At 37.1% G+C, this 137,500-nt stretch overlaps 6 protein-coding genes across 27 annotated transcripts in view; 1 reads left to right on the top strand and 5 right to left on the bottom strand.

The window, feature by feature from the left end:
* Positions 1-21,720: 21,720 nt before the first annotated feature.
* dclk1a (doublecortin-like kinase 1a) lies at positions 21,721-59,694 on the bottom strand. 3 transcript variants are annotated; one of them, XM_077505884.1, is made up of 17 exons: positions 59,326-59,694; positions 58,684-59,118; positions 57,197-57,573; positions 46,708-46,807; positions 44,133-44,234; positions 36,612-36,709; positions 29,206-29,284; positions 28,939-29,111; positions 27,851-27,970; positions 26,302-26,448; positions 26,090-26,223; positions 25,941-26,018; positions 25,758-25,854; positions 25,597-25,677; positions 25,319-25,426; positions 23,840-23,913; positions 21,721-23,291 (listed from the first exon to the last, which is right to left on the bottom strand). In XM_077505884.1, the coding sequence occupies exons 1-17, from the start codon at positions 59,540-59,542 to the stop codon at positions 23,234-23,236; spliced, it is 2,478 nt and encodes an 825-aa protein (XP_077362010.1). In that variant the 5' UTR covers positions 59,543-59,694; the 3' UTR covers positions 21,721-23,233. The 3 variants fall into 3 exon arrangements, with proteins under 3 accessions (XP_077362010.1, XP_077362012.1, XP_077362011.1); XM_077505886.1 differs by lacking the exons at positions 44,133-44,234; positions 46,708-46,807; positions 57,197-57,573; positions 58,684-59,118; positions 59,326-59,694 and adding an exon at positions 38,718-38,805; XM_077505885.1 differs by lacking the exons at positions 21,721-23,291; positions 23,840-23,913; positions 25,319-25,426; ... (6 more) ...; positions 28,939-29,111; positions 29,206-29,284 and adding an exon at positions 32,979-36,292.
* Positions 59,695-59,890: 196 nt separating this feature from the next.
* On the bottom strand, positions 59,891-65,735 carry ccdc169 (coiled-coil domain containing 169). 2 transcript variants are annotated; one of them, XM_077505891.1, is made up of 8 exons: positions 65,186-65,735; positions 65,023-65,105; positions 64,831-64,941; positions 62,331-62,371; positions 62,135-62,233; positions 62,001-62,054; positions 61,821-61,894; positions 60,805-61,027 (listed from the first exon to the last, which is right to left on the bottom strand). In XM_077505891.1, the coding sequence occupies exons 1-8, from the start codon at positions 65,254-65,256 to the stop codon at positions 60,862-60,864; spliced, it is 699 nt and encodes a 232-aa protein (XP_077362017.1). In that variant the 5' UTR covers positions 65,257-65,735; the 3' UTR covers positions 60,805-60,861. The 2 variants fall into 2 exon arrangements, with proteins under 2 accessions (XP_077362018.1, XP_077362017.1); XM_077505892.1 differs by lacking the exon at positions 62,001-62,054 and having other exon boundaries at positions 59,891-61,027.
* Positions 65,736-65,883: 148 nt separating this feature from the next.
* Positions 65,884-76,231, bottom strand: LOC144006833 (SEC14-like protein 2). Its single transcript, XM_077505890.1, has 12 exons — positions 75,909-76,231; positions 74,651-74,726; positions 71,637-71,680; positions 69,555-69,617; positions 69,272-69,460; positions 69,094-69,189; positions 68,935-68,995; positions 68,760-68,843; positions 68,582-68,688; positions 66,672-66,811; positions 66,354-66,523; positions 65,884-66,228 (listed from the first exon to the last, which is right to left on the bottom strand). Exons 1-12 carry the CDS (start codon positions 75,960-75,962, stop codon positions 66,077-66,079), a joined length of 1,236 nt encoding a protein of 411 aa, XP_077362016.1. The 5' UTR covers positions 75,963-76,231; the 3' UTR covers positions 65,884-66,076.
* An 835-nt stretch (positions 76,232-77,066) lies between these two features.
* On the bottom strand, positions 77,067-89,744 carry sparta (spartin a). 3 transcript variants are annotated; one of them, XM_077505889.1, is made up of 9 exons: positions 89,617-89,744; positions 88,246-88,266; positions 85,109-85,763; positions 82,144-82,338; positions 81,928-82,066; positions 80,100-80,294; positions 79,861-80,019; positions 78,124-78,214; positions 77,067-77,666 (listed from the first exon to the last, which is right to left on the bottom strand). In XM_077505889.1, exons 3-9 carry the CDS (start codon positions 85,760-85,762, stop codon positions 77,396-77,398), a joined length of 1,704 nt encoding a protein of 567 aa, XP_077362015.1. In that variant the 5' UTR covers position 85,763; positions 88,246-88,266; positions 89,617-89,744; the 3' UTR covers positions 77,067-77,395. The 3 variants fall into 3 exon arrangements, with proteins under 3 accessions (XP_077362015.1, XP_077362014.1, XP_077362013.1); XM_077505888.1 differs by lacking the exon at positions 89,617-89,744 and adding an exon at positions 77,961-78,038 and having other exon boundaries at positions 77,522-77,666; positions 88,246-88,532; XM_077505887.1 differs by lacking the exons at positions 77,067-77,666; positions 89,617-89,744 and adding an exon at positions 77,673-78,038 and having other exon boundaries at positions 88,246-88,531.
* Positions 89,745-96,668: 6,924 nt separating this feature from the next.
* sertm1 (serine rich and transmembrane domain containing 1) lies at positions 96,669-102,164 on the top strand. Its single transcript, XM_077505784.1, has 2 exons — positions 96,669-96,739; positions 101,582-102,164. The coding sequence occupies exon 2, from the start codon at positions 101,587-101,589 to the stop codon at positions 101,869-101,871; it is 285 nt and encodes a 94-aa protein (XP_077361910.1). The 5' UTR covers positions 96,669-96,739; positions 101,582-101,586; the 3' UTR covers positions 101,872-102,164.
* Positions 102,165-103,689: 1,525 nt separating this feature from the next.
* Positions 103,690-137,500, bottom strand: part of nbeaa (neurobeachin a) — a 96,955-nt gene continuing 63,144 nt past the window's right edge. For 3 of the 17 annotated variants that reach the window (XM_077504551.1, XM_077504549.1, XM_077504544.1), the window contains 32 exons: positions 135,258-135,323; positions 135,007-135,175; positions 133,419-133,786; positions 129,468-129,604; positions 129,226-129,380; positions 126,859-126,985; positions 126,106-126,225; positions 125,333-125,466; positions 123,532-123,593; positions 122,212-122,276; positions 121,963-122,071; positions 119,963-120,129; positions 119,621-119,745; positions 118,691-118,840; positions 116,814-116,950; positions 116,631-116,748; positions 116,342-116,444; positions 116,161-116,276; positions 115,795-115,907; positions 114,459-114,599; positions 112,641-112,760; positions 112,419-112,571; positions 112,167-112,331; positions 112,000-112,089; positions 110,604-110,796; positions 109,392-109,463; positions 109,129-109,284; positions 108,473-108,643; positions 108,302-108,403; positions 106,912-107,108; positions 106,661-106,812; positions 103,690-104,845 (listed from right to left, as the gene is read on the bottom strand). In XM_077504551.1, coding sequence (XP_077360677.1) covers positions 104,755-104,845; positions 106,661-106,812; positions 106,912-107,108; positions 108,302-108,403; positions 108,473-108,643; positions 109,129-109,284; positions 109,392-109,463; positions 110,604-110,796; positions 112,000-112,089; positions 112,167-112,331; positions 112,419-112,571; positions 112,641-112,760; positions 114,459-114,599; positions 115,795-115,907; positions 116,161-116,276; positions 116,342-116,444; positions 116,631-116,748; positions 116,814-116,950; positions 118,691-118,840; positions 119,621-119,745; positions 119,963-120,129; positions 121,963-122,071; positions 122,212-122,276; positions 123,532-123,593; positions 125,333-125,466; positions 126,106-126,225; positions 126,859-126,985; positions 129,226-129,380; positions 129,468-129,604; positions 133,419-133,786; positions 135,007-135,175; positions 135,258-135,323 — 4,344 coding nt within the window. In that variant the 3' untranslated portion in view covers positions 103,690-104,754. Of the gene's footprint in view, positions 104,846-106,660; positions 106,813-106,911; positions 107,109-108,301; positions 108,404-108,472; positions 108,644-109,128; positions 109,285-109,391; positions 109,464-110,603; positions 110,797-111,999; positions 112,090-112,166; positions 112,332-112,418; positions 112,572-112,640; positions 112,761-114,458; positions 114,600-115,794; positions 115,908-116,160; positions 116,277-116,341; positions 116,445-116,630; positions 116,749-116,813; positions 116,951-118,690; positions 118,841-119,620; positions 119,746-119,962; positions 120,130-121,962; positions 122,072-122,211; positions 122,277-123,531; positions 123,594-125,332; positions 125,467-126,105; positions 126,226-126,858; positions 126,986-129,225; positions 129,381-129,467; positions 129,605-133,418; positions 133,787-135,006; positions 135,176-135,257; positions 135,327-137,500 lie in introns of all 17 variants that reach the window. The other 14 variants (XM_077504550.1, XM_077504547.1, XM_077504543.1 and 11 more) reach the window with 9 other exon arrangements.

The following is a 137,500-nucleotide window of genomic DNA, read 5'->3' on the forward strand; positions in this document are numbered from 1 at the left end:
TACTATATACATGGTTGTTTCAAAAAAACGCCTTGCTATACATGGTCGTTTTAAAAAAAAAACCGCCTTACTATACATAGTTATTAAAATAAAATAAAAAAACGCATTACTATACATCAGGGGTGGCAAACTGCGGTCCTCGAGGGCCGGAGTCCTGCAGGTTTTATAGATTTCCCTACTCGAAGTGCAGCTGATTCCAATTAACAGGCTCGTTATCAGGATTCTGCAGAGCTTGCTGATGAGCTGATCATGAATCAGCTGTGTTGAAGAAAGGAAATATCCAAAACCAGCAGGAATGCGGCCGTCGAGGACCAGATCTCGCCACCCCTGCTATACATAGTCGTTTAAAAAAAATGCCTTACTATATACATGGTCGTTTAAAAAAAACGCCTTGCTATACATGGTCGTTTAAAAAAAAAAAAAAAGGCTTGGTATTCATGGTCGTTTGAAAAAAAACAAAAAAAACGCCTTACTATACATGGTCGTTTAAAAAAAATAAAAATACGGCTTACTATATATGGTCAGTTGAAAAAAAAAATCGCCTCAGTATACACGGTCGTTTAAAAAAAACGCCTTGCTATACATGGTTGTTTAAAAAAATAAATAAATAAAGCCTTACTATACATGGTCGTTTAAAAAAAAAAAGCCTTACTATACATGGTCGTTTAAAATAAAAAAAAACAAAAAAAACGCCTAACTATACATGGTCGTTAAAAAAAATACAAACCTTGCTATACATGTTCGTTTAAAAGAAATAAACAAACAAAAAAAACCCGCCTGACTATACATGGTCGTTTAAAAAAAAAAAGAAAAGAAAAAAAGCCTTACTATACTACAAAAAATGCCTTACTATACATTTTAGTTTAAAAGAAAAAAAATGCCTTGCTATACATGGTTGTTAAAAAAAATACAAACCTTACTATACATGTTCGTTTAAAAGAAATAAACAAACAAAAAAAACCCGCCTGACTATACATGGTCGTTTAAAAAAAAAAGAAAAGAAAAAAAGCCTTACTATACTACAAAAAATGCCTTACTATACATTTTAGTTTAAAAGAAAAAAAATGCCTTGCTATACATGGTTGTTAAAAAAAAAAAAAAGACTGACTATACATGGTCGTTTAAAAAAAAAACAAAAAAAAAACGCCTTACTATACATGTCGTTTAAAAAAAAAAAAAAAAGCCTTACTATACATGGTCGTTTAAAAAAATAAAACGCCTTGGTATTCATGGTCGTTTGAAAAATTAAAAAAACCCGCCTAACTATACATGGTCGTTTAAAAAAAATAAATACGGCTTACTATACATGGTCAGTTGAAAAAAAACAAAAAAAAAACGCCTCACTATACGTGGTCGTTTAAAAAAAAAATAAAAAATACAAAAAGCCTTACTATACATGGTCGTTTGGGAAAAAAAACGCCTTACTATACATAGTTATTAAAATAAATTTAAAAAATGCATTACTATACATAGTCGTTTAAAAAAAATGCCTTACTATATATATGGTTGTTTAAAAAAACAAAAACAAAAACAAACGCCTTACTCTGCATGATCGTTTGAAAAATAAATAAAAAAATAAAACGCCTTACGATACATGGTCATTTGAAAAAAACAAAAAATGCCTTACTATACATGGTCATTAAAAAAAAAAAAAAAGCCTTACAATACATGGTCGTTTAAAAAAAATGCCTTGCTATACATGGTCGTTTAAAAAAAAAAAACGCCCTACTATACATGGTCGTTTAAAAAACAAAACAAAAAAAACGCTTTACTATACATGGTCGTTTAAAAAAACCCGCCTTGCTATACATGGTCGTTTAAAAAAAAAAAAAGAAAAGAAAGAAAAAAAAGCCTTACTATACATGGTCGTTTGAAAAAAAACAAAAAAAAACGCTTTACTATACATGGTCGTTTAAAAAAAAGAAATACGGCTTACTATACATGGTCAGTTGAAAAAAAACAAAAAACGCCTCACTATACATGGTCGTTTAAAAAAAACGCCTTGCTATACATGGTTGTTTAAAAAACCCCGCCTTGCTATACATGGTCGTTTAGAAAAAAATAAAAATAAACCTTACTGTTCGTTTAAAAGCAAAAACAAAACAAAAAACTCCTGACTATACATGGTCGTTTAAAAAAAAAAAAAAAAAGCCTTACTATACATGTTCGTTAAAAAAAAACCCTCCTGACTATACATGTGGTCGTTTAAAAAAAAAAAAAAGCCTTGCTATTCATGGTTGTTTAAAAAAACAAAACAAAAAAAAAACACCTAACTATACATGGTCGTTAAAAAAGAAAAAAAATGCCTTACTATACATGTTCGTTCAAAAGAAAAAAAAAAATGCCTAACTAGACATGGTTGTTTCAAAAATAACGCCTTGCTATACATGGTCGTTTAAAAAAAACAAAAAAAAAAACAAACAAAAGAAAAACGCCTTACTGTACATGGTCTTTAAAAAAAAAAAAAAAGGGTATGATCATGCTACTAGCTTGACTCATGCATAAAAAGGCTTTATTATAATAAAGATGAAGTGTGAAAATGAAGTGCAAAATGTGCAGTTTGGAAAGTTCAGGTTCAGTTCATGTGCAGGTGACAGGAAGCATCGGCTGGAAACAACGGTTGCTGCAAAACGATGCTTGCACACCAAAAACCGCAAGCATCTGACACCAACGTCAACCCAACCATCTTCTGCATAGCAACGACACGTCAATGGACCCTGGACCAACCAGATGAGGACAACTTCACACTTCCACTTTGAAAGATTGTATAAAACTGGGTCTAGAAAGGATAGTTTTGGAGTCGTCCAGTCTACATCATCTCTGCTAAGGTTAAGATCGAGGTAGCTGTGTATTGACCCAGAGCTCTGTATGTCTCTGTCTTACTCCTCTGTCAGGAATAAATTGGTTGGCTTTTAACTGCTTGCAGTTATTATAGTCCCTACACGAAAACTAACACGCTTGGAACCTCGAAAGTTAATAGGTGATTTAAAATACAGGTTACTTTACTGACTATACATGGTCGCTTAAAAAAACAAAAAACAAAAAAGCCTTACAATACATGGTCATTAAAAAAAAAAAAAAAAAAAAAAAAAGCCTGACAATACATGGTCGTTTAAAAAAAAATGCCTTGCTATACATGGTCATTTAAAAAAAAAAAAAAAGCCTTACTATATATGGTCATTAAAAAAAAAAAAAAAAAAAGCCTTACAATACATGGTCGTTTAAAAAACAACAAAAAACACCTTATTATACATGGTCGTTTAAAAAAAATAAACGCCTTGCTATACATGGTCGTTTAAAAAAACAAAAACAAAACGCCTAACTATACATAGTCTTTAATAAAAAACAAAAAAAAAGCCTTACTATACATGGTTGTTAACACACAAAAAAAAAAAAAAAAAAAAAAACTCCTTAGCATACATGGTCGTTTAAAAAAAACAAAACACGCCTTACTATACATGGTCATTAAAAAAACAAACAAACAAACAAAAAAAAAGCCTTACATTACATGGTCGTTTAAAAAAACCCATCTTGCTATACATGGTCGTTTAAAAAAAACAAAAAACGCCTTATCATATATGGTCGTTTAAAATAAACAAAAACACGCCTTCCTATATGTGGTCATTAAAAAAAGAAACAAAAAAAACCCGCCTTACTATACATGGTCGTTTAAAAAAAAAAAACGCCTGACTATACATGGTCGTTAAAAAAAAAAAAAAAAAAAATGCCTTACTATACATGGTCATTTAAAAAAAAAAGCCTTACTATACATGGTCGTTTAAAAAAAAAAGCCTTGCTATACATGGTCGTTTAAAAAAAAAAAAAAAGCCTTACTATACATGGTCATTTAAAAAAAAATGCCTTGCTATACAAGGTTGTTAACAAAACAAAAAAAAAAAACAACGCCTTACTATACATGGTCATTAAAAAAAAAAAAAAAAAAGCCTTACAATACATGGTCGTTTAAAAAACAACAAAAAACGCCTTACTATACATGGTCATTAAAAAAAAAAAAAAAAAGCCTTACAATACATGGTCGTTTAAAAAACAACAAAAAACACCTTATTATACATGGTCGTTTAAAAAAATAAACGCCTTTCTATACATGGTCGTTTAAAAAATAAAAAAAAACACCTTATTATACATGGTCGTTTAAAAAATAAAAAAAAAACACCTTATTATACATGGTTGCTTTAAAAAAAAAAAAACGCCTTGCTATACATGGTCGTTTAAAAAAAAACAAAAAACAAAAAACACCTGACTATACATGGTCGTTTTAAAAAAAACAAAAAATGCCTTATTATACATGGTTGTTTAAAAAAAAAAAAACACGCCTTACTATACATGGTCATTAAAAAAATAAAATAAAATGCCTTACTATACATGGTCATTTAAAAAAAAATGCCTTACTATACATGGTCATTTGAAAAAAACAAAAAATGCCTTACTATACATGGTCATTAAAAAAAAAAAAAAAGCCTTACAATACATGGTCGTTTAAAAAAAATGCCTTGCTATACATGGTCGTTTAAAAAAAAAAAACGCCCTACTATACATGGTCGTTTAAAAAACAAAACAAAAAAAACGCTTTACTATACATGGTCGTTTAAAAAAACCCGCCTTGCTATACATGGTCGTTTAAAAAAAAAAAAAGAAAAGAAAGAAAAAAAAGCCTTACTATACATGGTCGTTTGAAAAAAAACAAAAAAAAACGCTTTACTATACATGGTCGTTTAAAAAAAAGAAATACGGCTTACTATACATGGTCAGTTGAAAAAAAACAAAAAACGCCTCACTATACATGGTCGTTTAAAAAAAACGCCTTGCTATACATGGTTGTTTAAAAAACCCCGCCTTGCTATACATGGTCGTTTAGAAAAAAATAAAAATAAACCTTACTGTTCGTTTAAAAGCAAAAACAAAACAAAAAACTCCTGACTATACATGGTCGTTTAAAAAAAAAAAAAAAAGCCTTACTATACATGTTCGTTAAAAAAAAACCCTCCTGACTATACATGTGGTCGTTTAAAAAAAAAAAAAAGCCTTGCTATTCATGGTTGTTTAAAAAAACAAAACAAAAAAAAAACACCTAACTATACATGGTCGTTAAAAAAGAAAAAAAATGCCTTACTATACATGTTCGTTCAAAAGAAAAAAAAAAATGCCTAACTAGACATGGTTGTTTCAAAAATAACGCCTTGCTATACATGGTCGTTTAAAAAAAACAAAAAAAAAAACAAACAAAAGAAAAACGCCTTACTGTACATGGTCTTTAAAAAAAAAAAAAAAGGGTATGATCATGCTACTAGCTTGACTCATGCATAAAAAGGCTTTATTATAATAAAGATGAAGTGTGAAAATGAAGTGCAAAATGTGCAGTTTGGAAAGTTCAGGTTCAGTTCATGTGCAGGTGACAGGAAGCATCGGCTGGAAACAACGGTTGCTGCAAAACGATGCTTGCACACCAAAAACCGCAAGCATCTGACACCAACGTCAACCCAACCATCTTCTGCATAGCAACGACACGTCAATGGACCCTGGACCAACCAGATGAGGACAACTTCACACTTCCACTTTGAAAGATTGTATAAAACTGGGTCTAGAAAGGATAGTTTTGGAGTCGTCCAGTCTACATCATCTCTGCTAAGGTTAAGATCGAGGTAGCTGTGTATTGACCCAGAGCTCTGTATGTCTCTGTCTTACTCCTCTGTCAGGAATAAATTGGTTGGCTTTTAACTGCTTGCAGTTATTATAGTCCCTACACGAAAACTAACACGCTTGGAACCTCGAAAGTTAATAGGTGATTTAAAATACAGGTTACTTTACTGACTATACATGGTCGCTTAAAAAAACAAAAAACAAAAAAGCCTTACAATACATGGTCATTAAAAAAAAAAAAAAAAAAAAAAAAAGCCTGACAATACATGGTCGTTTAAAAAAAAATGCCTTGCTATACATGGTCATTTAAAAAAAAAAAAAAAGCCTTACTATATATGGTCATTAAAAAAAAAAAAAAAAAAAAGCCTTACAATACATGGTCGTTTAAAAAACAACAAAAAACACCTTATTATACATGGTCGTTTAAAAAAAATAAACGCCTTGCTATACATGGTCGTTTAAAAAAACAAAAACAAAACGCCTAACTATACATAGTCTTTAATAAAAAACAAAAAAAAAGCCTTACTATACATGGTTGTTAACACACAAAAAAAAAAAAAAAAAAAAAAACTCCTTAGCATACATGGTCGTTTAAAAAAAACAAAACACGCCTTACTATACATGGTCATTAAAAAAACAAACAAACAAACAAAAAAAAAGCCTTACATTACATGGTCGTTTAAAAAAACCCATCTTGCTATACATGGTCGTTTAAAAAAAACAAAAAACGCCTTATCATATATGGTCGTTTAAAATAAACAAAAACACGCCTTCCTATATGTGGTCATTAAAAAAAGAAACAAAAAAAACCCGCCTTACTATACATGGTCGTTTAAAAAAAAAAAACGCCTGACTATACATGGTCGTTAAAAAAAAAAAAAAAAAAAATGCCTTACTATACATGGTCATTTAAAAAAAAAAGCCTTACTATACATGGTCGTTTAAAAAAAAAAGCCTTGCTATACATGGTCGTTTAAAAAAAAAAAAAAAGCCTTACTATACATGGTCATTTAAAAAAAAATGCCTTGCTATACAAGGTTGTTAACAAAACAAAAAAAAAAAACAACGCCTTACTATACATGGTCATTAAAAAAAAAAAAAAAAAAGCCTTACAATACATGGTCGTTTAAAAAACAACAAAAAACGCCTTACTATACATGGTCATTAAAAAAAAAAAAAAAAAGCCTTACAATACATGGTCGTTTAAAAAACAACAAAAAACACCTTATTATACATGGTCGTTTAAAAAAATAAACGCCTTTCTATACATGGTCGTTTAAAAAATAAAAAAAAACACCTTATTATACATGGTCGTTTAAAAAATAAAAAAAAAACACCTTATTATACATGGTTGCTTTAAAAAAAAAAAACGCCTTGCTATACATGGTCGTTTAAAAAAAAACAAAAAACAAAAAACACCTGACTATACATGGTCGTTTTAAAAAAAACAAAAAATGCCTTATTATACATGGTTGTTTAAAAAAAAAAAAACACGCCTTACTATACATGGTCATTAAAAAAATAAAATAAAATGCCTTACTATACATGGTCATTTAAAAAAAAATGCCTTACTATACATGGTCATTTGAAAAAAACAAAAAATGCCTTACTATACATAGTCATTAAAATAAATAAATAAAAAGCCTTACAATACATGGTCGTTTAAAAAAAAATGCCTTGCTATACATGGTCGTTTAAAAAAAAAAAAAAAAAAGCCTTACTATACATGGTCATTTAAAAAAAAATGCCTTACTATACATGGTTGTTAACAAAAAAACAAACGCCTTACTCTGCATGATCGTTTGAAAAATAAATAAAAAAATAAAACGCCTTACGATACATGGTCATTTGAAAAAAACAAAAAATGCCTTACTATACATGGTCATTAAAAAAAAAAAAAAAGCCTTACAATACATGGTCGTTTAAAAAAAATGCCTTGCTATACATGGTCGTTTAAAAAAAAAAAAAAAAAGCCTTACTATACATGGTCATTTAAAAAAAAAAGCCTTACTATACATGGTTGTTAACAAAAAAACAAACGCCTTACTCTGCATGATCGTTTGAAAAAAAATAAAAAAAATAAAACGCCTTACGATACATGGTCATTTGAAAAAAACAAAAAATGCCTTACTATACATGGTCATTAAAAAAAAAAAAAAAGCCTTACAATACATGGTCGTTTAAAAAAAATGCCTTGCTATACATGGTCGTTTAAAAAAAAAAAAAAAAAAAGCCTTACTATACATGGTCATTTAAAAAAAAATGCCTTCCTATACATGGTTGTTAACAAAAAAACAAACAAACGCCTTACTCTGCATGATCGTTTGAAAAATAAATAAAAAAATAAAACGCCTTACGATACATGGTCATTAAAAAAACAACAATAAACACCTTGCTATACATGGTCGTTTAAAAAAACCCAAAAAAAAACCCGCCTAACTATACATAGTCGTTAATTAAAAAAAATAAAAAAATAAAAAACATTCCTGCACATGATTGTTTAAAAAATAAAAAAACGCCTTATTATACATGGTCGTTTAAAAAAAAATAAACGCCTTGCTATACATGGTCATTAAAAAAACAACAAAAAACGCCTTATTATACATGGTCATTTGAAAAAAACAAAAAATGCCTTACTATACATGGTCATTAAAAAAAAGAAAAAAAAAGCCTTACAATACATGGTCGTTTAAAAAAAAAAGCCTTACAATACATGGTCGTTTAAAAAAAAATGCCTTGCTATACATGGTCGTTTAAAAAAAAAGAAAAGCCTTACTATACATGGTCATTAAAAAAAAAAAAAAAAAAAAAAAAGCCTTACAATACATGGTCGTTTAAAAAACCCCATCTTGCTATACATGGTCGTTTAAAAAAAAACAAAAACGCCTTACTATACATGGTCATTTAAAAAAAAAATGCCTTACTATTCATGGTTGTTAAAAAAAAACAAAAAACAACGCCTTACTATACATGGTCATTAAAAAAAAAAAAAAAAAGCCTCACAATACATGGTCGTTTAAAAAACAACAAAAAACACCTTATTATACATGGTCGTTTAAAAAAATAAACGCCTTGCTATACATGGTCATTAAAAAAACAAACAAACAAACAAAAAAAAAAGCCTTTATTACATGGTCGTTTAAAAAAACCCATCTTGCTATACATGGTCGTTTAAAAAAAACAAAAAACGCCTTATCATATATGGTCGTTTAAAATAAACAAAAACACGCCTTCCTATATGTGGTCATTAAAAAAAGAAACAAAAAAAAAACGCCTTACTATACATGGTCGTTTAAAAAAAAAAACCCCGCCTGACTACACATGGTCGTTAAAAAAAAAAAAAAAAAAAAAAATGCCTTACTATACATGGTCGTTTAAAAAAAAAAAAAAAGCCTTAATACATGGTCATTTAAAAAAAAATGCCTTGCTATACAAGGTTGTTAACAAAAAAAAAAAAAAAACAACGCCTTACTATACATGGTCATTAAAAAAAAAAAAAAAAAAAGCCTTACAATACATGGTCGTTTAAAAAACAACAAAAAACACCTTATTATACATGGTCGTTTAAAAAAATAAACGCCTTGCTATACATGGTCGTTTAAAAAAAACAAAAACAAAACGCCTAACTATACATAGTCATTAATAATAATAAAAATAATTTAAAAAAAAGCCTTAATATACATGGTCGTTTAAAAAATAAAAAAAAACACCTTATTATACATGGTTGCTTAAAAAAAAAAAAAAACGCCTTGCTATACATGGTCGTTTAAAAAAAAAAAAAAAAAAAAAAAACCTGACTATACATGGTTGTTTAAAAAAAACAAAAACACGCCTTACTATACATGGTCATTTAAAAAAAATGCCTTACTATACATGGTTGTTAACAAAAAAACAAACGCCTTACTCTGCATGATCGTTTGAAAAATAAATAAAAAAATAAAACGCCTTACTATACATGGTCATTAAAAAAACAGCAAAAAACGCCTTATTATACATGGTCATTTGAAAAAAACAAAAAATGCCTTACTATACATAGTCATTAAAAAAAAAAAAAAAAAGCCTTACAATACATGGTCGTTTAAAAAAAAAAAAAAAGCCTTACTATACATGGTCATTTTAAAAAAAATGCCTTACTATACATGGTTGTTAACAAAAAAAAACAAAACGCCTTACTCTGCATGATCGTTTGAAAAATAAATAAAAAAATAAAACGCCTTACGATACATGGTCATTTGAAAAAAACAAAAAATGCCTTACTATACATGGTCATAAAAAAAAAAAAAAAAGCCTTACAATACATGGTCGTTTAAAAAAAATGCCTTGCTATACATGGTCGTTTAAAAAAAAAAAAAAGCCTTACTATACATGGTCATTTAAAAAAAAATGCCTTACTATACATGGTTGTTAACAAAAAAACAAACAAACGCCTTACTCTGCATGATCGTTTGAAAAATAAATAAAAAAATAAAACGCCTTACGATACATGGTCATTAAAAAAACAACAAAAAACACATTATTATACATGGTCGTTTAAAAAACAAAACAAAAAAAAACGCCTAACTATACATAGTCGTTAATTAAAAAAAATTAAAAAATAAAAAACATTCCTGCACATGATTGTTTAAAAAATTAAAAAACGCCTTATTATACATGGTCGTTTAAAAAAAAATAAACGCCTTGCTATACATGGTCATTAAAAAAACAACAAAAAACGCCTTATTATACATGGTCATTTGAAAAAAACAAAAAAAGCCTTACAATACATGGTCGTTTAAAAAAAAATGCCTTGCTATACATGGTCGTTTAAAAAAAAAGAAAAGCCTTACTATACATGGTCATTTAAAAAAAACAACGCCTTACTACACATGGTCATTAAAAAAAAAAAAAAAAGAAAAAAGCCTTACAATACATGGTCGTTTAAAAAACAACAAAAAACACCTTATTATACATGGTCGTTTAAAAAAACAAAAACGCCTTACTATACATGGTCATTAAAAAAAAAAAAAAAAAAAAAAGCCTTACAATACATGGTCGTTTAAAAAACCCCATCTTGCTATACATGGTCGTTTAAAAAAAAACAAAAAACGCCTTACTATACATGGTCATTTAAAAAAAAAATGCCTTACTATACATGGTCATTTAAAAAAAAATGCCTTATTATACATGGCCGTTTAAAAAAAACAAAAACACGCCTTACTATACATGGTCATTAAAAAAAAAATTAAAAAAAAAAGCCTTACAATACATGGTCGTTTAAAAAACCCCATCTTGCTATACATGGTCGTTTAAAAAAAAAAAAAAACGCCTTACTATACATGGTCATTTAAAAAAAAAAAATGCCTTACTATACATGGTCGTTTAAAAAAAAAAAAGCCTTGCTATACATGGTCGTTTAAAAAAAAAAAAGCCTTACTATACATGGTCATTTAAAAAAACATGCCTTACTATACATGGTTGTTAAAAAAAAACAAAAAAACAACGCCTTACTAGACATGGTCATTAAAAAAAAAAAAAAAAGCCTCACAATACATGGTCGTTTAAAAAACAACAAAAAACACCTTATTATACATGGTCGTTTAAAAAAATAAACGCCTTGCTATACATGGTCGTTTAAAAAAACAAAAAAAAAACGCCTAACTATACAGTCATAAATAAAAAAACAAAAAACAAAAAAAAGCCTTACTATACATGGTCGTTTAAGAAATAGAAAAAACACCTTATTATACATGGTCGTTTAAAAAAATAAAACGCCTTGCTATACATGGTCGTTTAAAAAACAAAAAAAACAAAAAAAAAACGCCTGACTATACATGTTCGTTTAAAAAAAACAAAAAACGCCTTATTATACATGGTTGTTTAAAAAAAACATAAAACGCCTTATTATACATGGTTGTTTAAAAAAAAAAAAAACACGCCTTACTATACATTGTCATTAAAAAAAAAAAAAAAATGCCTTACTATACATGGTCATTTAAAAAAAAAAAAAAAACGCCTTACTATACATGGTCGTTTAAAAAAAAAACGCCTGACTATACATGGTCGTAAAAAAAAAAAAAAAAAAAAAAGCCTTACTATACATGGTCATTTAAAAAAAAAAGCCTTATTATACATGGTCGTTTAAAAAATAAAAAAAACACCTGATTATACATGGTCGTTTAAAAAACAACAAAAAACACCTTATTATACATGGTCATTTAAAAAAATAAACGCCTTGCTATACATGGTCGTTTAAAAAAAACAAAAACAAAACGCCTAACTATACAGTCATAAATAAAAAAACAAAAAACAAAAAAAGCCTTACTATACATGGTCGTTTAAAAAAAAAAAAAACACCTTATTATACATGGTCGTTTAAAAAATAAAAAAAACACCTTATTATACATGGTCGTTTAAAAAAAACAAAAACAAAAACACCTGACTATACATGGTCGTTTAAAAAAAACAAAAAACGCCTTATTATACATGGTTGTTTAAAAAAAAAAAAAAACACGCCTTACTATACATGGTCATTAAAAAAATAAAATAAAATGCCTTACTATACATGGTTGTTAACAAAAAACAAACGCCTTACTCTGCATGATCGTTTGAAAAATAAATAAAAAAAATAAAACGCCTTACTATACATGGTCATTAAAAAAAAAAAAAATACATTATTATACACGGTCGTTTAAAAAAAATAAACGCCTTGCTATACATGGTCATTAAAAAAACAACAAAAAACGCCTTATTATACATGGTCATTTGAAAAAAACAAAAAATGCCTTACTATACATGATCATTAAAAAAAAAAAAAAGCCTTACAATACATGGTCGTTTAAAAAAAAAATGCCTTGCTATACATGGTCGTTTAAAAAACAAAAAAAACAACAACAAAAAACGCCTGACTATACATGGTCGTTTAAAAAAAACAAAAAACGCCTTATTATACATGGTTGTTTAAAAAAAACAAAAAACGCCTTACTATACATGGTCATTACAAAAAAAAAAAAAAGCCTTACAATACATGGTCGTTTAAAAAAAAATGCCTTGCTATACATGGTCGTTTAAAAAAAAAAAGCCTTACTATACATGGTCATTTAAAAAAAAACGCCTTACTATACATGGTCATTAAAAAAAAAAAATAAAAAAAAAATAAAAAAAAAGTCTTACAATACATGGTCGTTTAAAAAACAACTAAAAATACCTTATTATACATGGTCGTTTAAAAAAAAATGCCTTGCTATACATGGTCGTTTAAAAAAAAAAAGCCTTACTATACATGGTCATTTAAAAAAAAAAAAAGCCTTACTATACATGGTCATTAAAAAAAAAAAAAAAAAAAAAAAAGTCTTACAATACATGGTCGTTTAAAAAACAACTAAAAACACCTGATTATACATGGTCGTTTAAAAAACAACAAAAAACACCTTATTATACATGGTCATTCAAAAAAACAAAAACAAAACGCCTAACTATACATAGTCTTTAATAAAAAAATGTTTAAAAAAAAGCCTTACTATACTTGGTTGTTAACAAAAAAAAAAAAAAAAAAAAACGCCTTACTATACATGGTCGTTTAAAAAAAAAAAAAAAAACTCCTTAGTATACATGGTCGTTTAAAAAAAAAAAAAACACGCCTTACTATACATGGTCATTTAAAAAAAAAAAGCCTTATTATACATGGTCGTTTAAAAAATAAAAAAAACACCTTATTATACATGGTCGTTTAAAAAATAAAAAAAAAAACACCTTTTTATACATGGTTGCTTAAAAAAAAATAAAAATGCCTTGCTATACATGGTCGTTTAAAAAAAAAAAAAACGCCTTATTATACATGGTTGTTTAAAAAAAACAAAAACACGCCTTACTATACATGGTCATTAAAAAAAAAATGCCTTACTATACATGGTTGTTAACAAAAAAACAAACGCCTTACTCTGCATGATCGTTTGAAAAATAAATTAAAAAAATAAAACGCCTTACTATACATGGTCATTAAAAAAAAAAAAAAAAAATACATTATTATACACGGTCGTTTAAAAAAAAAAACGCCTTGCTATAAATGGTCATTAAAAAAAACAACAAAAAACGCCTTATTATACATGGTCATTTGAAAAAAACAAAAAATGCCTTACTATACATGGTCATTAAAAAAAAAAAAAAAAAAAAGCCTTACAATACATGGTCGTTTAAAAAACCCCATCTTGCTATACATGGTCGTTTAAAAAAAACAAAAACGCCTTACTATACATGGTTGTTTAAAAAAAACGCCTGACTATACATGGTCGTTAAAAAAATAAATAAAAAAAGGCCTTACTATACATGGTCATTTAAAAAAAAAAAAAGCCTTATTATACATGGTCGTTTAAAAAATAAAAAAAAACACCTTATTATACATGGTTGCTTAAAAAAAAATAAAAATGCCTTGCTATACATGGTCGTTTAAAAAAAAAAAAAAACGCCTTATTATACATGGTTGTTTAAAAAAAACAAAAACACGCCTTACTATACATGGTCATTTAAAAAAAAAAATGCCTTACTATACATGGTTGTTAACAAAAAAACAAACGCCTTACTCTGCATGATCATTTGAAAAATAAATAAATAAATAAAACGCCTTACTATACATGGTCATTAAAAAAAAAAAAAAAAAACGCCTTATTATACATGGTCATTTGAAAAAAACAAAAAATGCCTTACTATACATAGTCATTTAAAAAAAAAAAAAAAAAAAAGCCTTACAATACATGGTCGTTTAAAAAAAAATGCCTTGCTATACATGGTCATTTAAAAAAAGAAAAAGCCTTACTATAAATGGTTGTTAACAAAAAAACAAAAAACAAAAAAAACGCTTTACTCTGTATGATCGTTTGAAAAAAGCAAAAAAACTCCTTCGTATACATGGTCGTTTAAAAAAAACAAAAACACGCCTTACTATACATGGTCATTAAAAAAAATAAAATAAATAAATGCCTTACGATACATGGTCATTTAAAAAAAAGCCTTACTATATACATGGTTGTTAACACACACACACAAAAAAACGCCTTACTCTGCATGATCGTTTGAAAAATAAATAAAAAAATAAAACGCCTTACTTTACATGGTCGTTTAAAAAACAACAAAAAACACCTTATTATACATGGTCATTTAAAAAAATAAACGCCTTGCTATACATGGTCGTTTAAAAAAAACAAAAACAAAACGCCTAACTATACAGTCATAAATAAAAAAACAAAAAACAAAAAAAGCCTTACTATACATGGTCGTTTAAAAAAAAAAAAAAAAACCTTATTATACATGGTCGTTTAAAAAATAAAAAAAACACCTTATTATACATGGTCGTTTAAAAAAAAAAACGCCTTGCTATACATGGTCGTTTAAAAAAAAACAAAAAAAAACACCTGACTATACATGGTCGTTTAAAAAAAACAAAAAACGCCTTATTATACATGGTTGTTTAAAAAAAAAAAAAACACGCCTTACTATACATGGTCATTAAAAAAATAAAATAAAATGCCTTACTATACATGGTTGTTAACAAAAAAACAAACGCCTTACTCTGCATGATCGTTTGAAAAATAAATAAAAAAAAATAAAACGCCTTACTATACATGGTCATTAAAAAAAATAATAATACATTATTATACACGGTCGTTTAAAAAAAACTGAACGCCTTGCTATACATGGTCATTAAAAAAACAACAAAAAACGCCTTATTATACATGGTCATTTGAAAAAAACAAAAAATGCCTTACTATACATGGTCATTAAAAAAAAAAAAAAAGCCTTACAATACATGGTCGTTTAAAAAAAAAATGCCTTGCTATACATGGTCGTTTAAAAAACAAAAAAAACAACAACAAAAAACGCCTGACTATACATGGTCGTTTAAAAAAAACAAAAAACGCCTTATTATACATGGTTGTTTAAAAAAAACAAAAAACGCCTTACTATACATGGTCATTAAAAAAAAAAAAAAAGCCTTACTATACATGGTCATTTAAAAAAAAAAAGCCTTATTATACATGGTCGTTTAAAAAATAAAAAAAACACCTTATTATACATGGTCGTTTAAAAAATAAAAAAAAAACACCTTTTTATACATGGTTGCTTAAAAAAAAATAAAAATGCCTTGCTATACATGGTCGTTTAAAAAAAAAAAACGCCTTATTATACATGGTTGTTTAAAAAAAACAAAAACACGCCTTACTATACATGGTCATTAAAAAAAAAATGCCTTACTATACATGGTTGTTAACAAAAAAACAAACGCCTTACTCTGCATGATCGTTTGAAAAATAAATTAAAAAAATAAAACGCCTTACTATACATGGTCATTAAAAAAAACAACAAAAAATACATTATTATACACGGTCGTTTAAAAAAAAAACGCCTTGCTATACATGGTCATTAAAAAAAACAACAAAAAACGCCTTATTATACATGGTCATTTGAAAAAAACAAAAAATGCCTTACTATACATGGTCATTAAAAAAAAAAAAAAAAAAAAAGCCTTACAATACATGGTCGTTTAAAAAACCCCATCTTGCTATACATGGTCGTTTAAAAAAAACAAAAACGCCTTACTATACATGGTTGTTTAAAAAAAACGCCTGACTATACATGGTCGTTAAAAAAATAAATAAAAAAAGGCCTTACTATACATGGTCATTTAAAAAAAAAAAAGCCTTATTATACATGGTCGTTTAAAAAATAAAAAAAAACACCTTATTATACATGGTTGCTTAAAAAAAAATAAAAATGCCTTGCTATACATGGTCGTTTAAAAAAAAAAAAAAAACGCCTTATTATACATGGTTGTTTAAAAAAAACAAAAACACGCCTTACTATACATGGTCATTTTAAAAAAAAATGCCTTACTATACATGGTTGTTAACAAAAAAACAAACGCCTTACTCTGCATGATCGTTTGAAAAATAAATAAATAAATAAAACGCCTTACTATACATGGTCATTAAAAAAACAAAAAAAAAAACGCCTTATTATACATGGTCATTTGAAAAAAACAAAAAATGCCTTACTATACATAGTCATTTAAAAAAAAAAAAAAAAAAAAGCCTTACAATACATGGTCGTTTAAAAAAAAATGCCTTGCTATACATGGTCATTTAAAAAAAGAAAAAGCCTTACTATAAATGGTTGTTAACAAAAAAACAAAAAACAAAAAAAACGCTTTACTCTGTATGATCGTTTGAAAAAAGCAAAAAAACTCCTTCGTATACATGGTCGTTTAAAAAAAACAAAAACACGCCTTACTATACATGGTCATTAAAAAAAATAAAATAAATAAATGCCTTACGATACATGGTCATTTAAAAAAAAGCCTTACTATATACATGGTTGTTAACACACACACACAAAAAAACGCCTTACTCTGCATGATCGTTTGAAAAATAAATAAAAAAATAAAACGCCTTACTTTACATGGTCGTTTAAAAAACAACAAAAAACACCTTATTATACATGGTCATTTAAAAAAATAAACGCCTTGCTATACATGGTCGTTTAAAAAAAACAAAAACAAAACGCCTAACTATACAGTCATAAATAAAAAAACAAAAAACAAAAAAAGCCTTACTATACATGGTCGTTTAAAAAAAAACAAAAACACCTTATTATACATGGTCGTTTAAAAAATAAAAAAAACACCTTATTATACATGGTCGTTTAAAAAAAAAAACGCCTTGCTATACATGGTCGTTTAAAAAAAAAACAAAAAAAAACACCTGACTATACATGGTCGTTTAAAAAAAACAAAAAACGCCTTATTATACATGGTTGTTTAAAAAAAAAAAAAACACGCCTTACTATACATGGTCATTAAAAAAATAAAATAAAATGCCTTACTATACATGGTTGTTAACAAAAAAACAAACGCCTTACTCTGCATGATCGTTTGAAAAATAAATAAAAAAAAATAAAACGCCTTACTATACATGGTCATTAAAAAAAAAAAAATACATTATTATACACGGTCGTTTAAAAAAAACTGAACGCCTTGCTATACATGGTCATTAAAAAAACAACAACAAACGCCTTATTATACATGGTCATTTGAAAAAAACAAAAAATGCCTTACTATACATGGTCATTAAAAAAAAAAAAAAAGCCTTACAATACATGGTCGTTTAAAAAAAAAATGCCTTGCTATACATGGTCGTTTAAAAAACAAAAAAAACAACAACAAAAAACGCCTGACTATACATGGTCGTTTAAAAAAAACAAAAAACGCCTTATTATACATGGTTGTTTAAAAAAAACAAAAAACGCCTTACTATACATGGTCATTAAAAAAAAAAAAAAAGCCTTACAATACATGGTCGTTTAAAAAAAATGCCTTGCTATACATGGTCGTTTAAAAAAAAAAAAAAAGCCTTACTATACATGGTCATTTAAAAAAAAATGCCTTACTATACATGGTTGTTTAAAAAAAACAAACAAACGCCTTACTCTGCATGATCGTTTGAAAAATAAATAAAAAAATAAAACGCCTTACGATACATGGTCATTAAAAAAACAACAAAAAACACATTATTATACATGGTTGTTTAAAAAAAATAAACACCTTGCTATACATGGTCGTTTAAAAAAAAACAAAAAACGCCTAACTATACATAGTCGTTAATTAAAAAAATAAAAAAATAAAAAACATTCCTGCACATGATTGTTTAAAAAATAAAAAAACGCCTTATTATACATGGTCGTTTAAAAAAATAATAAACGCCTTGCTATACATGGTCATTAAAAAAACAACAAGAAACGCCTTATTATACATGGTCATTTGAAAAAAACAAAAAATGCCTTACTATACATGGTCATTAAAAAAAAAAAAAAAAAGCCTTACAATACATGGTCGTTTAAAAAAAAATGCCTTGCTATACATGGTCGTTTGAAAAATAAATAAAAAAAAATAAAACGCCTTACTATACATGGTCATTAAAAAAAAAAATAATACATTATTATACACGGTCGTTTAAAAAAAACTGAACGCCTTGCTATACATGGTCATTAAAAAAACAACAACAAACGCCTTATTATACATGGTCATTTGAAAAAAACAAAAAATGCCTTACTATACATGGTCATTAAAAAAAAAATAATACATTATTATACACGGTCGTTTAAAAAAAACTGAACGCCTTGCTATACATGGTCATTAAAAAAACAACAACAAACGCCTTATTATACATGGTCATTTGAAAAAAACAAAAAATGCCTTGCTATACATGGTCATTAAAAAAACAACAACAAACGCCTTATTATACATGGTTGTTTAAAAAAAACAAAAACACGCCTTACTATACATGGTCATTTTAAAAAAAAATGCCTTACTATACATGGTTGTTAACAAAAAAACAAACGCCTTACTCTGCATGATCGTTTGAAAAATAAATAAATAAATAAAACGCCTTACTATACATGGTCATTAAAAAAAAAAAAAAAAAACGCCTTATTATACATGGTCATTTGAAAAAAACAAAAAATGCCTTACTATACATAGTCATTTAAAAAAAAAAAAAAAAAAAAGCCTTACAATACATGGTCGTTTAAAAAAAAATGCCTTGCTATACATGGTCATTTAAAAAAAGAAAAAGCCTTACTATAAATGGTTGTTAACAAAAAAACAAAAAACAAAAAAAACGCTTTACTCTGTATGATCGTTTGAAAAAAGCAAAAAAACTCCTTCGTATACATGGTCGTTTAAAAAAAACAAAAACACGCCTTACTATACATGGTCATTAAAAAAAATAAAATAAATAAATGCCTTACGATACATGGTCATTTAAAAAAAAGCCTTACTATATACATGGTTGTTAACACACACACACAAAAAAACGCCTTACTCTGCATGATCGTTTGAAAAATAAATAAAAAAATAAAACGCCTTACTTTACATGGTCGTTTAAAAAACAACAAAAAACACCTTATTATACATGGTCATTTAAAAAAATAAACGCCTTGCTATACATGGTCGTTTAAAAAAAACAAAAACAAAACGCCTAACTATACAGTCATAAATAAAAAAACAAAAAACAAAAAAAGCCTTACTATACATGGTCGTTTAAAAAAAAACAAAAACACCTTATTATACATGGTCGTTTAAAAAATAAAAAAAACACCTTATTATACATGGTCGTTTAAAAAAAAAAACGCCTTGCTATACATGGTCGTTTAAAAAAAAAACAAAAAAAAACACCTGACTATACATGGTCGTTTAAAAAAAACAAAAAACGCCTTATTATACATGGTTGTTTAAAAAAAAAAAAAACACGCCTTACTATACATGGTCATTAAAAAAATAAAATAAAATGCCTTACTATACATGGTTGTTAACAAAAAAACAAACGCCTTACTCTGCATGATCGTTTGAAAAATAAATAAAAAAAAATAAAACGCCTTACTATACATGGTCATTAAAAAAAAAATAATACATTATTATACACGGTCGTTTAAAAAAAACTGAACGCCTTGCTATACATGGTCATTAAAAAAACAACAACAAACGCCTTATTATACATGGTCATTTGAAAAAAACAAAAAATGCCTTACTATACATGGTCATTAAAAAAAAAAAAAAAGCCTTACAATACATGGTCGTTTAAAAAAAAAATGCCTTGCTATACATGGTCGTTTAAAAAACAAAAAAAACAACAACAAAAAACGCCTGACTATACATGGTCGTTTAAAAAAAACAAAAAACGCCTTATTATACATGGTTGTTTAAAAAAAACAAAAAACGCCTTACTATACATGGTCATTAAAAAAAAAAAAAAAAGCCTTACAATACATGGTCGTTTAAAAAAAATGCCTTGCTATACATGGTCGTTTAAAAAAAAAAAAAAAGCCTTACTATACATGGTCATTTAAAAAAAGAAAAAAGCCTTACTATATATGGTCGTTTTAAAAAAAAAAAAAAGCCTTACTATACATGGTCGTTAAAAAAATAAAAAAACGGCTGACTATACATGGACGTTTAAAAAAAAAATAATAATAATGAAAAAAAGCCTTACTATACATGGTCGTTTGAAACAACAAACCGCCTGTCGTTTAAAAAAAATAAAAATAAAACGCATTACTATACATGGTCTTTAAAAAAAAAAAAAAAAAAAAAAAACGCCTTTCTATACATCATCGTTTAAAAAAAAATGCCTTACTATATATGGTCATTTAAAAAAGAAATTTTTATTTAGATTTTTTTTAAAAGCCTTACTATATATGGCTGTTTAAAAAACAAAAAAAACAAACCTTACTAGACATGGTCGTTAAAATAAATAAATAAAACGCCTTACTATACATTGTCGTTTAAAAAAAAAAAAAAAGCCTTTCGCTTAAGCTTTTTTTTTAAATTTTTTATTTATTTTTTTAACGACCATGTATATAAGGCATTTTTTTTTAACGACCATATATAGTAAGGCTTTTTTCTTTTTTTAAATGACCATGTATAGCAAGGCGTTTTTTTTGTTTTTTTTTAATGACCATGTATAGTCAGGAGTTTTTTTTAAGCCTTAAAACAACCACGCTTTAAGGCTTTTTTTTCATGGTCGTTTAAAAAAAAAAAAAAAAAAGTCTTACTATACATGGTCGTTTGAAACAACAAACTGTCTGTCGTTTAAAAAAATAAAAATAAAACGCATTACTATACATGATCTTTAAAAAAAAAAAAAAAAACAAAAAAAAAAAAAACGCCTTTCTATACATCGTCGTTTAAAAAAAAAAGCCTTACTATATATGGTCATTTAAAAAAGACATTTTGATTTTTAGTTTTTTTAAAAGCCTTACTATATATGGCTGTTTAAAAAAAAAAAAAAAAAAAAAAATCAAACCTTACTATACATGGTCGTTTAAAAAAAAAACACGTCTTACTCTACATGGTCGTTTTGTTTTTTTTTTTTTGTTCTTTTTTTTGTTTTTTTTTTAAGAAAAACGCTTTACTACATGGGCTTATTTTATTCTTGAAATGTTCAATTGGTGGACAAAGAAAAAAGAGAAAAACATATTTTAAAAAGTGTAATTCACACATTTTCTGTAATAATCTTGTAATGAATGAAAGGCGACACGTTTGTTTTTGAAGCATTTTAATAATCCTTAATAGCATGTTGTTATTGATAGAGCACTGTTGAAAAGAGGTACGCGTATCGGTATTGCAACAGGCGTAATGGTGTCGTGCAGCTGTCACAGCACTTTGGTGAGCGCGTGTTGCCTTTCTTGCTGTTCAATTGACCGCTTGGTATTGATCGCCATCAACACGGCTGATACATCAACGGAAACCCACAGACAAAAAGTTACGACTGCCCGGGACATCATCAGCCCCATACGAGCCCGAAAATGGACACAGGAAATCTGCCATTTTGCTTTGGTCACTTTGGTCATTTCCATGCGTCTTGATCCGATTGCTACCAGATATAATCATATACACTAGACAACGAGACGATGACAAATTGCAGAGTGTGGGCGGAAGATGACGGTAAAGTGTGATGACCCGCTATAAATTTGGTAGGCATGTCTCTCACGAGTCGACACACAAGACACGAAGTCTGCCATCTTTGGTTTAAAACCACTTTAGGCTCACTTTTGCCACCATTTCCACGGCTTCACTCCTCCTAGATATTGTCTGATTGCTACCAAATTGTCACTTCGTACACTCGACAAATGGATGACGGTAAGTTGCAAGTTATTTTTGTTGTTGTGTGGGCGGAGCATGGCGGCAAAGTTTGATGTTTCGCCATGAGGCACAAAACATGACCAAGTGATCTCCCTTTTGCCAGTCAATACTAAAAAACTTTTTTTTTTTTTTTTTTTTTTTTTACAATATTCAACATTATTAGAAGCTACTATGTGTCTGTGCTAAACAAACAAACAAACAAACAATCAAAAAATGAGGATGAATGAGGTTTTTCCAGGTGGCTCAAATCCACTTGAGTGCTGCTGGTTCTGCATGTTTGACATCAGCGAGGTTACACCTTTGTCTGCTTCGGGGCGAGGTGATGGAAGGGGGGGATCATGTAAACATGTTTGCTACACACCAGCAGTCCATGAAGCGGCACTCAAAAGTACAGATGGCCACCGAACGCACTGTCCGTCAGCATCTTAACGGAAAAGCGCCTACGACACGTTTTTTTTTTTTTGTCAAAGTCTACGCTTGCCTACCGCCAAAAATACCGACTTCAATCCACAACAACATTTCTGTTAAAAAAAGGAAAATAGGTATGATGTGTTTATAATATGTATATATGCGAGTATATATTGCATGTAAAGAAAACAAGATGAAGTTCATTGGTCCATATTGCCAAGGATGTTCCATCACAGAGGAACGACGAATGTCGGATGAGACAACTTGGAGAAAGAAAATAGATTTAAAAAAAAAAAAAAAAAAAAAAACCTTCTCCTCTCACACTCAGTTTTTTTTTTTTTTGTCAAAGTTTTCACCATTCCGGGAAGTCCGTGAAGGTATTCCCGCTCTCTTGGAGCTGATGGAGATGTCGTCAGAGTCACGTGGGAGGCTGCCGTTTGTTTGGGCGGACATTTCAGGGACGGTTTGGAGACTTTTTTTTTTTTTGCTTTGCAAAAGACATCACATCCGGGTCGCGTCCTCATCCGAGAAGCGGCCTCTCCTTATCAACATGGGAGGTCTGAAGGGCGGGGAGGGGAGGGGGGTAATTGACTCATTAAATTCAGCCCTGAAAAAGTTTCACTCAGCAACATGACATTTACTTGACAAATTTGCAACATGACATTTACTTGTCAAATTTATCATGAGGAGAGCCACAAAAATTCAAACGGGAAAAGAAACAGAAAATCTGAAAGTGTCCCTTTTCTCTTTTTTTTTTTAAAACATTATTTATTTATTTAAAAAAAAATAGAGTGTCACTTAAAAAAATATATACATATATACATATATACACATATATATATATATATATATATATATATATATATATATATATATACATATATACACACATATATATATATATATATATATATATATATATATATATATATATATATATATATATATATATATATATATATATATATATATATATATATATATATATATATATATATATATATATATATATATATAAAGAAGAAGAAGAAAAGAAATAAAGTGTCCCTTTTGGGGTGATTTGGATGTGTGATGATGGCTGAGGGTTCGGGTCTCAGCCTGGCCTACCTGATCCAGTACATGGCCGGGTGCTGGTGGAAGTCCAACGAGCCAGATCTCTGCATAGAAAAGCTTCCGTCCAACTGAGCACAAATGCACAACACAGCAGAGTCACACAAACAAAAACAACAACAACAACAACAACAAAACCCTGCCTTGCTATACATGGTCATTAAAAACAAAATAAACAAACAAAAAAACGCCTGGTTATTAAAATAAAACAAAAAACAGCAGTTAAAAAAACAACAACAACAAAAAAAAACAACGCATTACTATATATACATGGTTGTTACAAAAAACATTTTTTTTTAAATGCCTTACTATGCCCAGCCTGACTATGTATAGTCGTTTTTTTTCGTTTGTTTATTTTTATTTTTTTTTAAAGCCTTGCTAAACATGGTTGTTGTAAAAAAGGGGTTAGTGTTTGAAAACCTGCCTTACATGGTCATCTTTACAAAAAAACAAAACAAAAAAACGACTTACTATACATGGTAATCTTTAAAAAAAAAAAAAAAAAAAAACCTTTATACATGGTCATCTAAAAAAAAAAAAACAAAAACAAAAAAAAACGCCTTACTATATACCTGGTTGTTTAAAAAAAAAAAACACGACATGGTCGTTTTTTTTTTCCTTTTTTTTTTTTCAAATGCCTTACTATACATGTTCATTTAAAAAAAATAGTCATCTTTAAAAAACAAAAAACAAAAAAACAAACAAAAAAAACAATAAAAAAAAAAACGCCTTACTATACATGGTCATTTAAAAAAACTGCCTTACTACATGGTCATCTTTAAAAAAAAAAAAAAAAAACCTTACTATACATGGTTATCTTTGGGAAAAAAAAACACACCTTACTATACACGATCGTTTAAAAAAAACAAAAAACGCCTTACTGTACATGATTGCTAAATAAAAAATGCCTTACTATACATGGTCTAAAAAAACCCTGCCTATTCATGGTCTTTTGTTTTTTTGTTTTTTTAAAGCCTTACTATACATGGTTGTTTAAAAAAAACAAACAAACAAAAAAAAAACACGACATGGTCGTTTTTTGTTTTTTTGTTTTTTGTTTTTTTAAATGCCTTACTATACATGGTAGTTAAAAAAAAAAGCCTTTACTAAATATGATCTTTTTAATTAAAAAAAACAAAAAAACAGAAAAAAAAAACACAATAAAATGCCTTACTGTAAATGGTCATTTATAAAAACGCTTCACTATACTGGTCATTTTTTAAGAAAATACGCCTTATTATATATACATGGTTGTTTAGAAAGAAAAACGCCTTTCTATTCATGGTCATTTAAAAAAACAACACCCGTTCTGTTGGACCGCTGGCCTGCATTGCCTGATGGCAATCTATGCCTCTATATCCGTACTTTTAAATCCTAAATCGGCTGAAATCAAAAATTGAAACCTCTCCCTAGTATGAAAGCCTACTTGGAAATCCTGAGCCCACCTGCAAATGTATTTTCGTGTTGTCCCCTTACCGAAATGAGTGCCTGCGTGTTGTCGCTGTCCTTTGGTGCGGTGTTGAAATGTTTCTTAATCTTTCCTGCTACAGACAGTTGGCGGTCGTTCTCGCAAAGGCCTTCATCCTGCATCCGGCAAGCACAACAAGCGTCAAGCACGTCTTTTAAATCAACAACAAATCATCAAGTCATGGGGAAAATGCAAAAAAAATAAAAAATACCAAAAGGCAAACAAATGTCCGAAAAAAATAAACATAAGAACCGAAAATGCCGAAGATTAAAGCCAAAGCTCTTACAGTGACCCATGGATGCTCCAGGACCTGCAAGGCCGTGTACCGCTGGTCCACTTCAACCTCCAGCATGGATCGGATCAGTTCCTGAGACAAGAAAGAAAAAAACATGAGGACCATCCCAGCAACATGCTAGAAGAACCAAAATCCCTTTCAAAGCCGCTCACCTTGGCCGTGTCCGACACGTTGTCCCAATACGGCAGAGGAAATTCCACCTGGCCCATCAGAATCTGGTCGAACAGAACCTCCTGATCCTCGCTGCTCCTGCAAAGCACAGGCGCAGTGACGTTAGCCACCAGTAGAGGGAGCGTCGTCGTCGTCTTCGTGTCGAGAGGGGAGGGGACGCCTACCCTCGGAAAGGCGGGAAACCGCACAGCAGGATGTAAGTGATCACGCCCGCCGCCCAGATGTCCACTTTCAGCCCGTACCTGCCCAAACACGGTTCGTCACTTACGCAGTCAAATCAATTGAAAAAACAAACAAACAAACAAATACTCACCCAGTTTCTGCAATGATTTCAGGTGCTACATATGTGGGCGTGCCGCAGACGGTGTAAAGAGGTCCGTCCACCACCGTAGCCAAACCGAAGTCTCCCAGTTTGAGGCTCTTGCTGCCGTCCGCGTGCTCGTACACCTAAACATGACAACAGTCAGGAAGCTCCTTTGGACACTGTTGACCCGGTGACCTCAGGAAAACAGGAAGTGACCTCACCAGAAGGTTTTCCGGCTTGATGTCCCGGTGCACGATGTTGAGGCTGTGGAGGTATTTGATGGCGTTGGCCAGGTTGTACAGCATGCCACTGGCGTCCTTCTCCGTGTAGCGGTTGGCTGAGGTGATGGCGTCGAATAGATCTCCCCCCTGTGGACAAACCGTGTCATGACAGCCAAATTTGCCAATTTGGACGAGAAGAAGAATTCTACTGTCGTATAACAAGTGGCAGTGCCTGACTCGTATACATGGTACATATTTTTTAAATGCCTGACTATACGTGGTCATCTTAAAAAAAAAAGAAAAAAAAGTCTTACTATACATTGCTATTTAAATAAAAATAAATAAATGTCTCTCTAACACCGTCATGGTAACTTAAAAAAAATTAAATAATATATATATATATATATATATATAAACCTTAGTAGTCATGATAATTAAAAAAGTTTGAGTATTGAGTATTGAGTGTTTGAGTATACTACATGGTGATTTAAAAATAATACTAAATGCATTTTTTTTTTTTTTTTTTAATTAATGCTTTACTACACGTGGCCATTTAAAAAAAAAAACCCAGTTACAATTAATAGTCATTTAGAAAAAAATCTTTACAATATATGGTTGTCAAAATAAATACAAAGTATTTATTTAAGTACATAAATAAAAAATAAAATTATTTTTTACCATATATGGTCTAATTTTAATTTTATGTTTTTTGGTTTTTTTTAATAAAAGATTTCCAATAAATGGTTGTCTTATTATACATGATCATTATTTTCAATAAATAAATACATAAATGCCTTACTATACATGGTCGTATTTATTTATTTATTTATTCATTTATTTATTTATTTAAAGTCTTACTATAAATAATATAAATAAATGGTGGTGGTTGTTTTTAAACTTCTGACATTGTCGTTAAAAAAAGAACCTCCTTACTATACATTACATGGTTGTTCTTTTTTGTTTTTAAGAGGAAAAAACAAAACAAAACACCTGACTCAGGGAATTTGTGACGGTCAATTGTCTTTGCTGCACTGCTAATGTGAAGGATATGCGGTTTGTGTCAAATCTGTTGGCCCTCGAGGGGCCCCTGCAATTGCCTGCTTTGCCCGTTGGCAAGCTACGCCTCTGGTCGTATGGTGTTCCACAGAGGTCAATATTAGGGCCCCTACAGTTTTCATTGTCAGTAAAAAGGACATCCCGGTGGTAAAAGATACAACTGCCAGATTTGTCATCTTGAATATTTCTCCCATCCAGTCCAAGGACAAAGATTTTAGTGAATGGTGACGCGTGATGACAGCGTCGCCGTTTGCCATCTGCTTTCTCGCCCTTCCGCGCGCTCGTTCATCGTCTCCCGGCCGGCTCACACGAACACGTCCTCCCCTCGTCAAACAGATGGATGGCATTCACGCCTCGTCAATTATGCAGCGACGCTTCCCGCCTCCTTTTTACATTCAAATGCCGCGGGGCCATCGGGGAAACCGCTTTGGAATTCGCCGCTAGATCGCGTCACGTTCCGCGGACGGAAGAAACAGCAAACGTAGAGACCGACCTTGACCAGCTCCATGACCAGGTAGAGCTTGCCGTACGTGTCCACCTCCTCGATGAGCAGAACAATGTTGGGATGCTTGACTCGCCGCAGGATGGCCACCTCGTTCTGGATCATGTGCTCCTGGAAGCGGTCGTTAGCAGTGGAATTAGCCATTAATTCAGGTGAAAATTACGGTAGCGTATTGCATTCAATGGGGGGGGGTATCCTGTTTTTATGAGTAATTTTTGGGGGAGCTTTGTTTTTTTGTGTCATTTTTTAAAATTTACTGTTTTTCTGAATATTTTTTTTCTGTTTTATTGCATTTTTTTTTGGGTCATAAAAAGATATTCTGAAAAACAGTGGGGGGCTATTGAGAAAAACTGGAGGAAAAGTTACTCTAAAAAACAGGGGGGAAAATCCTAAAAGAGGGGTATACGTTATTTAAAAAAACAAACAAAAAAAACAAAACAAAAACAGGAAAAAGAAATATTCCAAAAAAATAGAGCGCCAGCTTCTGTGTTTCAGAGTAATTTTATTTATTTATTTATTTATTTTTGCATCTGAATTCCAAGTGACTTGTTGCGGACTCGCTAGTGGCGAACACTTTCCTACATGCAATACACTTCGGTAGAAACGTAACTGTTCGCTTACTAACCACTAGCGAGTTTGCAACAAGTCACTTGGAGTTCAGGGGTAAAAAATAAAAATAAAAAATAAAAATAATGAAATAAAATTACACCGAAAAACAGAAGCTGGTGTTCTATTTTTTGAATGTTTTTTTCCCTTTTTTAAAATTTATTTTATTAATTTTTTAAAATAATTTATACCCCTGTTCTTATGAATATATTTTTTTATTTTTTGAGTAATTTTTCCTCCTGTTTTTCTGAATATCCTCTTTATGACAGAAAAAAATATTCAGTAAAACAGAAAAAAAATAAGAAAAAAGAAAATTAAAAATTATAAATAAATACACAAAAATAATAATATAAAAATATAAAAATGAATAATTACACAAAAAAAGAAAACAGGTTTTTTTCCCAAGTGAATGCAATAAACTTCTGTAAAAAAAAAATAAAAAAGGATCAAGCAAGTTGCGAGTCGCATCTGACCTTGCCTCTGCATTTGCCCTTGTTGATGATCTTGAGCGCGTAATGGCGTCCTGTCGAGTGCTCGGCGCACTCATGGACCACCGCGAAGTTGCCGTCGCCCAGCATGCGGCCCACCTTGTAGCGCTCCGATATGTAGGACGGGACAGTCGGAACCTGGTCCACCACAACTTCCTCTGCGGGATGGAAGCATGAGAGTTGAATTCAGATAAAAATCAATTCAAGAAATTGTTGAGAATTTTTTTTTGTGGATAAAAAGCTCGTCCTCACCATCAGTCACGGCTCCATCGCTGTTTACCGGGCTGGACCCTTGAGTGGAAGACAGAGAGGAGGAGGAGCCCTGAGAACCCTGTGGATGAAATAAGACCACTAAGTAAGGAGAGCTATAATGATATGCCAAAGTTAAGACTCGATTTTTGATTCATGATTTCAGAATTATTGTCGGCGTGTTCCCAAAACAAGCGTTATTTTGGACTCTTCTCCTGAATGTTGATGCTGCCAGACTTGAGTCCCTCTTATTTTGCTCATACCCTCATTCTCCTGCGCTTCGGCTTCCTGATTAAGCCAGGCGAGGCCGTCTCCATGGCAACAAGACGATATGCTTTGGCACATCAGGTGGGACAGACACATACACACTCATGCTCATAGAATGGATTTCAATTTTATGTCGCCATGTGCCAAGGTTTGTTTTTTTCCAGATCCCACACTGTGCCCTCTCTCTTCATTGCTGAGTAACTTAAAACAAAATTCACATTACAATAAAATATTCTTCACTTGATTAAATTTGAATACATTTTTTTGTTTAAGTTAAATACATTCAAATTATTGTTGTATTTTTTTTTATTTGAATTCATTTCAAATTCTGATCAATATATTCCATTTTGAAAATAAATTTGACTTAATTGTTTTCATTGTGATCTATTAAATGAATTTATTAAATTTAATTAAATAATTCTAATTTAATTATAATACAATTGTAATTATTTTTCCTGATCTATTAAATGAATAATTTCAATAATTCCAAACCCAATATCTCAAGATAAGCACTCATTATTATTATCATTATTATTATTATTATTATTATCATTTAAGATGTATACTACAACTATGCTATTACATAATTGGTTAACGTTGTCATCTTGGTCAGACTTAAAGGAAGTTTTACATGTACATCAATATCCAAATTAAATGTAAAACAATTACACATACTCAGAAGTTAATTCAATAAATTATCTAATTTAATTAAAATGATGATGTAGATGATGTTTTTGTAGACATCTCTTCACTATTATGCTATTACGTAAATGGTTGAGGTAGTCATCTTTTTCTGACCTACTGGGAATACAAATGTCCTGGATGCTTCTTTGTCTTATGTAAGCTCTTTTTTTTTTTTTTTCTTTCGAGGCCAATCAGCGTAAAAGCCGCTCTTGCTCTTCTTCTTATCCTCCTTCCTCCTCCTCATCTCTCTTGTGGCCTCATCGCACATGCAGCCGCTCTCTTCCTGCCACAAACACTGTTGCCATGGAAACTGCCGAAAGGCAGCTGAGGAGAAGCCTGAATATGGTCGTTTCCTGACGCCTGGATGCATTGGGAAGGGCGGGGGGCTCGGCTGCTGGGGGCTTGTCTCTTTCAGAGACGTCCGTCTGCGGTAAAAGGCGGGAAATGTCTGGCTGTTGTCACACTGAATGAAAACAGGAAGTGCTGATGTTGTTGACCTTAAATAAAAGTGGCGCTTTCAAGAGGATGATCAAACATTTACTTAAGCGAGTGAGATCCAATTCACAATGATAATTCATACGACAATGTCGAAATAAGAATAGGAAAATGGGAATAAGATCAACGGTAATGTGTTAAAAATAGTAGAAGAGGCAAACGTGATTGAAAATGATTCGATGAAAGATATATGTGAACAAAATGACAGTGAGGTCAAAGGTAAATATGATCAAAATAACGAGAACATCAAAGCAGAACGTAATTTAAAATAAGTTCAAAGGTAAACACTACAAGATTATTATATAAAATGACGATAAGATCAAAGCTAAAGGTGGTTGAAAGTGACGATAAGAAAATCATGTAAGTTGTAAATGAAGATAGGATCGAAGGTAAACATGATCAAAAATGATGATCAGATCTAAGGTTGAAAATTATAAGATCAAAGTCTATATTAAAAGTTAACTGGTTGAAAATGGTAAGATCAAAGGTAAATATTGGTTCAAAATGATTGATAGGAAGGACTATGTTCAAAAAAGACAATAAGATCAAATTGTAATGTGATTGCAAATGGCGATAACATCAAAGGTAAACATGGACGTAAATGACCATAAGATTAAAAGTAAATGACAATAAGATCCAAATAAGCAGTAAAAAAAAAAAAGAAAAAAAAAAAAAAGATCAAACTCATAAGAACAAAGGTAGTCGAAAGTATTTTTTTTTTTTTTTAACAGTTAAACTGGGCGTGCCACAATCAAGCACTACTTTCCTTTTTGACAAAAGTGGTATTCTCTCCCTCTCCACTTTTATTAGTAAATATCATCAAAATGTTATTGCTGTTTGTTTTGTCATCCAAACAACAAGACGAGTAATAAGCCCGGCACAGAAAAAAAAAAAAAGATATAAGCAATAAAGTGCGCTTTGTTTGCGCAGGAGGTGATTTGATGACTTTCTGCTGTCTAGACGGCAAAGAAATCCCATCGCGCTCTCGTCGGAAAAGATCAACGCTGTCGACAGGATTACGTCGCTGATCCCTGACAGCTGGATGCCAAGAAAAAAAACACGCCAACGCCAAGGGATAAGACTACACGATGAAAGATTCAGGCCACCCAACCCTAAGGATGCACCATGTCACTCATTCTGTTGAGTTCTAAATAGATTTTTGTATTTTATCATATCATGTTGGCCATCTATATACTGCTTAAAAAAAAAAAAGATACGCCAAAGTCATACAACGAATAGGCAGTGTTGGGGAATCCAGGTCCAATGAGAACGAATCCTGAAACAGTTTGACTTTAGCCACAGGTGCTTCTATGAGCTCGTTTATCTGCCAGTTAAGTAGATGCACCTGTGGCTAAAGCCACTCAGTGGCAGGTTTTTTACTTTCTGGACCTGGATTCTCCAACCCTGCTAATAGGCTATTTGAATTTGGCTCTGCAAAGTGCGCAAATCACTTTAGAGTTCTCCAACAAGCACCAAGCAAGTAAAACAGAAAGTAAAACTACATATAGTCCATGTTTATTCATCTTTCCGCCAGTGACTCTTCCAAGTTTGCCTGAACATCACAATCTTTCATCATAATTCATTGCATGAATTTTATAGTTAACTCACGATTAATCGCAAATTTTGTATCTGTTCTAAATGTAGTCGTCATACTCTTGTTAACATAAAAGTGGGTAAAAAACATTACATTAGAAATATGGCTGCATATTTGATACAGTAATTTAATAATAATTCATAATTATTGAGTTAAATTTAAAAAGAAGTGCGATATTAATTTGTGTTGAGGTCATTTTTCTACCACTAAATGGCATAATTGCAATTGTAAAATGTTGGTGACAGCCCAGTGTATTTTTCTTCTCATCTAATCTTTAACATGAAGTAATGTGTGAAACTCTGCCCATTTTTTAAATTGTAAAATACAACTTGACCCAAGCATTATTTAATTTATTAATGCAAAATTTTGACGTGGACTTGTCTGTTGTATGCCCTGCGATTGGCTGGCAACCAGTCCAGGGTGTCCCCCGCCTACTGCCCAGAGCCAGCTGAGATAGGCGCCAGCAGCCCCCGCGACCCTTGTGAGGAATAAGCGGTCAAGAAAATGGATGGATGGACTTGTCTGTTGTATTGCAAATGGAATTCCCCCAATACAGGCTCTCTGAGTTAGGGGTGGTCATTAATCGCACGGTTAAAAAAATTAGTGGTGTTAAAAGAACTTTAAATTAACTCAAAATTAACAGACTAATTTTGACACCCCCAATAAATATACATAAAAACATGCAGAATGTGTGTGCGACAAAACACATAAAATGAAACACAAAACAACAAACGTGTGCAAATGAGATGACAATTTAATGACAACACACAAATGGAAATGAAACCCAAGTGGAAGTTCAAACATGAACAAATAAAACCAAACAGAAAAAAAAATGTCGATGACATGATTCAACATGCAAATATGATTTGTCATTTTTTTTCTCGTCATTTCATGACCTTCTGCAAAAATGCGCTACAACACAATTATGACAAATGCACATCACACTCTCACACAGCCGCAAAATAAAAGGTGAGTCATGGCGTCAGCGCACAGGAGATGGTGAGGATGGGGAGCTAACAGCGGCTCGTTCCTGTGATTTATGGCCGCCGCCCGTGTTTTTCACACTTAATGGAGCGAGCAGACGCCAGGCGACCTCGGAGCGACGCTCGCAAATCCGCTCAGAATGTCGATGAGGTGCCCGAGCGTCGCGGGGAAGCGGGCGAGGCGGCTCAGATTCATAAAAATGGGTCACTCGAGCGTCGCATGTATAAAACATGACGGCGTGCAAATGGCTGCTTCATTTGTGACGTTATCTATGATTGTGTGCATGAGACGAGCAAAAAAAAAAAAAAAAGGACTGTGTCTTCATGTGCTTCATTAGGTACACAATTCATGAGTAATTGTAACAAGTAAATCCCATAATAATGTTCACTTTTGATTGACGCTGTCAGACGAGCAAAAATTCTGCTTGTGGTGATTGATTTATGGCACCCCAAGAAAACCATAAATCACTCTGCGTGTTGACCTTTTGACAACACGATAACATCCAGACGACTATACATTCCTTTACTGTTTTAGCGGCAGGGTTATAAACCATTCTACCATTTGACCTTTGTCTAGGAGGTCATAAATCTTGGTGGGTGTTCCATTTCCATTCTAACATTTGATATTGGACAATTTTACAGTTTTTTGGGGCTCGCCGTAAATCAGTCAAAACAGAATATGGCACTTGGTTTATGACCTCTGATAGATGACATACTAACAAATCCATACATCAAATAATCTTTAGGAGGCCATAAAATCCAGCGCAATGATGGTGAACGAACCATTCAAACTATTCTACACTTGTGTGGTGCAGCGATGGATTTATGACACCAATAAAGTGTAAAACAGGCAATAAAACTGTCAAAGATCCAAAAGACCAGTGTACAGTACATTAATTTATGTTTTATTTGTTGGCTATAGATGCTATAAATCAATCATTCTACACTTGTGTGGCATGGTGATGGATTTATGATGCAATTGAAATGTAAAACATGCGATAAAACTGTCAGTTCCAAAAGTCCAGACCACGTTCCTTTATGGGTTTTAGGGGAGTGCCAAAAACTACTTTTAAAAAACTACATTTTCATATGTTCACAACAGAAGGTCAACATTTTTTAGATGTACTCGAGTCGATTTATAGCCCCAGTAAAAGTGGCAATAAAAACTTCACAGATCGCCAAAATCCAATGTACATTCATTTTTAGTTTTGTTTGAGTGTCATAAATCAAATTATGCTTGTGATTTTGAGAACGGGACGTCATAAACTTCAGATGATACAGTTCATGTATTACATCTCATTAGCTCGTGCTTCATCTCAGACGAGTGGGACCAAAACGTGAGCGGATGTTCTGTTTATGATACATTCAAGAAAACTGGAAATTGTAAGTTTCAGTCCTCAGCCAGAAATATTTCCAACTTCCGAGTACAGACGCTGTCATGTGATCCGAGTTCTGTCTCCCTGTGAAGCTAATCGCCCTCACAGAAGTGGGAATGAGATTCCAAAGCGGGAGGAGAGACTGACAATGTCGGTAAGCTCGGCAGGCTGCCGCAGAGAGATAATACCGTCGGTGTCACAGACGCCGCCGACAAATGGACCCTCGACGCTGAGCTCTGCAGCTGAGGCGTGCACTCGGGACACGCTACATTTAGCTTTAATATGCTACAAGCTAATGAATGGCTCGATTGAGAACATCAAAGTGGAAATGTATCAATGGTGTAGATTGCAGGACTTCCTTGTTCTCAAAAGATCAAAATGATTTATGTTTTTTTTTTGTAGGTGCCACACTGCATATTAATTAGGGGCCATAAATCAATTCCGTGCTCCATTTAGTGTGCTATTTTGTACCTCTCTAGATTTGATGACTTTCTTGTGTTTACATTATGAACAACTATATTTTCCTGCAATCCTTGTTGACCTAAAAAATGTTTTCAACATTTCTACGTGTGGATTTTTATTACCTACTATTATTGAAAGATGATGGGTTTATTAGTTGCCATAAATCAATCTTGGGCCATAAATCAATCACCAAGATCTTTTTCATAGAAGCGGAATATTGGGATTTCTATGGGCCGTGCCATAAACAATCTATGGCCATAAATCAATTACCATATTAATTCAGGGTCATAAATCAATAATGTGCTCCATTTAGTGTGCTGTTTTGTACCTCTCTAGGTTTTATAACTTTCTTGTGTTTACATTATTAACAACTATATTTTCCTGCAATCCTTGTTGACCTAAAAAGTGTTTTCAACATTTCTACGTCTGGATTTTTATTACCTCCTATTATCGAAAGATGATGGTTTATTAGGTGCCATAAATTAATCTTGGGCCATAAATCAATCACCAAGATCTTTTTCATAGAAGCGGTATACGCTACCTCCCTATATTGGGATTTCTAAGGCTCATGCCATAAACCATCTGGGGCTATAAATCTACATCAAAACTTTTGACGTAAGTGGTATGCTCTAACACTCTATATCTGGATTTTATGATTATTAATTGGCTATTAATTGGTGTTCCATTTCCGGCTAGAAATCAATCACCAAGGACGTTCTTTACATAGGCTGTATGCACTACATCTCTGGCCCTATATTTTATGACCTGCTGTTTTAAAAAAACAAAAACAAATGTACAGTGTTTTTATTGGGGTGTCCAAAAACAATCTGGGGCTATAAATCAATCACCACACTAAATATGGACCTATTCTCTACCTCTCTCCTGTCTTAAAATGTTTAAAATGTTTTTTTTTTCATCATTATTGAATACTTCCCGGTTAGCCTTTTGCTACATATTTAAAGCAAAACAACATATACATATACGCATGTTTTGCACAATCAAATAAATAAAAAGCAGAACCAAAACACACCCACACACCCACACACAAGACTGAAGTCTTGACATGACATATTGCTCAAATTAATTAGCACAAGTACAAGTTCTAGCTAGTAAAGGTCCTTGGTGGAAACACTGACTACCAAAAAAGAAAAGGAAAGAAATAATATTGATGGATGTGCTGTGCTGTCGTTCTAAGATGTAGTCGGCCTATTCTCGTCTTTGTCCGTTTCCTGTTAACATAGAGCGTTATTTAGTCACACGGCAACAGTGATCCGCCAAAACGATTATCTGAGTTTGTCGTATGAACATGTACATTCTGACATCTAGTGAAAGAACATTTACGTGGTCTACCTGCCACTGTACGTCGCTGCCATAGATAGGTCAAAATCATAATATACGAGCACCTTGCAGAGGATAAAGAATTATGTGACTGTTATGTTGAAGGTCTGGGGTTAGACATGAGTTTCCCATGAAGTGTTAGCATTAGCATTAAACTAGTGTTTTGGTAGTGTGTTCAAGGTGCACGTGCGAGCCCGGTGCGCTCCTTACCCGCCGTTGTTGGCTGAGACTGGCCGGGCTGGTTGGGGAGGGACTTGGCGACTTCGCCGTCTGAGGCGTGGACAGCTGACTGGCCGGCGTCCCGTTCACTGGAGGGAAAAATCGAGAAAATGGAGCAAGAGTGGGTCAGTGGGGCACATGTCAAACAGCAAAGGGGTCTTTTTGCATGTCAACCACTTCAGTACTTCCAACCTTAATCCTGGTCTAAAAGTGTCACACTTCTTTCTACCCCTCCAAAATGCTAATCCAGGTTTCAAACCCTCAATTTGAAACACGAATTTAGGGTTAGGGACCCTAATGTGGTAGCTGAACCCTTGTTTCAAACACAAACCTTGGTAGGAATCTCCAAATTGCTCTAAATTGAAACACTAGCCATTGTTTGATTGCTTGAAACCCTCATTTGAAAAATGTTCCTTTTTTTTGAAAACCAAACCCAGGCTTTAAGCTATTATTTGAAACCTGGTCACATATTAGAAACAGTACCCCTGTCTTTAAAGCATAATTTGAAAACCCAACCCAAGTTTGAGACTCTAAAATAAAACCCAAACACAGTTTGAAACTCTAATTTGAAACCCCAACCTTTGTTTGAAATCCAAACTCAGACTTTAAGCCCTTATTTGAAACACATGAGATTTGAAACCGTAAAACTTGATTAAAAGCCTAAATTGAAACAACTCAACTCATGCTTAAAACCTTGACTGGAAAGCAAAACCTGCAGGAAATCCAAAATCGTCCTAATTTGAAACCCGAATTTAGATTTGAAACCCTAATTTAAACCCCAAATCCAGACATGAAGCCCTAATCCAGTCTTAAAGCCTAATTTTAAACCTGAATTTGAAACCTTAACTCTGAATTGAAACCTCAACCATCGCTTGAAAACATAATTTGAAAACCAAACCCTGGCAGGAAAGCCTAATCAAAACTTGAAACCTTAATTTGAAACCATAAAACTTGCTAGCCATTTTATCTTATCAGCTGTTTTATTCAAACTTTTAAAATGAGCAATATTGTCAATATTAGCCCCGTTAAATATGACGCCTCCATTATCCATTTGATTAATATTCATTCCCAGTCGCATGATCCATCCCATAATGCTCATGTGAGGAGCCCGTGTGACCTGCAGCACGGTGACCTCATTAAAGGCGGGCGGGCGGCGTTGATTAAAGACAAGCAGCGTCTGCTGGTTTTCGTAGATGGCAAAACTCTCCAAGAAAAAAAATCAACACCACAAAATTAGAAATATTGGGGCATCTTTTTCAATCGAGTGATGCTCTTCCAGCTCTGTCTTCACTTCCTGGGGCAATTTTCCCTTCAGTTTTGTCTCCTGTAAGTCAACCAATTGGATAGAAATATTCTAAATATATAGCTGACAAATACTTGAGTACTTCAAACCTTAATCCCTACTTTGAAACTACCTTCAAACCTTAACTCATTTTGGCTAGCCTAACCCAGGCCTCGAAACCATAAACCTTTCCCCCCCCACCCCAATTTGACACCCTATCCCCGATCCAGCCTTGAAACCCCATTTTCTTAACCTGACCCTGACATTTAGCAAACCCACACTGATTTCAAACACAAACCCTTATTTGAAACCCTATAACACAGACTTAAAAACCTCATTGGAAAACCTCACCCTTGTTTCAATCTCTGCCTTGATATCTATCTATCTATTGTATGTATATAAGCAATGCGCACGTGCACGCACGCACACATATACACACCCCACACGCACACCCCGATAGATTCTAATCATATTCTTTTGATGTGTCCTGTTTATTCCCCTCGCAGCGAGCAACACAACTTTGTGTGCATAATTCACCAGTGGCCATCCACAGCAGCAGACAGAAAAAGATGTTACACAACGCACGCACACACACTTCATCTTCATCATTGTATGACAACATAACAAGCGTCTCCATTGAAGAAACCCAGCCACACGCACACACAGAATGTTACACAACACGTCTGAGTGACTTCATCGACCGAATCGGCGCAGTTTCGGCGGCAGAACCTTCACACACACACACACACACACACACACATCCATGTACATGTACACGGACATGTACATGTACATGGACATGTAAGATGTCCTACCTTCCTCCCCCGGCATGATGAAGATGGAGAGCACAGTGCGAGTGGACGAGGAGGAAGAGGAGCAGCTGCTAAGTGTTGAATGGGAAGACAACGGCTGTTCTGTACTACACTGACGTGCACCAAAAAGGGAGGGAGGGAGAGAGAGAGAGAGAGAGAGAGAGAGAGAGAGAGAGAGAGAGAGAGAGAGAGAGAGAGAGAGAGAGAGAGAGAGAGAGAGAGAGAGAGAGAGAGAGAGAGAGAGAGAGAGAGAGAGATGCAACTGGCAGGCAGAGAGAGGGAGGATGGATGAACGGGAATGAAGGGAGGATGACAATCCATCACGGCCAACATGAATTAAGTCCACATTTGTAACGACAAATGTCGATTGGAAACTATAGAGAGCAGGAGAGACAAATGGACCAATCAGCGGGCAGCAAGTTCGCAAGTGATGATGTCATAGCGTAATTGAGTAGCCAATTTAATAACTGATAAAATGTAGTTTACATGCAAATATGTGTGCTATGAAACCCTAACACTGGTTTAAAACCTGAATTTAACATCTTGACGCTTAAAACCGTTACCCTGGCTTGAAAACCTAACGCAGCTTTGAAATACACAGTTGGTCTTGAAACCCGAATTGAAACTATAATTTAAAAACCCTAAGTCTTATTTCAAACTCTAACACTGGCTCCAAAACACAACTTGAAACTGTAATTTGAAACCCTAACTCAACTGTGAAATGCCCAGTCTGACTTGAAACCCCTAATTGTAATTTTTCAAAGTATTATTTCAAACTATCACTGGCTCAAAACCCGAACTTCAAACCCAATTTAAAAACTCTGAATCATTACCCACGTTTCAAACCCTAATCTTTGATTGAAAACCTTAGCCGGGCATGAAACTCTTAACTCATTCACATCCAAAAACGTATGAATACGTTTTTTAATACTTTGTCCTTCACTCCCAAAAAACGTATTCATATGTTTTTTTGTTTTTTTGTTTGTTTTTATGCTAGAGCATACAGAAAGATTTGTTACAGCTTCTGACATGAAGAGGTGGCTTAAATCAATGGTAGTTGTTCCCAAAAAATGGCCAGCAGTTGGCAGCAGAGTATAAAAGATCAGCCAGGGCCATGTTGCAACAAGCTCTTTTTGACAGTGTTTTCAACAGGTTTGTGAGTAATGATGAAACTATATTCTTATGCTAATTGCTACAAAACGGAAACAGATACAAATGTACTTTTTTTCCCTGATGAAAGAACAGACTCATTTTTATTTTGGTAGGTTCCATGTTTTCAAAGCAATAGAACAGAATATTCTTTGGACCTTGCAAAATCATTCAAAATCCAGTAAAACAGCCGGGAGCAAAGGGGGGTGATGTCAGTGAAAATGGCTGTGAGGGAATGAGTTAACTTCAAACCCTAATATAACTATACCCAATATTGTCACAAAAATGACAAACTGACAATAATGTCAGCGTCAATTATAATCTAAAAATAATAATACAAAAAAAAAAACACACACGAATATATTATTTGTGTCTGTAGTTAAACAGATCACAGCAAATGCAAGGTTCAACTCAACATATCACTGCCCCCTGGAGCACCGGAGTAGAATGACATGGACCACCACAATTTTTTATTTTTTTTTTGGTGTCGTTCCATGAATGATTTTGTCCGCACGAATGTGGGACTGGATGTACCTGAGTTGTCACTATGAGCAACACAGACAAACATGCTCCAAGAATGACGTATTAGTCACATTTGAGGAGATTAGCAGCACACTGACAAAACAGTCAACAACAACAGTCCCGAGAACTCCAACATGAGGATGAGGATGGTGAGGAGGAAGGTTTCCCAGAAGTGACTCAAGCCACGGGCCAGGAAGTTATTGACATATATGGACGTGCTGTTGTTCTGTGGATATGAGTTGCCGTGGCGACCGTGGGCCAGGCTGACACACAAACGCACACACAAAATATTGTTTTACTCCCATTATGGGCACCCACAAGAAGATGTAAAAGAATAACTAATACACAGAAAAATGAGTTTTGCATTTAGTCCAGATTTCGGGACCCACACTAGAAACTACACACACAAACAATCTTGTTTTGCGCCCTTAATGGGCACCTACGGTCGACATATGACGACTTCTTTTGCCTCTTGAGCCTCTGCTGTAGAGCTAGACCGATACGGGTTTTTTTCAGGGCCGATACGATACTGATTATTAGTAGTCAAGGCCACCGATAACCCATATTTGAGCCGAAATTCATTTTCACTAAAAGGGAAAATATTGGCATTAAAAATAAAAAATAAAAACGGCAGCTTTTTTCTTCTTTTTTTTTTTAAACAGATGTTTATTGAACAACGTTCAGTGTTCATTAAAACATTGTAGTTTAAAAAAAAAAAAGTCTTAGTCAATACACATCTTTGTTTTACAAATCTAACAAAAACTTCTGGAATCTTCCAGTGGCAGTAGCATGTCTTCAAAAGTCAAATAAAATCTTCACTAAATAGCTCCCTATTGTCTGCTACAGAGGGCAGCGCGGTCGAGTCCAGGCTCCGGCCTTCCTGGGTGGAGGTTGCATGTTCTCCCCATGACCGCGTGGGTCTTCTGCGGGTACTCCGGTCTCCTCCCACATTCCAAAGACATGCATGGCAGGTCAATTGGGCGCTCTGAATTGTCCCTTCGGTGTGCTTGTGCGTATGGATGGTTGTTCGTCTCTGTGTGCCCTGAGGTTGGCTGGCAACCAGTCCAGGGTGTCCCCCGCCTACTGCCCAGAGCCAGCTGAGAGAGGCTCCAGCACCCCCCGCGACCCTTGTGAGGAATAAGTGGTCAAGAAAATGGATGGATGGATGGATGGATGGATGGTACCCTGATTTTTTATTTTTTTTTCCCCTGAACACTTTTTAAAAAGGATCCATTTATCGGCTGTATGATTCTTCAAAATGGCCGATGCCAATATTGGTCAAAATGCTAAATATCGGCCCAGCCGATAATCGGTCTATCCCTAATCTATTGTATATCCCACAAATACGTGAAAACAAGAATTTACACGCACACACGCAATTTTGTTTTACTACCGTTATGGGCACCCACAGTGGACATGATGCCTTCCTTTTACCCTTTAGCATCACTTGTGACTCACTCATTGAATCCCACGTGTAGATGAAAAGAAGAATTTACACACACACGGTCTTGTTTTACTCCACTAACATGGAAAGAGTGCAGGATTTGAACCCCACCAGTATATAAAAAGAAAAACTGTCTCTCTCACACGCACACAAAATCTTGTTTTAACCCTTCACGGGCACCCACAGTGGACATAATTTTGTCCTTTATGATGTGAGTCACTCAACAGACCCCACAAGTCCATGAAAACAAGAATATTCTCACACAAACACACACGCACGTTCTCATTAGCTTCGGTGAGCCGCCAGCCACATCAGATGGTGTTATGACTCACTCCCGTAACCTTTCCCCCCCCCCATCTCCAAAAGCATCTCGCCTCAACCCAGACACAACGATATGGCGAGGACGTCGACGCTCCAGACGGTCCGCTTTGGCGCGTCGAGTGCTCGTCGCACAAGCTGCGGCGGGCTGCCGCCAACAGAACAATTGGCTTACAAACGGCGTCCGTCCAACAAATACCCATGATGCACTTTTCATGCTTGCGACTTTCCGCAGCTGCAGGATTGAGTCAGCAAGCAGGCACCCTTCATTCCCCGTTTGCCTTTTTCTTCCCCCCTCTGGATATCATTTAAATGTGAATTATGCATGATGACACGCACGCGCGCACGGACGCACAATATGCCCCCCTGCAGTGGCAGTGTGTTTGTTCACACTGTTCCCATGCTTAATGAGTCGCCAGGCAAAAAAAAAGCAACACAACAGGAAGTGCAAACAATCACAATAGTAATATAATCAATCATATTTGTGTGACAATAACTAACAGCAGTTGAAGATGTCATCCAATTTGATAACATTTTCTAAAGCTAGCTAATAGCTAACATGCAGTTGTCAGTATAGTGCGCGATACCACTTGCAATAATAAGCCACAGATAACCAATATTTGGTCAAACACTGTTTCAAAAAACAAAACAAAAAACAAAAAAAACAGAAGGTGAAATAATAATTTTTCAAATGTTCTATTATTTATCTATGTATTTATTTATTTATTTATTTATTTATTTATTTATTTATTTATTTACAAAAAATAAATAAAATGTAATAATTAGTCATACTCTGGAAAAAGTCGTATAAGTGTATAATATTAACTAGGGATGTAACAATATCCAAACATCACGATACGATATTATCACGATATGAAGGTCACGATACGATAATTATCATGATATTGTGGTGGGGTAATATTTAAAAAAGATCACAATATTGTAAAAAAAAAAAAAAAAAAAAAAAAAAAAAAAGCTCATACTAAAAAACAAAAAAGCACAATATTGTGCTTTTGTACATAACAGCAATGCATATCAACCACCTACATTCTCTAAAAACAATATTGAGGCACTTATTTGCTAATGCAAGCACACAGTTAGATTCCCCTTCATCTGACAATTAGCATAGATTTTAAACATAGAAGGCCAAAACATCCCTAATGAAAATTAAATTGCACTAATAAACTCGCCATTAGAGGGTGCTAGAACTGCACAAATGAAAATCAACTTGACTTTTTTCACAGATTGTTCCTTTTAAATATTGTGAACATAACGACGACAATATTGTGGCAGTTTTAATATTACAATATCACGATATTGACCTTATCGTTACATCCCTAATATTAACAACATGTATTTGGATGATTTTTTTTTCTTAAAATTACATGAAATATTTTTTGCATTTACATAATTTGATGTCTACGACTGGCTGGCAACCAGTTCAGGGTGTACTCCACCTACTGCCCAAAGCCAGCTGAGATAGGCTCCAGCACCCCCCGCGACCCTTGTGAGGAATAAGCAGTAAAGAAAATGGATGGATGGATGGGTGGAGGGAAGGATGGATGGATGGATGGATGGATGGATAGATAATTTGTTGTTTTTATTTTTAGATTTTTTTTTATATTTGAAATTTCCACATTTTTTACATATTTGGACTCAAGAAATATCATTTTTTAAAATGTATTTTAGTTTAGGTTTTATATTTGTTTTCACATTTTTGTATAATTAATCGAAAAATAGCACAAGAAAGTGGCAAAGGATTATGAGACTTAATAATAAAAAATAATCAGTGACTTGATGAAAATGACACAGAAAAACAGCAAAAGATGCAATAATTATAATAACAAAAACGTCTTAATTAATATAATAAAATATATTTTCACACCTGGACAAAACTTGACCCAAATTACTCAAAAAATTGCCCCAAATTATTCAAATGATTAATTTCTGTCTTTTTGCCATCAGATCGGTGTTTGTTTTCTTACCGGACGCGGGGGACTTGCTGCGTCGGGTCTGGATCAAAGCCTTGGGGGAACTTCGGATAGATGACATCTTGCCGTAGTTCATCGGACGCATTATGCGCCACTCTGACACACAACACAGTACAACACAATCCATTAGAATGCATTAAGACCATTTACATATATTTATAATCCTTATTTTGACCTTTTGTTGTGGCAAATAAAAAGGGCTAACGATTATAATTGTAATTGTTTTGTTTTGCTGCCATTCGGGTGACATTTAAAAAAAGAAAGGTGTGTGATTAACGAGCCCTCTGTGACATTCGCTGCTCTTTCTTGCACTAGTTAAGGCGACCGCCTCGTTCCCGCTGATTATCGATGAGAGCGCACAAGCACGTGCTTGAGCGTGTGAGGGAAGGATGCTGATTGAGCCTCTGGAAACTGGAGTGGACTAACTCCACTCCAGTGATGAGGGTGAATTCATCCTCTAGCGCTACATTGGCACCCTCGAGTGGTACATGAAAGAATCACCGATTAACTGTTCTACCAATGCATAATTGTGGGAATGCTGAAAGCATCCCATAAATGTTATTCGGATTTTTATTCTCTTCACTTATTTGCCTTGAAATAACTCCCTCATTATACTTCCGATTTACACTGTTCAAATTTCAACTTGCTTAAAAAATTCATGCCTTGCGGGGTATACATAATCTAATTCCACATTACTTACAGTACTAGCACAATTAAATATGAAATATAAACTTTTCTCCATTCATTTTCAATGGGACTGACGTTGAATTTTTTCTAAGTCCCACTTTACATGCCCACTTCCACACATACAATTGATCATGATTACCAGCTCTGATACTGCTCAGTGGTGTACTTGGCTAAGTGCATTGTCCAGTAACCAGGAGGTCCCGGGTTCGAATCCCACCTCTGACTGTGCATTGCAAATATATCCATGGCAATTATGCTTAGTGATATAACTGTATACCAACTGACTATCATATCAGGAAATGCATTACAATTTCACTGAAATGATTAAATACACATTGCCTTTCATCAGATGGCTATTTTTAAAATAAATATGCCATTAGCCATGGAATTTGAACAAGGCAAGTTAGCTCAGTCGTTAGAGCAATTTCTTCCCCCGTGGAGAATCTGGGTTCAAACCCCACTTTGGATGACATTTTAGTACATTCGATGGTTTGATAACAACTGACTATCGTTTCAGGAAATGGATTATAATTTCTCTGAAATGATTAAATGATTGCAGTTCAAGTTGTCTTCTTATTCGTTTATCTTTCAACTTCATTTAAAACTTTGTAATTTACTTCATAAGGATTCAGCTTAGCATTCGGCTATTAGCATTCAGCTTTCAGCATTCCCACACAATTCTTCAGAAATTGCACATGTCTAGTGTGATAGTGTCTTAATTAAAAAAATTAAAAAAAAAATCCAGTCCAGCACATTAATTTAATATAAACATGTCAGTTGTGTTTAACTTTTATGTTAAATGCATTTGCATGTCGTCTTTTATAAGTGTTTTTTCTCCCCCCAAAAATATTTCTGATGGTCCTTAGAGAGGCAACTAGTTGTATTTTGAGTTGTATTACTGTAGGTGTAAAGACTTGAAGAAACTACTTAAAAGTAGGGTTGAAGGGGATGTGTAGTTCAATAATAATCATCAAAAACTAGGCTGAGCTTAACTACTTCCTGTTTTCGGACTTCTTCTCTCAAATGTCATAATAGTGTGCCGCTATCTAGTGGTCAACAACGGAATCACACCAACAGTGTTAAAAAAAAAAAAGTTCAGATTGAAGATGGTTTAGTGTGTATGAAATGATTTATTTAATGATTAGTCATTCATTTTTTAATCTGTATTATACATCATTTTATCAAAATTAACATTTTTATTTTTTTTTAATGAAATTAATTAAATACTGCAGTTAAATGTGTGGTTGTGCAATGAAGTGCCGGTGAGACAACAGTGAATTCTTTTTTCTGGTTAAAAAAAACAACAACAACAACAACAACAACAACAACAACAATTCAAACTAAATATTCCTTTTGGGGAAAAATATGACAAGATCAATCATAATTTTCATAAATAAATAAAGAGATTTTGTTTTAAAGACAGCAATTCACAGTATTGGGTAAATTAGGTTACATATTTCAAAGCATACCGCATTTTTCAAGAATGAATTTGAATTTCTGAAGATTTTTCTTTTCTTTTTTTAAGAAAAAGACGAATAAAAGTCATATCATTAAAGTTTAACGATTAAAGTGGTATTTGTCATGCTAAAATAAAAAAAATAATATTTTTCAAGAACTACTTTTGGCTGGCAACCAGTCCAGGGTGTCCCCCGCCTACTGCCCAGAGCCAGCTGAGCACCCCCCGCGACCCTTGTGAGGAATAAGCGGTCAAGAAAATGGATGGATGGATTTTTCAAGAAAAAAAAAAAAAGACATATATTACAAAAATAATGCTCTATTTTTCAAGATAAAAATTACCAATGTTACACAAATAGTTGTATAAGTTGTACTTTTATTTCCCAAATCATGAAAATATTTATTCTTCAAATAATAAAAATTTCACCTGTCTCATCCAGCATCAGGTCATCTTGGTAGCGCAGCTTTTCGGGTCCACATGCCACAAACACGTCCTCATCGCCGAAAAAGTCCTGCAGACACGTCACCTGCAGGAAAAAAATACATTTCTTAAATATCCATGAGAAATAAAATAAAAAAAGTGACTATTTGTCTGCTTGTTTGCATCAAACAATCGTTTGAGTGATTTTCAAGAAAAAGCTGCAATAAAACAGGAAAGATAAATAATAAAATAAAATGAAAAAAAAACAGGAGTCCATAGAAAAGGCATCACAATGAGAGCTGTTTCTAATATTTTGCTCAATAAGCTAAAAATATCATTTGGACTTACACACTACAAAAGTATTGGGACATTCTACCATTAATTGGTGGTTAGTTGCAATTTTGCCCATTTCTGCTACTGTTTGAAACATCAGAAGAGAAAAGTGGTCGATTCATTTCCACATATAAATTAGACGTTATACAACACATGGCAACTGTCTTGGCGCAAGGAAGCCACAAGGTGGCAATGTTGGACAGCAGTGATAAAAAGTGTCTGAAAGCAGCCCTCAGAAAGCAACAGAGCAGGATTACTTGTATTTGCTTTCACTTTCGCAACATGTCAATCATGAGTACACCCACTAAAAAGGCTCAAGAAACCACGCCCATTTTAAAGTCATTTTGGTAATTTCCAGTGGTATTTCACAGAGAGATATGTCAGAAAGATTTTGTCCAATGCACACCAAATTTCATCCTCTTTATACAAAACAGATGGCTGACATTAAACGGTGAGGAACTTACGGTCTTTGTTTTTGCATGGCATAAAACAAGATACTACTGAATCAACTGCACCAGTGAGCACGCTCGTTGTTTTCCAGCTGGCCTATTATTTTATTGCCGGGCTGAGTGGGAGTTGAACGTTTGCGAGCTGCTAAATGTAGAGCGCGTGGGAAACGTGCCGAAGGAAACATAATTGCATTTTACAGTTTATGGAGGAAAAGGAAGTCTGCTAAAAGTTCTGGTGAAGAGCTGGAGGCCAGGGGAGCTGGCCGTGGTGCTGAATTCATTTGCCTAGCTTGCTGACAAACACAAACTCACAAAGTTTCCGAATTGTTTTGACTTCTACAATTTGAAGCGAACTTGTCCACATTATTATTCAAGCGTACGTTGTTACCACATTGAGGGCACTGACCAGTCAAATTCCAAAAAAAGAAAAGGTGACAAAAAGAATAGCATAAAAAGCTACAATGTTATAAAAGTTCCATAAGGACAAAAAATGTATAAGTAAAACAAGTTAGTACGCCAAAAACGTTGCATAAATGTAACACATTTATTTTGAGAAGAAAAAAAAAAAAAAAGAAAAAAATCTTTAAAAAGTTGCAGATTGTAAGCAAAGTAAAAAAAAAAAAAAAACTTCAAAAATTAAAAAAAGAAGAAGAATTGATATATAATAAAAAATGGTGAAAATAAATTAACTTTAAAAATGTAAAATAAATAAATAAATAAATGAATAAATAAAGACATACATTAAATACATTTTTCTCACACAATTTTCATATAGTACATAAAAAGTTACAAAGGTTAAAAAGAAAAAAATTATAGGAAAAAAAGACTTCCCCTTAATTGAGAACATGTTCTGAAAGTGTAAAAAAAATGTTACAAAAGTAAAAAAAATAAAAATAAAAAAAAATAATAAAAAATTTAAATGTGCATTTAAAAAGTCAGAAAAAAATGATTTAAAAAAATTGACAAAAAGTGAAACAGAACAATTCATGAACACGAAAAAAACATCCAAACGAACAAAAGATTGCTTAAAAAGAAAAAGTAAAGTAAAACACAACAAACAAAACAAAAGTTTGAAGTTTTAAAGAGCAAGTTGTGATGATCCTGAACAACCCTTGTGGGGCGAACTCCCAATATGACCTCCATCTTGCACAGGACAGGACCAATTGCGAACCAACAGACGGTGCCAGCGTTAACTGAGGTCACCTGAACGCACCGCCGGCAGATTGCGTAATCATCTTATGCAACATTTCTTTTCCCCTTCTTCTTCAACTTTGATGTTTTTCACGCAGGCGTGCGACAAAAGTGACAAATAGGACGTTGTATCCCACAATGCATTGTTTTGTCCTTAGGCTGCACCTCCACCACCCCCTTTATTGTCTCCTCAGCTTGATGACCCCGTTTTCTTCTTTGTGGTTGGACACAACATTAGGTACCCCTAAACTACCTTCCCAATGTTATCCTAATGACGCATCCACAGAAGGTAATTATAATTAGAAGCAAAGAGAGCAAATTCATGTTTTAATAGACGTAATGTAAAATCACGCAAGTTATGCAGCTGCACTACAACAAGCTACACACACACACACACGCACACACACACAGAAGTGCTGAGTAACAGTGACTCAGCAGAGCAGCAGGATCCAACGCACTACGGCACCAAATATCAATCATCATCATCAATCATCATCATCATCATCATCATCATCATCCAAATATCAAAGACCAGCTATGCAAAATATTCCGTTCATTTGCATAAATGTTCTTGATGTTGCTTGTGGTCTTTATCTCGTTGATGAGGTTTATTGTCAGGGTCACTGCAGTGCTGGATGCAGAAAGAGGAGGAGGAGAAGGAGGAGGAGGAAGATGATGAGGCAAAAAGAAAGAAAGAACCAGCACTGCAAATCACTTTTACCTGAAAAGTCCAATTACCCCCCCAAAAAACAGTAGGCTACAATATAGTATGTCTACAATGCCTACATGAACCCTAAATGAACTCATTCTGGACGCAAGACAATCTTCATTTTAAAAATTTGTACTGACAAATTCTAACTAGTGATAGACCGATTATCGGCCAGGCCGATTATTGGTGACGATATTTGGCATTTTGACAAATATCGGCATCGGCTTTTTTATGAATCTGAAGGCCGATAAAGCTGGTATCTCACTGAGCAGTGAATACTTGCAACTGTAGCGAATTTGGGTTTTTCATCAGGAACTGTAAGATGTTCACAGAAACACATATGGAACATATTCAGACAATTTTTCACTGTGAAGATCTTTTGAAACGTTTTACAAATTCTAACAAAATCCCCAAATTAGCTTCATTCACATGCATTTGTCACTCAGTGAGATACAGGGAAATTTTCATTTATGGATCTATTTAAATTTCCACTTCATAAAAAAAATAGGAACTCCCTACACTTTTAAATAAATAAATACATAAATCAAGAAATGATGTTGAAATTTTGTTTTAAAAATTTACAGTAGAAATCTTAAGGTATCTATTTATTTTTATTTTTTATTTTTATTTTTTAATTTAGCCCAACACATGCTAATGACCATGAAAGCTCCCTGCAATTTTTGTTATAATTTTTTAAACAAATCTGTCAATATAGTTTTTAGAAAAAAGTTGTTTTTTTTTTTGTTTTTTTTTTATTGTACTGCAAATGAATATCGGCTTGAAATATCTGTTATTGGCCTCCTTGACTACTAATAATCTGTGTCGATATCGGCCTTGAAAAAAAACCACATTGGTCTATCACTAGTTCTAACCTTAAATAAACCCAGTTTAAAACCCTATATGAACCTAGTACTAGAGACCCTTACTTGAACGCGACAATCCTCCAATAAATACTGTATGACCACATAGGTCCTTTTGAAAAGGTGCCAAATTACGACCAAGTGTGACATATTTTAGTTTAGCGACCTAAGCCAGCTGGGATAGGCTCCAGCACCCCCCGCAACCCTTGTGAGGTGCAAACGGTTTTAAGAAAATGGGTGGATGGATGGATGGATGGATGGATGGACCCCTAGCGGCTATGTTAAATAACACAAAAATACTAAAGAGAGTTTTGAACCTGGACCGTCTGGTCCAAAGACGAGTGCTCAGCTCACTGAGCTACAGTACTAGTGATTGTTGTAGTGTTGACTACATGTTTTGTACAACCTCACTGTGCCTTCCTAATCTCAACCATCAGTATCCCATGCAAAGATGTAACATGTACTGTACGTGTACTGTACAACCTCACTGAAAGCCTCATCCTAACCCCAAACATTCCATGACGGCGAATTAACATTATGTCAACACTACATCCATCCATCCATCCATCCATCCATCCATCCATCCAACTTCTTCCGCTTATCCGAGGTCGGGTCGCGGGGGCAGCAGCTTTAGGAGGGAAACCCAGACCTCCCTCTCCCCAGCCACTTCAACCAGCTCCTCCGACGGGATCCCAAGGCGTTCCCAGGCGAACCGAGAGACATAGTCTCTCCAGCGTGTCCTGGGTCGTCCCCGGGGCCTTCCGCCGGTGGGACATGCCCGGAACACCTCTGTTAACACTACAAATGAACATAAAGCTTGGTACTGGACAATTAACTCAGTAAGTTGGATGTTTGTCTTTTGCACAGAAGATCCGGGTGCGAGACAGTCTCACTTTTGTATATAACATGGACGAAAGAGGTTGCTAAACTATAAAGTGTAACACTTAATCATATTTTGGTGCATGGTAAAACAACCGAAATGGTCGTTATTGTTGGAGGACTTGTTGACTTGAACCTACTTATACACACTATTTCCGGACTGCTAACAAACCTCATCCTATACCCAACACAAATCTAGTCTAGACCTTTTCATAGTCCAAGGTGGTAAACCAACCCAAGTCTAGACCCTACACTAAATTAGTTGTAGTATGTAAACAAACCCGCCGCCCACCGCCATAGTTGTAATGCAAAAAATAAACTTAGTTTGTTAACCTAAACTAACCTAGCCCGAGGCAATTAACACCTACATAGTTCTACAAAGTAACCAACCAGTCTAAGACGATAAACAAACCTAGTCTGGACCTTGCGCTAACATAGTTCCATACGACAACAAACAAACCTAGTTCCAGCCTGTAAACAATACTAGTTCTAGTTCTGTGTGTGCGCAAACACAGCTTACCACATTATTAATAGTGGAGCCGTGGCTGTGCTCTCTAAGCCACTTAGAGCTTGTCTATCTTCTTGATCACAATCAGCGTCACGCACACACGCACGCAAGAGTACAGTAGAACCCGGCGGCTGTTGCTCGGCAACCATGGCACAAGGAGTGTGCGGTAGGAGGAGGAAGAGGAAGCAGATACCTTCTTGCTCAGGTTACAAGCAGAAATGTGACACCAGGAGCCTCAGAGGGGCGCTAGAGAGCGGAACCTGGGTGGGGGGTTATCGGGATCGGGTTCGAGTGGAAAGTTGTAACCTCTCATCGGCAACTCTATTTAGCGTCTTGGAAAATGTAGCATATTTGAAAAGTTTCAGTTAGGAAAGTGTATTTAATAGGCATGTCTGTCACGAGTAGACCCACAAAAAAGTCTCAGAAAGATACAGGAAGTCTGCCATTTTGATTTGAAGTGGCCATTTTAGGGTCAACAAACTCCCCAAGGTCACTGTTTGACCAAAGTGTTTCAAATGTTCCGCTCTAAAAGACAGTTTCACTTAGCAACATGAAATTTGGAAGACATCTTTAGTGTATGTAGAGCCACAAAAAAAAAAAAAAAAGTCTTAAAAAGCCACGCCCCAAAAGGCACAGGAAGCCAGACATTTTGGTTTGAGGCCGCCATTACAGCTCATGACCAAATGTTTGACAAATTGAGCACCTGAAGAAGTTTCACTTTGCATTATGGAATTTTTGTAGACATGTCAATCATGAGCAGACCCACAAAAACAGCCTCAAGAAGCATGCCTGAAAAGACACAGGAAGTTAGCTAATTTGGTTTGAAGCAGCCATTTTATTGTCAACATCTCGAGTCCACAAGGTCCTGTAAGCTCTTGACCAAAATGTTTCAAAAACTCAACCACCATAGCCATTTTTACTGAGCAACATGAAGAAGACGTCTTGGATGAGTAGATTCACAAAAAAGTATCAAAAAGCCACACCCCAAAAAGCACAGGAAGTCAGACATTTTTGTTTGAGGCCGCCATTACAGATCGTGACCAAATGTTTTAAAATTCAGCATCTGAAAATCATGAGCAGACCCACAAAAACAGTCTCCAAAAGCCACGCCCTGTAAAGCACAGGAAGTCAGCCATTTTGGTTTGATGCCATTAAAGCTTGTGACCAAATGTTTTACAAATTCAGCACCTGAAGACAGTTTCACTTCGTAATGTGGAATTTTGTAGACATGCCAATCATGAGCAGACCCACAAAAACTGCCAAGAAGCATGCCTGAAAAGACACTGGAAGTGCGCTAATTTGGTTTGAAGCAGCTATTTTATTGTCAACATCTCGAGTCCACAAGGTCCTGTAAGCTCTTGACCAAAATGCTTCAAAAACTCAGCCACCATCGCCAATTTCACTTAGCAACAAGAAATATGGAACATGTCAAGCATGAGTAGATCCACAAAAAAAAAAAAAAAAAAGTCTCAAAAAGCCACGCCCCCGAAAAGCACAGGAAGTCAGCCATTTTGGTTTGAAGCCATTACAGCTTGTGACCAAATGTTTTACAAATTCAGCAGCTGAAGACAATTTCACTTTTTTTTGTAGACATGCCAATCATGAGCAGACCCACAAAAAAGTCTCAAGAAGCATGCCTGAAAAGACACAGGAAGTCAGCTAATTTGGCTTGAAGCAGCCATTTCGTTTCCAAAATCTACCAGTTTAGCTCTAGACCAAATATTTTCAAAATTCTTCCCCTGAAGTCAATTTCACTTACTAACATGAAATTTGGTAGACATATGTATCACAATCAGACCAACAAAAAAGAAGCCATGCCCGAAAGACACCACAAGTCAGCCATTTTGGCTTGAAGCGGCCATTTAATGTCAACATCTTGAGTCTACAAGGTCCTGTAAGCTCTTGATCAAAGTGTTTCAAAAACTCAGCCCCCATAGTCTTATTTCACTGAGCAACAAGAAATTTGGTAGGCAAAAGTAGACCCACAAAAAAGCCTTGGCCATTTCATTTTCAAAAACTACCATTTTAGCTCTAGAGAGTCAAATATTTCCAAAATTCCGTTTCACTTAGCACCATAAAATTTGGTAGACATATCTATCATGAGCAGACCCACAAAAAAAGTCTCAAGAAGCCATACCCGAAAAGACACATCAAGTCAGCCATTTTGGTTTGAAGCGGCCATCTTAATGTCAACATTGAAGCCAATTTCACTTAGCCACATAACATCTGGTCCAAACTTCTAGCTGCACGGAAAGTTGGTAGGCTCATTTCTCACGAGCAGAACCACAAAAAAAAATAAAAATCTCAATCGAGCCTTCCCGCTCTTGTGTGTGTCCTCATTAAAAGAGGTTAATGAGCGCATTGAGATGAGTGAGCCGTTTTGGTGTTCGGACGTCATCTCGCTTTCTCTCTTTGGACTCGTCGGTTCTGTCGGGACGCCGCGTCACAACCGGCAACCTAGAAACCTACTTCTGACACGCGCACGCACATAAAGTAACCCAATCTGGGTGTGCACTCGGGTAATTACTTTTACACACCGTTGATGTTCAATAAGGCGTCGTCAATGTTTTACCCGGCTGTCAAATATTTGACTGATGATGACATCGAGTAGAAGTGTGAAAATGATTTGGCATAAGCCATGAAAGGGTCTACAATCATTTTTTTTTCCTTCTTCCCCATAAGCCAGCCTGTTTTAGTCGTGATTACAACACAGATTAAGCGCATTTCACTGAGGTTTAAACTAATCTCCGATTTGTCCGCTGTGCTTTCGTGATCTTTAATATTCGTTAAGTTTGAGAAAGGGAAAAAAAAAAGAAAAGTGCACCACCGACCCGGCTGGTTCGCGTGTTGCCATGCCCGCGGGCTCAATCGATTGAGTGGCTAAAAATAGCGTTGCCATAATAGCCTTACTTGCAGAAAGAGAGGAGGGGAGTTTATTGTGTAATCTCCCAGACAACCGTAACCCGTGGCAACTGGAGAGCCAGCAGACCTTGGGAGGAAAAGTGAGACTTGAAATTTCGTGTAGGAGGATTCTCAAAGAGAAATTAATTCTTTTTTTATTTTTATTTTATTTTTTAAGAAGTGTAGATCCGATCAGGAATCTGGAACGACGCCCTGCTGGGTTAATCATGGACGATCGTTAAATGGATTGCGCGAGGTCAGACGGGATGCGACGCCCGTCAGCGTTAGCGGCGAGAGGCGCACAAAATAACGAGGAATGCTATCAGAATAAAGTCGGATTTTGACAACAAAAAAGTCAAAATATTTTTGAGAGTCAAGCCTGGATTTAAGAAAATAAATAAATAAAATAAGCGGTGAAATTATAGTTTTATTTTAACAAATAGAAAGTCTTTAAATTCTAATGTAAAAATCTCCTGAAAAAAAGAATCGTCCAAGTGAAGGCCCGCTGGCTGACCGTCATGTACATGCCAAAGCAACAGGTGGCGCTATAAGACAATACTGCAAGGTAACCAATGGAGCTCCTTTACCATGTTTCACTTTACAGGATTATCTTCCCTATTTTTTCATAGAAATCCATCGACTTGAATGAATGAACGGCACAGCTGAGCGGGTGGGCGGACCTTGAAGGGCCCGTGACTCAGACGCATGCACGCCGTGATGCTACTTGGATCTTATGCGGCGTGGGCGACCACAACAGGGCACACACACATCATTCATTGCTCTCTCTGCACTATGGAATGCAAATACGATCTTCATTCACAAAAGTTTCAATGCGCTATTAAAAGTTATGAACGAAACCAAAAATTACTATTTGACTACAATTTTCATGACTGTGAATTATTTTCAGTCCTCATTTCCATTGTGCGCAGCTGGTAGTACATAACGTGTCTGTGTATGACTAAGGGTGCCATATAGTTTTGTTTTGTCTTTTTAACTGTGTGTGGATTATTTCGACTGGCTGTGTTTATTTCTATTGTGCAAGGTAGCTGTTTAAAACAATCATATTATAATAATTCTGTGACACGTCTCCATGTGTGACCAAGCATATTATGGACTTTTTTTTTTTTTTTTTTTTACTGTGGATTATTTCAAATGATTCTGTTTATTTCTATTGTGCAGGATGGCAGATATCAGGAATAAGTGGAGAGAAGAGTGATCACACATTATTGTCGATATTGCACACGTATCATAACCAAGCATAAAATTGACTTTTATTTGTTTGTTTCTTTACTGTGGATTATTTTGAGTGGTCATATTTATTTATATTGTGCAAGACAGTAGTTATCATTCATGTATAATACTCAACTCAACTCAGTTACAATCAGATAAGATAAAATATAATGAAAGTGAGCCAGGGTTGCTTTTTTTTTCTGTGGATGATTTTGAGTGGTCATGTTGATTTCTATTGTGCAAGTAGATGGTTAGCATGAATAGCTCGCTGGTAAGGAAGAATGACACTGATGTTTATTTTTCCATATGTGACTGTAGATTATTTTGAGTTCATGAATATGACTGTTGGAGCCATTACCGCGAAGGGGACTTGGAATTAATAAGTTAATGAATTTGTCAAGAGATTAAGTTGAAATAAGCATTTATCCAAGTTGTAACTTTGTGTTAGTTCTGCTTTGTTTTGAAGGTTTGACCATAGTGGTAATTCTATGTTAGTATGCCCCCACTGGCCAGGTATGGCTACTGCATTTAGATGTGCACTTCCTGCTGGGTAAAAGGCTTAAAAGCAAGATGGCTGCCTTAGCTCTGGTTGGTGTGTATGTGTGTGTGTGTGTGTGTGTGTGAGGGAAGACAAGCTAGGTAGGCCTCTCGGCTTGATAAGGTTTTTCAAGCATTAGTCGCATTAGTTGCATTAGTCGTATTAGTTGTATTAGTCGTATTATTATTTTACTATCATTTGATATCCTGTAATATTTCAAGCCAAAGGATTAGTATTGTATACATATCACCTCTTCAAAACTACCAAACATCCATAACCCGGTTCCTGACATCATCGCCTGACCAAACAATTGGTGAGTCAATGCATTGAAGCCCTGCTGAGACCTGCACTTGTCTTTCAATTAAGAACATTAGAAACCTAAGAAAAATGGCACAAACAATGACAAAAAGAAATAAGTAAAATAATCAATTGTACATTGTTTTGTGCAGATATCAGAAATAAGTGGAGAGAGGAGTGATCAGAAATGATTGGCGATATTGCACAGGTATCATAACCAAACGTTACATAACCAAGCGTGATTTCTATTGGGCAAGTAGATGGTTAGCATGAATAGCTAGCTGGTAAGGAAGAATGACACTAATCTTTATTTTTCCATATGTGACACTAGATTATTTTGAGCTCCTGAATATGATCAAAAATATGAGTAAAATCATCAATAGTAAAAAATTTTAATTGAGCAATAGGTCAATGAATTATAATGCACCCATGCACAGATAAAGAAGCTAAAGAATATATGTCTGTGAGTTCTTTTACAGCATTTGTCCATGTAGTGCACCACCGTTTGTGTTCAAAATCACACATCTGAAAGCATTAAACTGAGCTAATCGTTAGCGTACCGCTTTGTACCGCCTTTTGCATCGTTAGCGTTTGACTCACCAGCTTCCCCTCCAGCGTGTAGATCTTCTTGACCACTCCGGAGTCCAGCTTGATGGCGTCCGTGATGTCTGTGAGCACCTGCTCGTATGAGTGTGCCGTCTTCTTGTTGAGCAGAACCCGGACCGCCTTGCGGGGCTTCATGCCGCTGCGCACCACCGTCACCAGCTTGGGCCGAACGAAGTCCTTGTTCTCGCGGCTCTCGGGCAGCCCGCCGCCGCCCATCCCCGGGGGGCCCACCTTGGCGCTGGCCAGCGAAGGGGGCCCGCGGGACGAGGCGGCACCTGACGCCTTGACGTTCACCGACCAGTTGGGGCTGACGTTTTTGGTGTAGTCCACCTTTTTGTAAGCTTCCACAGAACTGCATACGTAGCTTTCACCTGGAGGGGGCGTCAGATGGTTCATGGTGAGTGACATCATGGACAGAGGGGCTCTGACGTCATAGCATTTTACAAATTACTCTCCGTCAAGTAAAGTAGTGCAATACTGCTCATAGACACTAGGGTGGTTGTTTAAATCATATTTGCAGATTATGCAAAGTTGTCATTTAGTATTTGAGTTTTTTCTTCAAACTATTTTTTTTATTTTATTAATTTATGGTATTTGTTAATTGAGGTGTTATAAATAATAACTATTAAAATATTGATGAAATAAATCATTTTACATACATACGCAAATATGTTTAAATTTTATTTTATTCTGCAGTTGGGTAATTAATTGTAAGTAATCTATTATATTGTTTCATTGGATTCAATAATTGGTCAATTAAATGAATTATAAGTATCAAAATAAAAAAAATGAGTGTGAGATATTTTTTAAAGAACTACAGAAAATGATAAATAGGAGCAAAATAATGAATTTACATTTTTAATCTAATGATGAATTATAATTAAATTAAACAAAATCAACACAATTTTAAAATAAGCATTAATTATTTTTTTTATTAAAATAAAGTACTTTGAAAACAAAAATAAGTAAAAATATTAAAATTGTCCAAAATTTAAATGATTAAATATTAGTATAATTTGAATTGGTATTATTATTAAGACAGTTTGAAATAAAAATAAAAAAATGCAAGAGAAAGAGTCAAAAAAAAAAAAGAGAGAGAGAGAGAGCAAAGAAATGGTGAACTAAAAACTTATTATTTCCAACATGACAAGTCGTGGAAAATAAATTTTAATTTCAGTTTTATTTTTAATGATTTTAACTTTAAATGAAGCTAATGAATTTATCGGCAAGTTAATGATACTTAAAAAAAATTTTTTTAAATGTTTTTATCCTCAGCGGCCATTTTGCCTTGTACCGCACTTGCTGTCGACAGAAAATGACGTGACCAAACCCAGAAAACTGGTGAGCCATGTCGGTCATTACTGTCAAATACACAAAATACTGTTCACTTTTTAAAAAAAAAAATGCCCTATGTGTTGTAAAAATAAAAGTTTGCTTTCAAGGCCCAAAAGTTGACCTCTCCGTGCCTGTTTCTGACTAACCTTCGACCAGCTGTTCGATGCTGCCGACGCGTCCGGATCCGTCCAGCGTGTAGATGGTGCGCACACCCTGCGGCAGGTTGACGTTGTCCGAGAGGGCTCGCGTCAGGTCGGCCAGTAGCGCGTCGAACGTGCGGAAGCGGTCGGCCGACACGGCGTACACGATGCCGTGGAAGAAGCGGTCGCCGTTGCGGTAGAAGCGAACCTTCTTGGCGCGCTTCTCGGCGCTCAGGGCCTTCAGGCTGCGCGGCGCCCGGAACAGGCTGCAGTGCGCGCTGTGCGAAGGGCTCTGCACGCCGTTGACGCGCGCCGGGGCGGCCGCCGATCCAGATCCCGACCCGGCCCGGCCGCCGCCGTGGCGCTGAGCGCGGTCGTCGAAGTGCTCCATGTCCGTGATGTGGCAGCCTGGCGGCACCACCAGCACCACCGCGGTACTGTCTGCCACACACGCGCACACACAAAAGTTGTGAAAGCAAAACAAGAAGCGAGCAGGCGCGCGTCCCGGATTAGAACCCTAATGACAGATTAAGTCTAATCCCGGGTGGACTGGCAACAAGCATGCATGCGTGGCTAGATGGATGGAGAGACCGCACTCGCCGATCGATATAGCACAGCGACATCCCATAATGCTCGTCAATGACTTACCGACGCGAGAGCTGAGCGCCTCTGTCACCTCCAGGCTGGCCGATGGTCCACACACACAAAAAAAGGAGAAAGTCAGCAAAAGTTTTGGGACAGCGGAGCCCCGTGCAGCCGTCGCGATTGAAAGAAGAATCAGAAGATGAGCAGCGCACGAACTAAGTAGCAGATGCACTTTCCTCCCCCTCCTCTTCAGAAACGTCACTCGTGTCGTGATTGCCATTCAACACACACGCACAAAATGAGACGCGCACACACACATTCAACACAATACACGCAGTTAGAAAGACAGACACACAAAATGAGAAAATGAGACACAAAACATTTAGAAAACGCAAAAGACATATACGTACTATACACAAATAATACGCACACGCCTGATGGCCTTAAAAAAAAAAGACACTTGACGCTGTTTATTGGCCTTAATTCCCAGTTGGCGTTAACTATCTAAACATAGAAGAGAATAATACGAAAATAGCCCCGTAACTTTGAACATCTGCTAGCTTAATGCTAAAACACAAAGCAAAATACCATAGCGAGTAGGGATGTAACGATAACGGCAACATCGTGATGTCGTGATATTAAAACTGCCACAACATATCGTTGTCACTTCACGATATTAAAAGCAGCACATCTGTTAAAAAAAAAAAAAAAAGTCGGGTTGATTTCCATTTGTGCAATTGTGGCACCCTCTGGTAGCTTTTCTTTCGTGCAGTGTAATTTTCACAAGGCATGTTTTGACCCTTATATGCTTAAAATCCACGTTAACAGACACATGAAGAGGAACGTAATATTCATGTGAAGTGAGTCAATATGTGGAGGAACTCAATGTGTGCTTGCAACATAGCAAGGAAGTGCCTCAATATATAACATTATATTTTTCATTGCTGTATTGTACAAAATTACAATATGGTGTGTATTTTTTTAGTATTTTTTTATTTTATTTTTTTAACAATATTGTGTTTTTTGTATCGCCAACCTCCCCACAATATAATGATAATTATCATATCGTGACCTTCATATCATATCGTATCGTGATGTTTGGATATCATTACATCCCTAATTGTGAGGCTAATAAATAGCATCTACATGATGACATTGAGAACAAATTAAGCAATGTGTATTTGAACACAAAAATACTCAACTGGCATATATTCTTTATCCTCTGCAAGAAAATATATTCCTTCCAGCGTATGTCTGTATGACTGCATTTCCTGCTCAAAACATTTATGCATAATAACTTTGATACTGTTTATTCTAATACAGAGTCCTTCAAAAAAAAAAAAACATGAGGAAAGGATCTTGAAAAAATAATCTCATAGTAAATCGCAATTGTAGTATTGAGTGGAAAAAAAGACAAATGCTCATTTTTGACAAAAAGTATCTTACGCCGACGTGTGCTGACATGTGGGTTGTGCGTTGGAAGCGGTTTCACTCACGTAACACGCATGTGGGAGATTGATTTTTATTTATTTTTTTTATTTTTTATTTTTTTGGTAAAAGCGTGCTGGTTCCTGAAGAAGACGACATGTTGCGTGATAGTCAATGTTTCACGTGATGCTTGAGGGTGGGCAACCTGCGTCCAAGGTGGGATTTCTTCACTTCTCCTTTCTCACCTCCTCCTCCTCCTCCTCCTCCTCCAACGTCACGCTCTCCAGCTTTTCCCTTCTTGGCGTCGGCCTCAGACTTCCTGCTTGGCTGCTTTGCTCTGCGCGCGCACGACAGAAAGACACGTCAACTAACATCGTTGTTTACATTACATTCAAAATGGATGCAATTATTTCAAAATTGGAACAGGTCTGTCACCTTGCCGAATTTTGCTCAAAATCAACATTTTGGTAAGTTCTTCCTTTAACTCATTCACTGCCAGCCAATTTCTCAAATTGAATTGCGCCACAACATGCACACATTTTTTTTTTTCCAAAAAAAGGTTTACAATTGCCTATAGATGCCACAAGATGGCAGCCAAGCAACTACAAGAAGCCCCTCCTCATAGTTTGAAGGCACCAGGGTGCAACAAGATAGCATCAAATAAAAGCTTTTATATTACACAATAAATTACCTGAACACAAAAACAGAGAACAGGTGAGTTTTTCAGGAAGAAAAAAAAAATTCACACAGAGGACTTGTTATGAAGTAATTTGGTGGGGGGAAAACAAAACAAAACAACTGTTATATTTGTGAAAAATGAAGAACATTTCCGAAGTACAGTACAGAAGCCGCTAAAAAAAAATGATTTAAAAAAAGATGTCCCGACAGATAAAATAGACTAAGGACCAAAAATCTGCAAGTCATTGCTAACACCATCTGCCCAACTGACTGGTTTTGTAATTACATAAAAATGCCACAGGATGGCGACAAAGCAGTGAAAAGACAGATGATTACAAAGTATCAACACCATGCTTCATGCACACAATCATGAACCCAAGTTACATCAACTAAATATTAAAAAAAACAAAAAAAAATTTTGAATAGTTCAAATGATTCAGTTCGTGTTATACCTCAGTTTGCCCTCTGTTGCCCTCTGTGGCTGCATGGAGCACTGCCGCCTCTGGGCGTCCACGGTGGAGGACAACTGCAGAAGAACATCTTGATTCGACAACAGCCGAATAAGGTGGTGGTGCCGGGAAGCGTAGTATCTTTGTTGTCATGCAACATACACTAATTAGGAGGACTCTCACCGTGGCGATTTCTGAGAGGTACGCTCGCCTCTCGTCGTTGGTTTTATGGAATGCCTGATTGTTCCCCACCACCAAAAAAAGGAAAGTTTGTATAGCGCAGGCGCATGGAATGCAGTAGGCGCAGTTCAACTGACCTTTGACTCCTGTTCAATTCCAACACGACAGTCGGACAGTTGACTCTGCAGGCCGGACTTCTCGTCGGTGAGCAGTTTGAGGCGATGCCGCAGCGACTCCTGAGCAGACCAAATGGCGGCTAACGTCAAAGGACTTTTTCGATTCTGTTATTGTGCCGCTCTCCGCTGGCGGCATAGAGGTTAATTCAACACTCACGGGTGGCATGTCATCGTATGATCGGATGGAAGCCAGTCGATCTGCATGGGAAAAAACAACACAAATTGTTACACACAGAAAAAGCTCACAAGTCATTTCATTAGGTACAGCAGCTAACGAGATCCAAATGGGAGTTAAAAAAATAAAAAAGTTGAAATAGTTTGACAGTTATCGTTCAAGTGCAAAGACCTGAAAATGTAAATCAGAGGGTATGTGGGCTTTCTAAATAAAAGGAACACAAGTTTGAACAGATTTTAAGTGCTTTGCCGCCATCTTGTGACGTCTATTCAATTACAGCTTTTTTGTGTAAAACATTAACTGTTATATTTCATATGATTAGCCACAAAGTCAAATTGTAATCCCAAAATGATTTTGGTAATGGCCAAATTCAATCAAAAGTCACTGTAATCACAACAAATCCGTCATTGTGTGTACAGTACATAAAACTGTTTGTTGGGAAATAAATGGGGTAGCTATCGCTGCACGTTGCCACATCCAATATGGCGGGGACGTTGCCATAGATACTATTGCTGCATTCGAGGATGGTCGGAAGTCGGAAATATCCGAGTTGTTTTTTTCCTCAGTTCCGACGTGAAAGCGTTTGAGGCGAAAGTAAACAACCAAAATGGCGTATAGTGATAATTTGTTTTTTTTTATTTTGGTCCTCAAAACTTATTTTGACCTCCAGCAAACTTGCCTTCTCGCAATTTTGCTTCATATAGTGTTTTTAATCTTATTTCATAATCATTCCATACATTTCAGTAGTTCACCGTAAAATTTCATACAGGGAGATATAGCGACATACTGTCACGTACGTTGTGTTACATTTAGTTATGTCGTAAATATTTATGAATGAAGAAAGCTATCTAGTTTTATACTCGAGTAAATTGTGTTTTGTCATTCACGGTCTGTGGTCGCCATTGTAGAGTGACGTCACGTATAGTACCTCGGTGAAGTCGGGCCCTTTTTTTTTTTTTTTTTTTTTTTTAACCGTCACTTGCCTTCGGTTCGGCCTACCAGATCCATTCGGGGTCCTTCGCCTACAGATGACGTTACGCTACAGGATTGGCTAAGACGTTTTACGCTACAGGATTGGCTGAGATGTCGACGATTGTGATTGGTGAGGCAACTTTACAGTCGTTGGAGGAAAACATGGACGCTTTTTACGAAGAAATTTATTATTATTTATCTAATGGGACTTATCACAGCCGCACTACTGGATCAAACTGTTCGGCGACCCAAAAGGCAAGGATTCGTAACGCGTCATTAATCATTAATCAATCATCATCAATCAATTGCATCTCACCGTGGCTATTCTAATGTATTGATCTCTGGTCTTCCCTTGTCTAGGATTAAAGGTTTGCCGTGAAACCCTTTCAGACTTGTTTGTTGTTGTTGTTTTGTGGAAGGAAAAAAATACTGAACATATAAAGAAAAGTTGTGCATTCCTTCATTCATGTGTCATTCATTGATTCGTTAATGCATTTTACATCTTTAAAGAAAAAGTAAAATGTGCTACTGTAGTTGATTAAGTTAACTTAGGAGTTTCGAATTTACGGTAGTAGGCCATTACCTTTGATTCATATTTATATCAATAGTCCATGAGACACACATGCACACACATGCAGGTTACAAGTAAATTCGTAGTTACCTAATCACCTGAGGCTGAGTACAGAACATATTGGTGAGGAAATGTCACATCTCAGGCAATAATTGCATCATTTCATTATCATCATCATGGTAATTATTTTCTGCAATACGCACGACCCTCCGCAACTCACAGTACAGTGTCACCTCTGAGGAGACATTGGCAAGAAAATATTAAAGATGTAATTTAAATAACAAAATGTATGGGCTGAGATTGCAAAAACGTAAATAAACGTAAGTATAAAAGCAGGATACTTTAAGATTGACTAAGTAATGAAATAGATTGAAAAAATACGTTAGATAAAATAAATATAAAAATGGAGGTAAAATAGCACATAAATGCAAAAAAGTAAAACTGCGATGGGACGAAATATTGTCAGTTGACGTGCTAATGTGTTCCTATAATCATTACGACTGTTTTTGTTTTGTGATGTATTGTGATACGTGAGCTAAATTAGGAAACCAAACCAACTTGAACACATTTGACACTGCTCGCTTGCTGTACTGACGTCATCGGCAAGCGCCGACCAGACGCGAAGGCCCCCGAATGGATCTGGCAGGCCGAACACATATGGTACGCACACCGGCTGGCGCGGGTTCGCTCCTCCGCCTGGGAGACCCCATGTGGCTTACATGAAGTAAGCTTTTGTGTGAGTGAGTGATTTAAAAAAAATAAATAAATAATAATAATAAAAAAAAAAGGTCATTTTTTTTCCCGACTTCGCAAGTGGGATTTCCGAGTTCAAGGGGGCGTTCCCGTCCACAGTTCCTGGTTTGAACTCGGAAAAGTCCCACTTCCGACCATCCTCGAATGCAGCATATATATTCTCATTAGTAGACCGTGTCACCTCACCCACTGGGTTCCCACGCAGGTCTTCCAGTTTCTCGTGGACGAGAGCGAGTTGCCTTTGCAGCTTTACGTTGAGTTCAGTCTGAGTTTCATATCTTGTTTTCCACTCGTTGTCTGGTCCAAAAAAACGCAAACACGCAAATTGGCGTCACCAATGGACACAGTTGACCCCGAGATTATTTTCCCTAAATTTACCTTCCCCGTCAACGCCGTTAAGTTTATCCTGAAGTTCCCGCATGGTGCACCTCAGGTCCCGTACTGACTCCTCCAGCATGTCTCTGTAAAACAAAACATATGAACAAAAAAAAGAGCGTTCACCACAACAAACACAAGTGGGAAACATTTTTTAAAAACTCACTTGATTTCTCGTTCTTGCTCCAGTTCGGTGCGCAGGCGCGCCAGGTCATATTTACAATAATCTTTGCTCATTTTTTAAGTCGCCAGAGGGATGGAAGTGAAAGTGTGTACCACCTGGTTTCCACGGAAACGGGTGCTTCCGGTGGCTGTGTGGCGCAGGTTTACCACGAGGGGGCGATGCCGTCTTATACAGGCGACTGATATTCGCGCGCAAGCGCCAACGAGTGAATAAAGTCACAAGATTATTTAGAACGTTTCCAAAATTATTAGGCAGACATTTTTTTGTTGCTACCAGTTTAACAAACTTTTTTGATAGTTAAAAAGAGATAATTCCCCCTGTAAACATCGGAGACGTAACCAAATAGAGGCATGAAAAAAATTGAGGCAAATATTTCACATCAAAGTGTTTCAATTTTATATTTTTTCTTTAGTATAATTTCATCTCAATATATCTTATTTGGTGCAATATAAATAACCTTAAAAGTAAGATAATAACTTGAAAAACAAAAACAACCTGTTGAGGATCAAGTGACAAGTTTATAATTGTCATTTTTATAAAATAGAAGCTTGGTTTTTATTCCCACTCACACTCAAACTGACGGATAATTTAGAGACTGTGGGAGGAAGCAGGAGTCCAATACATTGGAGTCAATAATCATAATACAATAAAGCTATTGTACTCAGTACAACAAGATAAACTGAATGTTATAATGTAATAACCATTACAATTTATTATAATACTGTTACTGTAGTGATGACAACATCCTTGGAGGAGGTAATGATGATCAAACAGCATTTCCCCTGGCGGGAACATGAAAACATTCAGCTCTTTGGTGGGATTCAAGTCAGACTCTTTTTTTTTTTTTTTTCCCAGTGCCTTTGACATCCTTGGCTACGCTTGGTCGCTTTTCGTTGAATCTCGATTCTGATTGGACATTGCGGCCGCTTGCTGCACCTTCAAGTGGTCTGGCAGCAAAACCTCGACGGTGAAGCTGATCCGCTTGGCCTGGAAGACGCTGTACGTGTTGTCGAATCGCAGCACGTCTGTGCAAAACATTTACGCGATATTTACGATATTGTTTGTTGTTGGGCTGTCATGTTCATAAATGTATTTAGCAACAACAAGAAAATAAAAAAAAAGTTCCAAGAGAGAGAGAGGGACTACTCACAGATGCCGGGACGCTCGCACGTCAGCGAGCCGTCTTCGGGCACCAGGTGAGCGTTGTAGCGCTGACTCGGCACCACCGCCTGCATCTCGGCCGCTTTTTTCCGCTCGCCCATTTTGGGCTTCAGGAAGACGCCGAAGCCGATGTCGGCGCCCTGGCTGGAGAACTGCCACCTGACGTGAGAAACACAAAACAAATTGAAAAATACATATCCAGATACAACTAAAAAATAAAAAATAATTCAATGTGTGGTTTTTATTTAAAAAAAAATAATAATAAAAAAATAAAAACCCATCACGATTACAAACAAAAACATCCGACCTGAGGACGCATCCCGGAAAAAGAATCTCATAATCCAGTTGTCGTGTGGACCCTCGATTGACGAGCAAACACTGATCGTATTCCACCGATACGTGATCCCGCACGTAGTAGGAGGGAGGAACCGGACCCACGAGGTTGATCTGCGGGAGACAAAGCTAAAAATCATTAATATTAGGGAGAATTTTATTTTATTTTTTTGTATATGTCAACAAGGATCAAGAGAAAGGTTTACTCACATGAAGAAAATCACCATTTGCATGCATGTTTGCTGGCATGTTTTACACAAAATTGTTAAGTATTCCACAAAAACATGACGGTGTTTTATCAAGGGCGATGTAAACAGTGCAGATTATGCACAAATTTTAACAAGACTTAAGTGAAATTCATTATCTATTTTATTTTTAAAACATGTGTAAAACATGAGAATTGTTTTACTTGTTTTAATCACCCTAACTAAAATTTTTTGACCCAGATACAAGTAAATCTTTGTTTATATCTCTACATTTACGTTTAAAAAAAAAGACACTTCTTTTTCAGCAATATAAATACAATTTTCTTGATGCTATGTTTTATCATATCAGTTGTCAATAATGTAAAAGGGGAAAAAATAATGGATAAAGCCCGTTTTATTGTTGTAAAAAAAAAAAGACCATTGGTGATGTGAAAGCGGCTTTCAAAAGGAGCATTTATTCTCAAAACGGGACTACTAATGTATGTTGACGTCACATAGTAACAATCCATCTTGCTAGCTTACAAAAGAAAGCAAGAAAAAGTGTTAGCCTTTCAATTGGGTGACTTCCGTCCATGCCTCACTTGTCCTGGGCCCAATTAATAATCTAGAGACAGTAAGAGAGTGGCAACATGAACAAATGAGGATGATGACGATGATGATAACGTCCCCACCACAAGCAAGCTAATAGCCCCTCTAAGATGCTATGTTGCTAACTTTAGCGAGTTTCTACAGCGCTGTAGCGTCTACGCCAGGAAGCGGCTGCAAATTGCTTATTTTTCTGGTGTTTTTTTGTGCTGCAATTTCCTCCCATGTGTCCACAAAAAACGGGAAGATCCATTCTGTTCTTACAAAATGATCGCTTGTGCCATCGTTTTACAGCTAACTGTGAGCTTTCTGTTAAAAACTACAGTGGTGTCTTGACTTACAAGTTTAATTCCTTCCATGATCACGTTATTGAAATGAAAGGATCACTTACAGCTCCCAAAATACTCCACAAAAATAATATTATTAATTAATAATATTATTAATAAATATACTATATTATTATTATTATTATCATCAATTATTTATCAAAGTAACTGAATTAAAAAAAAAAATTAAACAAATAATTTAAAGGGCCAACAGTGAGTACAGTATGTGGGGTCCATTTTGTCGTTTCTGCACAAAATAAAGCATACATACTTGTGAGTTGTACACTGTCTGTATGTGTTGCTATGGAAATCTTTTTAAAAAGTACTGAAACATTGGTGCTAGTTTCGTTAGCCACTCAATGGCATTTGGCATTATGTGCTAGCAATGCAAACTTAAAGGGATACTTTACTTATTTAGCCATTTTTGGCAGTCAAACATGAATATTTTGCCTATAATAAATTTGATATTGTCATTATTTTTCATGTACAATTAGTACCTTTAAAAACACATTTTGCAACTTGCTGTCGACTGAAAATGACATCACAAGGGCTCAGGTAACCACATGTCACATGACCAAACCTAGAAAACAGGTGAGCTGTGATTGGTTACCTGGGCTCTAATTATGGACAAAATATTAACTTTTTAGTGCTATAATGGGCTAAATATGTGAAGTATTCCTTTAATGTCAGGCTGATTTAAAAAAAAAAAAAAAGCATTGATCTACATCAAGCAAGCTGATTGCGCTCAACTAACGATCCAAACTCACCCTGGTCCGACAGCGAGGGTCTCCGTCGGGATCCGTCATTTTCCCGCCGTAAATGCCGGGCAACTGCTCAGGCTCGATGTGCCTGAGTAGCACTTCCTGCCAGTCGGCTGCGGAACCCAACACGCGCCCTGTCAGGTGCGGTCCGAATCCACCGGCCGCGTGCGTGCGTGCGACTCACCGCCGAGGATGAAGATCTTCTGCCGCGTGATCTCACTCAGGAGGTGCTTGATGAGGTTGTAGGCCACAGGGAAGAGTTTAGGCGCTGCGGGAGGTTTAGTAGTATCACGTTCCGGAATGATTAGCGGTTGTGGAAAGAAAGCTAACGTAAACGACGACTCCTTGTCCTGATGTACCTTTTATGACAAACAGCTTCTTGAGGCCTTCTGGGTAGTTGTCCTCAAACATCTGCAGGATCTGAAGACAGCACAACAAACAGCACAGCACTTGTGGGACCGCCCCCAGACCTCACGAGGGTGGCGATGTGCGAGAGTGCGAATATGTGAGAGCATGACCTCGCCGTAAGTATCAATGGCAGGCTTCCACAGGTGTTTGAGTCCCAGGCCCTCCACGTCATAGATCATGGTGATGGCCTCCACATTCTTGCCCAGCTGGACCGCAACACACACACAAGCACGCGTGGCGTTAGCCGTTAGCATTAGCCACCCACCTTCCCCACGACGCGACGCTCGCCTTCTGCGACTGTTCGGCGCACTCCCGCTGCAGCATCTCGCAGTCTCGGATCTTGGAGCGGACGAAGTCCTGCTTGGAGGCGGACAGGAAGAGGCCTTTGGGGTCCACGGGACCGATCACGTCGTACCACACCGGGCTACCGTCGCGGTCGTAGCCGCACATGCCGCCCGAAAGGTACTTCTCGATCACCTAACACAGTTTGGTCACTTTGGTCTGATTCCGTTCTTGTCACTTTGTTTGTTGTTGTCACAATTGCCGTTAAGTTTTTACTGGTGTTGATCACCTCAGGTGGCCGCCAGTCACTGATGATGGTGTCCACCTTCATTTGCTTCCTGAACTCCACATGCTGGAAGAAAAACACATACAGCCGCTTTTATGACACATCCACAAGAGCAAGGTTATTTTAGTTAACTAATACTAACGAAAAAAATAAAATAAAAAAAACAATTTCATTAACGGAATAAAAACAAAAATATTTTTTGAAAAACGAAAAGCTAACTGAAACTACATTTTATGATTACAAAACTAACTAAAACTAACTATAATTATAGCAAAAAATGTCCTTCGTTTGGTAATTAATTTAATGCAAGAGCCTTTGGGGATGATTTCAAATGTGATTTTAAGTACCGCATTTTCACGACCAAAAGGTGCACCTAAAAGCCTTCAATTTTTTCAAAAGCTGACCATGCGCCTTATATATGGATCAATATTGAGCCGCAACAGGTCTCGCTGTCAAGATGCTATCGGTGACCCTGCGCGATCGGTGACACGCATGCGCAGAAGATCCCGCCCTCTTGGATCACTAACTACGGCAACCCTACTAGAACAAAATACCTTTATATGCCTGCGTGATAGTGCGCATTCCTAAAAACACAATACATCATTGAAAAAAAATCTTACATTCTTGATGCATTATAAAGAAACTATTTTAATTCTACAGGTTTTAAAGACGAGCGTTTTACTTTTGACCCCATTACATTCCTAGTGAGTCTTCATTGTTATAATTTATGTTTCGTCTGAAGAATTTTTATTGTCTTTAAAATATTTAAAATATGTCATTCATTGAAGGTGCGCCTTATAATGCGGTGCACCTTATAGTCGTGAAAATATGGTAGATTTATTTTGGTATTAAATGGAATACAGACATTTGAAAGTGTGTCACACAGAAGTGACGTCATCTAGCAGCAGCCAATAGAAAAGGACATACAAGGGAAAAAAAAAAAAAAAAATTAAAACTAATACTGAAACTAATTAAAACTAAACTAAAACGAAGCATTTTTTAAATAACTAAAACTAATAAAAACTAACAGGACCACCCTGAAAACGAACTAAAACTAACTCAATTTAAAAAAATCAAAACGAAATCAAAACTAAAATGAAAAATTCCAAAACTATAATAACCCTGCTAATAACATGACAAAAATATATATATTTTTTAAATGGCTAAAATACATCAAACTCACCAGAGATGTTGGCTATTAAATGTAGAAATAGTTACAGATTGCTATAGATGTGTTTTGGATAATGCATGAGCCTTTCGGGGATGATTTTAAATATGATTTTAAGTAGATTTATTTTGATATTAACTAGAATAATGATGATTGAAAGTGTGTCACACAGAAGTGACAGCATCGAGCAACAACCAATAAAAAAGAAGACATCGCTCACATGTTTTTCTGTTTTTTTTAAATACTGCGCACAAGTATTACACTTTTTTTTGGGGGCAAAAAAACAACAACCTAATACTGAAACTAAAGCTAAATTAACTCAATTTAAAAAACAAAACAAAATGTAATAAAAACTAACTAAAACGAAAAATTCCAAAACTATAATAACACTGCACAGGACACTTCAATAGGTACACCGTTCCTTGCAACAAAGTGGACAAATATTATTACTACTACCGTTGCATTGCAGCAGTTTCGACTATTTTGACATGAAAACATTAAGAACAGCTCCACAATAGGATGATGTGCCTAATAAAGTGGCTGGCTTGTCAGTGTTGCATAACTTTAAGGTTATGCATACGATAGGAAAAACTGCCCAGGCAACAGGAAGTGGAGACGTTGCGTTATCGGTGCACACATGTAAACTCACAGCACACACGTGAGCAATGCCCCCCCACCCCCCCACCCCACAACAACATGCCACACCTCACACCCTTGATAGTGCAACTGATTAGAACATAATGACAGCATGTTCTTGAGCCTGATGATTCACTTTCATTGCACGACGCTAATAGGTAGCCTTAGCGTGAACATGTGGAATTTTATTCCTTTATCTTATCTTATTAGCATTTTCATTGCAATGGTATCACAAAAGTGCATGGGGAAATAAAATGGCGGCATGGAGCAGCGGGGGTTACCTTTCGCAACATGGCCTCCGACTTCTGCACGTTGAAATTTCTGGCTAATAAGACAAAAGAAAAAAAAAAAAAAGATTACTCTGTCAATTGCCAATAAAAAATATTTTAAATAAAGAATTGTACTGAAATTTATTACCACAAGGTCAAGTAAAATACATAAACACACATAAAATATATCAACAAACATATACAGGTAAATATACACATACAATACTATATGTACATGTATATACTATATACATACATATTACCGAAAGGTTTAGGGCTGAATCTCAAAGCTTTTAACCCAGCTCATGTTCTCTATTTCAAGGCATAACAAAAAAATAACGTATTTCTAATTATACTATGTCAGCCAAGGAAACTACCATATACAAAAAAATAATAATAAGTTTAGGTAACCATAGAACTGAGTATCTATAGTAACCAATTTATCATTGACAATCAAAAAAAGTACAGAAAAATGTAAGTTTTTTTTTTTTTAATTCAAAAAGAAAAACAAACCTTAATCAAAAAGTATATAAGCCACTAAAATAATGATTGTAAAATAAATAGGAAAACATAATTTTACGGCTTTTAAGGAAAATATGGAAATCAAGCAAAAATAAAGTCAGAAAAAATAATGTGAAATTGGTAGACAGTGTTTTTATATTACAATAGATTTCATATTATGAAACTTACGAAAGGAAAATAATTTTTAAAATGTCTGCATATTAAGAAATATGTTAAACAAGAAAAAATAGATTTGTAGATTTTATAGAACAATTATTTAGAAAAAAAAATTCTACATAAAATAAATATTACAAAATTGCCATGATGGTTAAAAAAATGCACAAACACAAAGAAAAAAAAAAGTATATTTAAGGAAGTGATGGTTTTGAAAGTTGCATGTGAAAGTCACATGCGCTCCTTTTAAGTTAGTGAAACACTTTCATGTCTAGGAGGTATTCATTTAACAGCAAATAGGCGGTGATTTACAGGTTAAAAGTTAAACTCCTCTCTAGTACTTTATAAAACAAAACAAAACAAAACAATAATGCATGCCTTCACTGTGTGACTCCTTCTGGCATGTGCGCCTCGGCCAGTAGGGTGCAGTATAACACGCTTATGTACGTACAAAGAAGATAGTCACGGCTACTAAACTCAGTAAGCTGCAGTATTAATGGTTATTTATTGAGTACAATATATCTGAGTTATACTCTTGTAAAAAGAACGACAAATTAAAAAGACTTTCATTAACCTAAAATGAAAACTCCTGAACTATTATAATAACCTTGGTCTACTTCCATTTGTTGCCGCATTGTTTGTGTTCAACCATCTGTTGCTTAAAGCGGTAATACAGCACAAAATTGACGCTAGTTTCATTAGCCTGTCAATAGCGTTTTACATTGTGTGTTAGCAGTTAAGCTAGTTGGATGTAGTTTTGTTCAATACACGTGTGACTTGTAATACTCAACTCCCAATCATTGGGAGTGCATGTGAGATTTGTTCTGGAAGCTTCTCGTCAAGTGTCATCAAGCGGGGCAACACTGCGTCTGCCCCTTCTGTTATCAGAGTGTGCCTTTTAATGCGATTAGCTGCGGATTAGCCTGAAGCACGCCGAGTCCTGAAGGTGGGCCTCCGTGCACCACCACTAATCTCAACAAGAACTCCAACTCAACTCAGCTGTTGCCACTATGACATAGTTTTGTATTTGTATTTTATTTTACTATACTCACTAATTGCTTTTTCTAATAGGATGTATATTTTCAACAAATACGTTATATTTTTTAATCAAACATTTTCATCCAACACTTTTGTACTTTAATCCTAATATTTGTTTTTATTTTTGTCTATTTTTTCCAGATAATCATGTATGTTTGCCATTTTCTTCCAGCGTATTTTTGTCATGGTAATTCCTTTATTAATGTCTTTAATTCTTTATTTTTACATATTTTGTTTGTATTTTTCACCTATTATTACTTACATTTTTTCCCTAAGACTTGTATTTTTCCATAATATTTTTCAGTTCTTACTGATTTAGATTTAGATTTTCCTACTACATTTTTTTCCCCTCTTTTTTTTTTTTTATTTTTATTTTTTTTTTTTATGTTATACAGCTATTATTCTGATATTTTTACCCAAGTATTTCATTTTCTTTCCTGGCCTTTGCCTGTTTTGGTTGAATATTGGAGCATTTATCTAATACATGTATATTTTTACGTGATTTTTTTTTGTGTCTAATATATTGTATTATTTTCTAATATTTTGTCAGTATTTTTGTAATATCTGTCTTTTTTTCCCTAACAATTGATCATTTCTGTCAAATATTTGTAATATTCACTTGTAATATGGGGTGATGTTCGTCAAATATATAGATTTTTTTTCTAATAGTGGTGTACTTTTGAAAACATTTCCCACAACATAAGTAGACTTTTGTCTTATATGTGTTTGTTTTGTGTAATATTTTGATAATTATTACTTTGGCACGTGTTGGATTGTGAAAATGTACCTAAAGTGTACCATGTCCATGACATACAATGTCATGACAAAACATGTAAATGACCTTTACTATAGGTTATCTCCATTTCATAAAGCTTTATTACTAGCAACTTCTTTCAAGTTGATGAAACAAAGATATGAACTGAGAAACTACTTCATAGACTTTGAAACGAGGAGCTTCAGGACTCAAAACAAGTCCCGGCTAGACCAAAGCTAAAGAAAGAAGAAACAGATTTAGTTTTGAATCTTAGATTGGCTTCCAAGCAAATATATATATTTTTTTGCTGATAAAAAGAAAGTTGAATGTGTCGCTGAATTTCGTCCAGATATTTGAAGCTTAATTTTCGCAAGTCTGCAAATAAAGTAAAAAATCACTTTTTTGTGATTCGGGGCTATAAAATAACATTTCCTTAACCTGCCTGAAAAAGTCTATTCATGAAGGTCAGTGTCATCATTATTATTACTATGATATTCTTGTGATGTAACATTTGTATTGCATTAGACGTCTCCAATCTCTGCACTTTTTGAGCGCTCACCTCTGAGCCAGCGCAGCAGAAAGTGGTCATGCTGGGCAGGAAGTTGAGCAAGAACATCTTGAATCCTCTCCCGGAACTGAGAAGAGAGTAAAAAGTGTGCATGTGAGGAAAAAAACTAATTTGACATCCAGGCTGGACATCTCGTTCCATATCTATGAATTTTATTCATCAACATGAGCCTTCGGGGCAAAAACAAAACAAACAAAAAAAACAAGTTTCACATTTAATCTTGGCTGAAGCTTGTGACTGGGTGACTAATTGCTTTGCACACTTGCATGTGCCCGTGTGTAGCAACAACAAAATGATCCTTGGGAAAATGCTGCAAAACATCAATGTTAACTTGACTATTTGCTACATTCGAAATGGAACCAAATCAGATTCAAATCAACCTCAAAAAAGCTGCACAGTCACCGTTATGTTGGATGCCTCAAAGTGGAACAATGACAAGCTGTTGCATAAACTGAGCACAAATTTGTGTTACAAATGACTTTGAATCACTCTTTGATGCAAAAAAAAAAAAAATGTTAATGCAAAAAACTTTTCATTTTCTCAAAAAAGTAAATTTTTCAAATGGACGGTTTTCCCTGTTAGCCTTTGATATGTTTCATAAAACATCTGTAAACATAATGCTTATAATTAACGTCAAAGTAAAAACTGTGATGCATTAAACAGAATTGTTTTAACAATATGGTTACAGTAAAAAAAAAAAAAAGAATAAATAAATAATGCATGTTAATATTTTTACCTTAGTCGCATTTATTTATTGACTATGCATTGAGTTAAGCCCATTTTTATTTCTTTAAATATTAGGAAAATAAATATATTGATATTTAGGGGTAAAAATACATGTATTATTGTTGCTTCACGGTTTTTAAATTAATATTGTAATTTTTTTTAAGCAAAAACAAAAAGGAATCAAATGAAATATTGCACAATACAGTAAATACTTTAAAATATAGTAATTTTTAAATATATAGTGTACAATATTTTTTTATATTTCGTGGTGCAGTGCTTCAGTTTCTTTATTTTTAAAAATACAATAAAAAATGTAACAGCTCATTATTATAATAACATAAAAGCCCAATGTAAAATAATACTGTATTCTCTTTCTTGCTTTTTCTAACATCATGGCCAGGGGACTACAGATGGAAACTAGCCTTTTGGCTAATTGTGGCTTTTTTTTTTTGCTTTTTTTTTACTCATGAATTTCTGTGTTTTATTAAATTGACTGTCCCCTTTCAAATAAATCAAATCTTACCTGTCGAAGTGCTTCAGCCTGTTTGGGGTTGAGCTCTCCCAGCCTGCCGCTCATGTCTGCGGGCGGACGATAAGCCAGCGAACGTAATAATGACGGCGATCACCCGAAAGCGCTGACAGAAACAAGCCGGCTAATCAGGCAGCCAGGCAGGCGGACGGACGCCCGCCCCTGTGAAGCTCACCGACGGCCGCAGCCTCTGCCGAGCACTCGGCTGCAGGTGACTTGTTGAAAGAGGAAGAAAGGGAGTAAATAAAGAATGTAAACATGACTCCTCTTGTCCATCTCCTCCTCCTGACGCCATCGAAGAGTGGGAAACACGTCAAGAGGATTAGTCGCTCCTAGCTAGCTAGATCGGAACCTAGCTGCGCTTAAAGAGATACAGATTAGGCGCACCTGTCAAATTCACGATTATATTTGTGGTGGAATTTGTATGTTTAATGACACATTTCAAATAATTCACATGATTAAATCGCGAATATTGTTAACATACGTGAAATAGGTGACTTTGTTCAAAGCTATACCAAACTCACCGTGGAAAACAAAATTTCACTTGGCGAGCAAATGTAACCATAAAACTACTTGACAAACTGTGAATCGCCTTTAAACCTGCGACTGAATGTTTTTAAACTTCCATCCAAGAGAAACAAAATCCAAAGTAGGCGAAATTTATGCACACACACCACATTCATCAGTGTAAAGTTGTAAACAGTTTAAAACACTTTACAATGAGCATACAATAAAGCATGCCAACGATTCCCTTTACGCTAGGAAACATTACTAATAAACGCAGAGTTATTTTTTGGGTACTTGCAGGTGGTAATTATTTGCGTTTAGCAGAGATGCGACCCACGCTCAAGCGAAACCGGAAGAGAACGGCCATTTAATCTCTAGTTTCGTTACAATCGCCTTTGCTCAAGTGATGGCAGAGAAAAGCGCAGTGGCGTTAAATTACAGAAAGTGTAAACAAATTAGTTAAAGGATTATGAATAGTTATGAGTGTAATGATTTATTTTTCTACTATAATGAAAGAGAGGAAATGGAAAAAAGAATTGAAAAAAAACCCAGTTCATGAAGCAATTTAGAAAAAAGTTGCATCCACTGACTGGCGCACCTCCAAAAAAGATGGCAACCATGCTCAGAGATTAAATACACCATCACTGATTTCAAAGACGGGAATGGTTTAATCTTGACATTAATAAAATGTAGCACAACTAAATATAGCACACAAAAAAAAATGCACTCATTCATAATAATTATTTTGTACAAAACTATTCAGAACAATTCTACATCAATGAATTAAGCAGGTTAAACAAGCATTTTAATGAAAATCTCATGGCAACAATACTCGAAACGTTATTTAATAAGAACTACTTCATTTTTCCGAAAGAATGTGGATTTATGCTACTGATAAGCAACATTCGTATGCCCAGTGCAATAAATAAGGATTGAGAAAACGTGATAAAAGGAACTAACACCTCTGGAATATATCAAGGCTTCTTTTCACCCTCGTCCACCTTTCCATCTTTCTGCAACTGCTTGTCCTTGTCGTCATTGTTGGCTGCCTGCGACGTCCCATTTGCCCCCGCCGTCACATCATCTTTGCCCTTGGAGCTCTTCACGATGCCTTTGGCCATCTCCTTGCCCGTGGTCTTCAAAATGGCCTTCAGGCCCAAGTTGTCCACGTTGTACGCCGTCACGCCAACGTTGGTCACCGAGCGCAGCGCCGTGTTGGTGGCCTGGCCCGCATCGTTGCCGTACCTTGGCGGCGAGGTTAAAAACGCACAAACCATAGTCAAACGTGCGAGAAACTAGATGTAAGTGTGGAATGCAGTTTGGGGGTTTTTTTGCATTTTTTTCTTGCTGTAAGTGTAAAATGTCGTGATTCTGTATTTTACATAAGCTATTCACAAAAAGTTAGGGATATTAGTAGAAATAAAATGCACTGACTTGACTTATATGATCCAATTTCCTTTAATAGTTAGCAGTACTCAGACACACCCGAAAGGAAAATGTACAGGAAAAACGTCCACTCTGCAAGCGTAAATACATTACCCAAAAGCCAAGCGACAAATGGAAAAGAAGCGTTAGACATCACCGGGCGTGTTTAGTAGCTTCCCTAAGCCCCTAAATCTGAAAAGATGCGAGTAGAAAGTGATCAGCAGGTTCCCAAACAGGAAGTGACCCACGCAAAAAAGGTTAGGAGAGGTCGACTCACTTGTACGTCACCGTGTTCACCGTTTCCGACGTCACGCTCTTGCCGATGAGTTTGGCTCCCGTCTCCAGGCTGGTCCACACCGTGGTGAAGCCTGATGTGTGCATGTGAAAAACATGTGATGATTTTTTTGTTGTTGTTTTTTTTTTTTGGTGACTCTTGTTCTGTTTGGTTCTGACTCAGGAAGTCTGTTGTTTTGGTTTGAAACGGCCATTTTAGGATTCGTTCTCAGACTTGTCCTGAAGATAATGATTACTACAAAAAAAAAAAAAAAAAAAATAAATAATAATAATAATAATTCAGCCCTTGAAGCCTGTTTCACTTAGCACCGTGAAAATGGGTAAACATGTCTATCATGAGCAGACCCACAAAAAAAAGTCTCAGGAAGTCACGCCCAAAAACACACGGGAAACCTGCCATGTTGGCTTGAAGCAGCCATTTAAGAATCATTTCTACAGGACCTTCAAAGACAGACTTGCCCTGAAGATTTTGAAAAAAAAAAAAAGATGAAAAAAATCAGCCCGCAAAGCCAGTTTCCCTGAGCAACATAAAATTTGGTAGACATGTTTATCACAAGTAGACCCACAAAAATGTCTAAAGAAGTCACACCCAAAAAGGCACAGGAAGTCGGCCATTTTGGTTTGAAGTGGCTATTTTAGGATTATTTCTCAGACTTGCCATGAAAATCTTGTCTGTTTATTAAAAAAAAAAAAAAAAAAATCAGCCCTCTCAGCCAGTTTCACTTAGCAACACAAAATTTGGTAGACATGTCTATCATGAGTAGACACACAAAAAAAGTCTGAAGTCGACCATTTTGGTTCAGTGTGGCCATTTTGGTTTGAAGTGGCCATTTTAGGATTAAATCTCAGAATTGTATTGAAGATATTGTCTGCTTGCTACAAAAAATAAATAAATAAAAAATCTGCCCTCACAGCCAGTTTCACCTTGCAACAAAAAACATAACAAATATGTCTGTCACAAGTAGACTCACAAAAAAGTCTCACGAATCCACACCTGAAAAAGCACAGGAAGTTGGCCATTTTTTATTTCATTCATTTTGGCCAGTCACCAAATTAAAAAATTCAGCCCCCAAAGCCAGTTTCACTTAGCAACACAAAATTTGGTAGACACGTCTATCATGAGTAGACCCACAAAAAAACTCTCAAAAAGCCACACCTGAAAAGGTACAGGAAGTCGACCATTTTGGTTCAGTGTGGCCGTTTTAGGATTATTTCTCAGACTTGTCCTGAAGCTATTGTGTGTTTGCTACAAAAATTATTTAGCCCTCGCACCCACATTGCAACATAAAACTTGGCTAATATGTCTGTCTTTGTCAAGAGTAGACCCACGAAAAATTCTCAAGAAGCCAAGCCCCAAAAGACACCAGAAGTCTGCCATGTTGGTTTAAGGAGACCATTTTAGCAAAATTAGAAAATTAAGACGTGAAAGCCAGTTTTACTTGCCAATGCCAGATTTGGTTGGCATGTTTAGGAAGGAAGGCGGCCATTTTGGTCTGAAGCAGCCATTTTAGAATCACTTGGGATCCTTCAAAGATGAACGCATCCTAGAATTTGCCCATTCGTTACCAAATCTAAACTTTGTACGCTACCTGACCTGTTGACTAATGTGAGTTGTTGGCAGTAATTTTATTGACTTTTTATTGAAGTTTTTTGTGGTGGTGTACCACAAACCGCTGAGTTAATGATGAGGCCGACGCGTGATTAGTGAAATGGTGATCACCTTGTAGACCCCTGGCAGCCACAAATTTGGCTCCCTCCGCATTGGACGGCTCCCCCTCTTTGCTCTTCATGGACTCGGGGATCAATTTGGCGCCGTGCTTTTTCACTTGAGGCGCCACCTTCTCCGCCAGATGTTCAGCCAACGTGCTCACGCCGTCCACTGTCAAAATACAGGCAAAATATCACAAGAAAAAGGACATCATATCATATTTAATTTGGAGAGTCTTTCTGACAGCTCACCCAAGTACTGGCTGACGCGCAGAGCGCCCCCTGTGGCCTGCTTGGCCACATTCAGGCTCCTGGTGACGTGCGGGCTGACTTCGGACGGCGTTTCCTCGGGCGTCAGGTGGTCCCGGATCTTTAGCGCCCCCTTCTGAATGACCCTGGTGGTGGCCTCGGCTCCTCTGACCACCTCGTGGCTCAACCGCGTCGCCCCTGGAGAGACATGATGTCATTGAACGAATTTTTTGTGTGAAAATTCAGCCCCCAAAGGCTGTTCATGAAATTTTGCAGCCACGCTTGAAACGAGACAGAAAGTCAGCCATTTTGTGACAAAGAGGCCTTTTGGGCCATTTCCAAGCATCTTGATTGGCCACATTCCATTTTGCAAGTCATGACTGGCGCTCCTCACACACATGAAGATAATTAGTCGTAAACACATTTAATATTTACAAATGTCAGTTCCGAACTGTTGTCGGGACAAATTCACTAAATCTTAACACAGAGCAGCAAATAATCTGCCGTTTGTCATCCTTGGTCGGAATGGGGGAAAATCTTGAGAGAAACAGCATGATTGTCTTTATGTATGTACTGAGTCTTAAAAGTAAAAAAAAAACAAAAAAAAAACGGAGTTGTTGATTTACATTTAAACGTCAGATTGCAGCCCTCACAAGTGACGTCAGACATGTTCTCAAAATGGACTTATGTGCATGAAAGTTGAATAGAATGCTACTGAACGCAGAAAATTCTATTTTGAATCGCTGCTGCCACCTGTTGACAAAAAATGAAACTGCATACCCCCTTCTTCACATTTGCCTTAATTTTATCCTTAAATTTAATCACAGTTTTAGTCTCAATCACGCGTGTTAGTTTTTATTATAGTTAGTCAACCTCATCCCGTTTTTATTTTGTCCATTTTTAGTTGACTATAAATCTAGCAATTTAGTCTTTATTTTAGTCCAAGAAAACAATTGTATTCATCTAGTTTTTGTCAACAAAAACTGTCATTATTTTAGTCTAGTTTTAGTCAGGACAATCATTTTAACCCTGTATATTTTTGGTCAGTAGATTATGTTGAACATTTCGGATCTAAAACTATTTCATAAAAAATTTTCTCTTATATTTTTGATGAAAAACGATTTCTCAAACAATTACAGTATGTCAACAAGTGGCTTACTATGGTTCCATGCTCTGAGCTAGTAAGTTAGCCAGCATTAGTTAGCAGTCGGATTAACATTATTGTTGGAACGTTATAGCCATTGGATTAATGCTACATTAATTTATAACTCCAATTAAATTATTATTTTTTTAACCTTTCACAGTGAATGCACCTCCTGTCTGTCTCATCTGTGTGTGCATGTTGCACTCGCTAGCTGCAGATTTGAACGGGGGCGTGTCACTGTGTGTCACATGACAGATTAGCAGAGACAAGATTTTACAAAATTAAATAATTTTCGCCTCGTTTTTGTTCATGAACTGAATTGTCCATAGATTTTAGTCCAGTTTTTTTTTAATTAAGTAAAGTACATTTACATGCATACTGATTTAGTCCCAGTTACTGTATATTAATGAGGGTTTTAGTCTAGTCTAGTTTTAGTTTGGTGAAAAATGTGCGTTGACAAAATTATTTTTTGGTTCGTTTTCGTTGATGAATGAGATGGATAGGGGGAAATTCGAACCCGAATCCAGTCTGAAAACTTTTAGCCAGGGGCATGCAGGAGCACTCATTGTGAACACCTGAGGTGCTCATCTACTAATTTGAAGATGTTTCAGTCATAAAAGACCAAATAAAAAGGAAAAATATTTTTGGGCAAATTGTTACAGAGAGCAGCTTTAATCTGACTTTCACCTGAAATGATTCCCTGACCCATCTTCTCGCTCCAAGTCGGAAGAAGCGCTCTGCCGCCGTTCTCGGGTGACACCACCTGAGGGCCGAGGGGGACCGTCTCACTCAGGCTGATGACCCCGGGGCCCACGCTGTCTGGACTCTGTCGGCACCAAAACGCGGTTTGGAGGCTTTGATGAGGCCTTTTGACATTTTGACGAGACGAGATGACGAACACACCTGCACCCTGAAGTCGGTCAGCTGCATGACGAGTTCCTGGAACATCTCCCGATCGGCGGCGGGCAGCTGTGACGACAGCACCACGCCGATGTAGGCGCCCGGCATCGGCGCCAGCATGTCCGGCAGCATGAAGACGCCGGACGGGGCCAGCAGCACTGGCGTGCTCGCCGTGAGCGAGTGCAGCCAGCCGCACACCTGGATGAAACATACGCAAACGTTACATGAGTTTTAATTCGTTTTTCAGGCTTCATTTTAGTTTAGATTTAGTATTATTATTATTTTTTTAAAATATTCAATTCAATTCACAAATTTTATTTCATTCTTTAAATAAAAGAAATGAAAGGGGACAGAAAGAAGTAAACCTTGTAGTATCTGCCCCTGATAAGAAAACAACATTAAAATAAAATGGGAAAAAAATAACAATAACAATAATAATCAACACAAACTAAATGACATTAAGCAATCAAGTTGCTGTTTTGGTAACAAACAAAATGATGCAAGCGCATTGTCTTGTGCTATATATTTTTCCAGTAATTGAGTTTTTATACATTTCTTAAAAATATGAATGCACTGGGATGATTTAGTTAAATGATCCAGATTGTTCCACAAACTCTTTTTGTTTTGTTCTGTATTTAGGCTTGGAAAAAATGTCTGTTCCTCTAAATATGTACAGTGTTCCCTCGTTTATCATGGGTGCTACGTTCCAAAAAATGTCCGTGATAATGGAAATCTACGTTAATTTAAAAAAAAATAATAATAAATCCTGTTATATATATTATTTTGTTTATTATATATGTTTTTTTTCATTTTGGTATGATTATGAATGATTTTTCATTCATCATTTATGTTTTTTTCATTTCCACTCATTTTTTTCCATTATAAGTGTTTTCTTTTTAATTTACTTATTATACAGCACAGTATATATTTTCTATCTCCGGAATGCAATGTCGTGGAGAGCCTCGTCGAGACGAATCCGTGGATGGCCGTATGTCCCCGGTCGGATGAAGGGTTCGAGAGATACGGCAAAACAAAACAAAAAGCACGCTGTAAAAAAGCCGCGAAAGATGAACCTGCAATAAACGAGGGAACACTGTCCTCCGTTTCCCTTTTTTTAAATTGGATTTGCATGTTCATTGGTAAAATTTCATGATGGGCTTTATACATTATTTTGAGGAAGTTGAACTCCATCAATAGATTAAATTTCAAAGCTTTTAGTTGTATATATAATGGATTAGTGTGGTCTCTGTATCCACATCCAGACATGACACAAATAGTGTGTTTCTGTCAAAGAAAAATGGGTTCAGTGTAGGTTTTGGCTGCACACCCCCGGCTACATGTTAATGCAATAGGTCAGGTATGGAACAATCAATGAATGATATAACAATAACAAAGCATTCTTGTTCAATGATCCTTTAACCTTGTGTAAAACGGCGACAGTTTGGGATACCTTAGATTTGACATGTTCTGCATGCTCGTTCCATGATAAATGTTAAATAAATGTCAGTAAATATATGGAGTAATTGTTGAGCGTAAGCTAAAATATAAAATATATATGTGTTATATATTACATATGCTGGCTTTTGTGACTTTATGTGAGAGTTTTCTAGTATAAACACTGTTCTGACAAAAAACATGACTACATCTTTGTCGAACAAAAGTAATCATGTTTTTTGTCACGAGTCGGTCAGTCAGGCGGCCGCTGCGAGTTTTTTTTTGTTGCTGCCTGGCACAACGATGAGTCGTGCCAGGACAACAAAAGCGCTGACTCGCGCGTTAATGCGCCCATTGTGTTGCTGCTGGCCAACAAAGCGCTGAGTGTCGACCGCTCCACATGGAATTTGTGTTTGCTGTGATCCAGTGGGAAGTAACAAAGTACAAATACTTTCGGTGAGGAAGGTGCACCGGGGAGAATAAACGACAACGGGAACGCAAACGGCGGAGCAAGGCGATGTTGATGATGCTGCCTGAAAGGAAGATTTGTAGCGTTATGCTTGTGAAAAAACAAGAAAACTTCTTGTGTTCAAAAAGTTGCAGTCTAATCTACAAAAATGCACAAGTAAGGTTGTTTTTTTTTAACTGGTATTATTAGCTAGTTTACTACGGTAAGTTCATAAAGTTAGCAGTAATTAGTAATTAATTTCTTGTAGTACAAGCATGAAGATTTCAACTTCACTGTCAAAATAAAAAAAAAAGTACACACTGTAAGTGACAGTATCATAATAAATGTTTACTTTTTACTTTTGTTCTTGTGTCCATTTCTTGGAGTTCAATCAGCTCTTTTAAGTCTGTTTCTCACAAGTAAATATAGAACATTTTTTTGTATTTTGATAAAGTATTTAATTTAATTCAGTGCTTTATATTTTATGTAGTTTATATATAGTTTTTGATTTTAGTTTGTACTTTACAGTTATTTTTAATTGTGTTTTGTATTTTCCATTTAGATAGTTTAGATTTGTATTTAGTATTTTGGGTTGTTTCATTTTATTTACAGCAGCAATTTGTTGAAGTATTTTTAGAACTATATTAATATTGTTATATTTTGTACTTTTTATTTATATTACATTTCCTATCATATGTATTAAATGTTTAGATTTGTATGTATTATTGTATAGTTGTATTTTGATTTATTTTATTTGCTGTGTATTTTGATCCCCTTACGAGGGTCACACTGCAAACAATAATAAAGTCTTTTTTGGTGTTGCTTTTTACTTTTGTACTTAAAAAAAAACAACTTTTATTTCGGGTCCCCCGAGTACTGCCCATAGCCAGCTGAGATAGGCTCCAGCAACCCCCACGACTCTTGTGAGGAATAAGCGGTCAAGAAAATGAATGGATGGATTTTACTTCAGTTGAATCTGCACTTTTTTTTTTTTTAAGTATTTGTCCTTTTACTTAGTATTTGCCAACTCAAATGCAATAAATGACTTTTAAAAAGCATATATTGATCAAAATGTGACAAACTCACGTCCAGGAAGACGGGCCCCGCTCCATCCGACTGAGTAGCAAAGTTGACGATGCGAAGGTATCCGGGCTGCGACAGGGCGCTGACTTGCCCGCTGGGGGCCACGAAGAACATCTGCACGCCCTTTGGGATCAGGAGCAGCTCGCTCTCCTTCTCCGGCGCCCCCGGCCCGCCGGCCAGGGTGCGGTGGCCGTCGGCGGGCTGGGGCGAGTACACCGGCGGCTCGGCAGAGGTCCGGGACATGACGGCATCCGCGTTCCTCGCCGGGAGCGGCGGTGGCGGGAGGACCGGCGGGATGGAGGGGTAGAGGTGCTGCGCGGGGTGGAGGCTGGGGGTCAGGTCCATGAGCAGCCGTTGCCTGTGGCCAGGAGGGGGCGCCTGCGAGGCGTCAAGGGCGGCGAGGTGGCCGCTGACGGTGCCCAGGGCGGCCTCCATTCGCCGCTGCAGCTCTCGGGCTCGCTCCCACACGGGCCCCTGGTGACGCGGGCCCCCGGTGGGCACGCCCAGCCCCTGCATGAGGTGCTGGTGGCCCTTGCGGTAGTACTCGGCCGCCTCGGCGCGATTGCCGCCCTCCTCCAGCGTCAGGCCGCGGCTCAGGCAGCGGAAGGCCAGCTCGTACTGGTCCTTGATCAGCAGCAGTTCTGCCGGCTCCGCCATGCTGAGGAAAAACTAAACGTCATCACTTGCATATTTTCATTAAAAAAAAAAAAAAAAAAAAACAGAAAATAAACTGCTGAATTTGGACAATTTCACTTAGGGGTGTACTCACTTTTGTTGCCTGGGGCTTCGCTATTAATGGATGTATTTTGAGTTATTTTGAGGGAACAACAAATTTACAATGTATTTTAGGCGTACACTGACTAATTTTCATTGCGCCAAAGTGTAATTTCTTCAGTGCTGTTCCATGAAAAGATATACCGGTAATTAAATATCTGCAGAAATGTGAAGGGTCTAGTCACTTTTGTGAGATATTGTTTATATACAAATTAAGAAAAAAAAAAAAAAAAAAAAATAGACAAAATAAAAATAAATATAAATACACACATATAAAAATACAAATCTAACATCACAATAAAAATATTAAGTAAAATTGTAGAAAACATGAATGCAGCATACAAAATGAAATAAAAATATTGCTAAAAAATACTAAATAAAATCAGGAAATAGTTAAATGAAATACTATTAATAAAAAAAATAAACACTGAATTAAAAAAGAATAAAATATACTCAACATAAAAAAATAAATACTAAATAAAAATCTAAAAAAAATATAAATGCAATACAAAATAAAATAAAAATATAGCAATTATAAATTTAGTATTTTACTAAACAATATTAGAAAATAGCAACATAAAATACAAAATAAAAAGTATAAAAACTACATAAATATATAAAACACTGAATTAAAAAAAATAGTAATGTAAAACATTAAATATAAATATGAATGTAAAAACAACATAATAATACATACAACGCTATAAAATTAAGAACAAAATTCCCTTATTTTACAATGTGTTTGGACCTGTAATGTGTTGATTCTCAACGTGTGGTAGGTGGGCTCCCTCTAGTGGTATGAAAAAAAATCTAACGTTACTGTGGCTTAATCTTTTTTTATTTTTATTTTTTTACATCACTTCAGTACATTTGTTAAGGACAGTCCAGTTGTAATTTATGTGTTTTTACTAACTATAATGTGTAATGCATTTCAAATGCATCATTACTGAAGAACAATTTGGTTCATTCTCCTGTATTTAAGCACTGTGTTAATATTGAAACTGATGTTACGGTGGGGATGTTCGATACCACTTTTTTTTTTTTCATTTTTTTTTTCAGATCAATACAACTCTTCAGTAATCACCCATACCAATACCACGTACCAATAACACTAGTACTTTTGATACATAAAATTTCACTCAAAAACAATAACAGATCATTTTCAAGAAAGATCTATATCTCAAAATTTACTCGGCCATCCCTAATACTATATATATATATATTTTTTTTTAGGAATAAAACCTGCCAGAACACTTAGCCCTACTGCGCTGCACTTCCTTTTAACATTGGCCATTGTGGTGGTACTTGAGGCGCTAGAAATTATTTAAGGTGATACTTGGTTTATAATGTTTGAAAAGCACTGCACAATAGACACAAAATACATGTACTGCCACTAGCGTGACTTGTGCACAGGCGACAGGTGCAGACAGCTGAGTTCCCGTCCGGTTCAACCTGCATAACAAGTGTTGTTGGCTCTCCTCTTGTTATTATTGTGAAACGTGTTACTACTTTAAAGGCGCAGTCTGCCGGATTCACTCAGGAAAATGCACTTTTAAAATACAGGATTTAAACAAACAAACTACATCTCAATTTACAGATCTGGGCTTTTCTTAACGTGTGGGGGGTGATTTTGTCCTAAACCCCCACCTCCCCCCAGACTGTATTTTGCCATTTTGTGTTTGTTTTGTAAACAGCGGGACGTTTCTGTGGGAAGACAGTATTTACACCCTTCCAGCCAATCGCAGAGCGGGGGGTGGTGTTTCGCAAACGGGGCCGGGCGAACGTGTCGGCTGCGTGACGTCACTCCCGCGGCAATTTGAAAGCACGCACGGATTTTTTTTCTTCACTCCCTCATTCACACACGTAAGCTTCTGTGAGTGAGTGAGTGAGTGAAAAAAAATAATAATAATCCGTGCGTGCTTTCAAATTGCCGCGGGAGTGACGTCACAAAACCGACACGTTCGCCCAGCCCAGTTTGCGAAACGCCACCACCCGCTCTGCGATTGGCTGGAGGGGTGTAAACACTGTCTTTCCACAGGAACGTCCTGCTGTTTACAAAACAAACACAAAATGGCAAAACACATGCTGGGGGGGGGTGCGGGTTTAGGACGAAATCTACACCAAAGATTAACATAAACACAGATGTGTAGACTGAGAGAAAGTCAAAATGTGTACATCCTGTATTTAAAAAGTGCATTTTCCTGAGTAAATCCGGCAGACTGCCCCTTTAACACACAAAATGTATTCTACAGGAAGTCCCAGTCAGGTCTAAAATAAAGAACATGTAGCAGCACTTGCTGTACACATCAATTCAAATCTTCACGAACATAGTATAAGTAGTAAAACTTCAAAATAAATGAACTCACCTTGATTGTGTAGTAGTGTCACTTCCCGTGTGGGGGGTGGAAACCAAAAAAGAGTTACTTTCAACGTCTCCTTATTTGGCTGTCAAGCGCACACTGACATGACAACGCGTGTGAGTCTTGTGGAGGTTTTACCTCACCTGTCGCGCCCTCTGGCCCCCGCAGGCACGTCACTTCCTGTTTACACTTTTAGATCTCACACGTTACATTCTGCCGAGTCACTTGTTTAAGGGAAACAGAAATGTTGCTTGTAGATTGCGACTGAGCTATTTATTGAACGAATGCACACTTCATTTCTGATTTTTATTATTATTATTTTTTTGTTCGTGCTGACTCACGTGTTGAAAATGCAAGTGGGGGTGTGACGTGTGTGTCAATCAGGTTTGTCCTCTTGCGTGAGTCGCGGGTGAGGCATGCAGCTAAGCTAGATACGCTATGAAGGAAACAACCTAAAACCTAAAAAAAAAAAAAAAAAAAAAAAAAAAAAACGAAAAGCTGTCAAACGATTACATGTTTTAATCAGATTAATCACATCTTGGAATTTTAATTAATCATGATTAATCACTTAGCCTAATTAAAAAGGCTTTTTTTTTTTTTTAACATTTTTTGCCCACCAAATTTGAAGAGCATCCTGTTATGTGTTAATTCTTTTGACATTTAATGTGATGAGGACGTCTTCAACATTTTTTGATCAGCTCATCCTCCTGTTTTTCTAATCACTTGGATAATTTAAAATGGGGGGGTGGGGGGGAAATACCCCTTTTTTTTAACATGAACAAATATTCTGAATATCATATGCAAACATGTATTAAATGCTTTACTTTAATGCATGTAGTTATGTTTATTGCTCAAACAATCTGTGCTACTTAACATCACCATCCGCATTCAAGCTTAAGGATCATCTGTGGTCAAAATTAATAGTGTGATTAATCTGCGTTAACACATCATTAATGTAATATTTGTTATGATTAATCAATGTGTTTAACCCTTTAACTTTGACAGCACTAATATTTATTTTTAAATGACTAGAAACTCATGGCACCACTTTTGGCAACACATCAGGCTTCCTGTTCTGTCTCCCTCTGTTGGCCATTGTTTGTACTTTTTTTGTCTCTTGGATGGGTTGGAGCAATATTGGGTGAATTTTGTTGCTCCAACTTTGTGATAACAAATTCAATTCCGATTCCATCCTGGTAAACAGTTCACAATTTATTGAGGTCAAATTCAAGCTTAAACTCAGAAAAAGGCCCAAACAAATATATAGAAATGGCCAGAATATCTTGCCACTGACTGTTCCCTTCTTCAAATGTGCAGCAATTTGACTTAATTGGATGTTGAAGTACTCCTAAGGCCGACTTTGGCCGCTCTACTCACCTGCGGAAAGTGTGATTGGGAAGGTACGCTCGCCTGACTCTGTGAGCGACGGCGCAGCTCGCCGGCTGACAGCTCGCCGACTCGGAGGCCACCTCACGCCGCTGCCGGCGGGCCAGTCGCTGCCGGCGTCCATCTTGAAAGCGAGAGATGTGTTAGCGGAGCGTGAATTGAATGTGGAAAGTCGGAAATGAAAGACATCATTCCTTTCTGTCTGTTCCCGAGGGAGGCCATCAAACAGTCAAAAGGCATTTAGCTCCATAATGTGAGAAAAAGTAGCTCCACCAAAAATGTTAGTTTTAGGGGTGACAGGAGATTAAACTTTTTAATTGTAATTAATCGCATGATGTCAATAGTTAACACATGATTAATCACAAATTTTATGTCTGTTCTTAATGTACAATAAAATGTTTTTTTTTCCAAGTTTTCATAGTCAGGTTTACAAAAGTGGGAAAAAATGTTAAATACAAATATGGCTGCATCTTTCCGTCATTGATACAGTAATTTCATAATAATTCATAAAATTTAGTTAAAATTAAAAAGATGTCCTGTACTGTAAAAAAAACAAAACAAGTGATATTGATTTGTTTTGAGGTCATATTTCTGCCATTAGATGGCATCATTGCATTTGTAAGACGTTGGTAACAGCTCAGTGCATTTTTCTTTTCATATTAAGAGCTATCTAATCTTTAACATGAAGTAACTAGTGAAATTCTGAACATTTTTACAATTGTAAAATTCAACTTGACCCCAGTCTCCACAAATATGGGCATTATTATTCAATTTATTACTGCTAAATTTTGACGTGAACGTATGCTGTGTTGTGTCTGGAACTGCCCCAGTGCAGACTTTCCAAGTAAGAGGCGGTCATTAATCGCGCGTAAAAAAAAAATTAGTGGCAAACAATCTCTAAATATCGACCACTGGTTAAACTTACTAATAAATTATATCTCAATGGAAAAAATCTCTGCCTTAAATAAAAATCAAGTATCAAGATTTAAACAAATATGGTCTATGTACATAGAATATTTTAATCTCAATTTGGCAACTTAATCCTGCCAAGATTCTGCCTGTTAACGAGAGCCACCACATCGTTACAACTTCTGTTTTCGCTGCTTCTGTATTTGGTATTTTGTATCTGATTGTTTTTATTTTTATATAGTCAGGAACCTAGTTGCTGCTAGTGGGCTCGAGCATACCACACTATACGACACTATACTCAATAACTCCTTAAGATCTATTTCTAGTGGGCACTAAGCATCAACACTTGGTGTTACTGCATGCTAATTAGTCAATTTTCTTGACGCCGTCCCCTGCGGTCGGGCGGGGGTGGTGGTGGGTTCTGCCCCCCCCCCGTTGTCTGCTCGGTGGCGGTTGCGTCTTGGCCGCTCCCTGGGCCCCCTGTGGGGTGCGGTGTTGGGGTGCTTCCCCTGGTGCCCGGGGCGGTGCCGTCCCGGCGCGGTCCGCTGCTCCGTGCCCGGCGGCGCGGTTCGGGGTGGGTGGGCCTCCGGTGTGCCCCGTGGTTCCCTCTCCCCTCCCCCTTCCTCCCCCCCGTCGCCTCTCCCTCCTCGCCTCCTCCCGCCCATCCTCCTCTGCCTCCCGGTCCCTTTTCCCTTGTCGCCCTCCCTCCCCCCCCCCCCCCCCCCCCCCCCCCCGCCTCCTGCCCTGCAGCCGCCCTTTCGCCTTCTTGTCGTCTTCTCCCCGCCACCCCCCCCCCCCCTTCCCTGTCTGCCCTGCGGCCCCTCCCCCTCCCTCTCCCTGGGCCTGGGCTCCCTCCCCGGCCCGGGCGTCGGGCTCCGGGGGCCGGGCGAGGGTTTGGGGCCTGCCCCACTCCGGTAGAACTCCTGGCGCCCCGGGCGGGCTCCGGTGGCCGGTGGGCTGTCCGGTAGCCCTGCTGCGCTGGCTGTCCGCCCATTGTGGTGCCGGGTGGATGAGGTGGGGGGTGGGTGGGGGTGGGGGTGCTGGGGGGCGGGCGTGCCACCTACACCCGCCGGGTTGGGTGAGGCCCCGCTGGTCGCTCCTCTTACTCACTTCACTAGCTTGCACTATACACTTTGTAAATATACACATAGGGCACACAACACATTTCTTGGTGGGGTGGGGAAGGGTGGAAACACCGTCTTCACCCTTCAACTCCCCTCCAATTTTAATGCACCTCACGTCCAAGGGGAGGGGTGAGTTGGGGCGGGGGAGCCATCAGAGGGGATGGACTGCAGTGCCTGGCAGCGCTGTGGTCCCCCCCATTTGTGTCCCTGCCCCACCACTTTGTCCCTCCATTCCCTTTTTTAATGCACCACACATATACATATTCATTTTTTTGGGGGGGATACGGGTGTGTCGGAGTAGGGGAAATTTTTTCCCTCTGCTCCGACTCACCTGCTCCCAATTTTAATGCACCACACGCACACACTTGTATATACACTGGGTGGGGCCACATTCACGGTGTAAGGGTAGAGCTCGCCAGTCGGCGAGCTGGCGGACTCAGTAACAGGGTTAGGTGTCACTAGTACTCTGGCGTGACGACCGGGGCCTCTCCCCACCGGGCTCGGTGTTCTGGTGTTCCGCCTTCTCCCCTGGTGCTTCCTCCTCTGCTTCCCCCCTCCCGCCGCTGTGCAAATCTCGCGTGGCTGGAGGTGGGGTGGGCACATCTTCCCTCTCTGCGCTGCTGCCCGGTGCCGGTTTCCGGGGGGGGTTCTCGCGGGGGGCCGGGTTCGCGGGGGGGGTGGCGGCCGTCGGGGGGGGGGGGGGCGGCTTGTTTGGGGGGGGCTGGAGGTATGGGTGGGTGGGGGGTTGGGTGCTGGGGGTCGGGGTGTGTTCGGGGGTTTGGGGGTCAGGGGTGGTGGGGCCTGGGTCGTGGTGGATGGCGGGTTTGGGTGGGGTGCGGGGGGGGTCGTGGGGGGATGGGGGCTGGGGACCGGTGGGGCGCTGTGGGGGCCCGCTGGGCCTCGTTCTGCGGCCTTGGGCTCGGGGGTGTGGGCCGGGGCTGGGGCGGGGGTGTTCCGGGTGTCTGGGTCGGCTCGCCGACCGGTGTCCGCTCGGGTGGCTTGGGGGTGGCCTTGGTGCTGCCGCGGCCTGGGGATTCCGGGGGGGGGGGAGTGCTCGCTTTGCTGGACCGCGGTTGACGGCTTCTTTCTTTGGTGGTGGTCCTTATGCATGCCAGATCCGTCGCACCAGCATCTACTGAAACTCAACAGAATTTGCCTCTCCCTCCCACAGCCCCTTGAATCAGTTGGTGCTGGTGTCTGTGGTTCTCACTTTGCTTTATCTATCCTTCCCTCCTTCCTCTCTTTAGTTTTTCCTCTGGTCACTTGAGATCTCAATTTATTGGAAGTTTGAGGTTTCTGGGGTTGGCATAAGACTCTGGTTTTGTAACCACGCAGGAGGGGTTTTGTTGGTGCTGGATTTCACTTTGATGGATTGGATGTACTGGCTTCCATGGATCTCACTCTGCCTTATCGATCCTTCCCTCCTTCCTCTCTTTAGTTTTTCCTCTGGTCTCTTGAGATCTCGCTAAATTTGCTGGAATTTAGAGGCTTCCGGGGTTGGCGTAAGACTTTGATTTTGTAATCATGGGGAAGGCAGGAAGTGTTTGGTCGGTGCTGGATTTCACTTTGATTTACCTTTCTTTTCTCTTTATTTCTTTTTTTTCTGACCTTTTCTCTGGTCTCCTGACCATTTAAACCTCACGACTCTGGCAAGATTCTGAAGTACCTGGTTAAGGCGAAGGGTAATGGGATATTTATAAGGTTTTAGGTGAATGAATGAGTATAAATTTATACGTATTTGCACGCACGCACACGCACGCATGCACGCGCACGCACGCAAACGCACACAAGCAAACGCACGCACGCAAACGCACGCACACATACACACAAAAAAAAAAAAAAAAAAAAAAAAGAGCAATGATGACAAGACGTTGAATCGGTAAGACTACCGAATGAACAATTCTGAGCTCTTGGAAAAAAAAAAAAAAAAAAAAGAAAAAAAAAAATATATTAGTGGCATTAAAGGAATTTTAAATTATCTTAAAATTAATGCACTAATTTTGACACCCCAAGTTAGTTTAAATGTTTTAGGGTTTTTTTAATGGGATTTTTGTTGTTGTTAGAAACAAATCTGTTTGCTGTTTTTGTATACGCGGAAGAAACAATTATAAAACCTGGCTACATAAATATCTATCTAGATTGATCATCATTAACCTTTCGATGTTATAATTTCTAATAAATGAGTGTGGAAGTGAAAACTTATGTCGTTGATTATCACTACGAAGATTAAAAATAAACACAAAAAATGCGCCTACGTTAATTTTCAGTTGTGTTTTGTTTCAAAATAATAAATCATATAAAAACTTAGAAAATACGGCAATTTTTTTCTAAATGTATAAAATTTTTTGCTGTGGCTGCTTCGGCTCATGCTAATTAAACGAAAGTGAAACACTTCAAACCCACAGACACCTTAAAAGCACATCATCAGATTTACTAATGTTTGGTCACATAAAGAAAATTATGAAATCACAGTTTGATTATTCCGCCACATTTTCATAACGGCTTCATGAACGTTTTTGTTTCATGGCTGTTAGCTTTAGCATTAGCCAACTGTGGCATGCATGAATTATAAATGTTGAGAATTTGCATTTTTAGAGCACAAAAAAAAAAAATAATAATAAAAAAATCTTTTTGGCTCCTTAAATTATTCATGTATTCAAATATTCTCCCGTCTCGCCTGAGTGGAGAGGCCGTACGACTATAAATTGGCAAAATGGTTCAAAGGCGGCAATGTTGACTTATTTGTCAATGTACGTTTTGTATTCCATACAAGATTTCAACAGACGGTAAAAGACGTCTCACTCACAGTGCAGGCGCAGGTTTTTTTTTTTTTTTTTTTTTTTTTTTTCGGATGGCGCCAGCGTCTGTTAGCATTTGGCTCATTGTTATTCTGGACCAGCACACCATGGCTGACACTCGCACCGTGTGTGCGTGCGCGTGTGCGTGTGTCGACACCTTCACATCATCTCCGCTGACCTGACGCTGTCATCAATACCTGCGAGAAAAACAAACAACGGGAGATGTTGATTATCTTTCAAGAGTGAAGCTCCAACAAAATGCAATACAGTAAATGTAAAAGAAAGACAGAGGAGGTGATTAACCTATTCAACAATTCATTGGAATAATTCATTTAAATGTCCATTAATTACAGTAGTAACACAATAGTGTAAAAAAATATATATGGCATTTGTGTTTAAAATGACTTCATCTCAACTATATTCCCACAAGAGTGTGATATGATGTACTTTTCATGAGGGAAAAAAAATGAATACGCAAGGTAAACATTTTGGATTGATTTTGCTTCGCACACATTTAGCATTAGCATGTCGCACTCCATGTCTGTATTATTCCGTCGTGTGCCTTTAAAGGTGCATTTTGCCGTTTAAAAAGGTAATGTTAAAGCTTTTTCTACATCATGCACGCTCCACCAATGCCCAAATGAGTATGAAGAGCTGGTTTACTCTGATTGCACCTATCAGCTTTTATCTTCCCTTTCTAGTCGAGTGTGCAGACCCTGCTCACTTCACGGTTTCTTTGGGGGAGGGGGCGGAGTTTTCCTTACCTCATTTGAAGTCCTGTTTTCTTTTTGTCAACTGTGGCTGTCAAATTAAGATCATGCACGTACTCGAACGTGCACAATGAACGAGCCTAACACAGATGCTGCAGTTACGCTTTGTGCCAGTGGTGGCAGTTGTGAGTAAAAAAAATGACAAACTGCACAAAAATCCTTTAAAAATCAAGACAAATGTTTTCTTCACCGAAATGCTACTAGTCCAAACATGACATGAATTTTGCATTTGTGGAATATGAATTTTGTAGAAAAACCCGCCTGTTTTTATCCTTCATGGGGCGGCCATTTTGGCGGTTGTTGTGGACTGAAAATGGCATCAGTGCCTAAAGACTCAGGTAATGACTACCATGCACAGGGCAGCCATCTTACGCTGCCACTTTTACTGACAACTTCTGTTATATATATTTTTTTCCGCTGAAAACACTTCTCAGAGGTTATGTTTACATTTTTCAGCAAATTTTGGCTTTCACTTGACTGTTGGTGGCTGTGACAAGATGATGCAAACCAACTTTTGAGTAGCACCTGAAGATATACCTGAGAAGAGAAAATTAAAAGCCTTAAAAGCCAGACTTATTGGGACAACTGCATGTTATTCACAATGGCATTTTGGCTATTAAAGGGGAGGTCAACCCCCACAAAATGTTTTTAACAATATGTTCTATGCACTAGTCTAAATATGGCATTCTGGTTAATATTGTATTAATGGGATATGAATTAAGCAGCGAAATCCAGCCGTTTTTATCCATCTCAGGGGGCGGCCATTTTGCCACCTGCTGTTTTTCAGTTCTCAGTAATAACCAATCACAACTCAGCTTCAGAAAACAGTTGAGCTGTGATTTGTTGCCTCCCGTGCAACTGTGATGTCATCTTCAGTCGACAGCAAGTGGCAAAATGGCCGCCCCCTGAGATGGATAAAAACGGCTGGATTTAGCTACTAATCAGAATGTCATGTTTAGACTAGTGAGGTCACATACAATATATTATTGTCAATAAATATTTAATCCACTTTAATTCATATTCCACAAACACAATTTTCATCAGAATAGACTAATGTTGGCGCATGGAACACATAGTAAAGAACATTTTGGACTTGACTTCCCCGTGAAAACCTACAACAAGCCAAACATAATGACTGTTGACCTCCAGCCGGGTTTGTGCACGAAGCGCGGCATCGTCGCCTCTCTGGAGGTCGAGCGAGGATCTGCGAGAACAAAGAGGCTCAAATATCTCGGATAATTCCGGAATGACTGGTAATTAGGGGGGATCTTCCTGGTTCTTTCAGATTAGTCGCAAAATGCGAGCATAGGCGCAAACAAAACTTATCGTTGGCCATCAGTCTTCACACAAACACGCAAGATGTGTGTGCGAGCGCGGGTGTGAGACGTGATGCTGATGAGAGAGAGGGGGAGAGAAAGAGAGAGAGAGAAAGAGAGGGTGTCGTGCGAATGAGAGTGTGCGGGCAGAGGAAAAGGCGACATGGAGCTGGATTGAGGTTCCGACGTCCACTCAGGTTTGCTAAATGACTTCCTGTTGCTTCTTTTTCCTTTGGTCATGAGACTTTCTTAAGTTGCCTCCACTTTGACTCGCTTCTTTATGCGAGAGCTGATCGTGAGACTGCACGCGCAGCATGCTGAGACACGAGTATAAATAATCAAAGGTTGAGTTTAGCCAATCCAATCATGCTAGTGTAAATTCATCTTTGGGGACCAAAAAAAATATGTGTGTGCATGAGTGACATGCTAAGAGACGACTACATTTGCAGCACATGCTGAGACATCAATCAACTCGAATGCATTCTGAGATACCGCATGAGCGCAGTCCAACAAATGGATGCTGAGAGATGATTGGGGGGGGTTGCGCGAAGCATGCTGAGACAAGAGCGCGGTGGTACCTAAAATGAATGATGTAGCGATGACATGCTGAGAATCAACTAAGTGATTAACTCATTTGCTCCCAATAACGTGTAAATACGTTTTTTTTAACGTTTTAAGTGTAAAGACGTATTTATACGTTTTTTTGTTTGTTTTTTTCATGCTAGAGCATACAGAAGGCTTTGATGCAGCCTCTCAATTGCACAGAATGGTTGCAGAAATGGTAGTTATTACACAAGCGGCCAGCAGGTGGCAGCAGAGCAAAGGAGATCAACCAGGGCCATGTAGAAAAAAAAGCTAAATTACTAGCTAAAGAGCTAAATTACTTAGCTCTCTTCTAGTGCTAATTGCTGCAAAATGGAAACAGATAGAAACATACTTTTTTTTCCTGATGAAAGAAGAGACTCTAATCTTTCTTTTGGTAGGTTCCATGTTTTTATAGCAATAGAACACAATATTCTGTGGGCCTTGCAAAATCAGTCAAAATCCAGTAAAACAGCTGGGAGCAAACGGGGTTGCTTCTGTGAAAATGGCTGGGAGCGAATGAGTTAAGAATGAGTAGAATGCTGGCAGACGATCAAACATGTGCACCACATGCTTAAACATGAGTGTAGCCAATGAGACAATGTATGCAACAAAACTGAGTGACCTGCGAGAGATGATTGCAGTCACACGTGCGAGTATAAGGACTGTCGACTCACAGTTGTGGATTAAATAAGACGAGAGCAGTTAACACAAGTGGGCAACATGCTGAGACACACACACGCACACACGTCCCCCAAATGTCATGACATTTTGTCACACATCAATCGTCTCCATTATTCATGACGTGAAGATCCTCTGAGGAAAGAGTGACGGTGCATTTGTACATGCTGAATGACAAATGCTTTAACCACGAAGAGGCACAAAAATCATGCATGAATATTACGACACTAAACGGACATACCCTAAATTTACAGAGCTTGGCATGGAAAATGAGAAAAGTCTACTAATTATCAGCTGATACATGCCGAATTCTGTCACTCAATTAAATAACATGCTGAGAAATGACATTACATGCAAGGCATGTACAACATGCCGACATATTGTGTAGCCAACAAACTGATGACATGCTCAACATAAGTGAAATCAATAAAATGGATGACATGCTGAGACAAGTCGTCAATCAGAATTGGTACAGTGCTGCGATACGATCATCCGTGCATCACATGTTGAGACATGGATGTAGTTCATCAAACGGACTTGATGCTGAGACATTAGTGTTGTCAATCGAACGGGTAAAATGCTGAGACACCATCACACAACTTGCACAAAGTGCTGAGAAGTGACGATGGTAGTTAACCAAATGGATGACGCTGAGACATGAAAAGCCACCAAATGGATGAAATGCTCATCGACAACTGCACAACATGCTGAGAGATGATTGTGTTCTCTCACATGGATGACATGCTGATGCAAGTGCAGCTAAAATTAAGATGCTGAGACAGGACTGCGGTCAACAAAGTGCATGAAATGCCGATAGATGATCGAGTGGGCAGTCACACAAGTGGATATCATGCTGAGATATGAGTGCTGTCAATCAAATAGCTGACATACTGAGAGATGAGCGGAAATTAACTCATTCACTGGCAGCCATTTTCACAGAAGCAACCCCCTTCGCTCCCGGCTGTTTTACTGGATTTTCACTGATTTTTCAAGGCCCACAGAATATTGTGTTCTATTGCTATCAAAACATGGAACCTACCAAAAGAAAGATTAGAGTCTCTTCTTTCATCAGGGAAAAAAAAAGAAAGTATTTTCTATTTGCTTCCGTCTTGCCGCAATTAGCATTAAAATACAGCAAAGTACAGGAGGGGTTTTGTTGGTGCTGGATTTCACTTTGATGGATTGGATGTACTGGCTTCTATGGATCTCACTCTGCCTTATCGATCCTTCCCTCCTTCCTCTCTTTAGTTTTTCCTCTGGTCTCTTGAGATCTCGCTAAATTTGCTGGAATTTAGAGGCTTCCGGGGTTGGCGTAAGACTTTGATTTTGTAATCATGGGGAAGGCAGGAAGTGTTTGGTCGGTGCTGGATTTCACTTTGATTTATCTTTCTTTTCTCTTTATTTTTTTTCTGACCTTTTCTCTGGTCTCCTGACCATTTAAACCTCACGACTCTGGCAAGATTCTGAAGTACCTGGTTAAGGCGAAGGGTAATGGGATATTTATAAGGCTTTAGGTGAATTAATGAGTATAAATGTATACGTATTTGCACGCACGCACGCAAACGCACGCAAACGCACGCACACACACACACAAAAATAATAATAAAATAAAAAAAATAAAAAATTGAGCAATGATGATAAGACGTTGAATCGGTAAGACTACCGAATGAACAATTCTGAGCTCTTTTAGAAAAAAAACAAAAAACAAAAAAAAAAATACAGCAAAGTTTCATTATTATTACAAATCTGTTCAAAACTGTGGGGAAAAGAGCTTGTTGCAACATGGCCCTGGTTGATCTCTTATACTCTGCTGCCAACTGCTGGCCGTTTGTGTAATTACTACCTTTTCTGCAACCGTTCTACCCGCAGTAGAGAGGCTGCATCAAAGCCTTCAGTATGATCTAGCATAGAAAAACAAACGTATAAATATGTCTTTAGGACACAGGTAATACTTCAAATAAAACATGTTTACACGTTTTGGGGAGCAAATCAGTTAAATTGATGAGACATGAGTGTCTTCAACCAAATGGGTGAAATACTAGGCGAAAGTGTACAGTCGCACGAGTGCTCAAGATTTTGTGTCTTCAAACTCATGGCTGACATGCTCGTCAATCGCATCAAAGTCATGCTGAGACATGAGCGTCGTCACTCAAACAGGTGACACGCTGAGAGACGAGTGTAGCTCAAGGGATGACACTGAGACAGGAGCGTCGCCAACAAAATTGTACATTTACACAAAGTGTATGACACGCTGACACCCGAGTGAGATGATGTTTGTTCGAAATAAACAAACCGAGACGGCTAACTGCGTGCTAGGGGGCGATCACGAGCTCATTTAAAAAGCAGCCTTGCCAGTAAAAAAAAAAAAAAAAAAAAAAGAAGTGTGACCTGCAAGCCCGGTTGCCAGGCGACAAAAAGCAAGCCTGATTACGTGCAATTATCAAGCACTCCAGCTCATAATGAACAGCACAGATCACATGCGGGCAAACAACAACAACAACGCGCGTCACCACGTGGGCGACGCAATAAAGGCACACAGCTGGGGACTGGCTGGGAAAGGGGTGAAAAGAAACAGGAAGTGACATCATATGGATATGGATAAGATTACTGTACTGTACCTGACTACAACCTACATTCCTGCTCGGGCCAAGTTGGGTCTCAATGGGCATCACTAGTGTGATGAGGGCTCCCCCTGTTGTTTGGATTGCAAATAGCAGGACCAATTTCCCGAAGCACGTGCATTTCGGGACTTTAAATAAATAAATAAATACATACATATTTATTTATTTATTTTTTTCAATAAAATATATGTTTATAAAGTAGAAATGGTTTATTAAATAAAAGGCAATATGGATCATTTTTGTTCCAAAATACCTTTTCTGGTCAAATGTCGCACAGATGTACACAAATTGCTGTGGGCAAAAAAAACAAACAAACAAAAAAACTCAAAAGTGTGGTGTAGTGTAATAATACCTTGGCAGTTGTTTTGGACCATCGCCCTGACTGATAGAGTTGATGGAACAAAATCCCTCTTTAAAGATGGTGACTCCAAGAATGTAAGGAAAAAGCCCTACTGGAACATAGGAGGCGCTTTTAAATAGTGGAAGATTTGAACAGGAGCTTCAATGTGATTGGTTCATTCTGAACACAGCTACATCCCAAAGCCCGTAAATAAGTGAAGTCATTCACTGTAACTAGGGAATTTAATTTAAAAAAAAAAATACCTGTAAGTAAATGGCAGGAAAAGCCTACTAGAACAGCTAAACTTCATTGGAGGTTAATCAGAGGCAATTTAAATGGGCACAGCTACGTTTGAGAAAGCCAAATCACAAAATTTACTTTAAGTAAATTCAACAGAGTAACTAAATTAGTAATAATAAATAATTAAAGCACAGTAATGTCCAGGATAGCCTACTAAAACAGCCAAGCTTCATTTATTCAGTGGTACTTTAAATGGTGGCAACTTAGTGTGTGCAGACTCCCAGTGAATAATGGTTTGAATTACTTCTAATGATTATTCATCCTAAGTAGCCACATCCCTGGTTCCAAGAGGGTGTGCACACTTGTGCAACCACATTATCTCAGTTGGTTCATCGCAATGGACGGGAAATACATCAAATAAATGGTGAAAACAAATCTGACATGATTGATCTTGGTCTCGTTTTCTACATCATGGAAAAACCTGACAGTAGAACGGGGGGGTGTAGACTTTTTACCTGCTTTTTTTTGTATTTATGAGGTTCTTATTGTGTTTTTTTTTGTGTTTTTTTCTGCAGCTGGGATGGACCAAAGCGATATCTCTGCGGCGGAAAACGGAACCTTCCTACGCTTCTCCCCGACGGCGTCTCCGGGTCGAGCCGCCGGCGGAGGCGGCGTCTACGTGTACGTGTGGCTGTTCCTGGGCCTGCTGCTGTTCCTGCTCAGCCTGCTCGTCGTCGCCCTCCGCAGGCTGAAGAACATCATCTCGTCGTCGTCGTCCTGCGGCGAAGATCGCAGCTCCTTCACCAACGTGGAGATCTGCAGCATCTCGTCCTCGCGCCGCTCCGTCTCCTCGCTCTGCGCATGAGATCTCGCACGCATACACGGAAACACACGAGCAGCCTGCTGCAAAGACTTCTGGGAAATGAAGTGCAAAATGTTCATTCGAGTGAGAATAAATGAGTGATTAATGAGTGATTAATGAGTGATTAATGTTAATGAAAAGTGAGGAAGAACTAAAATTGAAAGAAAAAACATTTATTTATTAGTTAATAAAGTGATTGAAAATGAGTGATTAGTGAGTGATTGAGTTATTAAAGTTAATGAAAAGTGAGGAAGAACTAAAATTGAAAAAAGGACTAAAACAGAAAAAAAACAAGCAGTTTTATTTATTAGTTCTCAAAGTTAATGAAAAGTGAGAAAGAACTAAAATTGAAAAAAATTTTTTATTTATTAGTTATTAAAGTTAATGAAAAGTGAGGAAGAACTAAAATTGAAAGAAAAAACATTTATTTATTAGTTAATAAAGTGATTGAAAATGAGTGATTAGTGAGTGATTGAGTTATTAAAGTTAATGAAAAGTGAGGAAGAACTAAAATTGAAAAAAGGACTAAAACAGAAAAAAACAAGCAGTTTTATTTATTAGTTCTCAAAGTTAATGAAAAGTGAGAAAGAACTAAAATTGAAAAAAAAATTTTTTTATTTATTAGTTATTAAAGTTAATGAAAAGTGAGGAAGAACTAAAATTGAAGGAAAAAATATTTTTGTTTATTAGTTATTAATGAAAAGTGAGGAAGAACTAAAATTGAAAGAAAAAAACATTTTTATTTATTAGTTATTAAAGTGATTGAAAATGAGTGATTGAGTTATTCAACTTAATGAAAAGTGAGGAGGAACTAAATTTGAAAGAAAAAAAACATTTTTATTTATTAGTTATCAGTTAGTGAAAAGTGAGGAAGAACTAAAATTGAAAAAAACAAATTGAAATAAAAATGGTATTTATTCGTTAATAAAGTTAATGAAAAGTGAGGAAGAACTAAAATTGAAAAAATAACTAAAATTGAAAAAATATATATTTATTAGTTATTAAACTTAATGAAAAGTTGGGAAGAACTAAAATTAAAATAAAAAAGATTTTAATTTATTAGTTATTAAAGTTAATGAAAAGTGAGGAAGAACTAAAATTGAAAAAAACAAATTGAAATAAAAATTGTATTTATTCGTTAATAAAGTTAATGAAAAGTGAGGAAGAACTAAAATTGAAAAAATAACTAAAATTGAAAAAATATATATTTATTAGTTATTAAACTTAATGAAAAGTGGGGAAGAACTAAAATTAAAATAAAAAAGATTTTAATTTATTAGTTATTAAAGTTAATGAAAAGTGAGGAAGAACTAAAATTGAAAAAAAAAGAATTTAATTTATTAGTTATTAAAGTTAATGAAAAGTGATGAAGAACTAAAATTAAAGGAAAAAATATTTTTATTTATTAGTTATTAATGAAAAGTGAGGAAGAATTAAAATAGAAAAATAACTAAAATAGAAAAAAATTAAGATTTTTATTTATTAGTTATTAAAGTTAATGAAAAGTGAGGAAGAATTGAAAGAAAAAAACTTTTATTTTTTAGTTATTAAAGTTAATGAAAAGTGAGGAAGAATTGAAAGAAAAAAACTTATTTTTTAGTTATTAAAGTTAATGAAAAGTGAGAAAGAACTAAAACTGAAAAAAAATAATTCAAATTAAAAAATTAAAATTGTTAGTTATTAAAGTTAATGAAAAGCGAGGGGGAATTTTTGTTGTTGTTTTTTTTTAGTTGCTGTTTTTTTTTTTTTTCTCCAAGTAGGAAAATGTTTTGCTTGCAAAAAAAAGCGAGTGAAATGCATACAAAAAGCCAAGTCGCCAAATTCTTTGCATAATTTATTTTTCTTATGATTTTTTTTTCAACTCACACATGTCATATTTTACATCTTTGCAATAAAACATGAATACAATAGTTTTTTTTTTTAAGGGTTTCATAGATCCAAAAATATTTCACCTTTTTTTTTTTCTTCTTCTTCGTTTGTCGGTTTTTGGATGCGTGTCTGTCTGTCTGCGTATGCGTGTGTGTGTATGTGTATCTGTCTGTGCGCGTGTTCGTGCGCACGCTCGTCGTTATATTGCTGTAAAATCTTCACACGTGAGCGTTTAAATACAAACATCGATGCACAAAGAATTCATCCCGGCCCCGGGGCGAGAATCAACCAAAAGAATCGTCGTAAGAATCATCGCTATCAGAACAATTTAAGCCCCTCCCCCCAAGAAAAAAAAAAAAACCTAATAATAAATAATGACGTGTGATTGGTGCAAAGTGCAAAAAACAAACTTGGATTTTTTTATTTTTTTTTAAATACTGAGCGCGTGGACCGGAAAAAAAGCGAGACTTTTTATGTACATATTTGACACGACGATCACTCAATGTAGAAAAAAAAATTGTGAAATAAAAATCATAATAAGTGTTTGTTTGTATGTGTGGTGGGGGTCTTCATCCTGGTCGGTAACATCTCCGGCAAAAACAATCACCATACTCGACTTTCTTTACCATGGTCGTCACATTATGTTACATCCCGGAATAAATTAAAAGCACACAAGAGGAAAAAAAAAAAAAAAAAAAAAAAAAAAGAGGCCGAGTGTATTTACAGCAAAAGTCAAAGAATGGAAAATGGTCAAAAGGAACCGAAATGTCGTCTCATCATCTCGTCTCATCTCCGCAAAGAGTGTCCGGCTCACTGAAGCGTTAAAAGCAGAACCTGACCCCGCCAGCACCAGCGACCAATCCGCACTCTATTGGGTGTGTCGTCTTTGGGCTCGGGTGTGTGTGTTGGGGTGTGCGTGTTGGCGTGTGTGTGTTAGTGTGTGAGAGCACACACAGTCCCGTCAAAGCAAGCCGAACCTTTCGAGTCGTCGTCTCGTGTACCTGGAGAGTTTGCTCTTCAGTAGCGGTTCTGGTGCTCGTAGTGCCAGCGGTTGAAGTCGATGTTGAACGCCACGATGCTGCCGGACGCCATGCCGGTGATCAGCGTTCTGCCGGGAGAAAAAACAAAAAACAAAAAAACAAAAGTCAGGCGATGGCTTCGTCAGCAACATTCACCTTGGCAACAGCTTCATTGAACTTTCCCGGAAAACAAATTCCCGAGTCAGCAGTTTCTGAGCAGCAACAACAACCGAGTGGAAACATTACTTTTTAAAGGTATTCATTGGACATGAAACATAATTAAGTTATCAAATTAATACTGGACAATATATTATTTTTTCACTGCTGAAAATTGTTCAATGAGTCTTTAAAATGATCTTTGGCAGCTGTTTCCCCCGGCCCCCCCCCCCCCCCCCCCCAACAAGTTTAACCATAGCAACTGTTTCTCTGGCAACTGTTACCTTGGCAACAGATACAGCTTCCTTGGTAACACTTTCCAGCTTATATTAACAATAGGACTGGGTTTTAAAAACATGGAATCAGTGATATCAAATCGATTTACCATTTCAAGCCCGATATCAATTCATAAAAACATGAATTGATTATTTTCTTATCTGTTTTTCCCATAAATTCTTCAGAAAATATAATTTTAAAGGCCTTTTTTTTGGGGGGGGGTGTTACGGATTTCCTAAAATGTACTGTTTTTCATGAATTTACAAGTATTTTCTTACATTTATGAAAGACCTGACGTATTGCACTTGAAGACAATTCAGAATATTTTTCATTTCTATTTACAATTATTGAATTAGATTATGAAAATATTTTTATCTGATTTTTGCTGATGTCAATGTTTGTCTAACTATAATACATGTTACTTGTACTTTCATTAATAAACTAAATCATTTGACTAGGTACTGCCTCCGCACACTCCATCCATCCATTTTCTTGATCACCTACTCCTCACAAGGGTCGCGGGGGGTGCTGGAGCCTATCTCAGCTGGCTCTGGGCAGTAGGCGGGGTACACCGTGAACTGGTCGCCAGCCAATCGCAGGGCACATAGAGACAAACCATCCACACTCACAAGCACACCTAGGGACAATTCGGAGCTCCCAATTAACCTGCCATGCATGTCTTTCAATGTGGGAGGAGACCGGAGTACCCGGAGAAGACCCACGCAGGCACGGGGAGAACATGCAAACTCCACCCAGGAAGGCCGGAGCCTGGACTCGAACCGGAGTCCTCAGAACTGGGAGGCGGACGTGCTAACCAGCCATCCACCGTAACCCTAACCAAACCTAGAAAACAGGTGAGCTGTGATTGGTTGCCTGAGCCTTTGTGATGTAATTTTCAGTCGACAGCAAGTTGCATAATGTGTTTTTAAAGGTTAAGGTTTAAAGGTTTAAAGGTTTAAAATAATGAAAGTATCAAATTAATTATAGACAAAATATTAACTTTTTATTGCTATAATGGGCTAAATAAGTGAAGTATCCCTTTAATATTTGTGGAGTTTTTATTATGTCCTTGCCATTTTAGAAAAGTTGATGTGCCATAAGCAATCGATTTCGGATTGAAGTGGATCAAATTGAAACGAAAAAAAAACCAAGAGTAACAGTTTCAGATCTAACTGTTTCAGAAGCATGTTTATCTTTGGCAACAGCTTCAGCCAGAATAGTTTCCATGGCAACAGCTTCAACATGAAGTTTTCCCTGGCAACCACTTCCTAGTCATCTTCCCAAATTGTAACAGTTTCCCAGGCTGTAACAGTCTACAAAGCAAAAGATTCTAGTAACTGTTTCCATAGCAACAATTGAATCGTAACAGCAACAAAGCATTTCATTCTAATGTTCCACAATGCTGTCATTCCCCGGCAACCAGTTTCTCTGGCAACAGTCCCAAGGGACGCCGTGGTCGCCGCGCAGGATACCTCTGGTCGTGTGACAGGTCCATGGCGCGGATGCCGGCGTCGCAGCCCGGGTAGATGTAGAGCTGCTTGAAGTCGCAGGCCTGCCACACCTCCACCACGCCGTTGTCGCCGCCCGTCACCAGGTTCTGCCCGTCGCTGCTCAGCAGGATGGCCTGGAGAGGGGAGATTTAAGGACGGGCCACGTACGACTGCACGCAACTGAATTGGAGAAACGATATGTGGCGGGGGGGGTGGGGTGCGCCTCGCCTCACCCGCGTGGAGTCGTTGACCTCCATTTGCGCCAGGAGCTTGCCGTTGATGCTGAAGTTGCAGAAGCGTCCTCGCTCGTAGTAGATGATGCAGTGGCCCTCGCTGGACACTGAGATCAGCCGAGGCTGCTGGCACAGCTCGGGTCCCTCCAGGGCCCTCAGGAGGTCCCCCGTGATGGTGTGCACCAGGCACGGGCCCTCTAAAGAGCCGCGGGGACACAATCAGAGGCTTGCGCAAGCGGGCGGCCTTTACCGTTACGCTTTTTTTCTTTTTTTTCTTTTTTTTAATGTAGACACGATATGATGTGACCCAATTAGGGGTGGGAACCGCTGGCTACCTCACGATACGATACGATACGATACGATATGTGATACAAGGCTCACAATAATTATCTCACGATATGACGATAGCACGATTATCGATATATTGCTAAGGTCAGAAATCCACAATAATCTATGATAAAACTAATCATAAAATAATAATATAAATAATACCAATAAAATAATAAATATCAATAAATAACAAAATAAATCATAAAAATAATAAAATAATAATAAAAATAAAAACTAATTCATAATACTATAATAAAAAATAAATATAACTATAATATAAATAAATAATATATAAATACATACAAAAATATAAATAAAAAAATAAAATGAAAATAAATAATAATAATAATAATAATAATAATAATAATAATACGAAGAAGAAGAAGACGAAGGAAAAAAACTAAGCTGATGAGTCTTCTTCACCTGAAGACTTTCGTCCATTTCCCTACCACTCTTATGAGGCGCTGCACCTAGTGGTCCACCAAGCAATTGCTCAATAAGTCATGAATTAATCAGTCGGACACAATCAAAACATATAAATTCGTAATTTTACATGCAGTTTGGACACAGAATTGTCCTGGATGTCGTCATTGTATACACAACCGAAAGTTACAGCTTGTTAAAAAATAATAATAATAATAATAATCATAGACACGCATAAAAGTGATAAATACAATACAAATTCAATTTCTGGGAACAATATATATGGAAAACAGGTTTATTTTTAACACCGGAACTCATATGGACAAAGTGCCGCTTTCCAGTTGCATTCTATTGTATCTCATCTGGATCCATATGACACATATCAAAAATGCTATTTAGTTCATTAGAACAATATGATTCAAGAATGATATTTGACAAATCTACAACTCTCCAATGTGATTCAAGAATATTTGACTCATCTTCAATGATACAATATGAGTTAGAAACAATATAGCATATAGCTGATCAAGAATGACACTATTTGTTTCAATTAAGGCTATTATTTAGATTTCAACAATATATTTCGATTCAAGAACAAAATTTAGAACATTCCGATCCTGTCGAATATCTGTCTCACCTTTGGCCCCGCTGATGACCAATCCCAGCTCGGCGCAGACAGACACGCACACCACCTCGTGGTCGTGTCCCGTCAGGACGGCCCGGGGGGCGGGATAGTCACCTGCAGTGAAAATATAAGTGTTCATTTCTAGCCGAGATCCTTCTTTTGCGTCCAAAGTTCAGCACTCACTGTTGTTGGGGTTGTCCCCGATAATATGATGCCGTCCGCTCCAGTACCACAGAAGAAGAGTGGCGTCCCTGGAACCCGACACGATGTAGCAATCGCCCCCGATGTAGGACTCGGACCGGGCCAGACACGTCACCACGTCCCAGTGGCCGAAGACGATCTGGGTCAGCTTCCCTGTGATAGGCGTTAAGTGTTTAACGCGTTCACTCGCAGCCATTTTCACTGAAGCAACCGGTATATTTGTATCTGTTTCCATTTTGCAGCAATTAGCATTAGAATATAGCTAAGTTTCATCATTATTCACAAATCTTGTTTAAAACTGTGGACAAAAACAGCTTGTTTGCAACATGGCCCTGGTTGATCTCTTATACTCTGCTGCCACCTGCTGGCCGTTTTTGTCATAACTACCATTGCTTCAACTATTCTCTGCAGTTGAGAGGCTGCATCAAAGCCTTCTGTATGCTCTAAAGATATATATACAGATATATATATATATATATATATATATATATATATATATATATATATATATATATATATATATATATATATATATAAATGTATAAATACGTCTTTGCAACACTTAAAACATTTTAAATGTTTTGGGAGCAAATGAGTTAAAAGGCGGTTCACAAGCAGAAGCGTCCGATGGGTAGTACCGGTCTCAGTGGAGTAGACCCGGAAGCTCTTGTCCCAGAATCCGCAGACCAGGATGTAGCGGTTGTCGGCCGTCACCACGAAGCAGTGCGTGTTGATCTGGATGCTCTGGTCCACCAGGTCTGTGATCTGACGCTTGTTGGTGCCGGAGTTGTTGGCTGGATAGAAAAACGTAGAAATTTGACTCGTTGCACTTTGGTGACATCCCTTAGCACTTTAATAACATGCTGATTTTTGATTGGCTGAATACGAGAAGCAAACTGACCTATGAGAGGGTCCATCTCGATGGGAAGGTGGTGAGCCTGTTCCAGGGAATATCCCGGTGCACCTCGCAGGCCTGCAAGCAGTCCAACACAATGCACTTCAACAATATGATCAGATATTTGCCTCATCTTCAAATAAATAAATGATTCCTGTCTAGAACAATTTCTCAATGATCTGGAATGACACAATAAGATTCATAAGTGAAATTTGGTTCATTGAGAAAGGTGAGATTCCGTCCCGGAAAAATATCTGGCTGATCTAAAACGGAACAAAGTATACAATACGGTTCAAGAAGAATATTTAGGACCTTTGCTTAATCTAGAATCATACAATATGAATCAAAAATTATATCCTGTGACACTGAAAACCTTACACGTCATTCAAGGACACGAAATCGCTCATCTGGAACGACACCAAGAACAATATTTGCCGCATCTAGAACGATAAAATTTCACTTAAGAACAGTACACTTCTAATCTCAAACAAGCCGATTCCTTTCAAGACCAACATTTAGGATACGTGGCTCATCTAGAACAATACAATTCAAGAATGACATTTGGCTTATTGAGCAGGAAACAATACAAGAGCAAAATTAGGACAGCCAAATCTAGAATGATACTTGAGAACTTTGGCCTATTTAGAATCATACAACTTAATTCAAATACATTTAAATGGCTCATCTAGAATAATATGAGAGCACAAGTGTGACAGTTGCCAAATCTAGAATGATATGGATCAAGAATGATATTTGAGCTTTTTGCCTCTAAAACCCTACAATTTCATTCCAATTTGATTCCTTTCAAGGCAAATATTTGTGATACGTGGCTCACCTAAAGCAATATAATTCCAGTCATCTAGAATGATGCTATTCCCTTCAATATTTTGGATATTTGGCTAATCTAGAACCATACTATTGATTCAAGTATGACCTTTGGCTTATCAGGCGGGAAACGGTACAATTCAAGAACAAAATTGGGGCAGTTCCCAAATGAGATCTTTGGCTTATCTAGAATCGTTCAAAAACATCAAATGGCTCATCTAGAATATGATTAAACTCAGATATAATTTGGCATATCTTGAAGGCTACAATTTGACTCGAGAACATGTGGCTCATCTGCAACAAACTACACAATTCAAGAATACATTTGTTTCCTCTAAAAGTGCCGATACATGAGAATAGATCTGCACATCCGGTGTAGAGAGACAGACTGACCGACAGTGTTGTGCCAGCGGTTGACGGCGAAGAGGCGGCTGCACGTGACGGTGACGGCGGCGGGGATGCTGAGGTGGGGCAGCGTATTGGCGGCCACGTGTGTGACGGGGGAGTTGGACGGGAACTTGAGCACCATGATCACGTCCTGCTGCATCTGATCCTTAAACATCAGAGGACTCTGAGGAAGGAAACACTGGTGAGACAGACAGAGAGAGACAGCCAGGAAGAGGAAGAGGAGGAGGACGAAGGGTATGGAAATGGAGGAGGAGACAGAACCGGGGAGGAAAGGAGGGACGGGAAAAAGGCAAGATTAGCGGGAGACGAGGGTCACGGGAGGTTCACACCAAGGAGCAAGAGTTCGGGTCGACATGGAGGAAGCGGAGAGGCTAAACAGCAACAAATCTCTCGAAAAATCCCTTCTGACTAAAAATGTCCACATTTCAGCCCACAAGTCCACTTCAAACTTGTGGAAAACAAATAAGTGCTGTCACTAGCAAATATTTTTAGATTAATCTAATAATCTATAGATTATTCAATCGATTAATCTGATTCATTTTAATTTTGCATTAAAGTGTATTACAAAAGCATCGTCCCAAGTGATTACTGTTTATTAACCAGTGATTGGTGTTTATTACGTACTTCGTATCCATATAGTGATTAAGAAAAAGGGGGATTGATGTTGTACTATGTTACCGATTCGGTCGTTGTTTTCCAAAGTAAAAACAGATGTTTGCAAATGTCTTATTTGGATTAAACACAGAAGGTAATCAGTCTTCTTTCATGAAAGACTACAGAAATAAGTGAACGATTACTGTTGATATGCTGAAATTAGATGATGTGGACAATTTTACATTAATTCATTCAAACCCAAAAACGTGTAAACATGTTTTTGCTACTTTGTTCTTCACTCCCAAAAACGTATTTACATTATTATTATTATTATTTTTTTTATGCAACAGCATACATAAGGCTTTAATGCAGATTATGACATGAAGAGGTGGCTTAAAGCAATGGTAGTTATTATAAAAAATGGCCAGCAGGTGGAAGCATTTTTTATAGCACTAGAAGAGAATATTTTGCGGACCTTGGAAAATCAGTCAAACGTAAGTAAAACAGGAGTGAAGGGGATTGTCTCAGTGAAAATGGCTAGAAGTGAATGAGTTTTAAAAAAAATATGGCTCTAAACAATTACTTCATTATTAAAATAGTTGTCAATTCATTTGAAAATCGATTATTTGTTGATTAATTTTGACAGCTTTAAAACAAATGAAAGTTTACAGAGACTTGCATGTCTGTATTGAATGGGCCTGTCAAGCCAGTTAAGAAACTCGCTTCTGGACGATGGCGAATGAGGATAGACAGGTAACGTGTGATTGGATCGGTCGCCGCGCCTCACCAAGTGCATGGCGGAGGATCGAGGCGGGTGCGGCTCAATGAGCAGCTGGGACGGGATCTGCCCGCACGCCTGAATCTGCGCTTCCATCACCTGCACGGACACGTAAGCGTCAGTCGAGAGAACACGTCCGAGCCCGGACAGGTCGCGGCGCCCCCGAACCCGCTAACCTCCCGCTGCGCCGCGTCCAGGATGTCCAGGTTGACGGCGCCCTCGTACGCCAGGAAGTTGAAGACGTTGAGTGCCCGCACCGCCTCGGGGCCCCGCTGCTTGTATCCGAAGATCAGGTCGATCCACTGGTGCAGCTGGCACGACACGAACTCGCTCTCCAGCGCCTAGACGGGAAGCGGCGAGGAACGCTTTCAGGCCCCCGACGCGGCACGACACGCCGCGTGACGTTCGCCCGAAACGTCGGCCCTCACCATGCGGTTGATGCGCACAAAGTCTTCCGGCTTCTTGGCCCATACGGGCAGCTCCACGTCGCAGACGGGCAGCCCGTCGTCGCGCACGCCCAGCTCGTACTCGTTACTGTTGACGAACATCTCGGGCAGGTAGTAGAACTCCGGGATCAGCTCCTGCCGGAACCGCCGCAACGGCGTTAGGGGGTGACGCGAGGAGGCGGACGCCTCGACGGGCCGACTTACCGTCACGTCCGCCGTATCCCGCTGGCAGTTCCTCCACGAGCGGCCGATACCGGAGAAGGTTCGGTCGGCGTGGTCAAACTTGCCGTCGTTGGCGTTGAGGAAGAAGGTGGTGAAGGGCTCCTGTGGACGGAAATCACACGCGTCTGGTTGGACTTGACTTGACCTCTAGCAAATCAAGTCGCAACTTGAGGCGACAGTGGACAAGATAGTCGTCCACTGCAAGCCGGTGAGACTTCCTTGTGCGCCGAGCTGCTCACTCGACCAATGACGGGCAGTTTGCCATCGGCGGAGTCCAACCCAAGACACACTTGGAACCGCCCCCTCATTTGAATAACTGTTCGACTTGGCCGTATAGATCAAAACTGCCAGAATTAAAAATAACTAACTAACTAACTAACTAACTAAATAAATAAATGACTAAAAGTGAAACATAAAAATGAATATAAAAAATATATAATTAGAAAATCGTGTCCACTGTCACCTCAACTTGCGACTTGAGTTGTTAGACAACAAGTGAGAGCAGACAGTGGACAAGATAGTCGTCCATTGTTGGAGCGCTCCATTGCAAGCCGGCAAGACTTCCTTGTTCACCGAGCTGCTAACTCGACCAATGACGGGCAGTTTGCCATCGGCGGAGTCCAACCCAAGACACACACCGCCCCCTCATTTGAATAACTGTTCGACTTGGCGGTATAGATCAAAACTGCCAGAATTAAAAATAAATAAATTGCTAAATAAATAAATAAATAAATGACTAAATAAATAAAATAAATGAATAAATAAATGACTACATAATTAAGTAACTAACTAAATAAATAAATGACTAAATAAATGAAACAATAAATAAATAAATGACTAAATAAATAAATTACCCAATAAATAAATAAATAAATGACTAAATAAATAACTAAATGACTAAATAAATAAATAAATAAATAAATAAATAAATGACAAAATAAATAAATAACTAAATGACTAAATAAATAAATGACAAAATAAATAAATAAATGACTAAATAAATAAACAACTAACAGTGAAAATAAAAACGGTTCTAAAAAAATATATAATATGAAAATTATATTCAAAAAATAAATAGAAATGGAACTAAAAACGAACAAACAAACAAATACAGGGAGTCCTCGAGTTAAGGCGCACTCGACATGTTTCGACTTTGCAACGGTTACGCCCGGGCCACCATTTTGGCTCCTTATCCACCATTTTGGCCGCAGTGTTTTCCCCTCATCCGTTATTTAGCCCTTAGCTAGCGCTAGCGCTTGTGCACTTGTGGGAGTATCTTTGGATTTTGCACACTTTTTTTCCACATCATGGCACCAAAGAAGAAGAAAGCTACGTCTTCTATCAATGTTGATCCAGCCAAATGAAAAACAGTTACGATGGAAACCAAGCTAAACATCATAAAAAGATCACAGAAAGGAGAGACACCGACAAACATCGGCAAATACTTGGGCTTCAGTCAGACAGTCGGACAGCATCTTTTGTTTTTTTAGTATCATTTTAATGTAAATTATTTTGATGTAAATATTGACTTTAATGGGGAAATTCGACTTAAGTCGAAATTCAGGTTAAACCGCTAACGTAGGAACAGAACTATGATGTAACTCGAGGACTCCTTGGAGACATAAATAAATACATTTGTATCTAATTTTTTAATTATATTTTTATATCCGTTTTTATTTTCACTTTTAGTCATTTATTTACTGAGTCATTTATTTATTTATTTAGGCGTTTATTTATTTAGTCATTCATTTATTTTGAATTTTGGCAGTTTTGGTCCACCAAAAGTATCATGTTACTTACTATTCTGAGCATCCACATGAGGGTGGAGTGAGCCGTGGAGTAGAGTGTGGCGTAGTGGTCCGGCGGCGCGCTGTCGTCGTCCCATGTCTCGTAACGCTCAGCGTAGAACGCAGCCCGCTTGGGGTTCAGAGCACCGATGGGCTGCAGGAAAAAAAACAAAACAAAAAAAAAAACATAAAAAAACAGGATGTCAGTATGGCTTTTTTTTCAGTAGGATGTGCCCTTTGCATATGTTTTCGGGCATGGCTTCTTAAGACCTTTTTGTGGGTCTCGTCATGGTAGCCATACCTACCAAATTTTTCATGACTAAAGGAAAACAGCTTTCCTGTTTGACGGCAAGTCATCAAATTTTGCTGCCATGTTCTTCCCACATTATTGGTGCTGATATTTGGCATTTTGGCAAATATCGCCATCTGCTTTTTTACGAATCTGAAGGTCGTTAAAGCCGCTATCTCACTGAGCGGTGAATGCTTGCCAACATAGCGAATTTGGGATTTTCATCAGGATTTGTAAGATGTTCGCAGACAGCTTTTGTTGCAAATACATTTCAAACATATTGAGGCTATTTTTCACTGTCTGCAAAGATCTTTTAAAACCTTTTACGAACCCCGAAGAAAAGCACAAATTAGCTATGTTTGTATTTCACATGAGTTTGTCACCATTTGATATACAGGAAACTTTTCATTTATGGATTTATTCAAATTGGATTTTGGGTTTTCGGTACGTAGAACTGCTCGGCAGAATATCACTGCCGAATGTTACACGACTTTTATCCGTAGTTGTAGAATTGCTTTTTACGTACGCAAACAAATTTTTTGCACTTGAAAGATTTATTTATTTTTTGTAATTGAAGATATGCTTTTTTGTGTACGTAGATCAGATTTTGTGTACGTAGATCACATTTTGTGTACGTAGATCACGTTTTTTGTGTTTACGGGGTTTTGGCATGATTCTAACTCTGACACTGGGAACTCTCTCCACTTTTCATTTAAAATAATTTAAAATAAATAAAGAAATAAATAAATTAATTAATTAAGAAATTATGTTGACATTTTGGAAAACTAGTCTATCACTCCCACATAAAAATGAAAATTTTAACATTATGCCTTTTACTGTCACCCATGTGCTTCCAATTTGGTTCCGATCAGACAAAAACCAAGAACGACCCCTGGAAAAGACCAAAATGAGCTTAATATGGCTGACTCAACATGTTGTTTTTTTCCCCAGACATGGATTTTTGCTAATAATGTCTTCCGTCTATACGCCAACAGGACGTTTTGACTTTCCGACAGCTAACGAGTTGCATATGAGCATGAAAGCGTACGAGCACTCGAACCTTGGAAAGGTCTCGGAAGTTGCCGGGCAACGTGAGGTCCAGCTCCTCCGAGTCGTAGTTGGTCAGCACCCAGGGGAAGACGGGGTACTGGTTCAGGTCGTTGTACGTCCTCCCTGTGGACGACAACATCGCAAACGTTTCCAACGGCGGGTCGAAGGAATGTGTGACTTATCACACTAAAAGTACGCAAGGCTTAGTCAAGGTCTTGATGAAAACGTGTATGCTAGCTGCATTCATGACGTCAGTCTTTACAGAAAAAATAATCTTTGACGTTGTTTATAAAAAACAAAACAAAAAAAACAAAAACAAAAAAACAAAAAAAAACAAAAAAAAGTATACTATTTTCTTTGCAAACGGTATGCTAACCCGCTATGGTGTTGAGGAACATGAGGTACTCGAAGTTGGAGATCTCCCGTCGCTGCCAACGCTGCGTCATGTTGGACGACTTGAAGAGCTGGCGCGGAGTGGCCAGTGAGATGCGCCTGCACACACAAACGCACGCATGTCAGCGGTCGAAAGACAACAAGTTTGTCAGCATGCTACCTACCTGGCTTGAGGCAGACCGTAGCTGGTTCCCACGCCCACCCGCGGGAGGCTGTAGACCACCCGCTTGACCGTGGCCTGGTCGGGAAAGTTGAACATCACCGATGCTGATGAGGAAGAAGAAAATCGTTATTAATCACACATGCGATATTTTCAAAGGAGGGACACAGTAGTTTCCTAAATGGCAATGCAAATGCAGAAACTCAAAGTACTTCATAATCTAGCAATCATCCATCTGTCCAAAAATCATGTAAATGGCCTAAAATGTGCATTTCCGACTGCCATCTTCTTACTCCTGTTGGCCATGAAGACCTCCAGACCAGTGTTGTGTAGCAAGTAGCGTCTGGAAAACACGGCTCGGATCTCGCTGAACATCCACTTGCCGTGTAGACCCTCCGAGTAGGCCAACACCTGCAACCACAACGAGAAGATTACGACGACGCGAGGCGTGTGCCACACGGTTTGCGTGTCCTCACCTTGGCGTCAGCCTTCTTGAAGGCGGGGTCATCCTCGTCCACCTCGAAGTAGATCTCGGTGGTAGTGATGGAAAGCGTTCCGCGGGCCACCACCACTGGCGCCACCAGCTGGGCGGGCGTGCTCAGCACCACCGGTCCTACAAGGGGCGACGTCACAAAACGTTAAGTGGGAAATGAAAGCTAATTTCGAGTTCGGTTGTTGATTAGCATCGCTGACGTTTGTTTTGTGAGACTCGTAAATCTCAGCGGAGGAACACATTTGTTTATTAGGTTGTTTTTGCCGTTAAAAATAAAAATAATTCTGTCAAAAATTGTGTGGTCAATCGAATTACAGTGTTCTCTCGTTTATCGCGGGTGTTCCGTTCCAAAAATTACCCACGATAATGGAAATCCGCGTTAAAGGTGCATTGTGCCGTTTAAAAAGCTAATGTTAAAGCTTTTTCAACATTACACATGCTCCACCTATGCGCAGATGAGTACAAAGAGCCCTGGCTATTATACTCTGACTGCATCTATCAGCTTTTATCTTCCCTTTATAGTCGAGTGTGCAGAACCCCACACATTCCACAGTTTCTTTGTGAGGGGAGGGATGGAGTTTTTCTTAACTCATTTGAAGTCATGTCTTCGTTTGTTAATTGCGGCTGTCACTTTAAGATCGTGCATGTACTCACACGCGCACAATGAACGAGCCTAACACAGATGCTGCAGTTACACTTTGGGCCAGAGGAGGCAGTTGTGAATAAAAAAAAAGTGACAAAACTGCACAATGATCCTTTAATTTTTATTTTTTTTTCGTTTATTACATATACATATATATATATATATATATATATATATATATATATACATATATATATATATATACATATATATATATATATATATATATATATACACATATATATATATATATATATATACACATATATATATATATACACATATATATATATATATATATATATACACATATATATATATATATATACACATATATATATATATACACATATATATATATATATATATACACATATATATATATATATATATATATATATACACATATATATATATATATATATATATATATATATATTTTATTTTGTTGTTGTTGTTTTGGTATGAATTTACTTCATTATAAATGCTTTTACATTCATCATATATGTTCTTTTTTCATTTACATTCATTTTTTTCCATTTTTCCAAGTATGTTTTTTTTTTAAATTTACTTATTACAGTATAGAGCACAGTATTTTTTTTCATGTATTATGTTTTTTCTTTTTGCTCTAATTTCTAGTTTATTATTAATGCTTTTTCATTCATTTGTTTTTTTTTCATTTACAGTCATTTTTTTCATTAAAAGTATGTTTGTTTTTTATAATTTACTAGTTATACAGCTCAGTATATATTTTCTATCTCCGGAATGCAATGTCGTGGAGTGACGGGACAGACACCGTTTGAAAGGTCTCGTCGAGACGAATCCGCGGATGGCCATATGTCCCCAGTACGTAGTACGTGGACGTAGGTTTCGAGAGATATGGCTGCACAAAGACAAAAAAAATAAACAAACCAAAAAGCAAGCTATCAAAAAAAAAAAAAAAAAAAAAAAAAAAAAAAAAAAAAAAAGCACACTGCAAAAAATCCACAAAACATCGAGGCCGTGAAAGATGAACCCGCAATAAACAAGGGAACACTGTATATGATTGTGTTAATGATCATCTGTTCTTTTGTTAGTCTGCCACAGTTGAAATCCAGCACAACTTGCCTCTGGAAGTAAAAAGTCGCGGTCGGAAAGGCGCTAGAAATAAAAGACAGTTCTGTCAGCAGGGGGCGCGCCGAGAGCGCATCACGCAGCGGCAGGCCGTTTTGTCTTACCCGCGAGGTTGTCGATCTCTTTCTCCTGCAGCAGGCTTACAGCGTCGTCGTCGCCCTCCAGCATCAACTCGGCCTCCGGGTTCTGTGCAACCACCGACTGGCTGCGGAAGGTCTTCTTGGACTTGACGCCTTCCTCTTCTTCCTCTGTGCCTGATTGGAGAAGATGTGAAGCGTGAACAGTTTGTGAACTTCATGTGACACTTTTGAGGGAAAACATTTTGGGCTTTTACGTCATGATATGAAGAGATAGAGAGAAAATAATTGCAGATCTGGGAAGCTCTCATCAGGACCTCTAGTTTGAGGTACGACTTGATGGGTTTTACCACAAATGGATTTTTGAGGTTATGAGTCACATTTTCCGTCGTAACCATATGTTTTCGTGACATTACGTCATCCTTTGAGGACATATCAACAACATAATTACAGATCTGAGAAGCCCTCGTTAAGACCTTCAATTTGAGGTATGACTCAATGTGGTTTGCTGCAAATTGATTTTTGTCATTCAGACACATTTGAGTTTAAAACATATATTTGGATATTATATCGTCATTTTTGAAGAAATAACTACAGATTTGGCAATGCATCATCAAGACATCTAATTTGAGTCATGACATGATGAGGTTTATTGCAAATGGGTTTTTAGACTATTTAAGAGATATTTTCCATCTTAAAAAAAAAAAAAAATCATGCTTTTTGGTTATTACATCACCATATGACGATATATTGACATCAAAGTTACAAATCTGGGAAGGCCTCACCAAGACGTATAATTTGAGTTTTGACTCAGTATGGTTTTATGTCAATGGCCTTTTATTAAATTATTGGCAAGCTCCTTGACAATAAAGCTGTGTGTCCTATATCCTAGTTTGGACACGATTGGATGAAAATTGAGGGGGGAAAAGTAAAAAAATAAAAAACTTTGAAACTGACCGTAGTCATCGAGACATTTGAGCGCCACGTCGGCATGCGTGGACCCGAAGGCGTTCCTCACGAATCTCCGTCTTCGGCGCAGGTCGTCCTCCCAGTAGTCCAGGCGCCAAAAGTCGTGCAATTGGCTGAAACAGACACACAAAGGGAGGAGACAATAAATGTCAGGCCTGAGAGTAAAAATTGATTGTAGGGTCATAATATTCAGAGATATTTTTCTACTTGCAATAATCATGGAGTCACCTTGTGATGACAAACAGAACAGTGTTTAAAAAAAACAAAAAAAAAAAAAAACCTTGGCTAATGAGCCGAATGCTGCTCCACCAGTGCAATGTGACGACTGACCTCTGCGACATGGTGCCCCAAGCTCCGTGCTTATTGGTCAGGATGTTGAGGATCTTCTGCTTCAGCTGGTTGGCGGTCACGTGATCCCGGTGCTTGGCGGCGCTGATCAGGTGGTCGCACATCTTCTCCTCTTCGCGACGGTCGGCCGCGTACTGGGCGCAGTTCGACTGCAAAAAAAAAAAAAAAAAAAAAAAAAACAATTCATGAAAACATTTCGATGCTCAGCATTCATAGCTGCAGAAAAAGTCAGATTTTTAAAAATTAAATAAAAATAAATAAATAAATAAATAATCCATAAATGTTCTATTTTACAAGGTTAAAGCTTTTTTTTCTTTAATTTCCAGAAGTCTTATTTTGCAAGATTAAAAGTTTTTTGTTGTTTCTTTTTTAAATTAAATTTCTACACAAAGTTACATTTTATAAGACAAAAAGCACATATAGAAAAAGTATATACAGCACCTATACAGTCACTTAATCCACTCTCACTCAAACTCACTCACTCAACTTTTCCAAATGGAAAAAAAAATCCAGAAAAGTCCTATTTGGCAAAATTAAAGTTTTTTTTGTAATTTAAAAAAAGTTTATTCCAGAAAAGTCTTCTTTTGCAAGATTTTTTTTTTTTTGAGAAAAAAGTTTTTCTACAAAAAAAATTGCATTTTCTAAGACAAAAAGCATATGCAGAACAAAGTCATACTTTTCTAAATGTAAAAAAAATATTCCAGAAAAGTCCTATTTGGCAATATTAAAGCCTTTTTTTGTTTATTTTTTTGTTTTTTTAAATGATTTTTCCAGAAAAGTCTTCTTTTACAAGATTAAAAGTTTTTTTTGTGAGGAAAAAGTAATTAGTAGATTAAAAGGTTTTTTTTCTACAAAAAGTTACATTTTCTAAGACATAAAAGCACATGCAGAACAAAGTCATACTTTTCCAAATGAAAAAAAAAAAAAAAAAACTCCAGAAAAGTCCTATTTCGCAATATTAAAGCTTTTTTTTTTCTTTTTTAATTATTTTTCCAGAAAAGTCTTCTTTTACAACATTAAAAGAGTTTTTTTCGAGAAAAAAGTAATTCGTAGATTAAAAGTTTTTTTTTGTTTTTTTTCTACAAAAAGTTACATTTTTTAGACATAAAGCACATGCAGAAAAAAAAAAGTCGTACTTTTCCAAATGAAATAAAAATAAATAAATTCCAGAAAATTCCTATTTGGCAAGATTAAAGCTTCTTTTTTTTTCAAGAAAAAAGTAAAAAAAATTTAGATTAAAAGTGTTTTTTTGTTTTTTGTTTTTTTTTAAATTACAGTCTTCCCTCGCTATAACGCGGTTCACTTTTCGCGGTCTCGCTGTATCGCGGATTTTTTTTTAAGTGCAATTTTGCATATTTTTTTGCAGTAATATACCCATTTTATAAAATCTATGAAGTTTTGAACATTATCAATGTTTGAACAAGAGAGAAATGTGAGAACATGTAAATGCCTCAATGAGAAAAGTGTCTAAATTGTGTGGTAGGGGATTTTAGAGCCTTAAAACATTTAGAAGAATTGTAAAACATAAAGCTAACTACTTCGCGGATTTCATTTATTGCGGGTATTTTTTGGAACCTAACCCCAGCGGAAAACGAGGGAACACTGTATTAGAAATGTTTATTATTTATCTATTGTATTTCCTAAGACAAAAAGCATGTGCAGAAAAAGGCATACTTTTCCAGAAAAGTCATTCTGCAAGATTAGTTTTCTTTCTTTCTTTCTGTGAGATTACAGAAAAGGTTATATTATCTAAGATAAAAAGCTGTACGTTTCCCCCCAGATTTTGGTAAATGATAAAAAGTACCAGTAGTATTTTATTCCAGTAAAAAGTAAACATTTCCAGAAAAGGGCATATTTTTTCAAGATAAAAATCCTATATATATATTTTTTTTATATAACCCTAGGCGGCATACCGTTTTAAGAACTGCATCATAAACATTTCCAGTGAAATATTTACAGCCAGGGGGCACCGCTGCACATACCTCAAACTCGGCGTGCTTGTGCACATCTTCTGCTCGCTGGCGGTTCAAGATGAACTCGGCCTCGTTGGCTACGCGCACGATGTGATCCTTCATGGCGTGACACAGCAGTCTGACAACATACACACGCCTCAAGATGACACATGGATTGGGACTTACCAGTTATTGAGAACTCTAATCTATACATTATTTCAACTGGCAAATTTTAGTTGTTATCCCACCAAATGCGTGCGTGACATTGACTGTAGTTACCTTCCTTCATTGATAAGCTCAATGAAAGCCAGTCCTGCGTTTTTCTGGATGGAATTCTGCCATTCCTAAAACACAACAAGCACTCATTTACATTTCTTCTTCAAGAAAACGACAAACTCGCGCTGCTTTTTTGGGCATCAGTGCGGAGAGCAGGGGAGTCGCTCGAAGCGATGAGTGCTGCACATTAGCTGCATGCTAATGGAAGCTTTTTAGGGCCCCCAAGGACGCACGAGGAAGAGCGTCTCCCGTTACGTGATCGATATCTGGACTCCGGTTTCCTCTCCTGGGCCTCTAATGGCGGGAAGGCCGGAGCCTGCCCGGGTAACACTACACGAGGGAGGAGGAGCAGGAGCAGGAGACGAGGAGGAGAAAGCTGAACCAAAAGCTCCCTGATGGAACACAACTGTGACGGAGCTCCACACAAGAACACGGGAAACTTAAAGACAATAATTGGAGTGCTAAAGTCGTCTTTTTTTTTTAGAAGAAGAAGAAGAAGAAGAAAAAGAGCAAAACTAATGTGGGGTAAGTTGCTTTCAATATCCATACATTGTTAGCATTATTGTTGTTTAACACCGTAATATGGAATTATTCATTCTCATGTTTAATAACTGTATTGCATTTATTAAACAGTATACTGTCGTCAGAAATTTTATTTCATTTTTTCAATTTCATTTTAAATTAGTGTAATTTCATGAAGCTAATTTCACAAATATTCTTTTGCTGATTGGCTGAGAGAAGTCACATGGTTCAGGTCGGTCCATTTTAAAATTATATTTAAGTAACACATTTTTAAAAAAGAAAAAAAAAGAAGATAATTTTCTAGCGAAAAACATTTACACAAGAAAAAAAGAAGTTGGAATCTTACCAAGTTGTATTTTTATAGATAAAATACATTTTCTTACATTTTCCCCCAGAAAAGTCCTTTATTTTTTTTTATATAAAAAGTCATTCCCGATTCAAGAAAAAATTTAATTCAAATTTTACTTTCCAGAAAAAGACATGTTTTTCAAGGTAAAAGTTGTAATTTTGCAGATTTTTAATTAGAATGTTTGACATCCCTCGGTACCATTTAATTGTATTCATGAGCATTTTGTTTCTTTTCATATAATCTTTTCTTAATGGCTGAAGAATCGTTTTGTTTTGTTTTTTATTCTGTAGCCCCAAGAAGACAATCTTAAAGGACATTCATATTGCATTACATCTGCAATGCGCCGCTTCGACACATGCTGCAGGGCTGATCAATAAACACGAGAGGCTTCCTTTCATGCCTGCGTGGGAAACCGACATGAGACCGGTCCTCGTCCCCGTATAAGAACTGACCTGAGAGCAGAGCAGCATGACAAGCTCCACCACCGACGTGCTGGACTTCATACACACCAGACCTGCAGTGCGTGGACACACTTAGTCACAAGTATTTCTGGTCACAAACACGCAGAGCCCAAAATATCATCTGGACGTGTCCAAATTGAAGAGTTTATAAAAAGCATGCAACAGAGAAGACAAAGCAAACAAGATCAGAAGAGCAGGAAAAAGGAAAGGAGAAAAAGAAGTGAGGAAGAAGAAAAAGGAGAAGAAGACATGAAGACAGTGGAGGACAAGAACAGGACACCAAGAAGCAGGTGAGCAGCAGGAAGTGTCAAGCGCATCTTTCCAAACCAGGAAACTGCCGTCATGATGTTAATAATAATAATCAATAATTTATTATTAGCATTAGCTGATGCTACACATTACGAGAAAGGACGTCATACCTGCTTGGTGAATGAGTGAAGCAGCCAGCTCGAAGACGAAACAAAACCCACAGTCATTCATCACCTAACTCAATCATTCACTCATTCACCTGCACACTCACACACTGAGATGACCAGTCAGTCACTCACCTATTCAGTCACTTAATCCACACTCACTCACTCACTCGCCCATTCTAATATTCTAGTCACTCATGTACATATCCTCTTTCACTCACTCGCCTTAACCCGCACTCATTCACCTATCCACTCGTTCATCTATGCACTCAACTTGCCTAAAGTTTAGCTATCCATTCACCCTTTTCTCTCGCTCTCTCACTCTCACTGAGATGACATGACCACTCACTCGTTCATCTACGCACTCACTTGCCTAGTTTCACTCACTCAGCTATTCCACTCATTTACATATCCGCATCCACTCACTGGGATAACTAATCATGCACTCATTCATTCATCTACCCACTCACTTACCTGGAGTTTACCAATCCATTCACTCATTTATTCACTTGCCTATTCTAATCACTCATGTACATATCCTCTCTCACTCACTTGCCTTAAGCCTCACTCATTCACCTATCCACTCGTTCATCTACCCACTCAACTTGCCTAAAGTTTAGCTATCCATTCGCTCACCTATTCTAATTACTCATCTACATATCCTCTCTTTCACTCACTCATTGAGATGACCACTCACTTATTCACTCATCCACTCACTTGTTCATCTACGCTCTCACTTGCCTGAAATTTACCTATCCATTCACTCATTTACTCACTTGCCTATTCTAATCACTCATGTATATAGCCTCACTCACTCACTCACTCACTTGAAGTTTACCTATCCATTCACTCATTCACTCACTTGCCTATTCTAATCACTCATGTACATATCCTCTCTCACTCACTGGCCTTAACCCTCACTCATTCACCTATCCACTCGTGCATCTACCTACTCAACTTGCTTAAAGTTTAGCGATCCATTCACTCACCTATTTCAATCATTCATCTACATACAGTATCCTCTCTCACTCACTGAGGTGACCAGTCACTCATTCACTCATCCACTCCCTTGTTCATCTACGCACTCACTTGCCTAAAGTTTACATAACAATTCACTCACTCACCTATTCCACTGATTTATATATTCACATTCTCACTTGTGCTCTCTCATTCACCTGTGCACTCACGTGTTCATCTACCCACTTGCCTAAAGTTTACCTATCCATTCACTCATTCGCCTATTCCAATCATTCATTTCCATTTCCATATCCACTCACTCACTCACTCACTCACTCACTCACGACTGTGAGCGGACAGGGTGGGCGGCGTGTGCGAGAGCACTGAGACGCGTAGAGTAGAAAGGTTTTGTTGTACAGCACCTGTACCTTCAATGAGCAATTCCTGCCCATGACTCCCCAGCAGCGTGCGGGACAGGAAGGGCGCAAAGTCCACAAAGATCTCCCTCAGGAGCGGCGCCACCTTCTCCAGGGCTCGCTCGAGCTTGGTGGTGATGCTGCGAGGGGAGGAGGGGGAGACGGCAAGTCAACGTTAGCCCCGCTGGTGACGCCATAGTTGGGCGAGGGTGTGAACATGCGGGCGGGGGAGCGTATGAGGCAAAACAAAAAGGGAGGAAAGACACACACGCACTAATTGTGATGCGGCCTTAAGTATCAAATGACATTTTATTTTTTATTTTTTTCACAAAATACAATTTCTTATTAGACACTGAACAATTTTTCATTATTATTTTTTTCTTAATTATTTTTTGAATAATTGTTCAATTTGTTGATTGCGAATAAAATACAAAAGAATATATAATAAAAAAAACTTGAGTTCATTGATATAAATACATTTGTTTAAAAAAAAAAATACAACACACAATTTTGAAAGAATTATTTGATTAAATAATTGAGCATTTTTGTAAATAATCTGTTGCATATTATGGTTGTTATATATGCACTACCGCCACCTACTGGACTGGGGTGGAACTGCAACAACGCTAACTTCAGATTCAGACATTACTGCAATAGTTTGGTACCTGGATTTATGGATTATTATTTGAGTTTTTAAGCAGTTTAGTGTATGTGTGTATATGAATGTGGTGAATGTAGGTGGGGCATGACAGGGCATACGTTTTGTACTTATTCCTTGCCTAAAACACTGTCCTGCATCTCGGGGGGCTGCCTGGAAGCCTGCCAGAGAGCTAAACGACTTGAGCTCAGGGGGCGTCTGACCGCTGCGCAACGCACACTGCGCCACCTCACAATAGGCACTGTAACACAAACACACACACGTGCACACACGCATGATTAAAGGGACGTGCGTGCGCACTAACACCACCCCCTTCAAATATTTGAACAAACTAAACAGGTCCAATTTAAGCACATTCAAAAATCAGTTGGCACACAAATTACATTTATGGGTCACATTTTATTATGATCATGTTTATTATAATAATTGCAGTCAATTGACCTTGATCCGTAAAGCACATTTCAAGGGACCGAAGGATGTGTAACAATATCATATGTCATCAAATGATGACCTATGGCCAGAAGTGATATCACAGAATGTTGATGAGAAAACATGACGTGACTGAATGTCAACCAACAGGCGAACGTCACAAAAATGCTGACTCAGTGCCAACCATGTGACATCACAGAATGTGAACTCATGGGCAAGTGCAATGTTGTTGTGCGTATCAGTTTCTAGGAGTTTGTTAGCCTAATAACATTTGCAGAGGTCCCTTGAAAACATGTCGGGGCGGGCGGGAATATTTGCGGGGGGTTAGAACAAGGACCAATGGAAGAAGCGAGAGCAGGTGAAGCAGGAAGTAAAGGAAAACTGAAGCCATATGAGGAAGAGTAGGAAGTGGGGAGGCGGGGGGTGGTGGAAGGCTGGTTCTGACCTCATGTTCTCCATGGTGTCTTCAGGCATGGGAGCCACTGTCTGGACGGCGGGCAAATTCTTGCTGGTGGCCCCGTTCACAAACGACGACGACGAAGAGGAAGACGACGACGCGGAGTCATTGGCGCCTGGACAAGACGGACATGTACAGTCAGTAAGTACACAGGTAAAATGCAGATGACTGAAAAATAAATCAACCACTTATAATCAGTCAGGGGCCCATTGGGTATGACCTGCTACATCCAAATTTGGGGAATTTGATGTTATCACAGATCAATAAATATTAGTCAATCCCCGCAATTATTGATTTATTTTGATTAATTCATTTTATATTTACAAAATAAATAAAATATTTAAAAATAATACATAAATATATAATATAAAAATAAAAAATGTAAAAAATAATAAAACATTCTAACATTTATTGCTGATTGAGAAAATACATTGAATTAAAATGACTAAATTGGCAACCAAAATAAACTCTTAAAAAAATAAACAAAAAATAATAATTCCATAAATACATAGGATAGAACAAAACAAAAATTAATTTACTAAATAATTAAAGTATCATTAAATACATTTTTTTTATTCCCATAATACCAGTGTACATGTGACTACATGTATAGACATAAGCATATAACTGCACGTACATTTACAAATATACATATACAATCACACTTAATAAATGCAGATAGTTACAAGAAAAATATAATTTAATAGCATCCATCCATCCATCCATCCATTTTCTTGACCGCTTATTCCTCACAAGGGTCGCGGGGACTGCTGGCGCCTATCTCAGCTGGCTCTGGGCAGTAGGCAGGGGGACACCCTGGACTGGTTGCCAACCAATCGCAGGGCACACAGAGACAAACAACCATCCACACTCACACGCACACCTAGGGACAATTCGGAGCACCCAATTAACCTGCCATGCATGTCTTTGGAATGTGGGAGGAGACCGGAGTACCCGGAGAAGACCCACGCGGGCACGGGGAGAACATGCAAACTCCACCCAGGAAGGTCCGAGCCTGGACTCGAACCGGAGATCTCAGAACTGGGAAGCGGACGTGCTAACCACTCGACTACCGTGCCGCTAATTTAATAGCAACTAATGAAATAAAATAATAGTGTAAAAAAAATCAGCTTATCAACTCATTGACTTTCAACCATTTTCACCGAAGCAACGGCCTTTACTGGATTTTGACTGATTTTGCAAGGCCCACATATCGTGTTCTATTGCTTTAAAAACATGGAACCTATCAAAAGAAAGATTAGTCTCATCTTTCATCAGTAAAAAAAAAAAAAAAGTATATTTCTATCTGTTTCCGTTTTTAAGCAATTAGAATATAGCTGTTTCATCATCATTCACAAATCTGCTTAGAATTGTGGGGAAACAGCTTGTTTTCATCTGGTCCTGATTGAGCTCTTATACTCTGCTATTTGTAATTACTACCATTTTCTTCCTCCCATTCGCTGCAGTTATCTCATTTGCTCCCAATAACGTGTAAATACGTTTTTGTTTTTTGTTTTCTAAATATTTTAAGTGTCCCAAAGACGTATTTATACATTTGTTTTTGTTTTTTTATTTGTTTTTTTATGCTAGAGCATACAGAAGGCTTTGATGCAGCCTCTCAACTGCAAAGAACGGTTGCAGAAATGGTAGTTATTACACAAACGGCCAGCAGGTGGCAGCAGAGCAAAGGGGATCAACCAGGGCCATGTAGAAAAAAAGCCAAATTACTTACAAAATAAACTTTTTTTTCTTGATGAAAGTAGAGACTTTAATCTTTCTTTTGATAGGTTCCATGCTTTTATAGCAATAGAACACAATATTCTGCGGGCCTTGCAAAATCAGCCAAAAGCCAGTAAAACAGCCAGGAGCGAACGGGATTGTTTCTGTGAAAATGGCTGGGAGTGAAAGAGTTAAGAGGCTGTATCAAAGCCTTCGATATGCTCTAGCATTAAAAAAATAAAAAAAAAATAACGTATAAATATGTCTTTGGGACACATTTAAAATAAAACGTATTTATACGTTAATGAGCGAACAAACTAGAGTAACTACCAAATATCAATCAATATAAAAAGAAACTAATTAAAGTAACTTACAAAAGAAAGTCATCTAAAATCAAAAATAAATGCTCCTCTCCTAATGCACCCTGCTCCCGACGTGGTTAATGCAGACAGCACGGCGATCAATAGAAAGGAATCCATGCGAGGGAGCTCCATTACGATCCTCGAATGCACACCGTCGCACGTCTGACTAACACAATTTCCCCATGGATCTGCACATTAGTATTCTACGAGGTGTCGCATTGACCCCATTCTTTGCCCAAATGCACTTTACGTACAAATGGATGTGATCGGTCACCTGTGGTGTTAATCATGCTCTTGGGCGTCGCCGTGGCGGCGGCAAAGATGTTGGGCGTGCTGCCGGCCGCGGCGCCGCCTCCCGTGGTGGGCGTACCCACCGTATTGACGGACAGGCTGCCAGGCGGCGGCTTTTTCACCGGCACGACGACGCTCCTGTGAGACAGACAGAGTGGGGTAGTACTATTGACGAGGAGATGATGGCGGCAGTCCAAAAGAGCATCGACAGGAGAAGAAACCGACCTATCAAAGGAGTGGAACTGCATGGGCAGCATGGGGTGAGTCTTCAAGGCGGGATCGGGGTGGTACGGCGTCGGGCCGGACTCCTGGCCCGACTCGCCGCCGTCCAGCGGAGCGGCTACCAGGCTCTTCAGGATCTCCTGAAATGGAGACAGACAGACGGAATTTGCCACAACTTCAAGCAGACATTTTTCATGATGCTTCTTAACTCTCTGAGCGCAAAAGAACGTTTAATAATGATGAGTAAAATCACGATGTATGCTGCCATAAACATTAAATGACATCAACTACAATTTTTTTTTTTTTTTTTTTTTTTTTTTTTTTTAAATCAATGGGCAATGCAACATCTAAGTGCAGCGCTGTCTGGTCAATGGGTCGAAGAATCAAAAACGTACACTAACTATGGCCAGCAGATGGCAGCATTGTATCTCTTTTTAATGGGCTGCCGGTGTATGGAATTACAACATCTGATGAAATCTGATGTTTCAAGGATAACGTGAATGATCAAAGCCTTTGTCACATTAAACCTAATTCACACAGCGTCATGAAACAAGGAAATATTAGTGTCAAAGTCACTGTTGTGGAGAAAATGTATCTTTTCACAAAAAGTTTGTTTTCCTCATCTTAATTTTCACTCAATGTCAAATGACCCATTTTCAAATGGTGATTACTAAAGAATGGAATAAGGTAGAAACATACTTTTTTGTAATGAAAGAATGGAATTCAATCTTTCAACGATAACGGTAAAATATGTATGCCCACAATGTAGCATATGATCAGTGTTGCCACAGTTACCTTGAAAAAGTAACTTAGTTACTTTACTGATTACTTGATTTTAAAAGTAACTAAGTTAGATTAAAAGTTACTTTTTTAGTTACTTTCAGCAGCTGCCGATAACTCCATCTCAACATAAAAATAATGCAGTAGAAACGGAGTTCCAAATACTTTATTGAAAGTGCATTTTTAACATGAAAATAAAGGTTTTTTTTTTATGAAAAACAAAATAGGCAGTCGCTCTTGACTTCTTGTAACGTAAATACTTTTTATAAAACAAAAAATAAAAATCTATCCAGGTTGAAAATGAAAATCCCCTAAATTCCTCTATTGTTTGTTTGTTCCGCAATTCCAGTGTGTACACATGTATCAGTTTAAATATTTATTAGTAGTTATTGACAGTTATAATTGTTTTTTGGTTTGTTTGTTTTTTCTCTTCAAAATAAGGATCAGGAAAACAAAAGGTTGATAATTTAATGTTAAATATAAATATTTAACCTTTAGACAGACACCAACACAATTAAACAGAATATTTGCACATTGTGAAGTATTTCAGAAACATAAATTTAAGACATGAAATAAACCTACCGTCCAGCCAAAAGAAATATGAAGCCACCTTATGGAACAATAAATCTATCAAACACATTTTAACCACTTAATATATGCAAAAATATTTCCAAAAGTTCATTTCCCTTTTTAATCAACAATTTTTGTATTTAACAATTTTTTTTTCTTTTGTCATCACTTTCATTTTTGGTTAATGTATGACATCTTTTTTGTTTTTTTAATCTGAGACACGATGATGACCACAGAATCACTACTGTTTAATATTTTGTTTTTTGGGCTGTCGTAATCGCGGGCACGTCTCAGTTCTCCTATCTGCTGCTCATGCTAGTTGTAGACATTGACAGGGAGCCAACAAACTGAGAAATGAGATACTTGCAGTGTGCTTTTAGCTTAGCTGGTGTGTTGGCTGTGGGACATACCTGTGTCGTTTGAATCCATGCATTGGATCGTCACGGGAGTTATTCTTTTTGGCTCGCGCGCAGTACCAACGCCGGCCCGGGACATACAAGTGCACCGAGAGGACTCGATAGCCATGGGAAATACCGAGATGTACGGCACCGGCTTCTGCTAACTGTCTCCATTTGTATGTTGTCACTCGTTGCGCGCGCGCGCGCCGTGTCGCGAGCACGGAAACACGGAAGTAGCTTGAATGGTGATGCTACTGAAATGTAAACAAAACAAGTAGAGCACGGCGCAGAACTCTTGCTATTGTTATGAAAACCATAAAGCCTCACTCGCAACCGATACGGTCGTTTAGCTCCCCTTGACGAACGATGGTTCGGTCGAATCGTTTTTTTTGTTCCACCCCTACTGAAAACGTAACTTGTCTGACGTCACTCCCCCTGGCGAGAGGGCGGAGACGACCTCATCCCATAATGCTTCACGGACCAGTTGAGGATGGAAATAAATTATTTTTTTTACCACTTTTATGGTCCATAATGCACACTTTTTTTGTTGTGTTGTGTGCCTGTTGGTTAATAAAACTAGTAGTAAAAGTATCATCACTTTTGTTTTGAATGTGCAAACCATTCATGACCAGACCATGGCTGAATTCAGTGTGGTGATCAATGACTTCTGCCTCATCTTCGTAGTTAGCAGTCGTTGTTTGTGACCGTTACAACAGTGAGATAGTTTGCCTTCTTCATGAAAATGTGGAGTAACGCATTGATTCTCTGGACAGTAACTTTAATCAGACTACTTTGTAGAATAAAGTAACGCGTTAGACTATTAGTTACTTTAGAAAGCAGCTTTTTTGAGTAACGCGTTACTAAGTAACACGTTACCGGCAACACTGCATATGATCTTGCGATATTCTATATCTTGCTACTCAAGACAAACTGACCAAGAAAATGCTTTAAAAAATAAAAGATTTTTCTTTCTTAAAATGAAGGTCTCCCAACTAACTGAATGCATCATTGTAAAAACTCTTTAAAAATTCACAATAAAATTAAACAATAAAAAACAATAAAATAAATACAATAAAACAATAAATACAAATATTAAAACACAATAAAAAAAAAAAAATTAAAAAAAAACGCAATTAATTTCTTTGGATTTTTTTGTAAACAGTTTGAATAAATAAATGCTGTTTAGTTGCATAATATTGCACAAATAACCTATAAAAATGACACCAAATGGTGCTAATTTGTAAGGATGTAACGATAACAGCAATATTGTGATATAATATTAAAACTGCCACAACATATCATCGTCATCATGTCACGATATTAAAAGCACCACATCTGTTTAAAAAAAAAAAAAAAGTCACATTGATTTCCATTTGTGCATTTCTGGCACCCACTAGGGGCTAGTTTTTGTTTGTTTTTTTTGGTTAATTTTCGCAAGGCATGTTTTGTCCCTTCGATGTTTAAAATTCACGTTAATGGCCAGATAAAGGGGAATGTAATATACTTGGGAACAGAGTCGATATCTGTAGGAACTCAAAGTGTGCTTGCATTAGCAAGTAAGTGTGTCTCTCTCTCTCTCTATATATATATATATATATATATATATATATATATATATATATATATATATATATATATATATATATATATATATATATATATATATATATATATATATATACACATATATATATACATACATATATTTTATATATATATATATATACATATATTTTATATATATATATATACATACATATATTTTATATATATAAATATATATATACATACATATATATATATATATATATATATATATATACACATACATATATTTTATATATATATATATATATATATATATATATATATAATATTGATCATATTTTTATATTTTTCATTGCTATAATGTACAAAAGCACAATATTGTATTTTTTTTAGTATGAGCGCATTATTATTTTCTTTTTTACAGTATTATGACATTTTTTGTATCGCCAACCTCCCCACAATATTGTGATATAGTATCGTGATGTTTGGATATCTTTACATCCCGATGTATATGTAGTTATTATAAGCACACCTTGATAGATGAGTTAAAATGCTCGAAATCGACTGGCACTGTCGGGGTTGTTGTTGTTTGTTTTGTTTTTTTTGATAACGTGTGACAGTAAAAGAGTTTCAGGCTTTGCCCAACCATTGTCGTTACCTTGACGTTGATGCCTTTGTTGGTCTGGCTGATGCTGGAAATGGAGGACGGGGGCGCCTGTCCGGCATTGGGATTGCGGGGGGAGTCCAGGAGGCTCTCCTGCGACCGCCTGACGTCCGACAGACTACACAGCAGGTCGGCCTGGCCGCCGCCCACGTCCCGATCCCGGTCCCGGTCCCGGTCCGTCTCCCGCCCCACCAGGCCCAGCCCCAGGCCCCCCAGACCCATCTCAGAGCCGTTGAGGGAGCCGCCCACGTGGCCCTCCTCGCCGATGCCCGAGTCCGTGTGGGGCAGGCCGGCGCGGGGGGAGTCGTCCATGGGGGTGGGCGTCTGCTTGTCGCGCTCGGAGAAGGCTGAGGACGGGTGCTCTGGGGAAGCAATTAGAAAACATGCATGACATGTTTTGTAGGGCGGGGTATCGAGTCTAATTTCCTCAATCGATTCCATTTCGAGTCACAAGAGTTTGGTTAAAAAAAAAATATATTTTGTTTGTAATTACCCCGCGACCCTTGTGAGGAATAAGCGGTCAAGAAAATGGATGGATGGATGGATGTTTGTAATTAATGCAGTAACTCCATTATTTTTCATGTACAATTAATACCTTGAAAAGTTACATTTTCTACTTTCTGTCGACTGTTGATGACATCACCTGTGCTGAGGAAGTAGGGAGCCACCAATCATGGCTCAATTTACTGACCAAACCCAGAAAACAGGTGAGCCATGATTGGCTGTTACCTACTTCCTCAGCACAGGTGATGTCATCATCAGTCGACAGCAAGTAGAACAAATAAATTTGAAAGGTATTAATCGTACATGAAAAATAATGACGTTATCAAATTCATTCTGGACAAAATATTAACTTTTCACTGCTTAAAATTTTATCTGAATTGAAAATGAATCAATATCGCCCTTGAAAAGGAAAATCGATTCAATATTGATTATTCGATTTTTAAAAGCCAGCCCTAATGTTTTATAGATTTGTCATAGTTATGCATAGTCAGTCACTAGAGTGGACGACTATTCAAAATTCATTTTTCTGCTGCATGTCATCAAGATTCATCTTTTGAATAGCAGTCCACTGTTGTGTCTGATGCTCAATTTTGACTGCTCTAGATGTTTATTTTTAAAGTGTCTCTTAACAGTTGATCGTAGAGTTGTGCTTTGAGATACAAGTGATACGATTTTCGAGTGTTTGGAGAAACGAGCCGTAGTTTGGACGATTTATTTGCTTTGCCAAAATTTACCACGTCACCTCAAGTCACTACACAACAAGCAGCAGTTTGGCAGACTGTGAGCATTCCCCCCTAAAAAAAAATGTAAAAAAAGAAATTTTGTTTTGTCACTTGCAACTGTAGTTTACAGTTAAACTGGGCATTTAAAAAAAAAAAAAAAAAAAGTACAGGAGCACAATGACCATTGAATTGAAGCAAAGAGTGAAGAAACTGCTCACGCTGGAACGAATTTTGTTTCCATTCATTTGAACGGGAAAAGATTACTTATGAGGGTGGACAAGGAACAAATTCAACCTCAAGGCACCTCTGTACTATGTTTTTTTCTTCTTTTAAATAGAAAAAAGGTCTAAAGTCACCCGTGCTAGTGGGCGAGTTGATCTCGTGTCGGATACTGCGCCCGGACAGGCTGGTGGACCTGCTGATCTCCCGCTGAGGCTCCAGGATGTCTCGGTACTTGGACACCATCAGCACTGAGATGAAGTAGACAACAGCCAGTGCCAGGAACTGAGCCTGCTTGCTGTCATCCTGCAGCGAGAGGGTAAAAACAAACACCAATCATGTTACGCACATGATGTGACGGGCGCTTTGGCTAACACAACACGCTTACCACGTCTCGAAAAACCACTGCGCGCAGACGGTTGATGTCCACGTCCTGCAGGAGGCGGTCCGGGTCCTGCTGAACATGGACCACAAAACACGGAGGGTCAACATTGATGTCATGTAGGGCTGGAAATCTTTGGATACCTCACGATACAATACGATATGTGACACAAGGCTCACGATAACGATTATCTCATGATAAGACGATATCACGATTATAAATATATTGCTCAGGTAATAAATCCATGATCATCTATGATAAAACTAATCATAAAATAATAAGATAAATAAACAATACATAAAACTCAAACAAATAATAAAATAAATAAATAATTAATCAATAAATAATAATTAAATAAATAATTAATAAAAACGTAAACAATATAATATAATATAATAATAATAATAATAATATAAATACGATATAAATACATAATAAAATATATATAATATATAAATAATAACAATAATAATAATAATGATGATGATGATGATGATGAAGATAATAAAAATAAACTAGCACATGAGTCTTTTTCGCCTTGAAGACTTGCGTCCATTCTCCTCCACTCTTATGAGCTGCTCCCCCGAGCGGCCTGCCAAGTAAGTGCTCAATAGGGTAATGAACAATGGAGATGTTATAGTGGCTGCATATTAACTACAAATATCGCGATACTTGGGTAGGCGTATCGATAATCTATTGGGAGACAAGGAATCACGATTTATCGCGATATCGATATATCGTCACACTCCTAATGTCATGCATGCATGTTGTGGTTGTATGATGGAAACCATGTATGTCCAGTTACTGTGTTGCTAGTTGCTACAATAATATTTAAAGTAATATTTTGAAAACTTCCAACTAAATTAGTAAGGATGTAATGATATTCACAATACGATAATATCACGATATTGTGGGGAGGTTGGAGATACAAAAAAGGTCACAATATTGTAAAAAAATAATAATAAATGCGCTCACACCAAAAAAAACACACAATATTTTGTACATTACAGCAATAAAAACATATAAAAATATCAATATATTTTTAAATGTATATAAATATAATTATAAATATTGAGACACTTGCTAATGTAAGCATATATTGACTTCCTACATATATCGACTCTGTTCACAAGCACATTACATTCTCCTTCATCTGGCCATTAGCACACACAGAAGTGCCAAAACATGCCTATTGAAAATTAACCTGCACAAAAAAACAAAACAAAAAAAACAAGCCACCAGAGGGTGCCAGAACTCCATAAATGGAAATTAACACAACTTTTTAAACAGACGTGCTGCTTTTAATATCGTAGAATGACGACGACAATATATTGTGGCACTTTTAATATCACGATATTGCCGTTATCGTTATATCCCTACAAATTAGCACCATTTGGTGTCATTTTTTTTTTACAGGTTATTCGTGCAATATTATGCAGCTAAACAGCATTTATTTATTCAAACTGTTTACACAAATTCCAAAGAAAATAGCGTTGTTGTTGTTGTTTTTTTTAAGAGTATTTTAATGTTTTTATTGTGGGAATGCTTTAGCATTCCCATTTTTGTTATTGTGATTTTTATTCTCCACACTTTTTTGCCATGTAACAACTCACATAATACTTCCAATTTACACTGTTCAAATTTCAACTACCTTCAAAAATTGACACCTTCCGGAGTATATATCGTCTGACTCCACATTACTTATAGTATTTGCACAATTTAACGTTTAAAATGAAATTTTCCCCATTCATTTTCAACGGGATAGACATTGAACTTTTTCTAAATATCGCTTCCCACGCCCACTTCTATACATATAACTTTGCATCATTACCAGGTGTCTGATACTGCTTGGTGGCACAGTTGGTAAAGTGCATTGTCCAGTAACCAGGAGGTCATCATTTCATAATTTATCTCTCAATTAACTTCATAAGCTTTCCACATGCATTCAAATCTTACCATTCAGCTTTCCGCATTCCCACGCAATTTCTCCAGATATTGTACTTAGTCTAGTTCATTGTTTTATTGTTTTTATTTAATGTTTTTTTATTCTTTTATTTTATTGTGACTCTTAAAGACAATGGTGCACTAAATTAGTTGAAGGCCTTCATTTTAAGAAAGAAAAAATTGATTTTTTTTCTTATTTTCTTGGTCCGTTTGTCTTGAGTAGCAAGATATAGAATATCGCAAGATCATATGCTACAATGTGGGCATACGTGGTTTTCTGAACGAGTGTGTGTGCGTGTGTAACA

Source organism: Festucalex cinctus, chromosome 18 (assembly GCF_051991245.1).
Source record: "Festucalex cinctus isolate MCC-2025b chromosome 18, RoL_Fcin_1.0, whole genome shotgun sequence".
Lineage (NCBI taxonomy): Eukaryota > Metazoa > Chordata > Actinopteri > Syngnathiformes > Syngnathidae > Festucalex > Festucalex cinctus.

Coding starts and splice junctions, on each gene's coding strand:
- sparta (XM_077505889.1), bottom strand. CDS start 85,762: ATGGCGGAGCCGGCAGAACTGCTGCTGATCAAGGACCAGTACGAGCTG. Junction 82,067..82,143: donor TGACCGACTTCAGGGTGCAG/GTGTGTTCGTCA, acceptor TGGTGCCGACAG/AGTCCAGACAGCGTGGGCCC. Junction 77,667..78,123: donor GTGAACACGGTGACGTACAA/GTGAGTCGACCT, acceptor CTCGCCGCCAAG/GTACGGCAACGATGCGGGCC.
- LOC144006833 (XM_077505890.1), bottom strand. CDS start 75,962: ATGAGCGGCAGGCTGGGAGAGCTCAACCCCAAACAGGCTGAAGCACTT. Junction 68,844..68,934: donor GAAGCTGTTTGTCATAAAAG/GTACATCAGGAC, acceptor AACCTCCCGCAG/CGCCTAAACTCTTCCCTGTG. Junction 66,229..66,353: donor GTGCGAGCGTCCCGGCATCT/GTGAGTAGTCCC, acceptor TGTTTTGCACAG/ACGTGCTGCGATTCGACAAC.
- ccdc169 (XM_077505891.1), bottom strand. CDS start 65,256: ATGAGCAAAGATTATTGTAAATATGACCTGGCGCGCCTGCGCACCGAA. Junction 62,372..64,830: donor CCTGCGTGGGAACCCAGTGG/GTGAGGTGACAC, acceptor TTTCCCATGCAG/ATCGACTGGCTTCCATCCGA. Junction 61,028..61,820: donor GCAACAGAGGGCAAACTGAG/GTATAACACGAA, acceptor GTGCGCGCGCAG/AGCAAAGCAGCCAAGCAGGA.
- dclk1a (XM_077505884.1), bottom strand. CDS start 59,542: ATGGCAATCACGACACGAGTGACGTTTCTGAAGAGGAGGGGGAGGAAA. Junction 36,710..44,132: donor CAGCAAGTCCCCCGCGTCCG/GTAAGAAAACAA, acceptor TTTTCCCTCCAG/TGAACGGGACGCCGGCCAGT. Junction 25,855..25,940: donor GGTTTCCCGCCTTTCCGAGG/GTAGGCGTCCCC, acceptor TGTGCTTTGCAG/GAGCAGCGAGGATCAGGAGG.
- sertm1 (XM_077505784.1), top strand. CDS start 101,587: ATGGACCAAAGCGATATCTCTGCGGCGGAAAACGGAACCTTCCTACGC.